General features: G+C 36.6%; 2 protein-coding genes across 8 annotated transcripts; one reads left to right on the forward strand and one right to left on the reverse strand.

Moving 5' to 3' along the window:
- Nucleotides 1–23,440: 23,440 nt before the first annotated feature.
- LOC135364115 (collagen alpha-1(I) chain-like) lies at nt 23,441–25,868 on the reverse strand. Its single transcript, XM_064588340.1, has 2 exons — nt 25,633–25,868; nt 23,441–25,553 (listed from the first exon to the last, which is right to left on the reverse strand). Exon 2 carries the CDS (start codon nt 25,389–25,391, stop codon nt 24,822–24,824), a length of 570 nt encoding a protein of 189 aa, XP_064444410.1. The 5' UTR covers nt 25,392–25,553; nt 25,633–25,868; the 3' UTR covers nt 23,441–24,821.
- On the forward strand, nt 25,214–118,182 carry RB1CC1 (RB1 inducible coiled-coil 1). 7 transcript variants are annotated; one of them, XM_045896560.3, is made up of 25 exons: nt 25,217–25,355; nt 39,525–39,550; nt 49,200–49,314; nt 50,651–50,772; nt 52,037–52,163; nt 52,336–52,506; nt 58,084–58,286; nt 59,654–60,080; nt 65,701–65,871; nt 73,477–73,661; nt 73,834–74,020; nt 74,105–74,186; nt 74,448–74,509; nt 75,895–75,998; nt 78,044–78,170; nt 78,254–80,154; nt 95,003–95,168; nt 97,773–97,881; nt 97,978–98,218; nt 107,100–107,154; nt 108,073–108,120; nt 110,791–110,849; nt 112,983–113,119; nt 116,351–116,421; nt 117,221–118,182. In XM_045896560.3, the coding sequence occupies exons 4-25, from the start codon at nt 50,702–50,704 to the stop codon at nt 117,296–117,298; spliced, it is 4,782 nt and encodes a 1,593-aa protein (XP_045752516.1). In that variant the 5' UTR covers nt 25,217–25,355; nt 39,525–39,550; nt 49,200–49,314; nt 50,651–50,701; the 3' UTR covers nt 117,299–118,182. The 7 variants fall into 7 exon arrangements, 6 of the variants coding, with proteins under 6 accessions (XP_045752515.1, XP_045752519.1, XP_045752520.1 ...); XM_045896559.3 differs by lacking the exon at nt 39,525–39,550 and having other exon boundaries at nt 25,214–25,355; XM_045896563.3 differs by lacking the exon at nt 39,525–39,550 and having other exon boundaries at nt 25,214–25,355; nt 112,983–113,110.
- The last annotated feature ends 25,997 nt before the right edge of the window (nt 118,183–144,179 follow it).

A 144,179-nucleotide genomic window follows, 5' to 3' on the forward strand; every position in this document is an offset into this window, starting at 1 on the left:
CTCTTTTCTTTTTGATAAGTCTGGCCAGGGGTTTATCAATCTTGTTAATTCTTTCAAAGTACCAGCTCCTAGTTTCGTTGATCTGTTCTACTGTTCTTTTAGTTTCTATTTCATTGATTTCTGCACTGATCTTTATTATTTCTCTTCTCCTGCTGGGTTTAGGCTTTATTTGCTGTTCTTTCTCCAGCTCCTTGAGGTGTAGGGTTAGGTTGTGTACTTGAGACCTTTCTTGTTTCTTGAGAAAGGCTTATATTGCTATATACTTTCCTCTTAGGACTGCCTTTGCTGCATCCCAAAGATTTTGAATAGTTGTGTTTTCATTTTCATTGGTTTCCATGAATTTTTTTAATTCTTCTTTAATTTCCTGGTTGACCCATTCATTCTTCAGTAGGATTTTCTTTAGCCTCCATGTATTTGAGTTCCTTCTGACTTTCCTCTTGTGAGTGAGTTCTAGTTTCAAAGCACTGTGGTCTGAAATAGGCAGGGAATGATCCCAATCTTTTGGTACCGGTTGAGACCTGATTTATGACCTAGGATGTGATCTATTCGGGAGAATGTTCCATGGGCACTAGAGAAGAATGTGTATTCCGTTGCTTTGGGATGGAATGTTCTGAATATGTCTGTGAAGTCCATTTGGTCCAGTGTGTCATTTAAAGTCTTTATTTCCTTGTTTTCCTTCTTTTGCTTAGACGATCTGTCCATTTCAGTGAGGGTGGTGTTAAAGTCCCCCACTATTATTGTATTGTTATTGATGTGTTTCTTTGCTTTTGTTATTAATTGGCTTACATAATTGTCTGCTCCCATGTTAGGGGCATAGATATTTACAATTGTTAGATCTTCTTGTTGGATAGACCCTTTAAGTAGGATATAATGTCCTTCCTCATCTCTTATTACAGTCTTTGGTTTAAAATCTAATTTGTCTGATATAAGGATTGCCACCCCAGCTTTCTTTTGGTGTCCATTAGCAAGGTGAATGGTTTTCCACCCCCTCACTTTCAATCTGGGGGTGTCTTTGGGTCTAAAATGAGTCTCTTGCAGACAGCATATCGATGGGTCTTGTTTTTTAATCCAGTCTGATAGCCTGTGTCTTTTTTTTTTTTTTAAGATTTTATTTATTTGAGAGAGAGAGAGAGCACAAGCATGGGAAGCAGCAGAGGGAGAGGGAGAAGCAGGCTCCCCACTGAGCAGGGAGCCCGATGCGGGGCTTGATCCCAGGATCCTGAGAGCATGACCTGAGTCGAAGGCAGACACTTAACCGACTGAGCCACCCAGGCGCCCCCAGCCTGTGTCTTTTGATTGGGGCATTTAGCCCATTTACATTCAGGGTAACTATTGAAAGATAAGAATTTAGTGCCATTGTATTGCCTGTAAGGTGACTGTTACCGTATATTTTCTGTGTTCCTTTCTGGTCTGTGTTGCTTTTAGGGTCTCTCTTTGCTTAGAGGACCCCTTTCAAGATTTCTTGTAGGGCTGGTTTTGTGTTTGCAAATTCCTTTAATTTTTGTTTGTCCTGGAAGATTTTTTATCTCTCCTTCAATTTTCAATGACAGCCTAGCTGGATATAGTATTCTTGGCTACATATTTCTCTCATTTAGTGCTCTGAATATATCATGCCAGTCCTTTCTGGCCTGCCAGGTCTCTGTGGATAGGTCTGTTGCCAATCTAATGTTTCTACCCTTGTAGGTTACATATCTCTTCTCCCAAGCTGCTTTCAGGATTTTCTCTTTGTCTATGAGACTCGTAAGTTTTACTATTAGATGTTGGGGTGTTGACCTATTTTTATTGATTTTGAGAGGGGTTCTCTGTGCCTCCTGGATTTTGATGCCTGTTTCATTCCCCAAATTCGGGAAGTTCTCTGCTATAATTTGCTCCATTATACCTTCTGCCCCTCTCTCTCTTTCTTCTTCTTCTGAGATCCCAATTATTCTAATGTTGTTTCGTCTTATGGTATCGCTTATCTCTTGAATTCTGCCCTCATGATTCAGTAGTTGTTTATCTCTCTTTTTCTCAGCTTCTTTATTTTCCATCATTTGGTCTTCTATATTACTGATTCTCTCTTCTGCCTCATTTATCCTAGCAGTTAGCACCCCCATTTTTTATTGCACCTCATTAATAGCCTTTTTGATTTTGACTTGCTTAGATTTTAGTTCTTTTACTTCTCCAGAAAGGGTTTCTCTAATAACTTCCATATTTTTTTCAAGCCCAGCTAGTATCTTTAAAGTGATGATTCTGAACTCTAGATCTGACATCGTGCTAATGTCCATATTGAGTAGGTCCCTGGCAGTTGGTACTACCTCTTGTTCTTTTTGTTAAGGTGATTTTTTCTGTCTTGTCATTTTGTGCAGAGGAGAATAGATTAATGAGAGAACAAAATGCTAGCAGAGTAACAACGTCCCCAGAAAATATACTCTAAACAAATCAGAAAAGACCTGGAAGCAGTGGAAAAAGAAACGGAAAGAGAAAAAAAGAAAAAGATAAAGATAAAGATAAAAACAAACAAAACAAAACAACAACAACAAAAAAAAAAACAGAATGTGATCAAATACGATCAGGCTGGTATACAGATCAGTGCCACACACTAGATTTGGGGTGTATTTTGGTCTTTTAGAAGAAAGTGCCTCCCAAAATTTTAAAGAAAGAAAAACTTATATATGTACAAAAATAAGGGTTGATATAATGAAGGGATGGAATATGACTGTAAAGATGGAAATTATACAAAATTCTATAAAATGAATTAAGAAGTTGTTTGAAAAAAGAAAGAAGAGGAGTTAAAAAAAGAAAAAAGAAAAAAAAGGGAGAGAATGTGATCAGGCATGGGAGTAGAAAAAACCATATACTAGAGATTTAGGGTATATTTTAATCTGTTAGAAGAAACTATCTCAAAATTTTAAAGAGAGAACAACTTATATATATATGCCAAAAATACAGGTAACTACTATGAAGGGATAGAATATGACTCTAAAAATGAAAAATAAATTTTTTTTTTTTTTTAAAAAGGGATTGATAAGATGTTGGTTGAAAAAGGGAAAAAGAAAAATTCAAAAAAAAAAGAAAAAAGAAAAAAAGACAGTTAAAAAAAATTAACTTTGAAAGAGTAAAGAATCATGGTAAAAAAGCCGTGAATTCTATGTGCAGTATTCCCCTAGCGCTGGAGTTCTGCCATTCTCATTGATCGGTAAACTTGGTCTTGGCTGGCCGTTCTCGCTGATCTTCTGGGGAGGGGCCTGTTGCCATGGTTTCCAAATGTCTCTGCCGGAGGCGGAATTGCCCCGCCCTTGCCCCCTCCCGGCTAAGTAATCTGCTCGGGTTTGCTCTCCGGGGCTTTTGTTCCCTGCGAGCTTTCCGTACAGCTTTGGAGGCGGAGAGTGAAAATGGCGGCCTCCTAATCTCTGCCCCAGAGGAGCTGAGAACTCGGGTCCCTGCTCCTCAGTGAGCCCCCAGAGAAAAGCAGTCAGTCACTCCCATCTCCCTGGTCTCCTGCCGCACTCCGTGCTCACCCGGCCTGTGACTGCGCGTTTCTATCTCTGGCACCCGACCCCGGGTGGAGTCTCCAAACCCAGCAGATCCCTGCGGTGCACTCCCGCGCGGCTCCTCCCGGGGGAGGAAGGTGAGTCTCCCCGGATCTGCCGCTTGTTGGGTCCCTGCTGGAGGAGCAGGGGCCCGACTGTGCCGCGGATCACGGTTTATGGCAACCCCGAGCTGAGAGCCCGCGCCCGGGCTCCGCCTCTGCAGCCGTCTTCCCTGCTCTGTTACCTGGGAGCTCTGCCACACTCAGGCACCCCTGGTCTTTCTGTGACCCCGAGGGTCCTGAGACCACACTGTCCCGGAGGGTTCCACCCCCCGCTTAGCCACCAGAGTGACGTCCCTCGGCGGAGCAGACTTTTAAAAGTTCCGATTTTGTGCTCCGCGGCTCTATCACTTGCCAGAAGCGGCCGACGGAGGCCCCTCCCCCGCCGTCTATCCTCCCGAATATCGCCTCGGATTCACTTCTCCGCACGTCCTACCTTCCAGAAAGTGGTCGCTTTTCTAATGAGAGAGTTGTTGCTATTCTTTTCTTCGATCTCCTGTTGAGTTTGTAGGTGTTCAGAATGGTTTGATCCCTATCCAGCTGAATTCCTGAGAGGAGACGAAATCCAGGTCTCCTACTCCTCCGCCATCTTGCTCCGCCCCTTAAAATTGGACAATTTAAAGATAATTCAAGGTAATATAGGCTGTTATGAAACCAGGGATTAACAATGAGCTCATCAATAAGCAAGTATTCAGATAAAAATCCTGTGATTAACATTAACTCAACAGGTCTAGATGTGTTTGAAGGTTTCTAGCCTATAGTGACCCCTGGTGTTATTTTGAAAAACATGCAGTATGCTATTCATGTCTCATTTTTAAGACCATGTATTAAAATAGTTCCTACTGTGTCTGGGTCTCAGCAGTTAAGTGCCTGACTCTTGATTTCATCCCAGGTCATGATCTCAGGGTTGTGAGGTTAAGCCCCACATCAGTGTCTGCACTGGGCATGGAGCCTGCTTAAGAGTCTATCTCTACCCCTACCCCACCCCACCCCCCCAAAAAGAAATAGTTCCTGCCAAGAGTGGGCAAACTCTATGAAACAGTTCATTCCCAATAGTCCATGAGGTAAAGAGCAAATTTCTCCAAGAAATTAGATTCTGTGCACTAAACATACAAAAAAATAACATTAAGTAATACCTATACATGTTAATTTAAAAATTTACAATAAAACCACTTGGGAACTAAATTCATCTTATCAAATCTCAACCATTAAAGCAATTGGAAAAAGAAAAGTAATCATTGGAATTCAAACTTACCTATCCCCTAATTTAATAGAAGTCATTATTCAAAAAGATGCATATAAAAGATATCTTCCAAGTGTCTTAAAATCCATAATAATGCAGAATTATGTGTTCTTCCAAGAATAGCAAGTTTAAAAGATTGGTTGTCTAAATAATAATATGAGAGACAAAAACCTAGGTAACTCATTCTTTACACGGGAACATTTAATTCTGAACATGCTATTGTAATGAGAACGAAGTTTTCACCTCACATCCTTCATGGAACATGGTGTGATGAAAAAAGAGAGAACAAAGAGAGGGGGAAAAAATAAGAAGAAAGCAGGGAGGGAGAAAGAGAGAAGAAAGGAGGTAAGAAGGAAGAAGAGAGAAAACAGTATATATTAAATGGACTATTGCCTCCTGAGAGTTTGTGCTTAATGACCACTGAGTCCACTGGGCCTACTGTAATGCCTAACATACATTAGGTTGAAGAGGTGAAAGGTGTTGAAAGAAAAAAAATTATTCAGTGACACTTGTTAGAGGATGGTAAATCAGACTTTATTCAGGGGGACTGCTGTGATAGGTATAGGGATTACTATGGTGAGGTTTGCAATAGGGTAGAGAGATTGGCCTCAACTCTGAATGCCACAAGGAAAAGTGGAAATGGATAGCAAATGAGTGGGGTGAGGGTCAGCACGTAGAAAATTACTAAGAAGAATCCTCAAGGATAAGGGGGGGGGGGGGGGCTCTAGGTAAACTGACCTAGTGGCGTTCTTGCTGAAGCCAGGCCAGGATGGTCAGATATCACTTGAGGCATGCTAGAAAATGAGGAACCCAGTCAGATATGGAGGGTGGTCAGGTATCAAGGATGGGCAATACTGGCTAAAATGACTCAGGAGGATTCCTGCTAAAATGGGACAATGCAGAGACAAACACAGAAGCCCAAAAGTTGAGGCCTAGTTGGGAAGACGATTCAGAGGAGTCTGACTAAAGTTTGGTCGAGGAGAGACTCTTTGTCAAAGTGTTGTCCAATATTGGCAATTTCGTTAACCTATCTAAAGTTGACTGATTAAAACTATGCAGAATATATATAAGTTAACATGTATATGTTCTGGCCCATATGTTTAGAATAGGGTGGGTGGGTGTAGTGCTCCTTGCAGGAATCTCTTTTAATTGGCTTAACCATCAACTAGCCCTGAATGAGACCATATATGTGGGAATCGTAAAGCTTTGTATTACCGCAAAGTATTATGCCACTATGCGGGTAGCACAGAGTCCCTGGAGAGACACAGCAGTGGTTAAGCTGATGTGTAAAGCGTATGGCCCAGCAATAAGGCAAAACATGCAAATAGGTCTGTGTTTTTAAATTGGAATCATAAGAACACCCCACAGCCCAAAAGCTTTCTGCTAGTTACTCAGACGATTCCTAAAAATCTGTATTAGAACACAGGGTTTTTACTAAAAGTAAAAGAGAATGATATAAAATGCACATATTTTTACTAAAGTCTATGATTACACTTTTCTTAAGAGCCTGAAATTGAAGGATGGGGAAGAGGAACGAGAAGGTTAAGAAAAAAATAAAAACAAAAGCTGGGGGCAATAACAACTTTGTTACACATATTTCCTAAAATCTAGGCCTATGAAAAACACTACACAAGAAAGAAGCAAGAAAAAGGAGAGAACTAGTGCTGAGTTAGAGGGACCAAAAAGGCAAGTAAAAGGAGACCAAATGTGGCCAAACACCAACATACCCAAAGGCGAAAGAGCATAAAAAAGCACTCATGTGTTCTAGATAGTATTTCAGATGGTGGTTCCTCAGAGATAGAAATAATAGCAATGTTTTTTCACTACCTAAGACCTTTGGCTATATGGAACAACCTTGATTGTTCATAGGAGTTTATTCATGACAATGTGGAGTAAAGGGAAGGAAAGAAAAAATATATTTTTTTTCACATAATAGTATGATTGTAAACTGTAGGAGCAAATGGATATAGAAACATTCCATATGATGGAATACTACAAATCATGTGCAGTATTTTCACCATAAGCATCTTTGAGGCAAGCATTTCCTCCGCAAACATTTGCACCACATAGCTGGCCATAAGGCAATTTTGCTGTAAGAGATAAAATCACACACAAAAAAATAAAAGGACATTAAAAAGGACATATAAAATATGAAAAATGAACAACAAAATTAAAAAGATATCACAAAATACAAAATATTTGAATACATTTAAAATGTGTGTAGATTCATGGCAAAATTGCAAATAACTGATCTTATGGATTGTACCTAAGCACTTGTCTTCAAAGTCTTTTGTTCATAGTACTGTCAACCTAAAATTGTCAGGAAGCAATAATTAAGCAATAACATTTGTTTGGAGCGAAAGTCAAGGGTTTTTAAAAGAAAAAGAGAACACATATATGTTACTTACAAAAGAATTTTTTGATTGGTGTTGGTGGCAGAAAGATAATCTTGATTGAATATAACTGGTGGCTAAGGCTGTCACAAAGCAAAATCTCGTACTGTAGCAAGTTGCAGGTGTCCAGGCTGAATCCTTGGAATATTTGCAGTTTGGTCCAGTTCAAAAGTTCATGGTTCCACTTCTAGCGACATGCATAAGGCCCATTTCCTTAATGTCCTCCTAGGTCCATTTTAAAACTCCTTGTCACAAGTTAGCCCATTTTATTTCACCTCTCACAGTATTACACATTTTTTTTGCTTCTTGATTCATCTCCTTGTTCAGCATTACACTCTGTTCTCTTTTCACTAAAATTTCTTCCTTCATTGAGAGGTATCCGTTTCCAAATACTAGGATTTGTATTTGTAACTGAGCTTAGTATTGCATTGTGAAAGGCTTCTACACTGTTTGTTATTGGCATATTGTCCCATGTCTATTGATAGATGTTCCCAAGTTCCATGGGAAATGTGGGTTCCAAACTCTGCACCACTGTGTAGATCATTATGAGGGCTGACACTTATATAAAAATGGGAGCACTGCATCAATGGAGAAATGAAACCAAACTGTCATATCCATTATTTTTTATCTTTTATAGCAAAATTGCCTTGCAGCCAATTTTATGCAGTGAAAATGTTCTTGGAAAAATGCTTGTGGCAAAGATGTCTATGGCAAAGATGCTTAGAGAAAGTACATAGAACCACTATGAAGGCATTAAAAGAAATTGAATAAAATCTGTCCAGTGATATGTGTGTATGTGTGTGTGTGTGTGTGTGTAGATAGATAGATGATAGATAGATGATAGATAGATAGATGATAGATAGATAGATGATAGATAGATAGATAGATAGATAGATAGATAGATAGATAGATAGATATAGAGAGATATGTATATAAAATGGGGAAGGAGACAAGTTCTCAGATAACTTCAGAAAGGCAGAGTAGAAGTTCCATAGAAGGTTTGTGGTTCCATGAAGGCTCAGAGAACAAAGAAATGACATGCAGTTGGGCAAGCCAGGAAAAAAGAATTTTGAAAAATTGATAGCCTATTGACAGGTGACCAGTGAAAATTCCGGGAAAAGTGATAGCCTGAGCAAGGCATAAAGCTAAAAGGGGGAAGACTATATTTAGAGTGCATAATAACAGACAGTGTTAATTGAGCACTTACCACATGGTAGGTATTGTCTTTAACTCTTTACAAGTGTTATTTCACACTATGCTGACAAATACTGCTACGGTTTTCATTTTAGAGTTGAAGAAACAGAGTCACAGAGTAAGGTACTTTCTCCAGATCAGCCAGCCAGTAGGAAGCACTGGCAGGATCCAAAGCCAGATTGAGTCCTTAGTATGTCCACAGTTCTCCCTCATGTAGGTCAGTATCTTCATTTGAAGGACATAAAAGGCCAACTAAGGACACTTTAAAAAAAGAGTAGACAGTAAGGCATTACTTGGGCCAGATGAGAAATCATGAGATTAAAGTGGAAAGGCCACTACTGTCCAGCACTTTTAGGTAAAGTTCACTGAAAGTTCGGCACTGTGAGAAGTTACAATTCCTCATGCCTCTCCCCTCCAGAGAGGTGACCTGCCCCTCTAGGTGAGGTGAGGTGCTCTTCTCTCCCATCAGCTGTGTAGCCTGTTCAATAATATTCTTATTCCTCTTAATCTGGATTAAATCGCTAAAAGGAAGGAACCATTTCTTCCTCATTTTTATGATCCCTGGTAATGCCAACAAATATTTAATATGAATATATATGAAATGTTTTCATATGTCCTGGATATCTGATCACAACTTTCCCTTTAAAAATAGAAAATATTTCAAACAAACACAAAAGGATACTAACATAATGAACACCTAATCTGTCCATTACCCACATTTAACACATCTTAACATATGACTATATATATTTCAGATTTTTTTAAAGGTTTTATTATTTATTTGAGAGAGAGAGAGAGAGTGAGAAGTAGCATGAGAGGGGAGAGGGTCAGAGGGAGAAGCTGGCTCCCCGCTGAGCCGGGAGCCCGATGCAGGACTTGATGATTCCGGGATAATGACCCGAGCCGAAGGCAGTCGCTCAACCAACTGAATATAACTGGTGGCACCCAGTATTTCAGAATATACCCAGGCACCCTGTATTTCAGATTTTTTGAGAAAAGAAACATTATATAACTGAAGCTCCCTGGGTCAGCCTCTCTTAGTCCAATTCTCTCCTCTCCTACCTCACCATCCTGATTGTGGTATATTTCATTGCAATGTGTGTGTCTGTATTTTGATTATCTGTACATTATTTTCTATGTTTTAAGTTTTTTCCCCACTCAACATTATCTTTAAAAATGTGCAATCATCTTTTCCTTTTATGATTAGATATGGTTCAAAATTCAAATGATTCAAAGGAGTATGCAGTGAAAAGATTCTTTCCCACAACGGTGCCCAAACACCCAGTTTCACTTTCCTGTTTCCTCTGTATTCTTTCAGAGATATTCTATGCATATTAAGCAAATACATAGATATTCCGGGGTTTGTTTGTTTTTTGGTGTTTTTGTTTGTTTGTTTTTTGTGTGTTTTTTTGCTTAAAAGGTAGCATGCTATTAATGCACCTATTTTTTCTTCATTCAACAATGCATCTTAGAGATAACTACATAAAATGTACAGAGATTCCTTATTCCTTTGTCCCAGGATGCACTGGGACGTCATTTATTTAACCTGTCCTCTATGAATGAACAACCCATCTTTTATTACAGCTAATAATATTGAAATAACTATTCTTCCTCAGATGTCAATTCCCATACATCAAGATATATCTATAGAATAAATTACAGTTGACACTCTTATGGTAACATTAATCATAATGGGTTGCTAATTGTCCTTCCTTGAGGTTGTAATATATGAAGTAAGTGCCCATTTTCTCACACCCTTTCCAATGCCACATATTATCAAATGTCTTTGTTTTTTACTTAAATATTATGTTTCTGAGACATCATAGTGGTACACCTAGCCATGGTTCATGCAGTTTTACTACTGGGTAGTATTCAGTTATATAAATTGAATATACTGCAAGTTACTTATCCACACACCCACTGATGGACAATTACATTTGTCTCATTGTCACTTTATCCTTGTTAGAGTGCTTGGTCTGTGATGTTTCTTTTTTTTTTTTTTTTTTTAAGACTTTTTATTTATTTGAGAGAAAGAGAATGAGAGAGAGAGAGAGAGCACATGAAGTGGGGGGGAGGGTAAGAGGGAGAAGCAGACTCCCTGCCAAGCAGGGAGCCCGACTCGGACTCGATCCTGGGACTTCAGGATCATGAGAACCTGAGCCGAAGACAGTCACTTAATCAACTGAGCCACTCAGGTGCCCCGAAATGTTTCTTTCTTTTTTTCTTTTGATTTTATTTATTTGAAAGAGAGAGCGAGAGTGCACTTGCATGAGAGAAAGCACGAAAGAGAGAGAGAGAAACAGAGGTGCAGGGGGAGAGGGAGAAGGGAGCAGGGAGCCCGATGTGGGGGGATCATGACCTGAGTGGAAGGCAGACGCTTAACTGACTGAGCCACCCAGGCATCTCCATGATAAATGTTTCTATAGTGAATGGATGAACTAATGGATCCATGAATAATAAGAAACTGATTGCAAGGCATGCTAAACATGCTGGTATGAACTGTGAGGGACTATAGTTGATATTTCCCACTATGAATAACAGTGTCCAAGGGAAGACATAGACAAGTAGTTGAAAACCCAGGGAAATCCAACCCCATCCTGTCATCATTTTAAGACCTTAGAGGTAAATGGGAGGGGTTCGGGAAGAATAGCCTTTTATTGCTTTTAAACCCTGGATTTTTTCAGTTTTCATGATTTGCATTAATAGCCTCAATCACCACTTAGTCAAGGAAACAGTACACATCAAGGATAATTTTTTTTTCTAGTTTTAAATGTAAACAGTACTTCATTAGTCATCTTTTGAATTGCAGAGATACACCCAGCTGGCTAAGGGCCACCACACCCTGTCTATATTTACTGAGTCAAGAATAAATCTGGCTAGGTTGCTTTGTTGTTAAAAGGACAGACCAATTATTTAAAGCTCAAGTTCATATATTCTGATTCCCCAGTTGATTTTCATATCATATCAAGGGCAGCTTCTATATAAGAACTTTATAACACTGACTAACCACCAATGGCAAGTTTTGGCATAGGACATTATTTAATATTTGGATACGTTGCATTTTTTTTTTTTTTTAAGATTTTATTTATCCATTTGAGACAGAGAGAATGAGAGACAGAGAGCATGAGAGGGAGGAGGGTCAGAGGGAGAAGCAGACTCCCCGCCGAGCAGGGAGCCCGATGCGGGACTCGATCCCGGGACTCCAGGATCATGACCTGAGCCGAAGTCAGTCGCTCAACCAACTGAGCCACCCAGGCGCCCTGGATACGTTGCATTTTATGGCTGGGGCAAAGAAGCATTTAATGTGATTAATTTTACTGAGGCCACGCTAAGAAATTTGTGATTCCCAAGGCAAAATGCCACACATATGTCCTCTTGATATTTAGCTTTCTGCCCTAGAAATATAATTCACTTAAAAGATGCCAATCTTGCTTCTTTCCCATCCTAACATTTAGATTAGGACTTTATCTTAATGATTCTACCTCTTATTATTATAACCTGTCTTTCAAATTAAAATTGTGTACTAAGCCTTTGCTAATAGAAACATTTTGAACAATTTTTTTTTTTTGAGCTGACTTCATGTTGACTAGGCAAGCCACAAACTTAATCTCTTATTCATTCAACAAGGGTTAATTAAATGCACACCAGCCTAGGCATCTACCAGAGATGCAAGTACTGAAGTCTAAAAAGGTTCCTTTTAAAATATGTGTATATAATAATAGTTCTACAATTTAAGACAATTGTCTTGCTGCAAAGTATACCAATGTCCTGGAAAGGAATTCTTACTAAATTAAGAACTAATAAAAGTGCACAAGTTTAAAATTACTAATTACATTACAATAGTCATGATATGGAAACCACCTAAGTGTCCATCAATGGATGAATGGATAAAGAAAATGCAGTATATGGACACAATGGAATATTACTCCACCATTTTTTAGGAATGAAATTTTGCCATTTGCAACAACATAGATGGACCCTGAGGGCATTATGCTAAATGAAACAAGTCAGACAGAGACAAAATATGTGATCTCACTTATATGTGGAATCTAAAAGAACAAAAATAGTACACAAAATGCAAAAACAAAAAAAAAATGAGTTCATAGCTAGAGGACAGATTGGTGGTTGCCAGAAGTGGTAGGTGGGAGAAATGGGTGAAGGGGGTCAAAAAGAACAAACTTCCAGTTATAAGTCATTGGAATGTAAGGTACAGCATGGTGATTAAGTTAATAATAGGTTTTGCATATCTGAAAGTTGCTAAGAGAGTAGATATTAAAAGTTCTCATCACAGAAAAGATTTCTGTGTGATCATGTAAGGTGACCGGTGTTAAGTAGACTTATTGTGGTGATCATTTTGCAGTGCACACAAATATCATTATGTTGTATGCCTGAAACTAATACAATGTTATATATCAGATATACCTGTTTTTAAGTTACTAATTGTATTATAAAAATAATGTATCATTATATTATTTGGTTTTGAGAGAGCAATAACCAGCCCAAGACTGAGACAGTAAAAATTCTGCCAATATAAATTATTCATGCTATTTAGACTTTTAAATAAAATTTGAGGAAAAACTTAAACTTGAGCTTGTTTCCTCATATGTAAATGGCAGTTTGTTGTGTTAGATTAAATAAGGTATAGAGCACCTAGCATGATACCTCACATATGCTCAGTCAATTTTGTTAGCTACTTTCTCTTTCTCTGAAATCAGTGGTGTATCTAGCACATTTAACACTTGGTATACATCATTCTTAACACCTTCCTCTGAATGAGAAAGTTTTTATTAATCTTGAAATGAAATGAAGTAATATGAGCCAGATAGAAATGTAAACATTGAAAAATATGCCATTAAAATTAACGAAGGGATGCCTGAGTGGCTCAGTCGGTAAAGCGTCTGCCTTCAGCTCAGGTCATGATCACAGGGTCCTGGGATCGAGTCCCACATTGGGCTCCCTGTTCAGTGGGGAGTCTGCTTCTCCCTCTGCCTGCCACTCCCCCTGCTTGTGAGCTCTCTCCCTCTCTCAAATAAAGTAAATTAAAAAAAAAAATTTTTAAGATTTTATTTATTTATTTGACAGAGAGACACAGCGAGAGAGGGAATACAAGCAGGGGGAATGGGAGAGGGAGAAGCAGGCTTCCCGCAGAGCAGGGAGCCCCATGCAGGGCTCAATCCCAGGACCCCGGGATCATGACCTGAGCCGAAGGCAGACGCTTAACGACTGAGCCACCCAGGCGCCCCAATTAAAAAAAATTTTAATGAAAAGTTGAAAAAAATTATGATACAAAAGAGGAAAAAATAGAGTAATACTTTTCATTATAAATTTTTCTAAAAAAGGAAAAAGATAAAGGGTTTTTAAGGTTTAGAGAATAATCTGCACATAGAATGATAGAATTTACTCCATTTCTGTTTAGGTATTTTTACAATCATGGTACTATCATTGTATTTTTTGAGTCTACTTTTTAAAGGTAGGGCTTATAGCGTACCACAGGAGTTGGAGACATGAATTAACTTCCCCATAGAATACAATGTTTATTAAAAGGTATTAAAAATTACTTATTTTTGAGGCTTACATATATGTTATTAAAATTTAATCGAAACCACAGCATTTAGTTAGAATTTACATCAGTGGTTCTCTGCCTTGGTGATTTTGCCTCTTGGGACATTTGTCAATGTCTGGAGGCACTTTGGGTTTTTACAACTGTGGGTAAGACAGTGCTACTGAAATCAAGTGGGTAGGGGCCAGGGATGCAGCCAAACATGCCAAAGTGCACAGGACAGCCTCCCACAACAAAAAACTATCTGGCCTTAAATGACAAGATTGATAAACCCTACTTGGACTAACAAAAGATTTTTTAGGGAGCATTTTTTTGTTGGCGTTAAGATTAATGGCACCTGGTGATAATAAAAGCAGACTGATGATAGTTCAATATTTATTGTTAAACAATTATGTAGACAAGCACTATCTTATTATGCCTGCACCCAGGGCTAACTATGACATTTTCATTAGATTCTCCTTTTAAAGGACTGCCACCTGAGGGTTAAATCAGACTTCTAAAACACTTCAGTGATGGCTAAATGAACCAAGGTGATTTATGGGGCTATTTGTTCTCTGCTACTTATCTCATTAAATTTTTTTAAAATATAATTTTAAAATGTTAAGTTTTACTGAAATATAATTCACATACCAGATTGACCACTTCAAAGTGCACCGTGTGGTGGCTTTTCAGATATTCATAAGACTGTAAAATCACCACTGTCTGATTTCAGAACATTTCAACATTCCCAAAAGAAACTTCATGCCCATCAGCAGTCATATCCCATTGATCCCTTTCCCCAGCTCCTGACAACCACTAATGTACTTTCTGTCTAGGAATTTGCCTATTCTGAACATTTTATATAAGCAGAATCATAGAGTATGTGGCTTTTTCTGATTAGATTCCTTTACTTAGCATATTTCCATGGTTCATCCATGCTGTGTCATGATTCAGCCCTCTTTCCTTTTTATTGCCAGATAATATTGGGTTGTATGTACAGGACACATTTGGTTTATCCATTCATCATTTGACATTTGGCATGCTTCCATGTTTTTTTGGCTACTAAGAATGCTGCTATGAATATTTGTGACATTTTTCTGTGAACACAGGTTTTATTTATTTATTTATTTATTTTTAAAGGTTTAATTTATTTGACAGAGAGAGACACAGCAAGAGAGGGAACACAAGCAGGGGGAGTGGGAGAGGGAGAAGCAGGCTTCCCACTGAGCAGGGAGCCCAATGCAGGGCTCGATCCCAGGACCCTGGGATCATGACCTGAGCCGAAGGCAGACGCTTAACGACTGAGCCACCCAGGCGCTCCTGAACACAGGTTTTAGTGGAAATGCTGGGTCATATGGTAATTCTGCTTACTCTAAGGAATGGACATTTTTGCAGCATATATATTCTATTGCATGGATATGCCACATTTTGGTTATCCATTAATCAGTTGATGAACGTTAGGATTGTTTCCTTTAGCTGTTATGAATAATACAGTTTGAACATTTATGTATAAGTTTCTGTAGAGACGTATGTTTTTATTTCTCTAGGAGTGGAACTGCTGGGCTGAGGTAACTCTGTTAACTCTTTTGAGGGACTGCCAATCTGGTTTCCAAAGGGACTGCACCATTTTACAACTTCACCAGCAATATAGCAGAGTTCCAGTTTCTCCACATCCTTGTTATTATCTGTCTTTGATTTTAGCCATCCTGAGGATGTGGAGTGGTATCTCATTGCGATTTTGATTTGCATTTCCATGGTGACTGAGATTGAGCATCTTTCCATGTGCTTATTGGCTTTTTTATATCTTTAGAGATGTCTGTTCAAATCTTAAGCCCATTTTAAAAAATGGGTTGTCTTTTTATTATTTTTAAGAGTTCATTATATATTCTGGATACTTGATCTTTATGTGATAGGTAATTCACACTTTCTCACACTCTGTATTGTCTTTTCTGGGTGGTGTCTTTTGAAGCACAAAAACTTTTTTAATTTTGATTTTATCTATTGTGTGTGTGCGTGTGTTGCCTGTGTTTTCAGTGTCATATCTAAGAAACCATTGCCAAATCCAAAGTTACATTTACTCCTATGCTTTCTGTTAAGTTTTTAGTTTTAGCTATTACATTTAGGTTTTCAATCCAGTTTAATTTTTGTATATGGTATGAGGTAGGAGCCCCCTCTTTTTTTCCTGTGGATATCCACTTGTCCCAATACCATTTCTTGAGAAGGTTATTCCTCCATTGAAATGTCTTGGTACCCGTTTTTTTTTTTTTAACTTTTTATTTATTTATTTGAGAGAGAGGGAGAGAGAGCATGAGCAGGGGGCAGCAGAGGGAAAGAGAGAAGGAAGCTCCCCGCTGAGCAGGGAGCCCAATGCGGGGCTCGATCCCAGGACCCTGAGATCATGACCTGAGCCGAAGGCAGACGCTTAAGCGACTGAGCCACCCAGGCGCCCTCTTGGTACCCTTTTTGAAAATCAATTAACTTTAAATTTATAGCATTGTATTTCTTGTGTTGAATCTGTGTTATCAATTTGGAAAGTATCGCCATCTCAGTAAGTCTTTTGATTCACGAACATGGGATGTTTTCTTTAATTTCTTTCAACAATGTTTTGCAATTTTCAGTGTACAAGTCTTGCTTTTCTTTGGTTAAATTTATTCCTATTATATTCTTTTAAAATGGATGCTATATAAATGAAATTTTCTCATTTTCATTTGTTGAATTATTGCCAGTATACAGAAATAGTATAAAAATGTTTTTGTGTAGAAACTGAGTTTCATGAAACAGAAAAAAGAATATATTTCTTTAATCACTTAATATAGATTTTTGTTTCTTTTGAATCTGTACTATCCACTGTGTCGAAGACATACAAACTATGACTTCTTTTCAAAGGCTGGATGAACTTCCTTTCAGGAAACCTGTGATTCTCAGCTTACTTCTTGGTGATGTTGGATATTTTCAAAGACAACCTTCTTGAAACAGGAATGTAAAATGTTCTTGGGAGCCTTAAATATAGAAAGGAAAAGACGAGCATTTGCCACAACCATCTCTTTGATGTTTCCAGAACTTCAAAGGTATAAAGGAATGAAGGGGAGAAGGAAAGCAGGCAAAAAACTCATAATATGAATGTAAATAACAAGAAAGATATAAAATTAAGTAATTATTTTATGTTTTAAATGTAACTAGATGTTTGTACTAAAATACATACAAACACTTTATTAATTTTAAGAACTGATGGAGTTGTATTTTTCAAGAAGTATGAGGAGCCATTGTTATTATTTGGGGACCATACAAAATGTTCAAAGTGCAGTATATTTTACATGCAATTTTCATTCTAACCTATAGAGTAATGTGAGAAAGCTAAAATAGGTATTGCGAACACCATTATAAAAGGAGGAAATTGAAATCATACATATTAAGTGATTTTCTAAATCCAAATGAGATCTCAGGTTTTCCAATTCCTATATGCAAACCTTATGATTTAGTTGTACAGAAACAATGTGCACAATTCCAAAAGAATTAAGGCACAATTGAGAATGACAAATTCAAAGTAATTGTTTGATAACAGCACAAAGACACAGAAAGTGCTGAGTAGATTAGGATTTATCTGTTGATTTCATTGAGAGAGGGTGGCAGCTATGGATTTAAAGGAGAAGGAGGACTTAGTAGGATTAAAAGGATCTTTATAGATTTAGTCTTTTGTTTTCCAAGGCCAAGTATGCATTAGAATTCCCTCTAAAGCTTATCTAAAAAGTGAGTCCTGGGCCTTGTCACTGTATAGTGTATTTGAATTCGGAGTGGAGAATTTTTTTAACACTCCACTCTTTTATACAATAAAATTAGTTTCAGTAACAATCATGAAACTAACAATAACAATGGCCAGAAGAGACAGTGAAATTTTTTTAAAATTTCATATGAATTCTATACCTGAAACTAATATTACTCCGTACGCTAACTAGCTGAAATTTAAGTAAAAACTTGGGGAAAGAAAAGAGATTTCATGTGATCAAGGCAGTCAAAAATTAAAAGTTAAAAAAATAACAATATTACAGAAACAAAGGGGAAAACAAAAACACTTTTCAATAGCTTTTATATCTTCCTAAGAGTTTTAACTTTGATCTTGTTAACAGATCAATACAGCATTTTATGTAAATAATTGTCTAGTAACTAAGAAGTTAATTTTAATAAAACTGGCACATCAAAAGATATCTTAGGTAACTACGAAATCACATTGCTGATATATTTCTTGATTTTTAAAAAAAATTTAAATGGAACAATAAGCAATTAAGGATAAATCCAATTTTAAAGATATTCTTTAAATTCTACAAAATATTTCACATGAACTAAATTTTGCATGTACCAAGTAGTCCCACAAATGACACAATGAGATGACGGAATGGAGTTAAAAGCCCATGAACATCTTCCATTGAAGGGACAGAACAGTGACTGGAGGGGAGACTAAGTAGGTGTAGTTGGGTTTGCAGACTTTATGGCAGAAGCGTGAACAAGTTTTTTCTCATAGCTTCTATTTCCTCAGAAATGTATGAGGTGAGATTATTTACCGAGAATGAGAGAATTGCAAAGGGGTATGGGTTAGGGATTTAAGAACAGTGCAGACAGTTTGACAGAGTAGAAGGAGCTGATCACTAGGGAAACAGCTCAGAGGCTGAGGCAGGATTGGACGCGAGGTTTCCAGTTGTCCAGTTCAGTGTTCCTCTTAATAAACCACATTGAATAGAAATGTAATGGGACAGATGATAGCTATACTTGTGGCAAACATAGCATAATATATGTACTTGCCAAATCACTAAGTTGTACACCTGAAACTAATCTAACACTGTGTGTCAATTATGTTCAAAATAAAAAAAATAAATGGATACACCACACTGAAAAAGAATGCCTACCGGGAAAAGTGCTTTTGCATGTATGGACAGCAGGTAGGATTAACTAAAAAGGATGATCTGAGGAAGTAATAGCCAAAAACAATGCTATTAATAAAATAAATGGACTTCAGCAAATTGGAAAATCTTGAATTTTGTGTAATAAACAATATAGAACCACTTTAAGTTGAAAGAGTAAGGATACATTTTTAAGGACCTTGCAGTTTGGAAAATGCAGAAATATGTACACACATAAAGGATACATCACCTATAATTTTTAGTTATTTAAAAAGCTTTGTTAGATTTTACTAACTTGTTTTTTTATCATTGATCTTGTGCATACATAAAAAGGAAAATATAAGTAAATATTATACAAGTAATGTAAGTAAATAAAATACATTGGTTTTTCCATACAATTCATCCTTTTCACCAGTAAAAGCATTGGCAACAGGTATTCCCTCTGAATCCATAATGAAGCAAGTCATGGTGCCAGACTCCTGTACTGGCTTTGCAATTCTTTGGATAGAGCATGCTTTGGACTGCCTTTCATTATGCTTGTCCAACATGTCTGATTCATCATCTTTCCCACCCTTCTCCACAAACTTTTGTGAAACTGACTCTTTGAAAAAAGTCAAATTATGTGAAAACTTGGGTTCAAAAGAATGCTCCACCATTGTTTTTAGGGTTGTTTTTTTTTTTTTTTCTAAGCTAGTTTTTTTGATACCTTGAATAAACAGGAAATGAATGGCAGTTGGTTAACAAGACTGTAGGACCCTATCCATTGTTAAATGCACCCAGATTTCAGAAATGTTCAAATATGAAAAAAAAAATAGTGCACCTTAAAAAGAGTACAGTTCTGTATATTTAACTCAGAATATTTTGTCATTAAATATTTTTCTAAAATACAATTTTAAAGACTACAATGCATTTCATTATATAGATGTACCAGGCTTTAGCCTGTGGTTCTGGGAAGGGAGTGACTTTGTCCCTTTGGGAACACTATAACATGTCTAGAGACATTTTTGGTTGTCATCCCTGGGGATGCCACCAGCATCTAGTGGGTAGAAGTTAGGAATGTTGTTAAACACCCTAAAATATAGAAGACAGCCCCCCATAACAAATTACCTGGCCCAAAATGCTAATAGTGCTGAGACTCTGTAGCCTACTGCTGGACTTAAAATTTTTTAATTCTCCCCCTTCAGGAGTCCACCAAATTAAGGGACAGCATAGTATAGTGCTTAAGAATATAGCCTGTTGAATTGGCTGGGCTCATATATTAGCCATAACAGTTATTGGCTGAAGAACATTACCTAGAAGGAATTAGTAACTTAACTTCTCATTTCCTCATCTGTAAATATGGAGAAAATTAATAGAAACTGGATAGAGCTACAAAGACAAATAAAAAGGTTTATAAACTTAAAGCCCATGTTTGCATGTTTGTCATCTAAGATACACTCACTAGTATTGCACTGGCTTCAGTTAGGTTATTTTTTTTAATAAACATAATCACAAACTTGACTACGGACAGATATAGTCTAACTAGGAAGAACTGATGGAAAAATCAGAAGCAAAGAATCTCAAGGTTTGGGGCCTATGTCACTGAATCTAAGATCTTTACAGCCACTGAAGTGTAGTAAAATCAATTTAGTGGGTCAAGACTAGCACTGGAACAAAAATAGAAAACATCAGAGTGAAAAAAAAATATCCGAGTGCATCACAAGTATTTGTTTTCATAAAACATGGTTTCATTGACAGAGGCCTGTATGTACACACCAGGTCACAATGTTAAAACGTATATTTTAATGTGGGTCACAATAAAAGACCTTTGAAAGACATTGCCTCAAGTCCAACTACCATTTGATGTTTCAGTCTAATCTATATCTGCAGAACTGATAAGATTTTGTTTTAAGACAGTCCAGCTGAGGAGAGCCTGGGTGGCTGTCGGTGGAGTGTTTGGTTTTGGCTCAGGTCATGATCTTGCGGTTGTGGGATGGAGCCCTGAGTCGGGCTCTGCGCGCAGTGCAGAGTCTATTTCAGATTCTCTCTCCCTCTCTTACTCACTCCCCCTTTTTCAAACAAATAAGTAAAATACTTAAAAAAAAAAAGACAGTCCAGCTGTATCTTTGGACATTTTGTTAAAAAGCTCTTCAAGGTAACGAGAGACAAGAACTTCATGTGAAAAATGACTAAAAATATTTTGTCTCAATCTATTGCTTTAAATCTGTTTAAAAATTAAGCATGCTAGAAGTATTGTATGTCTTACAGCATTAGAAACAGTGTTGCTCACTAGCTCATCAAGCTCATCACTAGCTTTGAAGATAAACACTCATAAGTTTACTATTATCATTATCATTAATAATATGTGAGTACCAACAGACCGAGTAAGGCAGCTTTAACGTCTGTAAATAGTACTAAAAACATTAACTTAATAATCATAGTGCCAGAAGTCTCTAAGTAGTGCATGACCATGTTTTATACATCATTAGCTATGATTTTAAAAACAAAATCCAAAACTTTTTAAAAGGAGTTAACCTTTAAAAATGGCTAACTGATCCATTCTTTGAAAAAAGTCAAATTATGTTAATCGCAGTTGCTTGCTGTTTGAACATAACCTAAAAGAAAATGAGGGAATTGACACTAAGCTGAGAAATATCTAATGCATGCAGAATAAAATCCCAAATCAGGCAGGATTAACAAAATTGTGATTAAGCTGTAAACTGTGACCTCCCCAATATCTTGATGTATTCTGGATAAGGAATTAATGTCATTTAAACTTGTCACTACAGTGATTTTTGAATGGCCCCCTGTACAAGCCTTTGAGATATTTCAGAGCAGGAATTTTCCATAGTAACTTCCTAGTCAATCTTCAATATAAATATTTTATTAATTGCTAATTATGTGCCAAGCTCTCTAGAAAGTTCTAGGAACTTGAAAATTAATAATTCATAGTTCCTAAACCTAAGAGCTTCATAGACTTAGAGGAGAGACAAAAACTTACAGTTGTGTGGTGTGGAGCAGAGGTAGAAGGATGTGTGGATCACTATACTGCCCAGAAGTTAGAAGCTGGCTGATGTCCAAGCTGTTTTAAAAAATGACTTTGAAAAATGAACAAGGTGGAATGAACATTCCTGGAGGAGGAAACTCACATGTGTAAAGGGCAAAAGTGCCAGGAGATATAGCTGGAGAGATGGGTTGCTACATAATGGAGCGATTCTTAAGTTATGTTAAAAAATTTAAATTGTATCCAATATACAAAACAAAACCAATGAAGATGGTTAGGGAAGAGACATGATCAGATTGGTCTTGGATGGTGTAAATGATGGAGACTAGTTGAGGTGAGTCTAAGTATAAATTGAAGGCCTGAAAAAAAGCGTAGGGCATTGTCAACAAATGTTTGTATGCACATCACTGTACATCACATATTAGGAAAACGGTTCCTCTATTAAAAAAGGACTTATATTTCAGCATGTTAGACAAATAGTAAAAGATATAATAATCTAGAGGAACTACAGGCATGTTAGGGAAGGACTCCTTGAGAAAGTGACACTGAGGGATGCCTGGGTGGCTCAGTTGGTTATGTGTCTGCCTTCGGCTCAGGTCATGATCTCAGGATCCTGGGATGGAGTCCCATCGGGCTCCTTGCTCAGGGAGGAGCCTGCTTCTTCCTCTGCCTGTTGTTCCCCCTGCTTGTGTGCTCTCTCTCTGATAGATGATAGATAGATAGATAAATAGATAAGATAAAAGAAAGTGACACTAAAATAGAGACCTGAAGGAAAAATAGGATTTTAAAGATCTGAACTGAGTTGAAGAACCTCCGGTGTTTCTCTGTAGATTCTGTGTAATCCCTAAGTACTCCTAAAGAGAACCAGCTTCTTTTGCCCTCACTATAAATCTATTAAAAGACCTAAATGTTTATTAAATTAAAAAATAATCATGTAATGAGGACAAGATTAAGTCTCTCATGTCTTCTCCCAAAGAGAATATTTGCATCATTTACATTGTATTATAATTACTTGAGAATTTGGAAGAGAACCAAATGAAAGGACAGAGATTTAAGAGCAAAGAGGGAGATGCTGCAAACAGAAGGGAATTAAAGATTGAATAATTTAAAATACAAAATGCTTTAGAAAGTTCAAATAAAGTATCAGCACAGTCCATTTAGCACAGTATTTTGGAGGTCCCTATTAACTTATTTGCAATTTCAGTGAGAAAAGAACAGTAGGCGGAAATGAGACTGCAGATTGTGGACTTCCTATCAAGAAGCTTAGTAGAGAAGTAATGCTGCATAAGGGATTTTTGTTGGTTTAATTTACTAAGGAAGGGAGAATACATTGGGTTTTCAAAATCCTCTGTAGGAAAGAAAACGCAACTTGTTGAAACTTATTACTATAGACATAAGCAGTATCCGTAACTTCTAATAGTATTTACTCCAGATACCTGCGTATATATAACAAAGCTAATGTTAACATATTTATACTTATCACTAAGAAACAACACTGAATGCATATAAACTCTTGATCTCTGGAGAAGATGTAAACTTTTAAGGTATGAACCAATCATTTCTGATCATTTCTTCCAACCTATGACTAAGAGAAGATGAGGACTGAAACTTCTTTTTTCCAAAGAAAGAGGTCAGAGAGACAAATAACATTTAAAACATTTTATTATTTAATAGATTACCACCCACATAGTTCAGTGATGTTTTCACATTCTAATTGTATTTGTAATGATAAATGTAACTAAAGAGAAGTTTAAACAGCCCTATCTATATTCTTTACAGGCCTAACAGTTTGTTTTGCTTACCAATTTTCTGGCAAAATCTCTCCACCACCTATTTTCTGTGTGCTGGTTACTATGCTGTGACTAATAAAATCAGCATCCTTCTTCTTCAGTCTTGCCAGTTCATACCTCCCCCCAAGGCATAAGAACAAGTTAGTCTCTTAATTTTCACTTCTCTGCTCTATCTTGCTGGGAGTATAAAACTGGAGCCTAAAAAAAAAAAACTGAACAAGTGAAATGACTTGCCAAAGACAAGATTCTCTCTGGGATATGCAGGAGTGTAAAATTAAAAAGAAAGTGGTAAAAATAAGGTCTTCTCAAACATAACTTTCAGAAACGGGTGTGAAGGAAACTGAAAACCCCTAATGCTTACCAGTCGTTCAATGTTTTAAGTCAGTTTCCACGTGACAAATGAAGGATTGGAAATTTTGCTTCCTAATAGTATTTATTCTGTTTCGGTGCTCTTGAAAACGGTAACAATACTCATTTTTTATGCAAACCCAACTCAAGAGCCCTCTGACATTGGTAGCACCTCTAAACGTTGACTCGTACCATATGTCTGGATATAAAAGGAATTTAAAGAGTATTATATAACTATTCTACGTGTAACTTCTGCTAACCACATTTTAATATTCAAGGCCTTGTGGCCTTGTCGCTTCTGAGTGTTCATCTTCAGAAATTCAGGATTCCACCGAAATTGTTTCCCGCCCGTTAGAGTTCTCATGCTAACCACTCGAGAACAAACTCAGCATCTATAGAGCTGAAAATTGGTGGTCTCGCCGCTTACACCTTCATTCCAGTCGACCAAACCCTAACTCTCTTGTCTCTCGGGCGTTTTCTTTGCCTTACCTGGTCTGAGGAAACACTGTGCCGCCCCACACTTAACAGAGCTACCCGAGACACTTATCAGCCGCTCGCAGTCCCAGCGGCGGGGGTATGGTGGTGGTGGCAGTCCAGCCTGCCCCGCCGCACGGCCAGGTACGTCATCCTCTTACAGACCTTGGCCCAGTGTGCGGGCAGGCGACGAGGACACGGAACCTCAGCGGGCCCCGCTCCTCCGCGACAGGTTCAAAGAGGTAAGTTGGTTAACCTGGTGCTAATCCAAAATTCGGCGGGGTCGGCCCAACCCAGGCCAACTCGCTGTAGCAAGGACGGTCAAGATCACCTTGGGGCAGTGAGCGCCCGGACTACAGCTTGCACAGCAACAGGCCGCCCCAGCGCTCTCCCCGGGTCACAAGAGGACAGCCAACTCACAGGCCTGCCGACGGCGACTGTGGGCGGAGTCACCCCCCTTACCGGCTGCCTGCCGACTTCCGGACCTGCGCGCGCCTCTCCGCACCGCCCGGGCCACGGGGTGCACCCCTCCCCCCGCCCACCGTTTCCCGGCATGCTCCGCGGAGGAAGGGACGGAGTCGACAATAACAAACCCAACCGCGGCGGTGTCCGCGGCCCTGCCGAGCCCTCGGCGCTGCCTTGGGGTCCTCGAGTCGCTCCGGCCCCTCGGCTCTGACTGGCCGCGGCCCCCTGACCCCCGGCCCCCGACCCAGAGCCGAGGGGCCTGACAGCGACCCCGCTCCGCCCTGATCCCTCCCTCCCGCCTGGAGTTTGGGGCCGCGACCGGCACCTGGGACGCCGGCGGTTGTGTCGGTTGGCGGTGCCCGATGGGCGGTTGGTAGCCGCCGCCGAGGACAAGGCGGCGGCGGAAGATGGTACCAGGGGCTGCCGGCTCTGCTGCTGCCGCCGGCGAAGGAGGAGGTGCTGCCAGGTAAGTGCCGTCGCTGCCCGTGGCCCCTTCCCCCATCTGGCACCGGGGCCGCTCGGGGAGCCTGGGCACAGGGGGCCGGGGACGCCTGGGTCCCCACCGGGCGGAGCGCCGCCCGCTTGCAGGTGTGTGTGCCGGCGGGTCCGGCGCATCCGGCGCGGCAGGTGTTGCCCTGCGGCCGCCTCCCTGGCGCGACAGCCCCTGAGGAGACACGCGGTTTGAGTCGAAGCCCCACTGGGCTGCGGGAGGTGTGGGGCGGGCTCGCCCGGTGCAGGCCTACCTGCGGCTTCCTCGGCCGGGGCCGCCACGGTCCCTCCCTGTACGCGCCCCGGGCAGCCCCGGGTCGAATTTCGGGAGTGGCCGAGGGCGAGGGACGCCGAACCCACCGGGACGTGTCCTCCCTTGTCGTCACCGCTGCCAGGCTTAGCCTTAATGCTGTCTTTGACTTGAGAAACCGGGGAGTGGAATTGGGCCGAGGCCGAACGAAGCGCACAGCGGGAGGATCGGAGAGATGCCTTTGTCCCGATCCCGGTGTGCGAAGATCGGTATAAAGTTACTCCTAGGAATGACTCAGCCTCCGCCAGCCCCACCGATAGATTTGGGATGGGGTGTGTTTGCGGATTTCACAACTTCCTTAGTAGAAGCAGGACAACAACAGGAGAAATGGCAGCTTTTGAGGGGAATAGTTTCTTCCACCGCCTGGTGGATGTAGTATGTTTATTGTTTATGATTTCGTAATCTAGTCTTTTCCATCATGACTCTTTAAAGTGTGGTCATACCACGAAGTGGTGTGTGCCTGGATGCCGAGAAGACTAATGTGCTCACTGTTGGTAGAGTCTCATTACTACACAAGTCATTAAGCTAGATAACAATGTTTGCCTCAAGTTTACTATACATAGAGCAATGATTTGGGCCTTATGAAAATGTGCTTGTCATTTTATTGTATAGTTTCTAGGTTTTTGTGTGTTGATGCTGATTGTTGGAGTTATCCGAAGGGTTGGAAAGTTAGCAATTTAGGAGGAGACGACTTTTAATATAGACAAATCTGGGTTTAATCAAGAATCACATTATTGTATTTCGATATTTGATACAAAGAGGGTCTTTCCCATTTTGATAAGATATTACTGTGGGAAGCGAAAGTACCATAAGGATTTTATTTTGGGGGTTATTTGGTTTGTAAGCTAGGGGTGAGAAGATATGTTTGCTTTCTGTATTTAATGTTGTAATAGAATGTGGCCTAAATGAACACATTTTCTCAGTAACATTCCTGTTATGGTTTTTTTTTAATTTTAGTGTTGTGTTTAAAGCCTAGATAGTTTTATAAAAGAGATGTTTTATGTTGGTGTTTTTGTTGATAAATATCTGTTGATGGAAATTAGATATGGATTCAGTCCACTTTTTAAAAGTAATTTTATTTAGTTGATTTTGAATCTTTTGTTAGTCAAATTTAGGATTAATTACTGGCCTAGTTCTTCTGCTGTTGTTGGATGACAGGGAAGACGGTGAAGCAGTACTCTTGTCTCAGAAAAATTTTCTGGCCCTTGCTAACAAATACAAGTTCAGAATGGGTGGCAGATTGACTTTTAGCAAATCAAATTCATAAGGTCCAAAAGGGCAGAGGACACAAGACCTTTGTTTTTGAAAAGCCACACTTCTGAACCTAAGTTTTTATTATGTAAGCTTGAGAAGAGCTTTTATTTGGTTTCTGATTTTGAGACTGTCTTTAAATTTTCATGCATTCAGCAAATGTTTGAGCACCTGCTATATGCTTTAGTTTGCAGTTGTATGTAACTACAAATTTTTTTTAAAACAGGAATATCTAGTAAAATGTTCTTGTTTGGATAATGCTATTCTCTAACCCATGTAAGCCTTTCGTTTGTAGTATAGATAATAGTGCCTGAAGAAACTCAAGTGAAAGGGGCACCTGGGTGGCTCAGTCGTTAAGCGTCTGCCTTCAGCTCAGGTCATGATCCCAGGGTCGAGCCCTGCATTGGGCTCCCTGCTCAGCGGGAAGCTGCTTCTCCCTCTCCCACTCCTCCTGCTTGTGTTTCCTCTCTCGCTATCTCTCTCTGTCAAATAAATAAATAAAATGTTAAAAAAAAAAAAAAAAACTCAAGTGAAAATCTAGCAGTCCCTTTCTACACACATTCATTCATACAGTTATTACTTACAACAGACAAGTGAACCAGTTATTACAAGGAAGATAAGAATGTGTAAGAAATTGTTTTTGCTTTATAGGAAATTGGAGTCCTGTATAAATATAATTACACTATTGCATTATTACAACTTTGAAAGAAAGTTACGAAAGGGGATTTGGGTTTTTATGGAGTGTAGGGGGATATTTTTAGAAGCATGATCTGACATGGATAAGTCATTTCACTTTTCTTTAAGAGGATGGCCTAGTCACCTCAACAAATTTGGCTTGGGATTTATCATGTACCTACTTGCACCTACTATGTGCCAGGCACTGGTCAAGAAATGCTGGGAATTTGGCAGTGAACATTCAAGAAAAATATGGAGTAAGAGATATATGCTAGGAAGGGGGAAAAAAAAAAAACAGAAGGGAGGAGATGAGTATCAGGATTGGGGGGTTTAGATAAAGTGGCAAGGAAGTCCTCACTGGTAACTTTGGAATAAAGACCCAGAAGAAGTGAGGAGGCTAGCTGTGTGACTGGGACAAGAACATTCTTGACAGCACGAATAGTAAATGGGAAGGCTCTTGAGATAATTGGCATATACAAGAAAAAGTGAAAAGGTTACTGAGGGTGGACTAATAGAAATGAGCGGGCACTGAGAATGGTGATAGTAAGGGCTCTACAGAGACTCTGGGTTTTGTGGGTAAATAGTAAGGAAACAGTCATGTACTGTAACCCTGCATGTGCAAAGGAACAGAGGTTTGTTCCAAGAAACCCAGCAAGGCTAGAAGGCAGCTTGTACCTACATTCATTTATGTTTTCAAGAAATGTTAAACCCCTACAACACACAGTTTTAGCTCCTGCAACATGAATAATGAATAAGAACTTTGTATGTCAGCTTTGTATATAAGATTGTAGGAAATTTTGAACTATGGGAAATTTTAAAGAAGATGAATTGTAATGCTGGCTGCTTTCAGACACTGTAATAGATATAATGCTAGAGAAGCAGATTGTAGAGTGCTAGGTGGAAGATGTGTACTTACCGTTGTAGATAAAAGTATGTAAATTTTAATTATCACATTTCTGATTTGTTTATTATTGTGGGCCTAATAAACCTAATTGCCTGTAAGTAAACTTCTGTTGTGTGGTCCCCGAGAGAATGGCATTTCTTTCCATCCCTCAGTAAAGTTGAGGTCTTTTTAAATTACTTTTTCCTAGTATGTGAGTGCTTTCATGCACCCCTTCATTGGTTTGTTTCTTTCACAGTTGTTTAGTGAGTACCCTGAGGATTATGGAGTGACACCCCACCCTCCTTCCCTCCCATGATTTTGCTGTCTTTTGAATTCTCGAATTTTATTGGCTTGTAATTATGTTAAGGGATGAAAATAATTGTGACCCATTTCCATTTCTTTGTTACTGGTTTGGAACTATGCACATTATTTTTTTCCCTCATATTCTACACATAATAATTGATCAGCAAGTATCCAGAAAAATCTGTTGAAATATTAGTCAGATCAGTACCATACTTTTAATATACCCATGGTTGCTTTAGCCGTTATTCTGCAAATTCCAGTTGTGCACATCCTTTTTTTGATATTGCTGTATGTTTACATATAGTTTAATAGAATGAAGCTAATTCAGTATTTACTATATATAATTTTGATTTCATTTTTAAACTAGGTGACTATTATAAAATGAAGCATAGAACTATAACACTTTTGCTATAGACACAATTAGGTGGATCTTAAGAGTTTAGAAAACCTGTGTTCACATTTAAAGGGAATGCCATACCTATCAGATAAAGGGCTAGTATCCAAAATCTATAAAGAACTTATCAAACGCAACACCCAAAGAACAAATAATCAATCAAGAAATGGGCAGAAGACATGAACATTTTTCCAAAGAAGACATCCAAATGGCCAACAGACACATGAAAAAGTGCTCAATATCGCTCGGCATCAGGGAAATCCAAATCAAAACCTCAATGAGATACCACCTCACACCAGTCAGAATGGCTAAAATTAACAAGTCAGGAAACGACAGATGTTGGCGAGGATGTGGAGAAAGGGGAACCCTCCTACACTGTTGGTGGGAATGCAAGCTGGTGCAGCCACTCTGGAAAACAGTATGGAGGTTCCTCAAAAAGTTGAAAATAGAGCTACCATACGACCCAGCAATTGCACTACTGGGTATTTACCCCAAAGATACAAATGTAGGGATCTGAAGGGGTACAGGCACCCCAATGTTTATAGCAGCAATGTCCACAATAGCCAAACTATGGAAAGAGCCCAGATGTCCATCAGCAGATGAACGGATAAAGAAGATGTGGTGTACACACACACACACACACACACACACAGGAATATTATACAGCCATCAAAAAAAAATTACCATTTGCAACGACGTGGCTGGAACTAGAGGGTATTATGCTAAGCGAAATAAGTCAATCAGAGAAAGACATGTATCATATGATCTCACTGATATGAGGAATTCTTAATCTCAGGAAACAAACTGAGGGTTGCTGGAGTGGTGGGGGGTGGGAGGGATGAGGTGGCTGGGTGATAGACACTGGGGAGGGTATGTGCTATGGTGAGCCCTGTGAACTGTGTAAGAATGATGAATCACAGACCTGTACCTCTGAAACAAATAATACATTATATGTTAAAAAAAAAAAAAGATAGTAGGAAGGGAAAAATGAAGGGGGGGAAATCGGAAGGGGAGATGAACCATGAGAGGCTATGGACTCTGAGAAACAAACTGAGGGTTTTAGAGGGGAGGGGGGGTGAGGGAGGATGGGTTACCCAGGTGATGGGTATTAAAGAGGGCATGTTCTGCATGGAGCACTGGGTGTTATACGCAAACAGTGAATCATGGAACACTACATCAAAAACTAATGGTGATGTATGGTGATTAACATAACATAATAAAATAAAATAAAAAAACAAAGGGAGTGTCACAACTTGATCTTGCCATCCCTTAAAAATTATACCATGCACAGCCCTGGATATTATATTTCAAATGGATGTGGCCTCCATACTTGGTATAATTTGGAGGCAGGAGAGCCGTTTTCTAGCAAACTTGACTTAAATTCGTCTTAATGGCTTTTTTGAATTTCTGTTAAGCAGAAGTTATCAAATGACATAGCATATATGAGAAAACATGTTTAAATGCAATAGTACTTACAAAGTGAATTAAATTTTTACGAATGAGACTAATTCAGAATGACAAATCTAATGATATTCTGTATTGGGACTTCTGTTTTTTAGATTGTTACTAATATTCCAAATTCAAGTTGTCTGTAAGTCATGCATTTTACATAATTTTTATGAATGGCAGGACAGCAAAATGTGTAATACATCTATATGTATTGATGGAAGGATTCCCACATTATGTTATTCAGTTATAACAAGGTGTATAGCAGTATGCATGATGCTTTCTCATTTTTGTAAAACCAAACTGTCCGTATATACACATACATTTTTTCTGTATACACAGGGAAAAAACCTGAAGCCAAACTACTAAAAGTATTCCTGTTGTCTACATTCTTTGGGTGCTGTCTTATATGAAGTTGCTTGTCTAGTTGTAGCTTCATTTTGGAAGCTCTGAACTTTTATGGAAAAAGTTCTCTTCGGGGGAATGTGAGGAAAATGACTGACCTACTCTTCTTTTTCTCTTTTTCTTTTCCTCTTGGCAGAGAAAAAGGGTAAGATCAGATGGAAATAATCTGATTTGGAGGGTTTGAAGTCCAGTTTTTAGTCCCCTGGGTAACCTAGACGTTCTGTTTGTGGTAAACATTTTCATTGGTGCAGCACACAGTGACCCCTCATTGAGGTCAAATTGCAATTTGCAGAATTACAAATCAGACAAAATTATTCCTAATTCTTGTTCTTTCTCTACAAAACTTCTGGGCCAACATATCTAGTTCATCCAAATTTTGTGAATTCTGCTAGACCTGAAAGCAGCTTGTGGGGACTTGTAATCCCAGCACCTGGTCCAGTTTCTGGCTTATGTTGGATATTTAACAAATAGAGAATGAATAATGACTGAATGTGTTCAGTTTGGGAAGTCAGAAATTGAGGTTTTTCCCTTTGTTTTTCCCATAAGGAAGCTAGTTCTAAATTTTGAGTAGTTGACAATAAACTGGAATAGCTGACCTAATCATTATGGTGGCAGTCTCTCAAAGAGGAAATTGTAAATTGGATAGACAGTGTTTTTCACAGGTATGGGAGATGGGTTTATATCTCCTTCTCCCCCTCATTTATAGCTGATTGTATCCAAAGAGGATCCAGGTGGAACAAATGTCCTTTTTATGATGTGAGATTTTTTTTTCTATGATAATTCCTACTACCTTACATAGCTAGTAAGAGCTCTGTAAATGCAGAGGAATAAGAGTACTGTGGGCCACCTGTGGTTAGGGAAAACTTCCCAGAAGTGCTAATAGAACCATGTCTTTGGACCATAGTTGGATGAGTAAAATTCATATTAGCAGAAATTGGAATTGAATTCGGCAGGGGTATATAAAGTGAGAGAATATAAGTTTCATGTACAGGAATACAGATATTTCTAGAAAGGTAAACTCGGGTGTAATTATGAAGTCCATGAATGTTGGAGTTTAAAGTTATAATCGCCACCATTTTTAGAGCTTTTATTATAGTCCTTGCACAGTAAAGGAGTCTGAAATACACTGTGTAAAAGGTATCATTTCAGTCTATGGATGGTAAACTGATGTGTACAGGTTATCTGAGCCTCATTGGGAGAGATGGGATTCATTCATATAGAGGTAAATCTTGCTTCAAAGTCTGCCCTTTTAATATTAATGTAGCTTTAAGCCAGAGTTGGCAAATTCACATTCTTAAAGGAGCAGATAATGAAATGCAGTGAAACTGTGAGGTACTCTACTGAGGTGGCAGGAGAGATAGCTGCAAAGAAACAAGCTACAGAGCATGGTAGGCCATTGATTTGTGTCCTCCTGTGGGCAACTGTGAGGCTCTAGGGAAGATTCTTGAGGGATGCAGCCTGATGACAGTGGTTGTAACTGATGCGAATGCTCAGGAAGACTTGGAGCAAGATGGAGACTTAAAGGCAGCGAGAATAGTTTCCAGGCTCTAAAATAAGGGTTATGTCACTGGAAAATAAAGTGTTGGATTCTAGAGGAAAAATGGATAGACTTTAGAAAAAACTAAAGTTCTGAAAAACAGGAGAATGATAGCTTTTTTGACAAAAGAAGTTAGGGAATAGTTTTAAAGGAAAAGCACTGAATTGAAGCGTGGATGTGTCAGGTTTGTGGTAACAACATGATTGCTAATGGGAGATATTTAGCATCAGCTGAGTGCTAGTCCTGTGCCTGGGGGCAGAGATCTGAGTTAAACAACAGTAACTGATGTTTGTATTGCCCTTCAGTTTGCATAGTTCATAGGTTTGTTACATTTTCACAACCACACTGTGAGATAGGGAGTTTCTTTTTGTAGTCAAAATAATTTAAGTTTAGGAGTACCTATCTGGCTCAGTCTGTGGAGCGTGTGACTCCTGATCTTGGCGTGAGTTTGAGCCCCACGTTGGGTGTAGAGCTTACTTAAAAATAAAAAATCTTATAAAAAATAAAGTAAGTTTGATGAGGTTAGTCAGGGTCACACAGTCAATAGTGGGGATAGGACTTAAATATAGCTCTTCTGATTCCAAATCTCATGTTCTTTTAACAGTTCTGTTTTCCCTCTTACATGTATGTAAAGATAACAGTTGGAGAACTAAATATGAATGACTATGTAGGGAAGATGGTAGAGTCAGAAGGTATATCTACCTGTGATGGCAGAGTCGAGGCTAGAGTGGGAGCAGGAGATGGGGGTCATTGTCTTGTTCTTTTAGTTGGACCAACTCTTCTAGGGCATCGTATTTCAGGTTCTTTATTTCTTTGTGATGCATAAAGTGTTGTGTTTTTTTCTTTTTCAAAATGGAAATAAGTATCTTTACCTCTGATTATAAATGTGATTTTTAAGGAGACCAGAGAAAAGTGAAAGTCCTGCATCCAGAAATAGCCATTGTAAAAAGATTGATGTTATATTCTTAATTGCAGTTAGTTAACGTAGTGTTATTAGTTTCAGGTGTACAATATAGTGATTCAGCAATTCCATATACCATGCAGTGCTCATCACAATAAGTGTATTCATTAATCCCCATCACCTATTTAACCCATCTCCCCAACTCCCACCCCTCTGGTAACTATCAGTTCTCTAGTTAAGTCATTTCTTGGTTTCCCCCCCTTTCCCCCCCCATCTTCATTTGTTTTGTTTCTTAAATTCCACATATGAGTGAAATCATATGGTATTTGTCCTTCTCTGACTTATTTCACTTAGCATTATACTCTCTGGCTCCATCCATGCCATTGCAAATGGGAAGATTTCATTCTTTTTCATGGCTGAATAATGTTCTTGCATGTGATGTGTGTGTGCGCATGCGTGCGCACCACATCTTTATCCTTTCATCAGTTGATGGACATGTGGGCTGCTTCCATAATTTGGCTTTTGTAATAATGCTGCTGTAAACTTGGGGTGCATGCATCCCTTTGAATAACTTTTTATATTTTGGGGGTAAATACCCAGTAGTTCAATTGCCGAATCGTAGTTCTATTTTTAAATTTTGAGGAACTTCCATGCTGTTTTCCATAGTGGTTGCTCCAGTTTGCATTCCCACCAAAAGTGCAGGAGTGTTCTTTTGTCTCCACATCCTCTTCAACACTTGTTTCTTGTGCTTTTGATTTTAGTCATTCTGACAGGTGGGAGGTATTATCTCATAGTGGTTTTGATTTGCATTTCTCTGATGGTAAGTGATGGTGAACATCTTTTCATGTGTCTCTTGGCCGTCTGCGTGTCTTCTTTGGAGAAATGTCTGTTCATGTCTTCTGCCCATTTTTTATTTTATTTGTTTTTTGGGAGTTGAGTTTTATAAGTTCTTTATATATTTTGGATATTAACTCTTTATCATATATGTCATTTGCAAATATCTTCCATTCCATAAGTTGCCTTTTAGTTTTGTTGATTGTCTCCTTCACTGTGCAGAAGCTTTTTATTTTGATATAGTCCCAATAGTTTACTTTTGCTTTTGTTTCCTTTGCTTCAGGAGACATATCTAGAAAAAGTTGCAATGGTCCAGACTTTTTTAATGCTTGAGTATACATGTACTCCCTCACCATTAGTTTTAATAAAATAACAGTAAAATCCACAAACAGAATCACATATACTGTAACTTGTTTTTCTTATTGAACAGTAAATACGTCACTAATCAGTATGTATAGAGCTAACATTTTTAAATGTCTAAATAATGTCATATAGCTGCACCATAATTTATTTGATCACGATTGATAGCTTTCTAATTTTTCATTGTTAAAAATAAAAAGTCATTGGATATATACCTTTGTACACTTGTCTGTTTATTTGCTTCCAGTATATTTTCAAAGGTAGAATTGCTGGTTTTTTCCTTTTAATTTGCACAATTTAAATTTTGATACATATTGCCAATTAAATCTCATTGTAAGTTGTACCGATTTCTAGTCTTGTCAGCACTGTTCATTTCAGTCATTAGAAGTAACCTAAAGGGTAAAAGCTGATGGCATTTCTGATAAAGTTTTTTTCTGCATGCTATGGATTGCCATATGTTATAGTACTATTGCTTGAACAATTTATCCTTTCCCCCAATTTGAAATTCTGTTATTATTATTTATCTGCATTTGTGTATATGAAGATATATTTGTATCTGTTTCGTTCCATAAGTTATCTATTAATGGGCCAGAATCCCGGTTTTAATAACTGTTAGACTATATTTGACATGTTTTGATAAATGCTCTCTCCTTACAAGGTCTCTGTCTCTGTCCCCATATATAGTTGTATATACATACATAAGTATTTATAATGGTCACTTAATAGTTATTGTCTCAATGGATAGAAACTAAAGACATTGTTTAGGTAAAGAACCACATAATAATTTTAAGAAAATCTTATGTCATTATTGAGTTACTGACTTGTTGCTTTTAATTTTAAATTGGGCTAGCTTGTGTCATACCAAGTATGATTTCATTTTATAAAAGGTAATTTTATATAGAAAATGAACATTATGGCAAATTTTAGAAAATCTTGACTATTTGGTGAAAAGTAATACTGTGTTATGTACTAAGGCTGAAATATTATGTCATAAAGTTAATTTATAATTCTTTCAGCAGCAGTTCACTTATATGGTGGCACTTCACCATTGCGTGTAAGAACTTAGTTCTAGATCATTTAGATGCAATACACTTAGAAATTTGATAGATTTTATGTAAGTTAAGGGAAAATGTGCTTAATTAGAAATCCCAACTTTGTAAGTTGATAAAAAGGGTTAGCTCTTTTTAATGATTGATTTTTTTCTAGGAAATTAGTGATTTGCTAAGCTCATTCTCTTAAATTTTAGCAAATGTGATCAAGGAGGGTAAATCATTGGTATCTAGCAGGAACTCAATTTTACATATCCTTTTTTGGGTATTTTTTGGAATGACACCTTTTTGTGAACTCTTGCCCATTCCTTCTCTATACAACTTTTGCATACCTCTGTAATATTATTTGTATTGCATTGTAGTGTCATGTTCATTTTATGTGATTAAGCTCTTTGAAAGAAGATAGCATATACTTTCTTCTTTTTTTTAATCTTCAGAAACTCAGACATTAAATAAGTTAGAACTGAGTTTATTGTAAATCGATCTGCATTTTATAAAAACTTGGAGGAATTAGCCAGTATACCCTTTTCAAATTTTAGGTAAGGAAATGAGATCTGGTGAAATTAGAAGTAAAGATGTTGAATCTAGGACTAAAACCCAGATCTATTTTACTTCTGTTCCAGTATTTTTTCAGGATGAATTCTGTTCATTTTCAGGATGACCAAAGATGTGCTTGGTTACTAATGCCCCTTTTTGCTTTATGTTTTAACAGTTACATACCAAGGAGTGAATTCAGCTGTCTTGGACCATCTTATTTTGGTAGCAAGCATATAGGATATGTAAATTGTACATTCTTATGAAGTATTCCTGTGGATTCTCTTTGAGCCATTTTGTATTTCTGATTTCACAATTGTGGTTCTTGCTCTAGTCCTTCTCCATAGCCTTGGCCTCATTTATTGACTGTCTAATATCTTGGTAGTAGGTGTACAAGACACTGTGGTATCTTGAAGAGAGGTGTAAGGCATGGCCAAGTTTTCTGTAGCTATTTATAATACAGTTTGAGGAATGTAAGGCATTTGGCAGGTGGGGAAAAATGTAGAGCAAGACATTTATTTATGTTCTGGATACAAACACTATTATTTTATTAGTAGAAATTTGAAGTTGTGGGCTTGAAGTGTTTAAGGAAGATTGTTGGCAGCCAGTAGATTGGTGAAGATTTTACAACAGGATGTTGGTGACATCATGGTTACAAAATGGAGGCAATGAAATGACATGAGTAAAGGCACTAAAGACCAAGGCTTATTCATCTCTCATCAGGAGGTCATTTTAAATGGTATGGAGCTTCATGTAATGAAGCACAGAAAGGCAGTATTGGATTGTTTACTCCAAGGATTTAGACAAGTAGATGTATGAAGCATTTTTAGTTGGGGAGAAGTAAAGTGACATTAAAATAAGACCTCAGATTTTTTAGTTGGTAGTGTCTTCTAGGACTGATTTGAGTTGAAATCCACTGGGTAGAAGGAGCTCAGGTTATTGTCAGAGCGTGGGTATGCAGTAGTAAGCCCTGAATTAGATAGCTTAATTGGGAATAAGTGGGAAAGAGGAGTACACAGACCAAGGAGTCCTTATTCACATATGACATGTTAAACAAAGTTGATTACCATTGGTGAACCCAAAAAGGTCAGTAGGAGAAACACTTTGGAGATGTTTAAGGCAGAGATGATTATTATTATTTTTGTTTTTCTATTTTTTTTAAAGATTTTATTTATTTATTTTGACAGAGAGAGAGAGACAGCGAGAGAGGGAACACAAGCAGGGGGAGTGGGAGAGGGAGAAGCAGGCTTCCTGCCGAGCAGGGAGCCCGATGCGGGGCTCGATCCCAGGACCGTGGGATCATGACCTGAGCTGAAGGCAGACACTTAACAACTGAGCCACCCAGGCGTCCCTCTATTTTTTAATTAAAGAGTCTTGGAATACCTTGGCTCTAAGGAAACTACCAAAAGTTAGCTAGTTGGATGAGATCTCTCTCAATTAACTATTTGAACTCTGTTTTATTATTTATTTACGCAAGTAGTATTCCAAGAGTACTTTTGCTTGTGAGAGCCTATTCACTCAGTAGATGCTCTTGAATAGTTTGTTATGTTGCAAGAGTTACTGCCTATTCCTAGGTTAGTATTTTGAAGTTTGTAATGTACAGTTGGCATTGTGCTAAATATTAAGCTCTTGGCATAGATATTTTTAGTTGTTTTTCAAAATGCTTTATGAGACAGGTATTGTTAACATTCCCATTTTACACATTAGCAAATGAAATCTAGATGTGTAGTGATGAGAAGATTTTTTAAACTCTACAAGTTTTTAGTTGATAATAAAGCCATGTGGTTCATGGATTGTCTAGAGGACATGTAATTCAATAAAATTTTATAACATATAGATTACACAAAATTAGTCTTTATAGAAGTTTTCTATTTCTTTTAATAAGAGAATTTAAAATATGAATATGTTTATTTTATTACCCATTTAGAGTATTTAATGATTTTTATAAACCATACTTTTCAGGTAGAATCTGAATCAGAACTTTTACTTATACAAAAATTCGTTTCTGTCACCCTATGTGCCCAATATGTGAAATATGGAAAAAAATTAAATGTAGAATTAAAATCTTTCTTGAACCAAACAAATCTTGCTGTGAAACTATGATGTGATCACTTAAAAATCAGCAATCGAGGGTCAAAGTAACAGCTAAAGACAGAAGTAGATTTTTTAGAAAAGACTCCAGTGATTTAGGAGCTAAGGTACAGAAGAAAGAATTTAAGGTCAGGCAGGATCATGAGGAGATTTAGGTGATGGAAAAATGGTGATCTATATGATATCCCTTTGTATCGAACAGGACAGAGTGCTCATGTAAGAGTAATGGAACTCCAGGACATTTACTATTTATTTCACATCTGGCTTTTTGTTAACCTTATAAGATTGTACAGCCCTTCAAGACAGAGATTGAATTTTGTCTGTTTCCTTAAATAGATGGCTTGAGCCCTGTACATAAACTTTATCTTATAGAATCTTGAATAGACAGGTATTTTCGGTATCCTCAAGGTCAGATTTCTTCTCCTTGCCGTGATAGTCCAGGAAAACTCTTAACTTGAAAGTAAATTTTATTTTTCATGTCTGTGGTGATTTTTGCTGAAAAATTAAAAGCTACAGTGTAGTTTGAGAGAAAGCTCTGCATATCCTTTATATTGTATATTGATTAGGTACCGGTATAAAATGCAAGTTTGATTTGTATATTTCTGTACATATGTGCTTACTTTTAGGAAGTTGTGATTTTCATTGTATTTGCAATTGTTCACAAAGCCCCTATATATTATACATTATTTGTATATTCTCTTGTTCATGGACTGGCTGCAAATATGATGTGCTGAGATTTGATATATGGTGGGCCCAGACTTATTTAACAAGTTCACAGTTCTCTTTGAGAAATTATGAAAAATAAATTTTCTCAGCACTGTCTTACCAGAGTGAAAAGCTGCTTTCAGAAAGTGTTTCAATAACTTGCTGTTAACATGAGAAAATATGACCACTAGGTGTGGGGGGAAATTAAAAAATTTTTGTCCAGCATGAATGATGGGAAGTGTGGGACACATAATTTCTAACATGCCTGTCACCCTTATATAGGCATTGTCAGGAGTTAGGTTTCAGAACAGACAGGGTTCTTTACAGCAGCCTTTTATAGAATGGACTTGCTTTTGTGAATAACTCCTAGCATTGCTCAAAAATGCAAAAACAAAAACATATCCAAAATACAGAAAAACCAGGTTATTGAGCTAAGCTTTTAGCTATACTATTTTTCTTCTCTTGTAGGGGTGAGGAACCTCTGGAAGTGCTCTGTAAGTTTTATTTTGTTGTATTTTTATATTTACTTATTATGGAAGTTAACGCAAAAAGGCAATGGAATATTGAGCCACATGTCCTGGGATGGAGCCCTGCATCAGGCTCCCTGCTCAGCAGGGAGTTTGCTTGTCCCTCCCCCCTCCCCGTTCTTGCTTGCTCACATGCACCCTCTCTCTCTTTCTCAAAAATAAATAAATAAATCTAAAAAAAAAGAAAAAGAATTTAAACCAGGGCCATTAAGCTCCTCCTATATAAAAGTCAGTTGTTTTTCCCTCACTTTAGGTCAGATTATAACCAGGAAGGTGATGTATTCTGGCAGCAGCTAATTGTTTTACAAGATTATTACTAATTCATTACTAGAGGTACTTATTTTTACTGTTTCAGTGTATTTCTTTCTCATCTTTTTTCCTCTATTCTTTTTAAACATCTGTAATCATTGCATTATTGTTTTCACTCAACACTGTAAGCTTTGTTAAAAATTATTATATATCCTATTTTACTATATGAGTAGATGAATGAGTGGCCGAGTATTTTTAACACTACTCACAAGTAGTAAAGTATTCTGTATGTACTTCAACTACAAATTTTTTCTATAAGAAAATTTTTATGGTACAATTATTAGGTTAAGAGAAATGTATGTTTATAGAACATTTACTTATCTACCCATGAGCACCAATTGCTTTCCCAAGAAGGTCATAATTATTTATAGTAGATCCCCACCTATAATATATGAGTGTTGAATATGATTTGCAAAATACTTATGATAATTTTTGTACTATTTTGTGGAAATTTGCAAACATATACGAAAGTAGAGAGAATATATTTTTTAAATTTTTTATTTAATTCCAGTTAGTTGACATACAGTCTTAGTTTCAGGTGTACAATATAGTGATTCAACACTTCCATACATCACCTGGAGCTCATCAGGACAGGTGGTGCACTCCTTAATCCCTATCACCTATTTAACCCATCCCTCCACCCCCCCCAACCATCCATTTCAGTAGCGAGAATAACGTGCTGAATCTAATCTGTCCATGCTATGTGCTTTAATAGTCACCAGTATTTTACTGATTTTACCTGTCCTGCCGTACTTACCTTTCCCCCTCTCTCTCTCTCTTCCCCTTCTGCCTTCGTTTTTGCTAGACTGTTGTAAAACATCTCAAATATCATTTTACACATTAATTTTTCAGAATTCATTATTTCATAACTAAAATGCCATTATCATGCCCCAAAAGGAATAGTAATTCTAATACCTAATCCATCTTTAGATTTCCACACTTACTTCAAAAGTATTTTTTGTAGTAGTTTGATTCAGGATCCAAACATTACATTTGATTATTATGTCTCTTATATCTTCTTTAATAGGTAGAATTCTTCCTCTCTTTTTGAGGCCATTTGTTAAGCTAGGTCATTGTCCTATAGAATGTTTATTTCTGAATTTACCTGATTGTTTTCTTATAATATTGTTTGTTTTTTCTCTACACCCGTATTACTTATAAACTGGTAACTGTAGGTAGATGTAGAAGTTTTATTAAATTTGGGTTTGTGTTTTTTGGGGGGGGAGGTGGGCAAGAATATTTTATAGATAAGCTGCATACTTTCAGTTGAAACACAGAGACATGAGTTGGTAGCAGTGTGACAAGTGATCAGCATGTTCATGTTTGTCAACAAGCTTAATCTGTCACATTTCTTTTAATTATTTTAATGTCTGTTGATGTCTAGATCCATTATTTCATTGCGAAGTTGTCATCTTCCATATTCTGTCTGTAGTAATAGGTGGAGCTTTTCTGTAAAAAGTTATTTCTTCATTATATTGTTTATCCTGAAATATAATTCATGTAGGAAAGAGGATAAGTCCTTAAATCCTTTCCTTTTTTAGTTTCATAATAGGTTGCTACTCTAACTCACTGAGGGTTTGTTTCTTCCTTTTTTGATTGTTATGAACATAAATATTTACAGATTTAATACTATTTAAGTATTTGTAAGTATTCTTTCAATGCTCAGACTGCCCCATGTTAGTCATGAAAGCTCATTCAAGTTGAGTTTTTGCCCTTTTGACATGGTCTTATTAATTAGTCTTTGATAGCTTCTTTGCTTAATGGCACATCTTAATGTTCCAGGCTTATGTGATTGGTACATTTTTCTACTTAAGACCTTTGGAATCAGCCACTTCTCCAAAGGTTCTTTTTAGAAACCATAACGTGGGTGTACAGTGATTTTTAGAGTTAGATGTACAAAGATTCTAGAGTTAGATGGAACAGTCTCCATAAGACAACTCTCACTTTGGATACCAGCCACCTGTTGGTGATGCCCAGGACCACCCTCACTTCAGATCCACTGACTACAAATTTGGGGTTCCTACAACCACCTTCAGGTTCGAGGATTCACTAGAATGGCTTACAGACCATGGGGGAAATGCTATACTTAATTATGATTTTTTTTATAGTGAAAGGTTACAAATTAAAATTAAAAGCAGACAAAGGAAGATATGCATAGAGTCTGGAAGGTTTTGAAATGCAGAGCTTCTGGTTGCCTTCTCCCATGGACTCATGGATAGGATTACTTCCTCTTAGCCAGAGTGTGTGACAGTACATAGAGTAATGCTAACTAGGGAAGCTTACCTGAGTTTTTGGTCTCTGGAGTTTTTATTGAGGTCCTATAATCTTTACATGGTAGCTGACCTTTAGTCTCTAGTTCTTTTTAGAGGTCCAGCTAATGTCTTCAATCTTCATTTCTTCTGGAGATGGAAACTGATACTGTGTGTCCTAAAGCCCCCATCATAAATCACATTGTTAGACTGTTCTAAAGCCCCCAAACAAAGACACTCCTATCAAGCAGGACATTCCAGAGACCTCAGGTTCCCCTCCGCATAGCCAGGGGTAAAGTCCAGACCTCTCTTTGGATAAGGTTAATTCTTTACTATACAAGGGAGATGGGTACTTAACTGTTCTAGGGTTGTCACTGCCTTTAATTCAGTGGGGCCGTGAAATACGTGTTTTAGGCAAAGAGAAAAATTTTTGTTCAAACTAACATCTCTAAAGTACTTTTTCTTTTTTTTTTTACACTTTATCTCTTTTCTCTTAGATTGAAAGTCTAGGAATCTTAGACTGGAACTCTTGTTCATTTAAAAATAATGTCTTTTTCAGATTTGTATTTCTTTGATTACTGAAGAGGTTTCTTGTACTTTCCTCATTGGTTAACTATTTGGAATACTTTCTCATGCACTATGTATTGTGGATTTTTGTGATTTTCTTACTAATTCATAGGAACTCTTTTTTTTTTTTTTTTAAAGCTGTTTACCCTTAATCACTTGTTGTAACACTGTCCCACTTAACAGTTTTGAGGAGAAAGTCAGATCCCGTCTTTTGATATTTGGATTAAATGATGAAACAGGTAATGGAAAGATTCATCCTTTTTTGGATTTCTCCCTTTTCCCCTCCCCCATAAGTCAGAAAATGAGTAAATCCTGTGACCTATCCAGAACCCTGTCATCTGTTAGAAAGCTGGGAAATTGGGCCTGTCTCCTGGAGGGCTCGCCGTTTGCTGTTGTTATCGTTTCCATGCAGTGTTACAGTTGCAGGCAGCATGTGCTCACCATTAGGCTTCCGTTCTTGACTGTTAGGTGCCTGGTGATAACCCAGGTATGTGCACGCTCACGCTGAACTGGCTGGAGCTGCTCAAGCCTTAGAGCAGAAGCTGACAAACTTTTTCTGTAAAGGACCAGATAAGTATTTAGGCTTTGCTGGTTAAGAGGCAAGATCACGGCTATTAGGTAGGTGTTTACATAATAAGAGAAAAAACTTCTACCTTGCCCTGTCCCAAGTGTCCAGAATGGGCCATCCAGGGGGGTGGGCATGCTTTATGCTCAGTTGACATCAATTGGAGATTTTTTTTCTGGACACACAGGGACCACCTAAGGGATATGGGCCTGGCAGGCTGGGGAGAGAAGCCAACACAGTAAGTTTTACTTTCTGCCCAGAGACTCCAGATCCTGAGTTGTCTTTTCTTTCTAAAATTGTGGCTGGAGGCAGGTGACATTCTGGGTTTCCCATTCCAAGACTGGTTTATTCCTTGCTGCCTGCAGAAGCTGTGGCATCCCTGACATGTCAGTGGCCCCCAGCGTGTACCCTGAGTAGCAGAATGCTGCCCTGGGAGCAGAGTGGGCCTCTGCAACTCCACTTGTCCCTTAGAACAGTACCTACACAGCCCAGGGGCTGCAGAGCAAAGGAGGCCATTTTCAGTATTTCACTCAGCCATATTTTTCTTTGCTACTATACGTAAGTTCTTCTGTATACATTTCTTTAGCTTGTGAAGTTTTCAGAGAATCCCCATGCAAAGATGACCCACAGTATGGAAGAATTTCCAGTCTTTGCCGTGTGCAAGGAACCATGTTATCTACGTACCCAAGGGGATCTTGTTCTCCCATAACCTAGGACCACATCAGTTCTTGGAGGGCAACTGATTTTTCATTTGAACACCTTACCATGTCAAATTTTGAAGTGTTCTGCCATCCCACCCCCCTTACTTAATCTTAGAATTTTTTTTATATTGCATTTAAGAAAATGAAGACTTAAAAGCGGTAGAATTGGTGGGGGAAACAAGTACTGGGATTTCTAAAGGAACAGTAAAATGGCAAGTCATGGGATGTACTTACTACATGTGTTTAGTAGTACATTCATGTTCTTCCTTCCTTCCTGACCCAGCCATAGATTTGAACTCCGGTTGTTTTTGCTATATGGCTTTGAGAGATGATTGAACTTTTTTAGATCCGCAGTTTTGTCATTTGATTGATGGAGATAATAGTAGCCTTTCTCACAGTAGAAATTGTGAGGATATGTAGCTGGTATGGCTTTTACTTCATGTTAACAATCAGTGGTTATTGTTAAGTCAACAATATCCGTATCTTTAAAGAATAAAACATAGAAAAGTGCAAGCATATATTTGGGAATTACTTTTAATTTGTAAATAATTGCATTTTTGTAGCTATTCTTTTTGGAAGTAGATAATCATGGAGTTTGTGTATAGGTTGCCCAGTAAGATGTACACTTCATGAGAATAGGGAATTTTACCATATTATTTGTTCTTTTATGTCCAAAACTAAAAAAAAAAAAAAAAAAAATGCCTAGGGCATACTAGATTCTCAGGTGAAATTTTTATTGAATAAATGTTGTAAACTGAGACAGGTTCAAACTTACCTTTAGGCAAGTTGAGTAATCTCTGAATCTTTTCCCTAAACTCCCAAGAAGAAACAGTAATAATATGGTTATCTTACATGTTATGAAAAATAAAGGAACTATTGCATATAATACTACTGAGCATAATGACTGACATATAATGAATCACTCAGTGGTACTGATGATTATTCTTTGTGTCATATACTTGGGACAGGTGAAATAAATATGAGCATTTTGTGGCCGTGGAAGCCATCAGCCTGTGTTTCTTTGTGTGGTTTGGTTTTGTTTTGTTTTTACTATTCCCTTTTATTTTTTACTTTATGTTTCTGGTTTTGTTTTTCAATTTCAATTTCAGTATACTTAACATAGTGTTACTAGTTTCAGGTATGTAATACTCAGCAATTCAACGCATTACTCAGTGCTCATCATGATAAGTATACTCTTTAATCCCCTTCAGCTATTTCACCCATCTCCCCATGCACCTCACCTCTGGTAACCATCAGTTTGTTCTCTGTAATTAGGAGTCTGTTTTTTGGTTTGTCTCTTTTTTTGTTCACTTGTTTTGTTTCTTACAGTCCACATATGAGTGAGATCATATGGTATTTGTCTTTCTCTGACTGACTTATTTCCCTTAACTTTATACTCTCTAGATCTATCCATGTTGTTGCAAATGGTAAGATTTCATTCTTTTTTATGGCTGAGTAATAGTCCGTGTGTGTGTGTATGTGTGTACCCCACATCTTCTTTATCCCTTCATCTGTCGATGGACACTTGGGTTGCTTCCATATCTTGGCTATTGTAAAGAATGCTGCAATAAACATAGGGGTGCATATATCTTTTTGAATTATCGTATTTTCATATTCTTTTGGTAAGTACCCAGTAGTGGAATTACTGGATCATATGGTAGTTTTTATTTTTAATTTTTTGCGGAACCTCCATGCTGTTTTCCATAATGGCTTCACTAGTTTGCATTCCCACTAACTGTGCATAGGAATTCCTTTTTCTTCACATCTTTGCCAACACTTATTGTTTCTTGTGTTCTTTCTGTATTTTGGATAGTAATCACTTATCAGATCTATCATTTGCATATATCTTCTCCCGTTCAGTAGGTTGTCTTTTAGTTTTGTTGATTGCTTCCTTCGCTGTGCAGAAGCTTATTTTGATGTAGTCCCTATAGTTTACTTTTGCTTTTGTTTGCCTTGTCTCAGGAGACATACCCTGAAAAAAAGTTGCTACAGCCGATGTCAGAGAAACTGCTGCCTGTGCTCTCTTCTAGGATTTTTAGGGTTTCGTGTTTCACATTTATGTCTTAATCCATCTGAGTTTATTTGTGTATGATGTAAGAAAGTGGTCCAGTTTCATTCTTTTCTTTGGAGCTGTCCAGTTTTCCCAGCAGCATTTGTTGAAGAGACTTTTTCCCATTGCATATTCTTGCCCCTTTCATTGAGGATTAATTGATCATATAATCATGGGTTTATTTATGAACTCTCTATTCTTTTCTACCGATCTGTGTGTCTGTTTTTGTGCCAGTACCATACTATTTTGATTACTACAGCTTTGTAGTATATCTTGAAATCTGGGATTATGATACCTCCAGTTTTGTTCTTTTTCAAAATTACTTTGGCTATTCGGGGTCTCTTGTGGTTCCATACAAATTTTAGGATTACCATTAGGCTGACATTGAGCACCAGGGCTAGTGAGACCCATGGGGCAATGATGACTCATTTTACTAGTTAGATTTTTCTCTTAACACTATTCTAGCATAGGCCCTGGGTGGTATATGACAATAAATGAGGACACAGAGAGTAAAGATTCAGAAGGAGACTTCTGGTTAAAGTCGCCAATGCGATGGCTTCACACAGTAGATAATGGATGAAAACGTGGGATGTTACGTCAGGGTAGGTCAGGAGGTGCTTCTCTAAATGATGCTGTCATTAACATCACTTGAGAACTGTTAGAAATGAGCTAAGTTAAAAAAAAAAAAAGAAAGAAATGAGCTAAATGGCAGATAGTATCAAGTGTGTGTGCCTATATAGTGGAGTCAAACTATAACCTAGGTTCTAGAGCCACAGCAGTCAAAACTGTCCTTGAGATTGTTTTACATTATTCATGAATTATCCATACAGACCAATTTTCAAATAAGCTTTGTTCGTGCAGCTGTTTTTGTAAGCATTTTTAATGATTGTGGTTTTTAGGTTGAGCTGTTTCTTAGGGTGAACGCCAGGTGAAGAGATTTCTGTTTGTTTAAAGGCACGTAGTAGCCACTACATTTATCAGAGTTTCCCTTATTTACTGTAAGTATTATGGAACAGGGGAATGGCACTGAGTCCATCTTTATAATAATTTCTGAAGCCTCTGATGGATTGAGAACAGTATTGTACCTAGATCATGAAAAGAAAAAGATCGATGAAGTTTTAGATTGAAGGAAATTAAATAGATATTACAATTTAAACACAATATATTATCCTGAATTGGATCCTAGATTGAGGGGGGAAAACCGTAAAGGGCAATAATTTGAGTACAGATTGTGAATTAGATGATAATATGGATCTCCGTTAAATTTCATGATTAGATAAATGTACTTTGGTCATGTATGAGAAAAATCCTTTCTGTTAGGATACTCACATTCTGGAATATTTATGGGTAATGAGACAGTCTGTCTGCAGATTACTCTCAGATAGTTCAGGAAAAATGTATTTGTGTGTGTGGTGTACATGTATATAGAGAGAGAAGGAGAAAGGAGCAGGCATGGAGCCTTAAATGGCCCAATTGATAAAGCAAGTGGAACACAGTATACATAGTTGGTAACACTAGGTAAAGGGTACAAGGGGGTTTTTGTACTATTTTTGTAACTTTTTTCTAAGTGTGAAGTTAAACCAAAACAGAAAAGGTAAATAATATTTAGGAGGAAAGAAAAGTAGAAACTTAGAATAAAGTTGTGATTATTTATAAGGTTTTATATTTAGGCTCACAAATGTTGTATCTTCTTGTACTGCTTTACCCCACCTTTACAGAACAGGCTTATTCTCATTTGTGTGACCCTGTTTAAATGTAACCCACATAGAGGCCTACTTTGATCACCCAAATCTAAAGTAGGTTCTTCTCGCTACCCCACTCCTCTTACATTGCATTTATTACAACTTATATCATCTTTGTTTTCTTTTTGTTTAATTTTTTTTTCTATTTCAAGACTGTGATCTCCATCAGAGCAAAGATCATGTCTATTTTGTTCACAAAATACAGTCCTGACACATAAGCTCAGTAAGTGTTTGTTCTATTTGGATGAATGAATGAATTAATGAATCATCTCTGCTACCAGTATTCCTTCCATTTTAGTCACCATACTTTTAGCTACCTAATCCTTCAGAAAACAAAAGAACTCCTTTTAACTTGTAAGATAAAGTGTTCTCTTGAATTTGGGCCTAGTGGTGAGGTCCCACCCAAACACTGGAGAGTTGGCAGAGGAAAAAGAGCCCAAGAAGGGGTGCTAGGGTTGTTTATTGAATTCTTACTGCAGATCATGAGCCTAGTACATTAAAATTTTTTTCATACTTTTTCTCCCTTAATTCTCATAATATCCCTGCAATGTGGAGTACTGTATTAATTATCTTTTGCTGAGTAAGAAATGTTTTAGTTCACATTTTCTGGGCGAAGGTTGGCTGGGTCATCTGCATCAAGGTCTCTCAGAAGATTGCAGTGACGGTGTTTGCTGGGACTGGCATCTTGTCTGAGGCTCAACCAAGGAGTGATCTGCTTCCAAGCTCAGTGATGGTTGTCAGTTCCTTGCAGCTTGTCAGACTGAGACTCTCAGCTTCTTGCGGAGGCTGACTTCAATTTCTTGCCACATGGGCCTCTCCATGGCAGCTTGTTACTTCATCAAAGCTGGCAAGGGAGGGAGTCAACTGGCATGGTGGAAGTTCTAATCTTGAGTAGCAATCATGTGACATTTCATTAACCTCACCATATTTCATTGGTTAGAAAAAGATCACGGGCCCTGCCCACACCCAGTAGGGGTGGGGATTTCACTGGAGTATGGATACTCAGAGGTGGAGGGGCTATTTTAGAGGCTGCCTGCTAAAGGTACCATTTTTATTCATTTTACAAAACAAGAAATCAAGACCATTAAGTAAGTTGCCCAAGATCATATATGAGTAATGGGGCCAGGATTAAACCCAGAGGCAGTCAGACTCCACAGTCAGATTCTTTTTATACCATTATATTTTAAGAACTAAGAAATGGCTGTAGAATTTGGCAGTTTTGGAGAGTTTTTTTAGAGACTTTTGTGTCTTTTAATGGAGTGGTATGGATCAAAGTTATACTCTTGTGGTTTCAGTGAATGTGCATGTAGGAAGAGAGATTGAGTAGAAATCACTCTTTCAGAAGGGAATTTTTAAAGAAAGGACAATAACCATACATTGTCACATACTGAATTATGTCTCTCTGTGATAATCCAGAAATTTTTCTTTTCCAGTTCACTGAGTTTAACCAGTAATGCCATTCAGTTGCCAATATCAAGCAAAGCAAACATAAGCCAGTTTTAATCTGCTTTTTAAGAAAAGTGGTAGTCCTTTCCACAGTGCCTGACGGTAAGTCACAGTTCTAAATTCGTAAGTTTTTCATCTAATGTATTTAAAAAACTGATTTTGGAAACATTAATTTTAAGATCTTGCTTATTTTTTCTTTCTTCCCTGATAATTTTACTCTAAAGCTCATTGGAAAGAGCATAAGGAAAGATATATTCTAGTATCTTAATTTATGGTCTTTCATTAATTTGGGGGATTTTTACCTCTAATTGTAAAAAATAAAATGGCTAGATTTGAAATCTTCCCTTGTAGATGAGGAAGTTTATGTTATTTTATTTTTTAAAGATTTATTTATTTGAGAGAGAGGGAGAGGGAGCATGCGCATGGGAGGGGTGGGGAGGGGGCAGAGGGAGAGAAGGGGAGAGAGAGAATCTCAAGCAGATTCCCTGATGAGGGTGGAGCCCATCACGGGCCTTGATTTCACTACCCTGAGATCATGACCCCAGCCCAAACCATGAGTCAGACTCTCAAGCGACTGAACCACCCAGGCTCCCTGAAGAAGTTTATTTTATATATGAGGTTTTGACTTGGTCAGCTAGTTAATGGCAGTTGTTTCAAATATTCTGATTTCTAGACCTGTGCACTTTGTACTGTTCAACAAGATGATATAACTGGTAGGGTCACAGTTTCTTATGGAGCATTTCTGACTCAATGTGGAGGTGGAATTTAGATTAAGAGACAGCTGGTGGAAGGAATTGGAATTAACTCATTTCCCCTAATTTGCAAGTAGTGGCCATTCTTATTTGCTATTAGTAAGTTTAACCTCCAAACAATATTTTATTGCTCTAAGGAAGCAGTCAGGGAAGAACTTCTTGAGTTAGGAAGATCTTTGATGAAATTTTTCATTTTAATTCTTTTTAAAAAATTTTTTTATTGTTATGTTGATCACCATACATTACATCATTAGTTTTTGATGTAGTATTCCATGATTCATTGTTTGTGTATAACACCCAATGCTCCATGCAGAACGTGCCCTCTTTAATACCCATCCCAGGCTAACCCATCCTCCCACTCCCCTCCTCTGTATTTAATTTTAATTCTTAATGTAGAAGGGTACATGAGGACAGTGTGAAGTATACACATAATTTTTGTTCTAATTGCTGGCCTCTTCCTTAAAACAGATTTTTTTAATGAAGAATAGTTAATGCTTTTCACTAGTCTCATTACTGTTTATTTTTTAAGCAACAAGTTTACCAAATTGTCCAGTTAGCCATCTTAGACACCAAAAACTATTTTTTTGTTGTTGGCATAGTTGTACTATATAAATAACATGTCTTATGTGAGGGTATTCGTAGTTGTGTTTATATAACTGATCATTTTTCTTGTCTGTTTCTTTTAGTAATCAGGTCAGAGTGTGAGGTATAAGCTCACAGAATCCAGAGAAATCATCATGAAGTTATATGTATTTCTGGTTAACACTGGAACTACCCTGACATTTGACACCGAACTTACAGTGCAAACGTAAGTTGTATTTCATTCAATTTCATCACTTTTGCATTTTGTGTAGGCAAAAATTAAACTATTTGATTTGGAGAAAACTATTCCTTTGTTAAATAAGAAAATAATAGTAGCAATATCTTAAATCTTTTATCTTAGCATATTACGTATATAGTTGTCATCTTTCACTAAAACGCTAACGTTAGGTTCATAAAATTGTGCTTTGTTCTGTTTATGTGAATATATTATTCACATTAAACAAACCTACCTGCAAACAAACTGATTTCAAATTAAAACTATCAAATAGAAGAAGTTTTCATAGCTGATTGCTCTTCTCAGTTTCCTAGGACATTGCTAAGAAAATTATTGCTAGCTATATAAAGTAACATGTATCAGTCCTATGTATTTTGGTGATTTGTTTTTATTCCCTTATATGAATAAAGTCAGTAGTACTTGTTTTGTTTGTTGATGCAAGAATACAATCAATTTAATATTTTTAACCAAGTTTGTAGGACTCATAATATCTAATAATTCTCCAGCTTTGCAAGGGATTCCAATATTTGACTAATGAATGCCCTTATATTTGTGAAATTTGGGGAGAAGTGTCAGGGCGAGGGAGGACATATTTTGAGGCCAGACAGCAAGGAAGGAAATAGTAACAACTATACATGCTTGTGTTTTGGTAGTGGACCTAGGAGCAAAGACTTGATAGCAATACAGAATAAACCTGACACTGAAAATATTACAAATAATTTGTGGAATTAATAATCTTAGTTTTAAAAATGGAATTTGAAATTGTATTCTTTTTTTGAAGTTCTGGTTTTTATAAAATACAATTTTACCTGTAAAGGAATGATTTTCTGAAAGATAGGGAAAGGAAGCAATTTTATGGTTTATACTTAATGTAGTTTGTGTAATGTGATGTGAGGATTTTAACAGACATCTGTGTTCTGAGGATTTTAACAGACTGATGCTAATTTGAGCATATTCTTTTGCTGTGTTATATAAAGAGCACAGAAATAAATATGTCTACTGCCTGTATTTTATAGACTCACTTGTAGATGTGCCAAATGGGTTATTTGTTCACCTAAGATCAGCCAGTTGATTGTGGAATCTGATTCCAGAAACAAGAAGTTTGTATTTTATACTGTTGTTTTGGGGAAATTTTTTTAGAGTGAAATTAGTATCTATCAGATATTTTTACACAGTGCTACTTTGATAATAAAAAAGTTTGTCGTTGGGAAGTTATGTAGAACTAATTTTTTGCTCCACCCCACCCCTTTTAAAGTGTGGCAGACCTCAAGCATGCCATTCATAGCAAATACAAGATTGCTATTCAGCATCAGGTGCTGGTGGTCAATGGAGGAGAATGCATGGCTGCAGATCGAAGAGTGTGCACCTACAGTGCTGGGACGGTATGTGTCCATGAGCCTTTTCGTACAAACATGCCCCAGTTTCACATCACATAGGGAATTGGGAACTCAACTTCAAAAGTAAGGTTTATCTGCTTCATATATTGAGGGCAGTGTGCATGTTCAATATTTATAACATTTTACTTCAGTTTCTTTTGCTTTTTTATTTCTGTAGGACACAAATCCAATTTTTCTTTTTAACAAAGAAATGATCTTATGTGATCGTCCACCTGCTATTCCAAAAACTACTTTTTCAACAGAAAATGACATGGAAATAAAAGTTGAAGAGTCTCTTATGATGCCTGCAGTTTTTCACACTGTTGCTTCAAGGACACAACTTGCAGTGGTAAGATAAAAATAATTGTTTTTTGAGATTATTATACTTATTTACATCTAGTACAATTTAAAATTAAAAATTGGTTGGGGCACCTGGGTGGCTCAGTCGTTAAGCGTCTGCCTTCGGCTCAGGTCATGATCCCAGGGTCCTGGGATCGAGCCCCACATCGGGCTCTGTGCTCTGCGGGAAGCCTGCTTCTCCCTCTCCCACTCCCCCTGCTTGTGTTCCTGCTCTTTCTATGTCTCTCTCTGTCAAATAAATAAAATCTTTAAAAAAAAAAAAAAAATTGGTTACTTAACAAAATGATGTCTTATTCATATACTTGGTAATATTTTCATGAAGTATTAGCCTATTTTAGGCATCAGTGAATGTTAAAACAAATTGATAGTTCCTAAAAGCATTCAAATCTAAATAGCACAGGGAACTCACGGGTGGTTGCCAGAGGGGCCGGAAGTTGGGGGATGAGTGAAGGAGAGTGGGAGATACAGTCTTCCAGTTAAGGAATGAGTAAATGGGAATAAAAGGTACAGCAAAAAGAATATAGTCAGTGATACTGTAATAGCATTGAATGGTGACAGATGGTTAGCTACACTTGTGGTGCACATAGCCTAAGTATAGAGTTGTTGGATCACAATGTTGTACACCTGAAACTAACGTAACATTGTATGTCAACTATACTCAAATAGATAAATAGCTAGCAAAGTGGTCTGAATTACAGAGGAAGCATGAAAAAAAACATAAAAATAAAAGTTTTGGGAGAAACATTTTGCTGGTTAATATGTCTGGTTTTTAAACTTTCAGACTCATAAGTTGTTAGTCATTCTGCATTTGCAAAGAGTTATAAGATCTTAGAATGGAAAAGCAGTTTTAAACATGATTTGTTGAACTTCTTTCCTAAATGATGGTGTGCGGTTAATGACTTCTGAACATTGCTATAATCAATAAAGTTACCTCTGTTAGAGTAGACAGAAACAAAAGACTTAAATAACTCTTAAAAATGTGATTCTTTCTTCCATATCCATATTTAGGTCCTGGAGGAGAACAAAGTTTCTTTCCAATATGTACAAAAAATTTTAAATGGCAGTATTCATACTTGACAAAGTGAATGTTAAAGCATTAAACAGAACAAAGTGAAATTTATAATAAAAGATTTAACTTGTGAGAAAGAGAAGTCAGATCTCTATTTTCCTATCAACACAGGCTAAATGATAATAATTGCAGGAGAACTTAATAAAGCATAATGATGTACACCAGTATTTATACCAGAATTATTTCCTGTAGTCAAATGATAGAAACAACCCAGATGTCCATCGGTAGATGAATAGATCAACAGAATGTGGTATATACATACAATTGGATATTATTTAACCTTGTCAGGAAGAAAATTATGATAACTACAATATGGATGAACCTTGAAGATAAATATGCTAAGCGAAATAAGCCAAACATAAAAGGACAAATACTGTGCAATGTTAATTACGTGAGGTACCTAAAAGAGTCAGATTCATAGAGACAGAAAATAGAAGAATAGTTACCCAAGGTTGAGGAGTGAGGGGAAGGTTGAGTTAATTATGTATTGGATATAGTTTCACTTTGGGATGATGAAAAAGTTCTGGAGAAGGATAGTGGTAATGGTTGCACGGCAATGTGAAAAACTTAAGGCTTCTGAGTCACACACTTAAAAAATGGGTTAAAACAGTAAGTTTCATGTTTATTATTCATAATTTAAAAATGGGAGATTTTAATATGTCTCTTTCATAATCAGAAAGCTCTTATGGACTATATTTAATATTTTGTATCCTGAAAATACAGAATATACTCATTTTTTCTTACAGATAAAACCAGAAGAGTATCAAAAGAGTAATATATTAATAGCAAAGAGGATATATTATGGGAATGCAAGGGTAGTTCAATATTTGGAAATGAATTAATATAATTAATTACCTCAATCGTTAGTACTTTATAGAAGAAAACAGAGTCATATCAATATTGTCCAGAAGAAGCATATGTTAAAATTTAGCAGCTATTCTTAATAAGTAAAATAGCTCTAGGAGGAAACAAAATAAAATTTAGAATTGACCAAATATGGAAGATAATCAGCTTTCAAGTCAACGAAATGTTAGAGCCATTTTTGCATAAATCAGAATCAGTCTATTCAGTATTTTTTTGGAACTTCTGAGAAATATACCAAAATAAGAAAATGAAAATGAAGTAAGTGGTAAAATTAATGGAAAAGAAGTGAAAAACATCCATTTTAGATGAGATATGGTTGTATATTTGGAATATCAAGAGAATTTAATAAAAATCTGTCAAAAGACTTTTGGTAAGGTGGCTGGATATGTGATAAATATGTAAACATTCACATTTCTTGGTACTGGGCCCTGTTTTGGAATGGAAATGGAAAATGTATTACAATCTAAGTAGTAACAAAAAATATATAAAATTCTGTTCAAGAACATAAATTATAGGGCTGCCTGGGTAGCTCAGTCGGTTAAGCATCTGCCTTCGGCTCAGGTCATGATCCCAGGGTCCTGGGATCAAGCCATGTATCCAGCTAAGCAGGAAACCTGCCTCTCCCTCTCCCTCTCCCTCTGCCACTGCCCCTCCTGGTGCTCTCTCGCTCTCTGTCTGTTAAATAGATAAGTAAAATCTTTAAAATATATATATAAGTTATAAGCCAATGAAAAGACATATTTTTAAACTCTGGAAAAGTTTTGAGGTTCCTCAAAAAGTTAAAAATAGAGCTACCCTACAACCCAGCAATTGCACCACTAGGTATTTATCCAAAGGATACAAATATGGTGATTCAAAGGGGCACACGCACCTGATGTTTATAGCAACATTATCAACAATAGTCAAATTATGGAAAGAGCCCAGGTGTCCATCGACAGATGAATGGATAAAGAAGATGTGGTCTATATATACAATGGAATATTGCCTGGCTATCAAAAAGAATGAAATCTTTCCATTTGTAACTACATGGATGGAACTAGACAGTATTATGCTAAGTGAAATAAGTCAGTCAGAGAAAGAAATATTTTTTCACTCATATGTGGAATTTAAGAAACAAAACAGGAGCATAGAGGAAAGGAGGGAAAAATAAAACAGTACATAATCAGGGAGGGAGACAAACCATAAGAGACTCTTAACTCTGGGAATCAAACTGAGAGTTACTGGAGGGGAGGTTGGGGGGGAGGGATAATTGGGCAAATGGCATTAAAGAGGGCATTTGAAGTAATGTGCACTGGATGTTATATGCAACTGATGGATCACTAAATTCTATCTCTGAAATAAAAGACATTCTTAATATCATTTTTAATATTCATAGTCATAATCTTAATATATTCATGAGCTTAATGAATTACATTTAAAGTTGCCATGAAAAGCATTGGTGTGGGGGGAAAAAGGCATTTTTGCTTTGGAGAGTGAGGAGGAACTTTTGATTTTTTTGTTTGTTTAGTTTGGTTTTAGATAAAATGGACTTTAAGTTTACAGGGAAGGATCAGTGTCCAGGAATAGTTAAGAAAGTTAAGAGAAAGAAGAATGGAAGGTGGAGGGAATAATACATGTTCCTCAGATTTTAAAAAGTACTCAGAAGCTATAGTAACCAAAACAGTGAATATGTCAGACAGTGCATTTTATAAGGAATTAGAGGCCCTATAACAGTGGCAGGAGTGTGGTCTTCTAGAGTCACATCGGCAGAGTTTAAATTTGGTCACCCCAATTGTGGTGTGACCTTGGATTCAGATACCTTCATTAGTGAAATTAATAATAGATTTTTGTTTAGTGAGATATATACATATTAGAAAATGTACAAATATTTGCGGTACATTTTCACAAAGTGAAATTTTAAAATATGGTATCACCCCCAAAGCCTTACTTCATGCTTACTCCCAGTTGGTACCCATCATCCCTCTTCCATAAAATTATCCAATATCCTGACTTTAAAACCATGAATTACTTTGCCTCTTTTAGAACTTTAAATAGATGGAATCATTGTTTTTGTGTGTGTGTGTCTGGCCTCTTTTATTTAACATTATGTTCCTGAGATTCATTCATGTAATTGCATGAATTAATGCTTTGTATTCATTGCTGCATAGTATTCCATTGTATGAACATGCTCCAGTTCATTTAACTATTGATAGATATTCTTTCCAGTTAAAAACTATTGTGACTAGGGCGCCTGGGTGGCTCAGTTGGTTAAATGACTGCCTTCGCCTCAGGTCATGATCCTGGAGTTCCGGAGTCCCGCATGGGGCTCCTTGCTCAGCAGGGAGTCTGCTTCTTCCTCTGACCTTACCCCCTCTTGTGTGCGCTCTCTCTCAAATAAATAAAATAAAAATCTTTTTTTAAAGAAAAAAAAAAACAACTATTGTGACTAAAGCTGCTGTGAATATCTTTGCATGTTGTTTGGTGCACCTTTTGCCTTCTCTTGGGTATGCCTCTTTTTAACTTTACATGTGCTGTTTGAAGTGGTTGTATCCATTTATACTCCCATCATCAGTGTATGATTGTTGTACTTGCTCAACAAACTCACCGCTACTTGGTTTTCTTGGTGCTTTTAATTTTAGTCATTCTGTTGGGTGTGTAGTGGTAGGCCATTGTAATTATATTTATATTTGTTAATAAGGATGAACAGGTTTCCATTTATTTATGAGACTTTGCATATCCTTTTTGTGAAGTTATTCTAGTTTCTTAATTACTCTTTATTGAGTTGCTCATCTTTTTGTACTTGATTTTAGTTGCCTTTATATAATCTTTATATAAGCTGTCTAAATGTTGAAAATATCTTCTGCCATCCTGTCGCTTGCCTTTTCATTTCACTAATGGTGTCTTGTGATGAATTAAAATTCTTAGTTTAATGTCCAGTTTATCAATAGTCTTGCTCTTGGATCTTATTTAAGAAACATATGCTTATCTCAAAGATACGAAGGGAACAGCTAGTGTGGAGCTGCTAGTGTGTATCTGCTATGCTATCTTCCAGAATCCCCCCTCCACCTACCCTTTTTTTTAAAAAAAATCTTACATTTAGATCTGTAGGTCACCTACAGATTTAGGTAAACTGATTTTTCAGTAGTAAACACAGAAAATTCACTTTATGAATCCAGCCTACCTTTTAAATTTACTGTGTATTGGTCTTATATATTTATGAATATATATATTATTTGATGCTAGATAAATTCCATTATATAGATGCACATAATTTCTTGATAGACATAATTTCTAGGTAGAGGTGGGTTCCATTTCATTTTATAGTTGAAATAAAGAACCTTTTAGTATTTTTTGTTCATTTGTTTAAGCGTTTATTTCTACAAGATGAATCATTCTGCCAAACAATAGATGCCATTTTACTTTTGACAGTTATTGCTGAATTGACCTCTGTAGGTGCTCCACCAGTAGCAATGAGTTAGGAGTTTTTCTTCTTTCTCAGTATCACAACAACAAACAGTAGGATAGACTAAAACATTCCCTTGTCAGTGCTTTGTTTAAAATATATTTAGACTACATTCATGCCTACAGGTAAATATACATATGCAAACATGCACACAAACATTACCTTCTTTTGCTGTGTTTCTTCGTTTTCAGGAAATGTATGAAGTTGCCAAGAAACTTTGCTCTTTCTGTGAAGGTCTGGTCCATGATGAACATCTTCAACACCAAGGCTGGGCTGCAATCATGGCCAATTTGGAAGACTGTTCAAATTCTTACCAAAAGCTACTTTTCAAGTTTGAAAGTATTTATTCAAATTATCTGCAATCCATAGAAGACATCAAGTTAAAACTTACTCAGTATGTTTGCCATTAAAATGGATAATAAGATGTTTGTTTAAAATACCTTTGCAGTTTTATCAGTTGTTTTAGTAAATGTGATTTCATTTCTAATAATTGTTTATTATAATTGTTCATTTTTTGAGACTTTTATGATGACTTCTGTAGGCTCTAAAATTTTAAAATTGTGGTCAGTTTTATTCACCTATTTTATGGATCACCCACATTTCTTTTTCTTACCTATTGTTTTCTTTATGCAAAGCGCTCAAAATACTTTTAAATCATTTACAAACCCAAGAATCTTTGTCTCCTTCTTGCCCTGCTGCCAATTTTATGTTAAAGTAAAGGCAAAATATAAACATAAACATATAAACAGAAATGGAAAAGTTTTCAAACATTGAGCAATCAAGGAAATTTTTATTTTCCTTTTTAAATATTGCCAGATGATGTAGGCTTGCTGAGATTGAAAGAAGCCATTTAAATGGTTTTCTGGCTCTTTACATGTAAGCACATCTGATAGCCAGTGGTTGTTTTTGAAAAGGGCTATAATGAATGTAAAAATAATAGCAGTAATTCAGCATGAGTATAGCCCTTTGTTGTCTGTGTGTATGCTTTATGCTTTCAATTTTTACAATCATTTTTTAGTTTGTTTTTGCGTTTTTTGTTACTTTGAATTGAATTGGAGGGAAGTAACATCTTTCTTTTTAATTAAAATGAACCTCATTAATTCACATTTTTCTGTTTTGTGGTGTGAATTAGAAGATTTGGGCCTTGTCAGTGGGACTGATCTTGGGAAGGAAGGGAATGATTACTTAAGACTAGAAAGAGTTTATATAACAACCTTTTCAAGTAACTGTTGTTTGGGAAGTTCTTTTAGATATGTTAATTTCTCATAGGAGCCTGAGTCATTTCACAAATGTTCTACAGAAATCAAATCATCGATAGTTCATCTTCCCCATGCCTTTTGACAACATGCATCTACTTGTCTATAGGGTATAATGAATGTGAGAGTTACCTTAATCTTTATTGGGATTATTAATTTTATCCTGTGCTTTCAACTTATCAAAAAATACTTGATTGATTTAAAGTCATACTTTAAGGGACTGCTGTGGTAAATCTTTTTTTTTTTATTTCAAATTTTTTATATCTTAAGGTTTGATGAAAACCACATGTACACTTGTTTAGTACAAGCTGGCTCCCTTTACTTGAGAGTGGTATTTTAATGTGTTAATGATACCATTATCTATCTAGGTTTCTTTTAAAGAACATAGACTGTATATGCATAATGTAATAGAGAGGTCGTAATATTTGTGTGTATAATAATTAAATGCTATTTCTCTAACTAGAGTGGTTCCATAATTTTACTGACAGCTCTTTTGTATTTTAAGTTTAGGAACTGCGGTTTCAGTAATGGCCAAGATTCCACTGTTGGAGTGCCTAACCAGACATAGTTACAGGGAATGTTTGGGAAGACTGGATTCTTTACCTGAACATGAAGGCTCAGAAAAGGCTGAAATGAAAACCTCCACTGAACTGGTGCTCTCTCCTGATATGCCTAGAACAACTAACCAATCCTTATTAACCTCATTTCACAAGTCAGTGGAACATATAGCCCCAGATACCACAGATGCTGAAAATGGAAAAGAAATTAGGGAATCTTGCCAAAGTACTGTCCAGCAGGATGAAACTTCAGTAGATGCTAAAGACGGTGATCTGCCTTTTTTTAATGTTTCTTTGTTAGACTGGATAAATGTTCAAGATAGACCTAATGATGTGGAATCGTTGGTCAGGAAATGCTTTGATTCCATGAGCAGAGTAAGTCATGTTTGATATTTCTTGGGTCATTTCAACTACTCAAAATTATATTATTTATACCAAATGTTTTATATAATGGGAGAATGGTAACACGTTATAGTGGAAATAGTGAGCCTTGATGTGAGACTTCATAACCAAGGTTTCAACCTTGGACAAATCAAATCTTTTCACTTGTAACCTAATTTATGAATTGTTAGTAAATTTGTGAAGACTATTAAAGGTCATATACATAAAATTTCTGCAATGCAGAGCGTTGAAGTGTCTACTCAAATGCTATAGATTTTGGTGGTAGCACTTTGAAATATATTTTTCTCTGACCTTGTAATATTACTTAGATGTTTTAATATCTCCTGTCCTTTCATTTGTTCCTGCAGTTAGGCGCTTTCATCTGCTAGGTAAAACTTGAGCGGTCTTAATGTTTTCATTCTTGTGCTGTAAGTATGGAGCACTCTCTGAAAATAGGTGAATGGTAATATTTGGCCACCTCTAGCCTACCATATTTTTAAGTTAATAATGGATCAGATGTTCATATTTATAAATGCTATAGAACTTTCAAGGTCTTTTGAAAAATATTAAAGATAAAATTTTGGTTTTTTTGGCTCAGGCTCCTATGAGAAATTTTTTTGGTGAGAACGATTCACATTCAGTGAAATATACAGGTTCTTGAGTGGTTAGATCACAGAGTAACCACCACCCAAAAGAAGATTCTGAACATTTTCATCTCTCTGAAAATCCTGTGTGCATCTTTCTAATCGCCATCCCCCTAGAGGGAACTTCTTTCTGACTTATAAAAGAAGTTTTAAATACTATATCTGCCTGAGATATTTTCAAATTCAAAATTCCAACATTGTGTTCTTGGTTGTATTTTGTAATTATAGTTGGCTTGTATTTTGGATTAAGTTCTTCTCTAAATATACTTCCAAAAACTCTTAGACCTTGGAAATAAATATCTCTTAAAATATGATCCATGGGCGCCTGGGTGGCTCAGTCAGTTAAGCGGCCAACTCTTGATTTCGGCTCAGGTCACAATCTCAGGGTCCTGGGATTGAGCCGTATGTCAGACTTCACACTCAGCGGGGAATCTGCTTGGTATTCTCTCTTCCCTCTCCCCTTTCCCTAACTCATGCACGTTCTTTCTCTCTTTCTCTCTCTCTAAAATAAATAAATCTTTAAAATATAAATGATCCATAAGCTGATAGAAAATCTTTGAATTCAGAAAGGAAGTTGATGGGCACATGTTTCAGTTATACAGTAAAAACAAAATAGTATTTTGAAGGCTGCTGTTGTCTAAAGATAATTGCCACGATAGTTAACCTTTTTTAAAAGGGCACTTAATTGGAAAAGAGACTTGTTCTTTGAGTATTGAGAAAGGCAGTGCATTGTCTGGAATGCATGGAAAATAGCACATACCTTTTCCAAATGAAAAACTTAAATAAATTCTAGGTTTCTTCTTAATTCTTTAAATTTCCACTTCCTTGATGACATCCTTTAAAGGAGGCATTTCTTTTTGGCCATTTATTATTTGTCGTCAAAGAAAGCTTCAATTAAGATATTTGCCAGGGCATGGAAGTATGTAATATATTATGCAAAGATTACTGCCTAAAAGGAATGAAAACTAGTATTCCTGTTTAAAATGTTGACATTTTAGTAGCCTAAGAATTCTAATTCATGATTTTGGAAAGTCAGGTACATGATTGTAATTAGGGTGATTGAAGTATATATATAATTCTGCATGAGTCAGAATAGGGGTTATAGACTATGAGGAGAATTCCCTTTTAAAAGGACTTGAAATTGGCTTTGCATTTGCATGTTTAAATGAAATCCAGCACAGCCATATCATTTTTATTCACTTTACCTGACAAGAGAGAAGAAACAATGATCATCCTTTTCTGGCTTAATGAAAATTCATAAGAATTTATATCTACAGAAAACAGAAGTTAGCTGTAGTATTATTACTAGGGTGTCACATTACTGACCTAAGTTAATATTTACTTTCATAGTACATACCAAGAGTATCTGAAGTCTTTGTGATAGATTACATGGCCATTATATTATGAAAGCAAAATATAAATTTTTATTTGGTTATAGTCACTTGTTATAAAATGAGTTAGCATAGCTTAAAATATTGTCTATATATAATAAAGCATTCTTTTCAGTTGTGCATGCCCATTAGATTAAAAAATTTTTGTTCAAAAGCAATGAAAACACATTTTGAAGAATTTATATATTTGTTTATATATTTCTGCCTGTATTTTACAGTGTGGAATACTGTATTCATGGGATATACTGTGTAATAAATAACACTTGTCGTAGTTTTTTATTAGATTAATATTTTCCTCCTCTTGGTAGTTTATTCTTTGCCACTGATGGCATTTCTAAAGATAGATTAAACTGAGTATAGGACTTCTCTCTCATCAGAGATGCCTTCCTTTTATCTCACATTTATTATATAATTACCCATAACAACTAACCTACTTGATTCATCTGATAGTAGTAGTGCTATTTGCCAGTGAATTTTAAAATGTGCCAAGGTTTGATGTTCTTCTTATAAAAGCAGATTCTGTTTAAAGGCATCATTTTTACATACTAATCCCAGTTTCAGTGGTATTTGTAATGTGTATTTCCAACTGCCTAAATCAAAGATCTTTTTCAAGAAACTAGTCAAGACATAGGCATTATGGGACTTGCCTAAGATTGGGCATCATAAGGGCTCGAATCCTGGCACCTCCATTCATTTATTACTCGTGTCATCCCTACATCATTTGAATCCTCTGTTTTATAATACTTGGATGGATTAATAGATGGCATTTTCATGACCTGTTTAGTTTTCTCCCTCGTATACCAAGTAAAATTTAGAATTGTTGCTGCATTTTTGTGTACTCACATATTTTCTTAGGTTGTAGTGTGTTCGTATGAATCTTGGATATTCTAGTTCAGGTTATACTGTAAAAGGCAAACATTTGTATATCTGATGATTAATAGTTGGAAATATACACATTTAGCTCATTTCTAAGCTGTTCAGATTAATACCAGCATAATTTATGGAATCTTGTTGTAGTATTTCATTCAGGATTTTTGTGTTGTTATTGAAATATTATTGTTTGCTCTGTGCAGTGAGCGTGGATTTAGAGGTGGGATGGGAAGAATGAAGAGGGTAAGAAAATTTTTAGTTTCTTCTCTTCTAAGACAACAATATTAATCTTTCTAGATATCAATGGAAAAGCCCAAGAGTAAAATATTAGTGTAGCACTGTGTTCAATTATTGAAAATTTCCTAAATAATTATTAATAGAATTTTGTGGTTTAAAATACGTATTTTTAAAAATTTCTCCTGGGCGCCTGGGTGGCTCAGTTGGTTAAGCGACTGCCTTCGGCTCAGGTCATGATCCCGGAGTCCTGGGATCGAGTCCCACATCGGGCTCCCGGCTCAGCAGGGAGCCTGCTTCTCCCTCTGACCCTATCCCCTCTCATGCTGTTTCTCTCTCTCTCTCTCTCTCTCTCTCAAATAAATAAATAAATAAAATCTTTTAAAAAAAAAAATCATTAAAAATTTCTCCAGAGGGACTCCTGAGTGGCTTGGTCGGTTGAGCGTCTGCCTTCGGCTCGGGTCATGATCCCAGGGTCTTGGGATCGAGTCCCCACATCGGGCTCCTTGCTCAGCAGGGAGCCTGCTTTTCCCTCTGCCCGCCGCGCCCCCTGCTTGTGCGCATGCACGCTTGCTCTCTCTCTCTGACAAATAAATAAAATAAAAAATTTCTCCAGAGACTCCATTTAGAAATTTTAATTTTTATTACCTGTGGACAAATGAAATAAAATATTAAGTAGAATAAGATTTTAGGAAATCAAGTTATGTAACTGCTACTCAAGTGATTTACAAAACACTCTTCCATCTTATCAGTGTAGTTGTATTACACTCTCAATGAATTATGAAATACAGAATTATAATCAGGAGCCCTGGTTTGGGGTTTGTTTTTTCTTCTTTAAATCATTGCTATGTGAAGCCCATGTGTAGTTGTAATTTTGCACAAGCTAAAAATGTGAATCTATTTAAATATTTTTTAGCCCTTTATCACCTTAATGATTTATAGCTAATCTTTGGTTTGTACAATACTTTGGATCAGAAATGTGTGCAGATTGGACTCAGTTACGGTGAAATTAAGAAAAGTGAGAAAATGTTAACGTATGTAAGGTCTTCATTTATATTGGGCAACTGCTGTCTATATATAAGTAGTGGCTCTGTTAACTTTTTTGTAGTGTTGCAAATGCAGCCTCTTATTAATTACACTGGATTATTGATAATAACAATAAAATAGTTCAGTTTTAACTGCCTTTGTATGTTCTCTGTGTACCAAACACTACATTAAATATTTTATGGTCCTTTGATTGTAGAGATCAGGGAAGACATCATGAAGGAGGCAGTATTTGACTAGGATCCTTATGTAGAGGCAAAGATGGGCTTTCAAACAGCTAGGCAGGATGATCAGTATGAAGAAAAATCAGAGGTAGAGAAACACAGGGCTTGTCTGGATGTAATTGGTAATTCAGTTTGAAAAAGAGGATAGGCCTTGGAAAGATTTAGTGGTATCCAATCACTGAAGCCTTTACTATGCTATATTTTTTGGATGTCATTGTAGGCAAAAGGAAGCCATTTAGGGATTTCAACAGAAGACAACTATAATGAGTTAATAATAATAGATAACATGGTTGATACTCACATGGAGATATTAGTAAGTGGTCAGAAACACAAGCTGAAAATCTGTGAGAAGAATCAGGGATTACAAAAGGGGAGCTCCATAGAAATTTATGCTTAATGCTGAAATCATATAAGAAATAGTAAAAATGGGCTGAGCGCAAAGTCCTTCTGGATTATCTGTATTTATGGATTAGACAGGAGAAAGAGCCAGGGAAGGGTACCGTGGAGGAACCAGTGAGGTAGTACCCCAAAGCTTCCAGAGTTTGTCAAAGATTGTTTTCAGTGTGTAAGGGCCTCAAGTGAAAGGAGGTCATTGGTGATCTTTGGCAGAATGATTTTAATGGAGACTACACATAAAAACACAGTGTATTCTTTCAAGGGAAGGGGAACAGTGTTGAGAGAAATTAGGTTCCATGAATTCCAGAAAATTTGTAGAAATAAAGCCAGGAAACAGGAGAGATTGAAGAGTAAAAAAAAAAGTGGAGTTGATCAAGCAAATTCCTTTAGGAGATAGAGACTGATAGTAAAGATACCTCCAGGAGGGAAGTCACTTTGAAGATATTGATATGTTTTGAGGGAAATTAGAGTTTTAAGACTGAACAAAGAATGTGTTTTAACTCTGCTTTACTTTGTAAGACCTTGAAAATAACATTTTCTGTGTGATACTGAGGATTGATTAAGTTGTGGCATTGATTGGAAGGTTATAATTCCTGGCACTATATTCCTAATTATTCTAATATAATCAGTAATTTTTTATTAACATAATTATCCTGCTCTCAATTTTGTGAAAGTATAACTTAGGTTCCCCATGCTTTTACTTCTCTATATTTTTCAACTTTTTTCCTCTGAAGCTGTGTGTCAAAATAGTGAGAAATATATTTTAAACTATTTGCTGAAAACTGCATTCATATGTTCTGTTGTCATTTAGCTTGATCCAAGGATTATTCGACCATTTATAGCAGAATGCCGTCAAACTATTGCCAAACTTGATAATCAGAACATGAAAGCCATTAAAGGACTTGAAGACCGGCTCTATGCCCTGGACCAGATGATCGCTAGCTGCAGCCGACTGGTGAATGAACAGAAGGAACTCGCTCAGGTACTCATTTCAGACTTCTCTCAGGAAAAGCAATTCGTCGTTTCTCTGTACCAGTATTTTATGTGTAATATCAACTTGTTTAAACCATCATTTTTACCTCATCCTTGATTAGTGTTAATGAATAGTATTGTTTCCGTGTAATAAGGAAGAAGAGACGTTCTTAATGTTCAGGTTTGATAAAATGAGCTGAGGCCACTTTAGGTAGTAGCTGAAAGATAAACCGTGAAAATGCTGTCAGCAGCTGGGGAAAAAACCTGTGGAAGGAACATGATAAAGCAGTCATTGTACTAAACATCTGAGTACTTCCTGCTCCCCCCCCTCAGAAAACTAAAGAAGAATACATGAGAGGGCGCCTGGGTGGCTCAGTCGTTAAGCGTCTGCCTTCGGCTCAGGTCATGATCCCAGGGTCCTGGGATCGAGTCCCGCATCGGGCTCCCTGCTCGTCAGGAGGCCTGCTTCTTCCTCTCCCACTCTCCCTGCTTGTGTTCCTGCTCTCACTGTCTCTCTCTCTGTCAAATAAATAAATAAAATCTTTAAAAAAAAAAAAAAAAAGAAGAAGAATACATGAGATTTGTAAAGGACAGGAGGAAAATATAAAATCTTAGAGATTACTAATACTTAGGTTTTTAGGTCTAATTTAATGCAGTGTTCCAAGAACTCTGTTCTCAGACTTATAACCAAAACAAAGTGATGGAATTGCGAAGAGCGGTTAGCCTAGACATTTTCTGCCACACTAATGATTTGGTCCTCCATCCATTCTGGCAAAACAGCAAAAGAGTTGACTTGCATAATCTTGATTCTAACACACACTTTTCTAGTTTAATGTTCCTCTGCCAGTATTTTTCCTCCAATTGTAGAACATATAAATGGGTATAAATGTTTTATTTTACTTGCATAGCATTATACACAGTGTGTTGCGGGTAGATAAAATGTGTATATCCTTGCTTTATTCTTCTAAAATAAATTTTAAAATATTTATTGCATTTTTATAGTTTCCTAATTGAATTTATCTGTCATTCCCAGACTCTCTTTTTTCTCCTGATTTTGGATCCAGCCACCTTATTGTGAACTGAACCCCTTTATCTTTTAAAGATTTTATTTATTTATTTGAGAGAGAGAGAATGAGAGAGAGCACATGAGAGGGGGGAGGGTCAGAGGGAGAAGCAGACTCCCTGCCGAGCAGGGAGCCCGATGCGGGACTCGATCCCGGGACTCCAGGGTCATGACCTGAGCCGAAGGCAGTCGCTTAACCAACTGAGCCACCCAGGCGCCCCCTGAACCCCTTTACCTTGTGCTTTTGACTGATTTAGAATCCCCTAGTACCATTGCTGAGTAGAATGTGATAGTGGGTGTGCTTGTTTAATTCCTGATCTATAGAAAGTGGTATTTCACAATTATAATGTTTCTAGTAGTTAGTTTTTTCTCTTTGTGTTAATAGAAACCCTTTATCAGATTAAGAAAGTTATAGTCTACTTCTAATCTTGAACCATCCTTAGATTCTTGAAATAAACTCAACATGGTCATAATATATTGTCTTTTTTATGTATTTCTGAATTGAGTGTAACATTTTGGCAAACTGAATTATATTGTGTGTATGTATTATTCATTTGGTATGTATTTGTCAAGTTTGGGCACCGAGTTTATGATGGCCTCAAAGTAAGTTGAGAAATTTTTTGATTAGAATATTAGAATATTTAATCCATTTATTTAATATAATTACTATTTGTTTTTAAGTCAACTATTTCTAATTTTTTATTTCTAATTTTTCTTCCAATTCTATCCCTTTCTGCTTTTGCCCTTCGGATTATTTTATCATTTAAATTTAAAGTTTAAAAACTTGGGGGACACTTGGGTGGCTCAGTCAGTTAAACATCTGACCCTTGATTTTGGCTCAGGTCATGATCTCAGGGTTGTGAGATTGAGCCCCATGTGGGGCTCCATGCTGGACATGGAGCCTGCTTAAAATTCTCCCCTCTCTCTGCCCCCGCCAGCCCTGGTCACTTGCTCTCTCTTAAAAAAATATATATATATATAATTAAAAAATTTATCATTAAAAATTATTTATTATTCTATCTTCCATATTAGCTTTTTTCCTTTTAAGTAACATATGCATCCTTGTAAGTTTGATATGCATTAGAATATCCTATAGTAGGGCACCTGGGTGGCTCAGTCGTTAGGCATCTGCCTTCGGCTCAGGTCATGATCCCAGGGTCCTGGGATCAAGCCCCACATCGGGCTCCCAGCTTCTCCCTCTCCTCCCTGCTCGTGCTCTTCCTCTCACTATCTCTGTCTCTCTCTCTCTCAAATAAATAAATAAAATCTTTAAAAAAAAAAAAAAAGTATCCTATAGTATCCTTTAGTGGCAAATTTAGTCTTTGTCATTTAAAAGTCTCTTTAAATCATGTTTGTTTCTGAAGGATGTTTTCTCGATATAGAATCTAATTGGCTGTCAGTGATTTACTTTTAACACATTGCCTTTGGTTTGTTTTTTAACAGTTTTACTATAATATGACAAGATGTGGCTTTCTTTGTATTTCTCCTGCATTGGGCTTGTAGTACTACTGGAAGCTGTGGCTTAATGGCATATCTTTTGGGAAAATTCCCAGTTTCTCTTCAAATTTTGCCTTTACCTTACTCTTTCCCTTCTCATTCATTGATTCCAGTCACACATGTATTAGAGCTTTCATCTCATTCTTTCCATTTACCCTTGTTTCCTGTATTTCCCATCATTATATCTATCTGTGCTTTATTCCAAATATTTTGTATTGACCCAGATTAATTTTTTCTAGCTGTGAATGGCTGTTATTAAACCCACTTATTGATTTATAATTTTTGTTTATTTTTTAGCTCCACAGTTTCAGTTTGGTTCTTTTGTTTATATAGTTTCAAATTATCTACCAAGATACTCAGACCCATTCATCATCTCTTTGATTACATTAACCATATTGTAATTTAAAAGTCTATATCTAGTAACTCCATTACTTGTGCCTGTGTGTCTGTGGATATTTTCTGTTGTTTCCTATAGTTTAAATTCATGTGGTTTTGCCTTTTCATGTGCCTAATTATTTTTAATAAGAAAAACCCAGGGGATGCCTGGGTGGCTCAGTTGGTTAAGCATCTGCCTTCTGCTCAGGTTGGGAGTCCTACATCAGGCTTCTTGCTCAGCAGGGAGCCTGCTTCTCCCTCTGCCTACTGTTCCCCCTGTTCATGCTCTCCCCCTCTCTCTCTCTCTGACAAATAAATCTTAAAAAAATAAAAACAGGAAATATGAAGCTTAAGATAACACTTCTAGAGAGAATTTGTTTACATGTGGTAGGGGTTATCACAATCTTATATCATCTTAATCCAACCTCAGGGATTTAGGTGATGGGAAGTTGGTCTTCCAGTCCTTGTGATGGACAGTCTGCTTTTGTAGACTCTTATTCCATAGGATATAGCTTTTCCGGGTACTAATGATACAAAGTGTTTTCCATCTTCACTTCCTTTGGCTGGCACTGATCTCCAGTTTCTTATTTCATAGCTCCTTGAGAATGTCAGAAGGATTGCTTTTTTTAGTTCTTAGCTTTGGACTCCTCTTCAGGAATCAGCACTTGTCTCTAGGGCAAAGCATTTCTAGTTGCTTAACTGGCCTCCCTAGGTTTCTTCCTCCTCCTAGATCCTGGCCCTTCTCCTTCACTGCTTTTTTACATCTCTAGTAACTAATGCCACAGGAAGCTTGGTCTGCATTACCATTAAATTATAGTTTACCATCACTTGAGACAGCTCTGAATTTCTGATTTTTTTGTTGTTTCTCCAATATCATTCTTTTTTAACCCTCAATAGAATGAGTCAAACATAATTTATTTAACCAGACTCCTTTTGATGGTCATTTAGGTTGCTTCCAGTTTTTCTTGTTACAAACATTGTTTTACTATCCCAGTACATGTCTGCCATTATGTGCATGTTCTAGTATTTTCTTTAAGGACAATCTTCAGTAATGGAATGGCTATACTCTAGAGTGTTTGTGCATTTTAAATATTAATTAGTAATGTTATAATATACCATCCATAAAGGAAAAATCAGTCCACACTCCCAGTAATTACTGAGAAGAGCAGTTTCCCTTATATCAGTATTTGCCATCTGTTTCCTCTGAATTTTCATTTGCCAATTTTTTATCCTAATGTTTCTGTAAGAATTTATTTTATATATAATCTAGATGATCCTTTGTCTGTTGTAAATAATACAGATGCTGTCTCTTTGTTGATAGTGTTATAAAGATTGTTACACAGAAATTTTAAATTTTGACATAGTCAGATGTATTAGTCATTTTTTTGTTTTTAATTTTATGAATTCATCATTCCTTTAAAATCTCCAAATTTTAGGGACGCCTGGGTGGCTCAGTTGTTAAGCGTCTGCCTTTGGCTCAGGTCATAATCCCAGGGTCCTGGGATCGAGCCCCGCATCGGGCTCCCTGCTCTGCGGGAAGCCTGCTTCTCTCTCTCCCACTCCCCCTGCTTGTGTTCCCTCTCTCACTGTGTCTCTCTCTGTCAAAAAAAAAAAGAAAAAGAAAATCTCCAGATTTTATAACTGTTTCTCTGATTGAATAAACCAGGACTTCCTGTTTTCTTATCTAGATAATCTATTTTCTCTCTTTCTTTACTCTCAAATCTCTTGGAGGAGGGGTGTGTGTGTAATATCTCTACTACAGTCAGGCAGCTATAATGAATGGTTTTGCATTTGGTTGTATTAAAAAAAAATCTGATGCTGATGTTATCCTCATCTGCATTGGATTAGGCAAATGGAGTTGTGTAATACAAGGATAAGTAATTTTTCTGGAAGTGTAGTTGCTTGATGAAGGAGCTAATAGTACTTTTTTATTTTATTTAAAAAATAGAAGAAGCATTTCTTGATCCTTTTTTGTTTGTTCCTATATTTTTGTTTGCTTTCCAGGGCTGACTCTTCCAGGGTTTCTTGAACCCAAACTGAAAAAAATTTAGTAGACAAGTCCTATACTGTTCCTTTGAAAATTTGAAAACTAATTTTTGGCATCCTGTGATCATAGAAGTACCTTGTCTAACCATCTTCTTTCCCCCTAATTTATTCCCAGCTTTTGCTAATGTTTTCAGCTATCATAGCTCTTAGAATTTAACTTTTAAAGCATAATACTCTTACTTTTAAAAAATATATTTTTCTGGACCACCTGGGTGGCTCAGTTGGTTAAGCGTCTGCCTTTGGCTCAGGTCATGATCTCAAGGTCCTGGGATTGAGCCCCGCATCAGGCTCCCCGCTCAGCAGGTAGTCTGCTTCTCCCTCTCCCTTTGCCTCTCCCCCCAGCTCGTTCTCTCTCTCTCTCTCTCTCTCTCTCAAATAAAATAAAAATCTTTAAAAAATATGTTTTTCTTTGATATTGATACCTGAAGTACTATAGTCCTTTTTGACATTGAGAGGCAAATTCTCATTTAATTATTCCTCAGTGAATATTTTTTGATGTTCCTACATACATTTTAATATAAGTGTATTACATATTCAGAACAAAACTGTAGAACAGATGCAAATCAAGGCCCTAAGAGCCATGGATGTCAGCTAGGCTTGCCTGAGTGAATGGCTTTGAGAGAAACTGGCTATAATAAGATAATTTTAAATGTGCTCATGAGAGACAAGGGATAACCTGTTGAAGTTAGGTGATATGTGGCTGTTGGAGCAACTTTTCACTCCTATATTTTTATGTGTTTGGCTGCCAAGGGATGTATAGAGGCAAGGGTTTTAACTGAGACATCACTTCCACAAACAAGTTTTCTCTGATTTTACAGTCTTGATCAGATCAGATTTATTTTCTCTTAGCATGTTGTACTTAGCCTATGTCATAATTTAAGTGATTATGTGGGGTTCTTTTAAATGATATTTCTTTTTTAAGAATATAAGCTCCAGGGCACCTGACTGGCTCAGTCGGAAGAACATGTGACTCTTGATCTTGTGGCCATGAGTTTGAGCCCCACATTGGGTGTAGAAATTAAGAAAGAAAGGGCAGGGAGTCTGCTTCTCCCTCTGACCCTCCCCCCTCTCATGTGCTCTCTGTCTCTCTCATTCTCTCTGTCTCAAATAAATAAAAATCTTAAAAAAAAAAACAACAGGGTGCCTGGGTGGCTCAGTTGGTTAAGCGACTGCCTTCGGCTCAGGTCATGATCTTGGAGTCCCAGGATCGAGTCCCACATCGGGCTCCCTGCTCAGCAGGGAGTCTGCTTCTCCCTCTGACCCTCCTCCCTCTCGTGCTCTCTCATTCTCTCTCTCGCTAAATAAATAAATAAATAAATAAACAAACAAACAAACAAACAGATTCACATTTTTGCTTTTGGCAGCATTTGCATGTCTGTGCTTTTGGTGTCAGGAAATTCCTTATTAGTGGTTTAGAATTTAATTTGGGGGATTGATTATGTGTTTTTCTTGGATTCATTAAAAAGTAGTGGAAACCTATTAAGATTTTAACACAATTGATAAAAGCAATAAGTTATTTTTAAATTCAGAAAAAATATAGCCACAGTGGAACATATAGTGTATTGAAAAGGAAGTAAAGCATAAAATTTGTATTGAAATTGTCTTATTTTCAGATATTAAATGATTTCAACTTTAATACATGTCATTTAAATTTAAATATTTTCTTGAAATTTAGGAAGACATGAAACAGAAACAGAGAGAGAGCTACCAAAAAGTTAAAAGACACGCTATTGCCGGCCATATTGTTAAGTTCCTAGAAAGATAATTATTTACAGTAGCAAGTATGGCAGTCAGATAGACTTGCAAATTGTAAAACTATAACACAATAACTGTTTAGTAAGCAGAGTAGGAAAAAGAACCTATAAATACAATAAAAATGCTTAGTAATAACTTCATCAAGATGTCTTTGGACCTTTTTTTAAGTGTTTGCTGTTGGTTTGTTTTTTTTTTAATGTTTTCTGCACACAACTACCTTATTTTAAATATGGCACATCTGTCCAAATTAATTTATAGCCTAAACACAATCCCTACTTAGCAGAATGATGCAAAGCTCACCTACACCAAATAATAAAATGTATTGTAAAATTGTATTGTAAACATTTAATTTATTCTAATATGAGCACTGATACATATATATAGTGGAACAAAATATAGTCCAGAAATACTGGAGAGAGTAATGACTTCTTAATAAAAAGTACAGTCAATTGTTATTCATTTGGGGAAGGGTACAAAATACTATTGAATATCATTGATTAGATTAAGTCAGTTATTTCATGGCTTAAAATCAGTGACCATATTTTATTTAATGTCATGCTCTGACTGACCCATGGTGTGGTAGGAGTCTAGACACTTAGGTTCTAATTCTAATTTAACTATTAAGTGTGTCCTTGGATAAATTACTCTGTCTTCCCAGTGGGTTTCTTTTTTTTTCCTAGCATGAAAATGAAACAACTAGATGAGCAGAGTTCTTAAAAATGATCTTTTTTTATGAACATGTCTACATTCAGGATAGTGGATTTTAAAATCTTCTTTAAAAGTAGAGCAGTCATATTTAACAAAGATTTTCTTCTTAAATGAATGTTGGTATCTTTCATGAAACCAAGTTAACGTCCTTTAAAATATTTTCTCTCAAAGGGATTTTTAGCTAATCAGATGAGAGCTGAAAACTTGAAGGATGCATCTGTATTACCTGATTTGTGCCTGAGTCATGCAAATCAGTTGATGATTATGTTGCAAAATCATAGAAAACTGTTGGATATTAAACAGAAGTGTACCACTGCCAAACAGGAACTAGCAAATAACCTACATGTCAGACTGAAGTAAGTGATTCTCTTACATCTAATTTTGGATGTTTTGAAGTGATTTTTTTAAATTTCTGCCAAGTAATGGAGTAATTTTTCTCTTGGCATTATATTGAAATACTTGATTGGTTGATTAATTTGGGATTAGATTATTCTTATAGAGTTTGTGTGTCTCAATTTCATTCTGTAGGTGGTGTTGCTTTGTAATGCTTCATGCTGATCAAGATGGAGAGAAATTGCAAGCTTTGCTCCGCCTCGTAATAGAACTGTTAGAGAGAGTCAAAATTGTTGAAGCTCTTAGTACAGTTCCTCAGATGTACTGCATAGCTGTTGTTGAGGTTGTAAGGAGAAAAATGTTCATAAAACACTACAGGGAGGTATGCAAGTTGAATTCTCTTTTCATTGTGTATGAGCCTTAATGAATTGGTGTGTGATATTAATGTAAGCTTTCCTCCTCTTAGTGGGTTGGTGCTTTAGTCAAAGATGGAAAGCGATTATATGAAGCTGAAAAGTCAAAAAGGGAATCCTTTGGGAAATTATTTAGTAAGTGTTCTTTACTAATTTATTTTTAATGAAAAATGCTGTTTTTATTTGTAGATAAGAATGTGTTACTATATAGCATGTATGTGATAGTAGTTACCATTGAAATCTGGAGAAACATTCCTTTTAAGGTCTGTAGAGTTGAATCCATTGTTAAAATTTAAATATGAAGAATTGTTCATTTGTTTTTCAAAAACCAGAGATTTTTTTTTCCCCTGAAATATAAAGTTACAAAATAACCATATTGTTAATTTCTTTACACAGGAAAGTCCTTTTTAAGAAATCGTCTGTTTAGGGGATTGGACTCCTGGCCCCCATCCTTTTGTGTATGTATTAATTTTCTAACCATGACTAAATTTTGTATGTGTTCAAACCTCATTTCAGAAGTAGAGATATTTTCAGAAACATATAGAATTTCTTTTTATCAACATAAAAATGTTTTTGGTTTTAAAAGCGAGTTGTCATGAAACTTTATTAAAGAATATTCATAGTTTTTGATCAGGAGTTTTCATAACGCAGGAGGATAAGCCATATTACACTGTTAAGCTGTTGATTGGTAGGAGTAGATTTTCTTATTATTTTATCTTCATCCTTCACCCTCCTCTCATTCTCTTTATCTTTCCCCTCCCTTATTTTCTCCCCCTCCCTGTCCTTTCTTTTCCTTCTGTCCTCTCCCCTTTTCATTTTCTTCACCACCACCACCACCACCACTACCACCCTCATTTTATTCATGTGTTTACAAATCAGAATAGGGTGACTCTTCAGGTGGCCTTCATTGAAACCCTGAAAAATAAGTGTGTGTTTTTAAATCAGGATTAGTGGGGACCATTCATTTTATTTTGTGAAAAAAATGATTCCACAGGTCAGAGAAGTTTCGGAAATGCTTCAGGTTTTTTGTTTGTTTTCTCTTCAGATGCACTGTTTAGCTATTAAACATTTTTTTTGTACTGCAGGATTTCTTAGGCCTTAAATGTATGTATTTTTTAATATCTAAGAATGAGTAATGTAATAGGGTTTCCCACACTCATTTATCTAGGACCTCTGTTTAATGAAGAGCATCTTGACATCTCTAAATCTGCTTAGGTAATGATTGAAACAACCGGAGTTACTTTAAAAGTTGTATTTCTTGGCAATATTATAAAGAAATGGTAGGACTTACCAGGTAATTTTTTTTAAGAAGCTGAAATTGACTAAGTTATTTTGAAAAGAGTGGAAAGATCAAGTGAAAGGCAAGGAAGGACATGTTACATAGGAAAAAACCTTTTACCATATTAAAACAACAAGGCATTCTAATAAATGATAGGAATAGACATAGAGCTAAGGCTAGAGAGATCTTCATGGTCATGTTATAAGTAAAACAAAAATTTGGGAATAGCTTATGTGCTGGTGAAACAAATGGGTTCCTTTAATGTTGACAGGATACTACCCCAGTTTTAAAAAGATGATGAGAAAGGGAGGAACAGCCACATCAGTTGATCACCAACAGCTATGGTTCTCAGTCATTTATGACTCAGAAAAATAGTTTACCATGTTGGTCATTGAATAGTTCTTCATTTTTATTTTATTCTATTTCTTAAATGTCAGTAGATGATTTGTAGCATTTTTGCTTCTTTGTTATATTGAAGTTAATCATAGTGAAAAATTACAAATTTGTACCCTGTGTTTTTTGGTAATTTTTTTATCTTTTTATTTTATTTTTGGGGGGGTACAGACACAGAAGCCTCGAAAGTTTGACTGTGAACTTCCAGATATTTCATTAAAAGATTTACAGTTTCTTCAGTCATTTTGTCCTTCAGAAGTTCAGCCACTCCTCAGGTAAATATCATTAGTATTTTTAACTTTAGTTATCATCTTAAAATGTTTTCATTATTTTGGAGCTATAGAAAGTAGCACCGATAGTCTCAGGAGATGCCAGCATATAGAAATATTTTATGATAGACTGACTTTCCTATGCTGCTTTAGGAAATTTCTAGGGAATATGCAAATGATCAGAAAATGAAGATAAAGGAAATTAGTGCCTTACATGTAATTAAATTTTTTCTAGTAATTACTCTATACTTTTTGTATACTGTGGGAGAGGTTTTTTTTTTTCCCAGTGCAAAAATTATTATACTCAACATAAACAGCATTTTTAGAAAAATATGAGATACAATCAACATCTAATCATTAGACATCTATGTTAAATTTTCATGCAATAATTTTAAAATACTATATAGGATGAATTAAAATCAAAACTTAGAAATTTTGAGTGTATTGCATCTGTTAATGAAAACTAATGATACATTTTCAACAAAGGGAAAAATAATGTCTGTGGAAAAAGAATTATTAAAATATTAAAAATACTTATTAAATAACTTCAAATAATGTAGTCTGAACTCAAAACCAAAACAAAACAAATCTGGTTTTCTAAATTTGTGTTGTAATTTAGACAAATATTTAAAATTTTGTTATCAATATTGTTTGAAATATTAAAATGTTATACATATTTGCTGAATAATCACAAAGATGCTTTCCTCAACTCAAAATTACATGTGTATATACTTGTATATTCTTCTAACATATTTATATTGCCTTATCACACTTTAACACTCATTGCCATCTTGAGTTTATTTTGTGGTAATGACTAACATGGGCTGATGTTCCCTGCACCATTTTAATTTTTTTACTGATACAAAATTGAACTGCCATGAGATACAAAATTTGGATAATTTTAAATATGCTATTTTGCTATTAATATATATCATTATTCCATACAATTCATTACTCCTTCATATGCATTATTGGAACTTTAAAAAATAATTTTATAAGTTGAATTTTAAATAATTTTTTTGCATCTTTTTTATTGTTATGTTAATCCCCATACATGACATCATTATTTTTAGATGTAGTGTTCCATGATTCATTGTTTGTGCATAACACCCTGTGCTCCATGCAGAACGTGCCCTTCTCAATACCCATCACCAGGCTAACCCATCCTCCCACCCCCCTCCCCTCTAGAACCCTCAGTTTGTTTTTCAGAGTCCATCATCTCTCATAGTTCGTCTACCCCTCCGATTTCCCCCCCTTCATTCTTCCCTTCCTGCTATCTTCTTCTTTTTTTTTTTCCTTAACATATATTGCATTATTTGTTTCAGAGGTACAGATCTGAGATTCAACAGTCTTGCACAATTCACAGCGCTTACCAGAGCACATACCCTCCCCAGTGTCTATCACCCAGTCACCCCATCTCTCCCACCTCACCCCCCACTCCAGCAACCCTCAGTTTGTTTCCTGAGATTAAGAATTCCTCATATCAGTGAGGTCATATGATACATGTCTTTCTCTGTTTGACTTATTTCGCTCAGCATAATACCCTCCAGTTCCATCCACGTCGTTGCAAATGGCAAGATCTCATTCCTTTTGATGGCTGCATAATATTCCATTGTATTTATATACCACATCTTCTTTATCCATTCATCTGTCGATGGACATCTTGGCTCTTTCCACAGTTTGGCTATTGTGGACATTGCTGCTATAAACATCGGGGTGCACGTACCCTTTTGGATCCCTACTTTTGTATCTTTGGGGTAAATACCCAGTAGTGCAATTGCTGGATCATATGGTAGCTCTATTTTCAATTTTTTGAGGAACCTCCATACTGTTTTCCAGAGTGGCTGCACCAGCTTTCATTCTGTGGGAGAGTTTTAATTCATTACTTTAATGATTATGTCTTAGGTCTCTTAAGCTATTTCTGGTGTTGTTTGAAAGGGGATGATAGTACTGTCTGTTTTTTTTTTTGACATAGATTGAAATATTTGGTTGTAGGTATCCATTTTCTCATTATGAAATCACAAATCTAATTTGATTGCATTCTGTTTCAGGGTCCCCTTACTTTGTGACTTTGAACCTCTACACCAGCATGTACTTGCTCTACATAATTTGGTAAAAGCAGCACAAAGTTTGGATGAAATGTCACAGACCATTACAGATCTACTGAGTGAACAAAAGGCAAATTAAGTTCTTTCAAGTGGTTTGTTTCATTAGTGTAAAATGTTGCTGCAGCTCTGTAAGCCTATCCCTCTTTTTTCCAGGCATCCATGAGTCAGACTTCGCCACCGTCGGCTTCCTCACCACGGATAGAAAGTGCAACAGGAATTGCAACTACTACCTCACCAAGAACTCCTCCTTCACTCACTGTTCAGGATCCCTTATGTCCTGCAGTATGTCCCTTAGAAGAGTTATCTCCAGATAGCATTGATGCACATACATTTGATTTTGAAACTATCCCCCATCCAAACATAGAACAGACTATTCACCAAGTTTCATTAGACTTGGATTCATTAGCAGAAAGTCCTGAATCAGATTTTATGTCTGCTGTAAATGAGTTTGTAATAGAAGAAAATTTGTCATCTCCTAATCCTATAAGTGATCCACAGAGTCCGGAAATGATGGTGGAATCACTTTATTCATCTGTTATCAATGCAATAGACAGTAGACGGATGCAGGATACAAATGTATGCGGTAAAGAGGATTTAGGAGATCATGCTTCTCTGAATGTCCAATTGGAAAAATGTCGAGTTGTTGCCCAAGACTCGCACTTCAGCATACAAACCATCAAGGAAGACCTTTGCCACTTCAGAACATTTGTACAGAAAGAACAGTGTGACTTCTCAAATTCTTTAAAATGTACAGCATTAGAAATAAGAAACATTATTGAAAAAGTAAAACATTCTCTGGAAATAACACTAAATGAAAAACATCAAAAAGAACTGCAGTCTTTAAAAAGTGAATATGAAGGCAAACTTGATGCACTAATAAAGGAAAGTGAAGAAAATGAAAACAAAATTAAAAAGCTGAAAGGAGACTTGGTATGCCTTGAGGAGGTTTTACAAAATAAAGATAATGAATTTGCTTTGGTTAAACATGAAAAAGAAGCTGTCATCTGCTTACAAAATGAAAAGGATCAGAAGTTGTTAGAAATGGAAAATATAATGCACACTCAAAATTGTGAAATTAATGAACTGAAACAATCACGAGAGATAGTGTTAGAAGACTTAAAGAAGCTCCATGTTGAAAATGATGAGAAGATGCAGTTGCTGCGGACAGAACTTCATTGCTTAGAGCAAAGTCATCTAAAGGAGCTAGAGGATGCTCTGCATGTCAGGCACACACAGGAGTTTGAGAAAGTTATGACAGACCATAAAGTGTCTTTGGAGAAACTAAAAAAGGAAAATCAACAACGAATCGATCAGATACAAGAGTCTCATGCCACAGTTATCCAGGAAAAAGAACAACAGCTACAGGAATTAAAACTCAAGTTTTCAGATTTGTCAGACATGAGATGTAAGTTAGAGGTTGAACTTGCATTGAAGGAAGCAGAAACTGATGAAATAAAACTTTTGCTGGAAGAAAGCAGAGCCCAGCAGAAGGAAACCTTAAAATCTCTCCTTGAACAAGAGACAGAAAATTTGAGAGTAGAGATAAGTAAACTAAACCAAAAGATTCAGGATAATAATGAAAACTATCAGGTGGGCTTGGCAGAGCTAAGAACTTTAATGACAATTGAAAAAGATCAGTGCATTTCAGAGTTAATTAGTAGACATGAAGAAGAATCTGATATGCTTAAAGCTGAATTAAACAAAGTAACATCATTGCATCACCAAGCATTTGAAATAGAAAGAAAGCTGAAAGGAGAAATAGCTGAACTGCAGAGTAAATTGGATGCAGAATTGAGTGCTCTTGAAAAACAAAAAGATGAAAAACTCACCCAACAGGAAGAGAAGTACGAAGCTATTATCCAGAAACTTGAGAAAGACAAAGAGAAACTTGTCATGAGCCAGGAACAAGACAGAGAACAGTTAATTCAGAAGCTTAATTGTGAAAAAGAGGAAGCTATTCAGACTGCCCTAACAGAGTTTAAATTGGAGAGAGAAGCTGTTGAGAAAGAGTTACTAGAAAAAGTTAAACATCTTGAGAATCAAATAGCAAAAAGGTAAGAATTACTTTAAAATTTAAAATTAAAATATTGGTGATTCAAATTTTAATTGTTTATGTAATCACAGTACCTTGATTTACTTATCTTAGGCCAATATAGTAATTGAGATATTTTTATAAAGTCAAGTCTTTTACTTTATTTATAGTCAGTGTTTCTTTCAAACATTTAAAAAAATAACAGACTACATAAGCTCATTAGTGGCTTTTAAAAATGGATGAATATCTTGGATTTCCAAAGAAATGATTTTTTGAAAATTTCAAATGTTTTCCAGGGCTTCTTCCTTTTTTAATTCATTAAGTTCCTTCTTTTGGTTTATTTGAATTTTTTACCTAATTTCTTCTGTTGAAAATTACTTTTTACCATTCTTTTTAAATTTCATATGTATGACAGGTAACAGTTTCATCTGTGCTCACTTATTAAAGAGTAAATTCTAAATTGGGGCTAAATGTTTCATCACTGTTATTTCCTTGATGTTACAGTTTCAGTTATTCCCTCTGTGGTTCAAAAGATAATGTCTTTAAATTCCAGGTTTTATACAGTGGTGGGGTTTTTTTTCTTTTTTTGTATTTTTAATATTTTGACTGTCTGATATTACTACCTTTTGATCACTATTTCTGCTCTTTAAACTTCATTCAGGTGTTTTATGGCCTAATGAACAACTTCTAGAACATTATCAGTTAGTTCTGTCATTAGTTCTTCTGAGTGAATATATTTATAGTTTGTATACCTTACATATTTTAACCTATTTCCTGCCTTTATCACTTTTACAATCTCTTGTGATAGACTTTCTGCTGGTGATATTCATATATTGGTATTCAGGTAAACCTCCCGCTCTGTTTTGAAAACAGGAACTCTTTATGTATTCTGAGGGGATTGGAGGGTTTAATACAGGAATTAGGGCCTGCACAAATGTTTACAGAGCTGGGGGAGCTAAGGTCAAGGGAATGACTGCTGAAACTCCGGAAAACTCTGGGTGAAAGATCAGGAAAATAGATGCTGAAGTACCCACCGAAGCTGAGAGTTATTCATGGCTCCCTGGAAAATTGCTGTAGCAATCAAGAATTTCTTCAAAGCCCCAGTAATGTGGCTCAGTCTGCAACACAAAATGGGTAGTTCTCAGTTACTTGACAGGAAGCTCCTGTGGAATTTCATCTGGATGCACCTAGCTTTGGAGAGTAAGTCTGGACTGCTTTTCTGCTTTCCAGATCTTGTGCATATTCTTTTTATTGGCAAACTTGCAGTTGAAGGGGATTCTGGGAAATACACATCTCTGCAGTATAGTGTAGATGAGATTCTAGAAGAGGAATGAAAGCAATGGCTGGATGATGACAGTCCAGCACTGTATACACTCCATTTCCGACTCAGGGGTCCTTTGTGTCTCTTTTACCCCTATTGAACTCCCAAATAAAGACACTTAAAATGTCATGTTTCTGTTGGACATGATTCAGCTTCTGTCTCATATCTTCTCAGATAGGCTCACCCGCTTCCAAAGGTGAGACTCAAACTTATGTCATTGTAGCCATCCTAGAATTCTGTTCGTTTATCTTTCTGTACATACACAATCTCTCTTTGATATTTTGTAGGCTAAATACTGAAATACAGGGTTAATTACAATTGTCACAACGCTTATTACATACTAAGATACCGAGAGAAGGGGATAAAGATAAAAAATTCATCCATATGTATAGGCTTAATTGTGGTAGTCTTTATTTCTATAACTAGTCTCATAACCCTAGTAGGTATTTACGGCTTCCTTCTATTTTTTACCTTAGACATTACCTCAGCTGATTTTACTTGACCTGAAGAGACTGCCAATAATGATTCCTCCTGTAATACAGTTGCTGTAGTTTCTCATTTGACTGTTTATCAGTGGACATGGCAGTGCCAAGAGACACCCTAGAAAAGCTTCTGACTTCCAGGCATATTCCTCTGCTTTACTGTGTAGGAACAACGGTTTCTCATTGATAAGTTATATCAGTACATACTGCAGCTTCCTTCTTTGTGTGTTGATTCAGTGCTGTGATGAGCCCTAGGTATCCCTGTGGTAGCTTAAGCTTCCAGGTGAGTGGGACCTTCGTTGTATCTCCTGGTAAAGGAATTCTTTTGGGGGTACCAAACAGGCACAGCCTAAAGTTGTAAGGATGAGAAGCAAAATTTTTGCTGTTGGCTCATTGAAATAATAGTTATTCCAATTTTGTTTTCCAAATTTTTATTTAAATTCTAGTTAGTTAACATATGTGTTACTCCAATTTTTATCATTGGTTCTCCAACCTATATATTCTAACTGTGGGAGAATTAGTTTCACATAGTAGTATTTGGTTCAGGACATGTACTGCATTCTTTACCCTAGCCATTCAGAATGACAGGGTGCCTGAGTGGCTCAGTCGGTTAAGTGTCCAACTCTTGATCTCAGCTCAGGTCTTGATCTTAGGATCTTGAGTTCAAGCGCCATATTGGGCTCCACACTGGTCATGGAACCCATCTGGTACTGTAATGAGTTTTTAGTACATTGATCCACGGTTTTATCAAACTAGCTGTTTAATGATTGGCATATGTGGTAAAATATGTGATTTCCATGGGCACGAGGCTATGGCTACATATCTTTCACTGTACAATGAAATTCCATGTTCAGAAGGAATTATAGTAGAATATAGCAGTGAATAAGCCTTTTTATATGTTCAGGAATGGTGGTTTTTGCAGAAATACTGTGGGCATGGAAAGTAATTCTATATGGAGAATAATAGACTGTTCTTGTGAAGATAGATTACTGTTCTTTTTATGATAGAAGCGGTCCAGTGTAATCAGCATGCCACCAAGTAGCTGGCATGGTCTCCCAAAGGAGCACTGCAATATCAGGGGGGCTCACTGCTAGTTACTAAATGTATAGAAATCCATATTGCTGAGCCCATATGTAACCTCACTTCCTGCCTGTATAGACTGTTGTTCATCAGCCTTTTGAATAGGACTGATTGATACAGAATGTTCAGGTTGCCCATCTGATTATTAAGAGGTTCCTCACAGTCAGACATAATATACTCAGAGAACTGACATGTCCTCATACTTAATATCCTGCACATTTCAAGAGGCTGGTCCTTATTTCTTTTCCAGAAATCTTCCCACCAGATTTCAGTCTAGTTTCTTCGAAGTCCCTCACTATCCAGCCAAGCCCTTGGCTGGCCAGTTGCTGTGAATCACTGTAAATCTTTGCCCCTGACCATTTCTCCTACTCGGTAACTTCAGGTACACTGCTTAACATAATGCCACTGGGAAGATTTCCCTTCACTGTTGTTCTTTAGAGCCACTCCTCAGTGAGGCTCTAATACCTCAGCCGTACTTTTGAATAGTGTCAGTATATTTTGCAGAATCATGATGAAACCAGGCCTCCCACTTTTTTTCATTCATAGTCAGTGTCAGAGTCCTGATGGAGAGAAAGGAGGCAATGTAGCAGGAGAAAGCACCTTGGGAACCTGAATCTCTTGATCTGTTTGTACCATACTTGTGCCATATTTTCTTGGATCTCGTGTATGCCACATCTAACTTGTGATGGAATATTGCTGTGTATACCCAACTTTATGGTTTCATGACTTAGACAACATTCACTTTATGATGGGCAGCTCAGGACACACAGTAACTTGGGGGACCATGGTCAGTCTTTCAATTGCTACAGACCCAGTAGCAAGCCATAACTACTTTACAACAGAAAAATAGTTATGCACTTCAGAATTCCAAGGTTCTCAACTGTGATTCTCCTGTAGGACTTGTCAGAAGTTCTATACAGTATTCATTTCTGCTACAGACACTTCAGGCATCTTCTTGGAAGTGTGGCTCAAGGGGCAGAGCAACTTGTATGTTGCTCTGGAACTTACACAGAACAGGGAGTTAGTTCGTAAATGAGTCAGAGCAGCAATCCCAAATGTACTATCTATATTGCCTCCAAAATTCAGAGATGCTCACCTATAAGCAGCTTGTCCCTTGACATCTCATATGACTGGACCACTGGATACTTAGAAATTTCACTGTGCTGACAAGCTCCTGAATTTTCATGGTCTTTATTGCTCATCCTCTGGCATTCCTATGTCTTGCCCTGGTAGCTGAGGTAGTTGCTGCTTCCTATTTACTTGGCCTAAGGAGCATAAATGCCATAAATATATTGGGTTAATATGATCTCTTTTTCCCCTTTTCCCCACCCCTCTCATGGATTAGTATTGATATCTTGAGGAATAGCAAGAAGACCAGTTTTTAACAGAGAACTAGAGAACTGGTATAATCCAGATATAAGACATTGGAAGTGTGTTGCTGTTGTTGTAGGTAAAATCTAACTGCTGCTTGTGGTCTGTACTAGAGGTTGACAAACTGGCCTCGGGAATCCAGCTTCCCACTTGTTTTTGTAAATACAGCTCTATTGGAATACACAGATGCCCTTTCCTTTACCTATTTGTTGCCTGTGGTTGCTTTTGGAAGAAATGAGTAGGCATGACAGATCATCTCACTAACATGTTTACTCTTTTTCCCTTTACAAGAAGTTTGTCAGCCTCCAGTATATATTATGAAGAGGGAAGAAATCACTAAGTCACTAGCTCCATGTCAGGCAGTAGTGACCTTGTTGATTTACTCCAGCAAAGAGGTCCTATGTGAAATACAGTTTTCTTGGAGTCACTACCTGATTAAATTTATGAGAATCCATTATTTTTGTATGTTTTCTACAGGACACATACTTAAGTTGAATAAGAATGTTACAAAAATCGCCCTTACATCATATGAAATGAGAGACTGTTTTAGAGATTTCGCTTGGCTTTTTTTTACCATAATAGTTTCTCATTCCATGAGTAAGGGAACCAACAAGGAGTCGCTAACAGTTGCTTTTATGTGTATTCCACTAGAGATTCTGGATGTAAGGATGGACCCAAACTCCATTTATCACTTGGCTATTAGTAATCTCCTGGTGGACCACAGTGGCATTAGAGCCCTCTCAGAGCCAGTATTCATTTGTCCCCCAAAGGTTGGTTAATTACTTTCCCAGAATACATACTAAGCCTGAGAAGTGGACACAGGTCTCTATGCTAAAGACTATAAAGGAGACAAGATTATAAAATTCGGCATTGTAGTTGGTGACTGACTCAGATTTTGGGATTAGGTGAGGGGTGGTGATTCTCCTTATTTAAATTAGCTTTCTGAGCACTAAATATTGAGTTTTTAAAAAACAATTTTAAAAAGTTTTAATAATCCTTTATCATCCTGTTCTGTTATGGCCCTGTGGACAGCCAGTGCCAAAGATTTATCTGGGTCAGACCTGATTGCTGCTCTGGCTCTGCTCCCTGTAATAATACCACATCATGTCGCTGGTTAAGTGCCACTAATTGGCCTCTACCACTCCAGAATCCTGTCATTCCCATTAAATTCATTGAATTTCAGTGATTTCATCTCTCTGCTATCCCTGTTTTGCATAGTACCATTACAGAGCTTTTTTTTTTTAATTAACATATAATGTATTATTTGTTTCAGGGGTGCAGGCCTGAGATTCATCAGTCTTTTTTTTTTTTTTTTTTTTTAAAGATTTTATTTATTTATTTGAGAGAGAGAATGAGAGAGAGAGCACATGAGATGGGGGAGGGTCTGAGGGAGAAGCAGACTCCCCGCCGAGCAGGGAGCCTGATGCGGGACTCGATCCCGGGACTCCAGGATCATGACCTGAGCCGAAGGCAGCCGCTTAACCAACTGAGCCACCCAGGCGCCCCGAGATTCATCAGTCTTACACAATACACAGCTCTCACCACAACACATACCCTCCCCAGTGTCTGTCACCCAGCCACCCCATCCCTCCCACCCACCACCACTATAGCAACCCTCAGTTTGTTTGCTGAGATTAAGAGTCTTATGGTTATAACTCCCTCTCTGGTTTCGTCTTGTTTCGTTTTTTTCCTCTTCCCCTATGATCCTCTGCCTTGTTTCTCAAATTCCACATATCAGTGAGATCATATGATAATTGTCTTTCTCTGATTGACTTACTTAGTTTACCATAATACCCTCTAGTTCCATCCACGTCATTGCAAATGGCAAGATTTTTTTTTTTTGATGGCTGCATAATATTCCATTGTATATGTATACCACATCTTCTTTATCCATTCATCTGTTGATGGACATTTGGGCTCTTTCCATAGTTTGGCTATTGTGGACATTGCTGGTATAAACATCGGGGTGTAGGTGCCCCTTTGGATTACTACATTTGTTGGGGGGGGGTTGTTTTTTTAAAGATTTTTTATTTATTTATTTGACAGAGACAAAGTGAGAGGGGGAACACAAGCAGGGAGAGTGGGAGAGGGAGAAGCAGGCCTCCCATGGAGTAGGGAGCCCTGTGCAGGGCTCGATCCCAGGACCCTGGGACCATGACCTGAGTCGAAGGCAGACACTTAACGACTAAGCCACCCAGGCGACCCGGATTACTACATTTGTATCTTTGGGGTAAATAACCCAGTAGTGCAGTTGCTGGGTCATAGGGTAGCTCTATTTTCAATTATTTGAGGAACCTCCATATTGTTTCCCAGAGTGGCTGCACCAGCTTGCATTCCCACCAACAGTGTAGGAGGGTTCCCCTTTCTCCACATCCTCGCCAACATCTGTCGTTTCCTGACTTGTTAATTTTAGCCATTCTGACTGGTGTGAAGTGGTTTTGATTTATATTTCCCTGATGCCAAGTAATGTGGAGCACTTTTTCATGTGTCTGTTGGCCATTTGGATATCTTTGCAGAAATGTCTGTTCATGTCTTCTGCCCATTTCTTGATTGGATCATTTGTTCTTTGGGTGTTGAGTTTGATAATTTATAGATTTTGGATACTAGCCCTTTATCTGATATGTCATTTGTGAATATCTTCTCCCATTCTGTCAGTTGTCTTTTGGTTTTGTTGACTGTTTTCGTTTTCCACGCAAAAGCTTTTTATCTTGATGAAGTCCCAATAGTTCATTTTTGCCCTTGCTTCCCTCGCCTTTGGCGACGTGTCTAGGAAGAAGTTGCTGCAGCTGTGGCTGAAGAGGTTGCTGCCTGTGTTCTCAAGGATTTTGATGGATTTCTGTCTCACATTTAGGTCTTTCATCCATTTGGGGTCTATTTTTGTGTATGGTCTAAGGAAATGGTTGTTTTCATTCTTCTGCATGTGGCTGTCCAGTTTTCCCAACACCATTTGTTTAAGAGACTTTTTTCCATTGGATATTCTTTCCTGCTTTGTTGAAGATTAGTTGACCTTAGAGTTGAGGGTCCATTTCTGAGTTCTCTATTCTGTTCCATTGATCTATGTGTCTGTTTTTGTGCCAGTACCCTACTGTCTTGATGATGACAGCTTTGTAATAGAGCTTGAAGTCCGGAATTGTGATGCCACCAGCTTTGGTTTTCTTTTTCTTTTTCTTTTTTTTTTTTTTTTTTTAAAGATTTATTTATTTATTTGAGAGAGCGAGAATGAGAGAGAGAGAGAGAGTACATGACAGGGGGGAGGGTTAGAGGGAGAAGCAGGCTCCTTGCCGAGCAGGGAGCCCGATGCGGGACTCGATCCAGGGACTCCAGGATCATGACCTGAGCTGAAGGCAGTCGCTCAACCAACTGAGCCACCCAGGCGCCCTGGTTTTCTTTTTCAATGTTCCCCTGGCTATTCGGGATCTTTTCTGGTTCCATACAAATTTTAGGATTATTTGCTCCATTTCTTTAAAAAGAGTTGATGGTATTTTGATGGGGATTGCATTGAATGTATAGATTGCTCTAAGTAGCTTAGACATTTTCACAATATTTGTTCTTCCAGTCCATGAGCATGGAACATTTTTCCATTTCTTTGTGTCTTCCTCAATTTCATTCATGAGTATTCTATAGTTTTCTGAGTACAGATTCTTTGCCTCTTTGGTTAGATTTATTCCTAGGTATCTTATGGTTTTTGGTGCAATTGTCAATGGGATTGACTCCTTAATTTCTCTTTCTTCTGTATTGTTGGTGTATAGAAATGCAGCTGATTTCTGTGCATTGATTTTATATCCTGCCACGTTACTGAATTCCTGGAGAGTTCTAGGAATTTTGGGGTGGAGTCTTTTGGGTTTTCCACATAAAGTATTATATTATCTGCAAAGAGTAAGAATTTGACTTCATTAAATTCATTGAATTTCAGTGATTTCATCTCCCTCTGCTATCCCTTTCCTGCAGAGTACCACTATAGAGCTTTTTGAAGTTGAATTTCTTAAAGCCTTGTTGAAGGGCAATATCTCTGGACCCTCCCGGGATATAAATAATAAATCTCTTCCACAATGCCTATCACCATCATTCTTTGGATGCATTCCTCAAGACCAAGGATCAGTAAATGTGTTCTTTAAGAACTATTTTCTAAAATGAAAATAAGTGAGAAGAGTGCCATTTGTTTTATATATTTGCATATCTCTTTAATGTTTGGCTTAATGGATTCTCATATCTGCTTCTACATCAAATCTATTGCAGTATCTTTTGATTAATGTATGATAAAAATAGAGTCTTTAACTTACGTGTAATTGGAAAAGAGGAGTATTTCAATAACCTTTTCAGATACTTGTGGACATTTCCTTGATACTAAATCAAAATCCAACAAATTATAATTTCTTAAACATTAGTTTCAGGATAGAATATGAAGCTATCAAATGGATTTTTTTCATGCTGTTTATGCTAATATCTATTGAACTGCCTTGCACTTTGAGTGGCTATTTTACTCATGCATAATTTTGTAGCACAATGAATTGTCCATATGAAAAACACTGGTTCACTGAGTTATGCAGATCTTGTAAATACTGACTTATTTTATTGAAAGAAAAATCAGTTGTGTTAGTATACCTACCAATTTTATGAGAAAGATCTTAAGTACTGGAAGGCTCTCAAGTTCATAGTGGCAGGTACAAGATTTTTTTTTCTCTTTGGTTTTTTGGTTTTTGTTTTTAAATAATTTCTGTGCCCAAAGTGGGGCTCGAACTCATGACCCTGAAATCAAGAATCACATGCTCTACCGACTGAGTCAGCCAGGTGCCTCAAGGTTTCTAAAATTTAATTTATTTTTAGAGAATCACATTTTACCATTGGTAACAAATTCTGTCAGTTGTTAATTGAAGTAACAAGCTCACATTGGTCATTTTTGAGAAAATGTCTGTTGAAAACCCAAATCTAAATAACCAGAGATTGTCGTTTTTCAAATAGAAATAGTAGAGCATGAAAAATGTAGCTAATTCAGCACGCAGCAAAGCAATTATACAAGTAGTTTTCTGAGAGACAGACATACTTCTGTAAGTGGCTGAAGTGCTTTATATGTACTCATTTCATCACACTGAATACTAAAAAGGTGCATACTCAGTGGTCAGGATTCAGTAATAATAATTCTTACTATATCATGGATATTGCAAAATCTGCCTTTTTCTTTTACACTTTGAGTGCGTCGGTATAAAGAAACAATGACTAAAAGTACGGTTTGGCACTATCGTCTTTAATTTGTTAAGGTGTCAGCGATTTTATCATATGTGCAAATGTCAACAAGGTGTAAGAGACAAATATCATCTTATGAAAATAGTTTTGATACTACTGATCCCTTGAAAGTGTTTCTAGTCAAAGTTCTGTGGATCACACTTTGAGAATCATTGATACAGAGATTGGTTGGCAAACTTTGTGTAAAGGGCCACATTGTAAATATATTAGGCTTTGTGGGTGATATGGTTTCTATCCATGTTACTCAACTAGCCAGAGAGAAGTGAGACAGTGTAAATGAATGGGTGTGGCTGTGTTGCAGTAAAACTTTACACAAACAGATAAAGGCTGGATCTGGCCTGCAGGCCATTGTTTGCCTGTGTGTGGTCTAGAATATCTCATCTTTGCATCTTATTTTCTTTTGACATTGGCCATTAGATCCAGGTTTCAGGCAATAAATCTAGCAAACTGTTAACATTGAATCTAGAGTCTCTGATTATTGTATCCATACAGATAATACTGGCCCAAGTTACCATTATGTTTGCCTTTTCTAACTCCTATTGGATCTATCCCCATACGTATTTCCTATATTGCTACCAAAACAAATGGAAAATTTTGCAGTTGCAACTCCTTCTTGGTTAGATTTTCATCTCCCCTGGGACCTGGGGATTTGAAAGTAGAGATGAGTCGAAGTAATTAAATAGTATGGGAGCCAGTTGAGAAGGATCAGCTTGTTGAGATGGGAACCTCAGTCAAGGTGACACTAATCTTTTCAGATGAGGGAGTAAAGGCTGCTGCTGCTGTCAAGGAAGGCTTGGTGGGATTGGTAGGGACAGCTGTGGCATTTCTAAAACCTTGCCACCTTTAGTCATCTGATGCACATAGCTATAGGTATCAGCTGTTCTGCCATAGAATGCCCTCATCTGCCAGAGTTCCATTTTGCACTGACAGTGAGGTCATCACTGCCTTCAGATCGAAACAGATCAGAGAATCAATTCCAGATTCCTGTCTTTATGCTTTTTTTCCCCAAGGATCATATTTGTATCTGTCAGTATTGAATTTAGAAAACAGAATCTCTTTTAAATCTTTCAGGATTAAAGGGTTTAATATTAGAATTAGAACTTATATGAATTTGGGGAGACTTAAGGGAGGGACGTGGTAAACGAGTTGCTGCCCAAGACCTGGAAATCTGTAGGTTCAAAGCCATCTGAAGCACCAAAAGTGTGTGGCTAGTCAGAAAATTGCTACAGTTTCTTGGAGACGTCTACCAATTGTCTGCTGTGGCACCAGTGCAGGTAGTTCACTTGGAAACCCCTCATGAACTTAACAGCCCACATAGCTGGTCGTAGCCACTTCTACAGAATGACAAACTCTCTTTCTCTTAGCCTTCCAGATCTTGTGTGGGTATCTTTCGTTGGCAAACTTGAACTCAGAACTTATTGGGAAGGGGGTTCTGGGCAACATAGTTCTAGGCTTCTCTGTCATGCAGAAGAAACAGTTGAAAAAGAATGAGGAAATCTTTGAGAAGAAATGATGCTGAGGTGATGACATGGTCCAGCACACCTCCCTGCTTTCCACTGCTTGGTTGGCTGTGCATATGCCAGAAGCAGCATGGAGAGACCAACTACATGGGAGAAGCATCAGCGAGATATAAATAAGAGTATTAATTGTATCTGTAATGTTAAAGAACTCCCACAAGTCAGTGAGGAAAAGGCAGGGTATTCATTAGAAAAATGGACAGAGGATATGAACAGCCAGATCAATGAAGAAGTACAAATAGCCAGTATGTGAATAGCTTTTCGGTCTATCTAGGATTAAGGAAATGCAAAATTAAGGTAAAATACATTTTTTTCCTATATATCTGGGAAAAATTTAATCAGTAATATACGTTACTTTTAGTAGGGGAAAGGGCTTTCTCATACTCCTGTGTACAAAGAAAATGAGTGCAGAGAATGTGTGTGTGTGTGTGTGTGTCTGTGTCTGTGTCTGTGTTGTTTGCAAATGTACCTACTACACTGTTCATAGCTGTGCCTCCAGGGAGTAGTTGATGTAGATCTGGGTGAGTACAGGAGAAGCATTTCAGTTTTATAATTTTAATCTCAAAAAAATTTTAAAAACCCACAATAAACAATATATTGTTTACTAGGCCCAAATCTAATATAGTTAATGATAAGAGATAGTTCAAGCATCATGACAGTCTAGTTTGTATCCAGCGCAGATTTTCTAGGTCCTAGAAATGTTGGGTATAATAGAATCTTTGGCTAGCATACACTAATTTATTAATGGTGGGGTAACCTATCAACCAGAAATGATTTATTTCAGGTTCTGTGTAAGAGTATAGAAATTTCCAACTGACAACAAATGTGTTTGCTTCCTTCAGTTCTAATTTCCAGGCTGTTTTAGGGTATTAATAATATAAGACAGGATTATGTAAGTTTAGATTGGGGGGAGCAACCTGTATTGATAAATTTCTTAGGTTTCTATGCCAGCATTGCTAGATCAAATAGTATTCTTAATTATGAAATACTATAACCTTTTCCTCATGCCTTCCCTCCCACTCAGCACACACCTATCTCCTTAGTCCCCAAAGAAAGTGTGGCCATGGTGCTATAAGAAACAAAACTTACTCTAGCTGTTACTATTTCATTGCTAGGGTTAATTCCCCCTGATGACAGAGTCATTTGAGGTCATAGAGTAGTATAAAATACAACAGAATGATGTGGCTAACAGTTCCCTGGAACCTTTTCTAATGGGATCCTCAAACAATGTGACATAGCATATACAACCACAAGAAACCCCTGTCCCCAACACAGTATGATTGATTGTTCTTTGTGTCTTAAGCTCTCCTTTATTTGCTTTTGCCACCAAAAGTCTTTTACCCTATGAGTCAGCATATACCTAATCATTTAATGTGCTCATTCTGGGTATTTGGTTCAATGTTTTTTTGTTTGTTTGTTTGTTTGTTTGTTTGTTTTTTTAAGATTTTATTTATTTGAGAGAGAGCACATGAGAGGAGGGAGGATTAGAGAGAGAAGCAGACTCCCTGCTGAGCAGGGAACCCGATGCGGGACTCGATGCCAGGACCCCAGGATCATGACCTGAGCCGAAGGCAGTTACTTAATATTCTGGGTATTTGGAATGATAGTGTATTTACAAAGAGACAATGATGTCTGCACATTCTTGTGTGCCTAGAACTATCTTCTCCCCAACCTGCCTCATCCTAGCACAGCACTGACACTTGAAGTAAAAGTAACACTTCCCCAGGGTGCACCAGGCAACCCAAAGTTACAAGACACCTAGAAATTATAAGTACTACCCATTGTTGTGCATAACACACACACACAAAAACAGGATTCTTAGCATTGTTTCTCATGCTGAAACCTTCTCTCCTTCTTACTTTGTTACTGTGCTCCATTATTCTTACCAACATCCTCACAGCAGTCTTTTACAAACCTGAATTTGTATTCTGTCATTCTCTCTAGACAAAGTTCTTTAATGACTTTATGCTGTACTGCTAATAAAATCCAAAATGTTTTCTGTTCATGAAATGACTCCCCCCCCCCCCCCCCGCTCCCTTCTCTAACTTCATTCCTCACTGTGGTCACCTTGCTTACTTGCCTGAAACCTGGCTTTTTGTTTTTCCCGTAACAGTTCACCTATCCTGTAACTGTAGGGATAATTCTTCAAAGTATATCTCTTACTTGCCAAAGGTAGACATTAGCCAAATAGTATTGAAGAAAACCTAATACCTAAACCCTGCCTATACCAATTTTAATCCTTAACACTTTGTTACTATGTTGAGTCCATATTTATATTCTAGTTCCTGAGTAACACTTTGATTTATGTAGCTTGTCAGGTTTCCATCTGTGCTATAATTTTTACCTTCTATACTCCTCTCCTCTAGCCCTACAGGAAAAACTTTGAAAACAGATCTTCCACCTTATACTTTCTACTGCATAAGGGATTAGGTGCTTCCCCAGTTGAAATCTTTCTGTAAACTAAGAAGTCTCAGACTTTGGTAGAGGTAATATATCTCTAACTGCATATTTCATGTTTGGCCATTTAAAACCATCCCTTAGAAGAAAATGGGCAGCAAATTGGTAAGAATTACTAGATTTTATCAGTAAGTTTGGAAGACTGAATAAAAGAATCACAATAATTCTTTGTGTGATTATCAATTGCTATAATATTAATAGTATGATAATTTTATAGATTATGAAATTACATCAGGAATAAAATCCACATTGACTAGAAAATGCCTCTTTGATTCCAAGGGGCACCTGGGTGGCTCATTGGGTCGAGTGTCTGGTTGAGCATCGGACTCCTGATTTCAGCTCAGGTCATAATGTCAGGCTTGTGGGATGCAGCCCTGCATCAGGCTCCACCCTCAGAGCAGAGTCTGCTTGTCCGTCTCCCTGTGCTCCTCCCACTCTTTCTCTCTCTCTCTCTCTCTCTCTCAAGTAAATTTTAAAAATCTTCAGTATGCCTCCTGATTTCAAAAACATTAAAGTGTAATTTAAAATTGTGTAAATGTACATTTAAAGCAGTCAGTTGACTTAATCACTAAAACAGTTTGGGAATATTTGCTAACATGGCAGCCTCATTCCCATGGTTTAACATATTTATAACTCCTTTAGTGGAATTAATTATCTACTTCATGGGCAAACTTTTTTGATGTAAAAGGTTATTAGGTTGAAAGCAGATAAAATTAACTTCTATATCAGAAATTACAATATTTATTACTTGTGTTTTTGCTATTTCTCCTTGCCTTGTCCTCTTCTCTTACCTCTGGTGCTTTGTCAGCAACCCCTTAGGGGGTAGCTAGTTTTGAGGGAGGTGAATATGAATTATAAATATGTAGATTTGCTGTGTGAACATTTAAGTTCCTTTTTAGTTTTGTGTTACTTGTTCATTAGTTAACAAAATGAACCAAAGCCTATTTAAAAAATTAAGAAGGACTTTTCAATATATGTGATCCTCACGTATGTGTTTCTTTTTTTCTTTCTCTCTCATGTACATTACAGTTCTGGGATTAGCAGAACCGACATTTGAAGCTGAGCTCTTGAGAGGCATATTGATTTTTTATATTGAAAACATTGCCAATGCTGGTAGAAGCAGGTTATCCTGAATTTATCAAATATAATCATTATAGTCATTCACCATGTTGGTATCACACGTATATAATCTCTGTTAAACTTTTCCCTTTTACTTGCTTCCCTTTCCTTGGTAGATAAAAAGGGTGGTGGGTTACATAGAAATATCTCTAACAGCAATTAATTACTGTTAGGTTTAAGGAAGATACATAGCCTTTCTGATGTCAACTAATTGTGATATTTGGTATGTTTGTGATTATATGTTATTTTCAAAAAAATTTAATACTGTATGTAATTTCCAAGTCTTGCCATTGAATCTACCAGAGAAGATTCTTCAAGCCTAGTTGCTGAACTTCAAGAAAAGCTTCAGGAAGAAAAGGCAAAGTTTCTAGAACAACTTGAAGAGCAAGAGAAAAGAAAGAATGAAGAAATGCAAAATGTTCGAACATCTCTGATTGCTGAACAACAGGTATGGTCCCCCACCCTTGTTTCATTTATTTCAGGTCTAAAGAAGACAAACATAAATTAACAAATATAATTTTTTTGTGTGTAACTGAGGGCATCTTACATCTTAGATATGATTTTCCTACATTAACCCTGATTATATTTATTAAATATCTTCATGATAAAAGCATTTTTGATTCAGATTAGTTTTTTGTAAAATGAAAGTGCTTCTACTACTTCACACATGATATTTGAATTTTTCCCCCTAAGCGCTCAAATTTTATTATAAATTACATGCTGATCAGTACAAATTTCTTTTACTTTCTATAATTTTTATCCATGTGACAGGCTGGTGGTACATGATCATGATCTACTGTTGAATTTTGCTGATTCACTTTATTAATAATATTGAGGAATGGGGAGAGGGTAAAGCTGGTGAGGGAAGCAGGGGCACAGACCACTAAGGACTAGGTTGCCTTGTTCGGGAGCTTGTGCTTCACCTCAGGCACCTGGAGAGAAAATAAAGGAATGCCACAGTTGGATTTATACTTAATCAGGATTGTCCACTGGTGTGGGGAGAAAGAATGGAGATTTGCCAAACATGGGCAACTGTGGGGACAGTGGGTGTCTGCTGTGACAGCTCAGGCCAGGGAGAGTAGTGACCTGCTTTTTTTACCCCAGGGAATGCTTTTCTGAAACAGGTAACATGTTACAGTTGATATACACATTTGTTTAACGTATGTGGTATTTTCCTTTTCTTGTAATGGTGTGAATTACATTAATGTCTGTAGAATTCAAGAAAAGTATAGAAGTATAGTTCAAAACCTGTAGGAACTTTACATTTTAAGTTTTAAGGCCTGGGGAAAGAAAGAAGAGCCTGAAACGGGGAATGAGAAAGAGTAACGAGAAAAAGGAAAAGTGTGGCTTTATGGAAGCCAGCGAAATTAAGTGTTCAGGGAGGTGGAGTAGCAGCCAGTTCTAAGTAAGAATTACTAGTGAAGAGATCATTAATGATGTCTCTGTTTTTAAAAATCTGAGGTTGTACATTCCTTCGTATGATTCATTCTACATAAAATGTATCTTTCATTCATTTTCTTTCTCTGTGTGCTCTTTTGTGAGCTAATCCCCAATTTTTGATTTCCAAAATTAAGTAGGGGACGAATGAATTGGCTGAAATATGCTATTATAAATATTTGGGATGAATTAACTGACTAAAACACACTATTATAAATGCTTATTTTCTATACATACATAATACGTAGAGAAATGGCTTAGCATCATAAATGTTCGAGGCATCTCCATGTATGCTTTCTGGCTAGAAATGATATTTAACTCAATCTTTAATGAATTAACTAATTTTGATCTAAAAATGCCATATTCTTATTAAGTCTCCCAGTTTTTAGCATTATTGGCATTATACATTGAAGGATCATAGATTATTAATTTTGGAATTGGAAATGCTGGGCAGATGAGAAGAGTCAATTTAGATCATTTACCATCCATCTATTGCTTTTAAGTTTAAAGAAGATCTTAATGGAGATCTTATAAATGAAATTGTTAACAATTCGGTCATCTTTATAAAAGAAACTGCAGTTAGAATTGCCAGATGGGCTTATGCAATCAGTAGGCACTTTGATACATGAGCTTCACAGTAGGAAGGTATTTATAAAAAATTAAAGAGTAATAAGTCCAGTAATTATTAACCAGATGTGCAGTGTCTATTGCAAATATCCAGAAAGGAGAAGATGATGGGATAAAGTCATCTCTATAAAATATACTGTGGTAATCAAGACTTAGCTAAAGACAAAAGGAAGATTCCAGAAGCAGGAAGGGTATTAAAGAAAAAATGAAGTGTATAACAGCACTTGTTTTCTTTCTTTCTTCCCAATTTTAAAATCCTCTGTTAGGGACACCTGGGTGGCTCAGTCTGTTAAGTGTGCCTTCGGCTCAGGTCATGATCCCAGGGTCCTGGGATTGAGTCCCACATCGGACTCCTTGCTCAGTGGGGAGTCTGCTTCTCCCTCTCCCTCTGCCTGCTGCTCCCCCTGCATGTGCTCTCTCTCTGTCTGTGGCAAATAAATAAATAAAATCTAAAAAAAAAAATGCATCTCAGGTCACCGATGACCTGCCTAAAAAAAAAATAAAATGATCTATTAGTGCTTTTCCTTTGACAATAAATATGTAGACAATAATGAGAAAATAGAATTCGGGGTACCTGGGTGGCTCAGTCATTAAGCGTCTGCCTTCGGCTCAGGTCAGGATCCCGGGGTCCTGGGATTAAGCTCCGCATCGGGCTCCCTGCTCTGCAGGAAGCCTGCTTCTCCCTCTCCTGCTCCCCCTGCTTGTGTTCCCTCTCTCTGTCAAATAAATAAAATCGTTAAAAAAAAAAATAGCATTCATTTTCAAGGTATTAAATTGGAGTGTATCTTAATATGGAACCTCAGGACAGCACAGTCACATTGTATTTACCACAGTAGAGTATTGTTATTAAAAAATGAACATCATTTGTGAATTGCACTTTACCTTCTCCACATACAGATGCACCATACAAAAATATTTGCTAGTTTCTTTAGTCCTAGATGCTGTGTACATGCAGGTAATTTAAGTAGTTATCATTCTCTTGTTCCAGACCAATTTTAACACTGTTTTAACAAGAGAGAAAATGAGAAAAGAAAATATAATCAATGATCTTAGCGATAAGTTGAAAAGTACAATGCAACAGCAAGAGCGAGATAAAGGTTAGTAATGTTTCACAATATATTTTTAACTCCATTTTAAAATTTAAAAATCACATGAAATGTTTTATAATGTTATTTCAACTTGGGGGCCTTCAGATTTGATAGAGTCACTATCTGAAGATCGAGCTCGTTTGCTTGAGGAAAAGAAAAAACTTGAAGAAGAAGTCAGTAAGTTGCGTAGTAGCAGTTTTGTTCCTTCAGCGTATGTAGCTGCAGCCCCAGAACTTTATGGAGCTTGTGCACCTGAACTCCCAGGTGAAGCAGAGAGATCAGCCATGGAAACACAAGATGAAGGAAAAGTGGATCCAGCAATGGAGACAAGCATGATGTCTGTACAGTAAGTACATTATGTCTTCAACTTCCTTAAGTAATACAGGCTTTTAAACCACTAGTGTGCACTTTCCTAAGCTGAAAGCTCTAAAGATAGGAAATATGGTAGCACTACTGGTTGCCCACAGCCCATGTATCTGAAAATTGTGCATTTAAATTCCTTTAATCTAAAAATATGAAAAATATCTTCATACTGCTGCTTGTGTAAATATATGAATCACTTTGGCATGTTTTCATACTTTATAAGTGCACCAAACTTTTCATAGGCTGCCAAGATCAGGATCACTGCAGTAGTGTCAAGCTATTTTATTTATAGGAAGTGTTTAAATTTTGAAGTCCACTACCTAGGAGGAAAAGGCATTACTATAGTAATAAATATATTTATTTTGATGAGTGTATTGGGTGGGGGAAGGCAAAGGAGTTTTTTAAAAAGTAAAAATGTATTCAGCTTTCTGTTTGGTTTAAAAGAAAGGAGTAGAAACTGGTTAACTTGAGTTTGGGGAAGATACAAGGTTTCAAGAATGTAAGTGAAAAATGGAGCAAATAAACTAATTCAAAAAGGCAAGGCACAAACCTCTGAAGAGCCCATGGTAATTAGAAAACATAAATGACAAAAATAAGTCAAAACATGTGATGAAAAGCTAACTGACCTACCACAACAAAACCTCTTAAAAAAAAAAAAAGCATCCAGTTGAACTCTACATATGAGAAGCACGTAAAGAAAAATGATAAGGGAAAAAAATATATAAGCCATTCAAAGCAAAAGTTTTTTATAAGTTTAAGAAAAAGTTTCACATGTAGAGAGGGCACAATTTTACCGTAAGCAATTGGTTGTTAACTTGTAGATGCTTGAAAATGTGACTTTGATCAATTGTGTATGAATGAAAAATGGATTAAAACTAGAATGAGAATTTTTCAGAGCCACAGTAACAGTAGACCTTCCTCTCAGGATACAGTGAAGTAAAAAATAAAGCAATAGAGAAACAGTTAAGAAAATTCACTATATACCAAATCACAAAGGAAGTCTCAAAGTTCGAAGTATTGATATAATTCCACCCACTAAACATAAGCAATTGAAAACCTGTAACAAAAATAGAAGTTTATACATTTGGAAATTTGAATACCTATATATTCAATATAGGTATTGATAAGAAAATGGAAATTTAGTTACTTAAATCTGAACAAAAGTATCAAAAAAATGAGATATAATGAAGGTGGTAACACTGGAAGAATTATATAATCTCTAGTATATGTATTAGAAAATGAAATTGATAAAAGTATATGAGCCATGATAAATGAAATATCAAGCAAAATGAAGGTATAAGTAAATATGTGGAATGAATAGAACCATAACCACAGGTATGGTTTTAAAAATTATACAGAAGATAAAGGTTAATCTCATTTTTGTTATTATAGGTGTAAAAAATCCAAAAGACAATTTCAGCATTTCAAATACAATGGAGTATTAAGATGATCATCATGACTCAATGGAATATTTCAGGAATATAATAATAATTAAACCTCAGAATATCTCAGTGTAACCAAATTCACTGATCACATGGAAAGGATTATGTGATCATCTAGATACAGAAATAACAACTGATAAAAGTCTGTGTCCATTAAAAATATTTTTTTAGGGACGCCTGGGTGGCTCAGTTGATTGGGCAGGTCTGCCTTTGGCTCAGGTCATTATCCCGGGCTCCTGGGATCGAGTCCCGCATTGGGCTCCCTGCTCAGTGGGGAGCCTGCTTCTCCCTCTGCCTTCCACTCCCCCTGCTTGTGCTCTCTCTCTCTCTCTCTCTCACAAATAAATCAGTCTTCAAAAAAAAAAAAATCTTAGCAATCTAGGAATAGAGGGGAACTTTGTTAGTTTGAGAGAGTATACATGAGACACTTATAGCAAACATTATATTTAATGTTGAAACATTTAGAAGCATTTTCCATAATTTTAGGAAGAATGCCAGCTGTCACCATGACCATTCTGCAAGACAATAAACAGTAAAAATTGGCAAGTAAAGTCTTAACTGTCACGAGTTCATGATAATTTCCTTTTCAAACCACATAGACCTAACAAACTATTAGAAGTAATAAGACTACATCAGAGTGTATGTCATAAATATATCAAAATAGAGCAGTTTGCATATATTTACCAGCAAAAGCTGATTTGAATATATATATTTGTATGTGTGTATATATACATATATGTATTTGTATATGTATACATGTATGTGTGTGTATGAGATCCCAATGAAAATTTAAGGAAATAATTTGTTAGTAATGAATTTAACAAAAAAATGTGCAAGACCCTTGTGGAGAAAGCTGTAGAACTTTATGAAAGGTATTTAAAGGCTTAGAAGTTAAAGATGGATGGAAGTACAGTGTTGCAAAGATACTGTTTTCTCATCAGACTTATTCAGTTATTTATACCCAACTAAAATTTCAACAGGATAAGTAGGTAAAATTTGATGTTGGATGTTAAAATTCATATAGAAAAATAAATGTGCAAAAAAACAGTTGATAACATTTTCAGGAAATATCAGTGAGTAGGAATTTATCCTGCTGGATGTTAAGATATAGTCTTAAGCTGTAGATGATAATTAATTCTGTATATTGTTGATAAAGTCACGGGTAAATAGATTACTAGAATTGGTTGTCTTGAATAAACCCATGGATGTATGGAAATTGATGGCATTTTAAATCAGTTTGGAAAAAGACGTGAGATATTGGAGTAACTGGTTACCTGTTGGTGGAGGGTAACCTATATTTTATATTATATACCAAAAAATATTACAGATGTATTAAAGACTAAAGATTTCTTAACATAAAGTATTTCTTAAAGTAGACTACTTTGAATGTGGAGTAGGGAAGCACAAGGAAAAGACTACTAAGTGTTACATCAAAATTTCTCTCTCCCTTTTTCTCTGTCACTCTCTCTTATACACACACACAGAAATTTTTTTAATTTGATGGATATATCTAGTTCCTTGGTTGTGGTGGTGGTATCATGGGTGTATGCATGTGTCTAGACTCATCAAGATGTGTACATGAAATGTGTGCAGATATTTGCATATCAATTATTAAACCTCAGTTAAACTAAGAAAAAGAAAATTGAAGCTAGGTCTAGTGATTCCAGCTTGGTCCTTTTCTAATTGGCTTGTTAAATGTGCTGGGTTTCTACTTATTTCAGCCTACTTTAGAAGTTCCCCCTTAATTTTCTATTTGTGTTTCTATTTGTGTGACTTTAGAAAGTCTAAATAATTAACTGTTTATTTTATAAAAATTAAAAATAGTAGTTTAGGGCGCCTGGGTGGCTCAGTTGGTTAAGCGACTGCCTTCGGCTCAGGTCATGATCCTGGAGTCCCGGGATCGAGTCCCGCATCGGGCTCCCTGCTCAGCGGGGAGTCTGCTTCTCCCTCGACCCTCTTCCCTCTCATGCTCTCTCTCATTCTTTCTCTCTAATAAATAAATAAAATCTTTTAAAAAAAAAATAGTTTAGCAGTCATTCTTCAAGTTCCTTCTCTAGATAAGCAATATCAGAACTGGCATTAAACTCCTTAGGAGTTAAAATCTTAGAACCCTTCCAAGTCCTACTGAGTGAGAAATCCACATCAAATTCAGTTCTAATACTCTAAGAAAATATAACTATAAACTCAAATATTCTCAACAAAATACTAATAGACCAAATCCAGCAATACGTAAAAGGGATTCTTACTGGATTATCCCAGGAATGCAATATTGGCTGAATATTTAAAAATTAGTTTATGTAATATATCATATCAATATCAATAAAGAGAAAGCATTTAAACACTCAATATTGAAGTGTTGAAGAGAACTTCCTCAACTTAATAAAAGGCATCTAAGAAAGCCCACAAATAAGATCATATTCAGTGATGAAAGAAGAAGGCTTTTCCCCTAAAAATCAAGAAGAAAAAGATCAGTTGAGGTTCTCCTATAAAGGGCACTCAGGCAAGGAAAAGAAATTATAGGCATCCATTCCATATTGGAAGGGAAGAAATAAAACTGTCTCTATTGGTATCTATAACATGATCTTGTATATTGACACACCCAAGAATTTCACTAGAAATCTAAATACTTAAGAGTAAGTTTAACAAAAGAAGTTCAAGACTCATACAATGTTTTGAAGGTTACAAAACATTATTGAACAAAATTGAAGACCTAAAAAGACATCCCATGTTCATTGATTGGAAGATTTAATCTTGGAGCACCTGGCTGGCTCAGTCGGTAGAGCATACTATCTTGATCTCAGGGTTGTGAGTTCAAGCCCCAAGTTGGGTGTAGAGATTACTTAAAAATGAAATCTTTAAAAAAAAAAAAAAAAAGACGACTTAATCTTCTTGAGGTAGCAATACTCTTGTGATCTGCAGATTCAACACAGTATTGCTGTTGAAATATGCCTTTTTTGCAGAAGTGGACAATGGATCCTAAAATTCATATGGAAGTGCAGTGAACTCTAACCAAAACAATATGCAAAAAAGAATGAAGTTGGAAACGCACATGCCCTTATTACAAAAATTAATGAAAAGCTAGGGCAATCAAGACAGTATGGTGGTAGCCTGATCTATATATGTGTGTGTATATATGTGAATGTATATGTTTAGAGATCATTGAAATAGAATTGAGAGTCCAGAAATAAGCCCTTAATATTTATAGTCAATTGAACCTTTGCATTATGGTCCAAGGTGCCAAGACCATTCAATGGAGAAATAATAGCATTTTCAATAAATGGTGCTGGGACAGTTGGATATCCACGTGCAAAAGAATGAAATTAGATCTTCTATTTATCTTATAAGACAAATTAACAAAATGGATCACGGACTTAAATGTAAAAGCTAGAATTATGAGTCTTTGTGACTTTATGTTAGGCAAAGCCTCTTCCTACAAGAATTAACGTTTAGAAGATAAAATTCCTGCCTCATTCAAGTTGCTTAAAATGTAATTGGGGAATTACACATGCAGAAGAATTTAAAACATTAAATTACAACACTACATTACCGCTAATGCCAGACATACAAAGAATCGTAAGAGATTACTATGTACAATTATTCCCAACAAATTGGACAATCTAGAATATATGGCTACATTCCTAGAAACATACAACCAAACAAGACTGAGTCATGAAGAAATGGAAAATCTCAACAGGCCAATTAATAATAAGGAGATTGAATCTGTAATCAGAAACCTCCCAGCAAAGAAAAGTCAAGGACGAGATGGCTTCATTGGTGAATTCTATCAAACATTTTTTTAAAGAAGAACTAATACCAAACTTCCTGAAACTCTTCTAAAACGTAGAAGAGGAAAGAACTCTATTGAAGTTATTATATGAAGCCAGCATTACCCTGATACCAAAACCTGACAAAGGAAGGACAAGAAAAATACAGAGCAATATTCCTAATGAACAGATGCAGAAATTCTCAGCAAAATATTAGTAAACTGAATTCAGCAGTACATTAAGAGGAGCATGCAGGGTACCTGGGTGGCTCCGTCGATTAAGTGTCTGCCATCAGCTCAGGTCATGATCCCTGAGTCCCAGGATCAAGTCCCTCATCGGGCTCCCTGCTCACCTGGGAGTCTGCTTCTCCCTCTGCCCTTCATCCCACTCGTGCTCTCTCTCACTCTCTCTCTCAAATAAATAAATAAAATATTAAAAAATAAAAAGCATACACCATGATCAAGTGGGATTTATTCCAGGAATACAAGGGTAGCTCAATATCTGCAAATCAGTGTGATATATCACATTAACAAAATGAAGGATGACAATCATTTAATCATTGCAATATATGAAGAAAAAGCCCTTGACAAAATTTCCAATGTCCTTTCATGATAAAAACTCTTAACAGAAGTGGGTATAGAATGAATGTACCTCAATATAATAAAGGCCATATATGAGAAACCCACATCATACTCACCAGTGCAAAGCTGAAAGTTTTTAAGATCAGGAATAAGACAAAGATGCCCACTCTGCCACTTTTATTCAACAGTGTACTGGAAGCCATAGCCAGAGCAATTAGGCAAAAAAAGGAAATTTTAAAAACCCCGAACAAATAAGGAAGAAGTAAAATTAACTCTTTGCAGACGACATGACATTATATGTAGAAAACCCTAAAGACCACCAAAAACTGTTCAAACTAATCATAAATTCAGTAAAGTTGCAGGACATGAAATCAGTAGTGTTTTTATATGCTAACAATGAACTAACAGAGATTTGAAGGAACAATCGATTTACAATTGCATCCAAAAGAATAAAATACCTAGGAATAAATTTAACGAAGGAGGTGAAAGATTTGTAGTGAGAAACTAGAAGACATTGGTAAAATTGAAGAAGACACAAAAATAAATGGAAAGGTATCCTGTGTTCTTGGATTGCAAGATTAATATTGTTAAAATGTCTACTAACCAAAGCAATCTGCAGATTTCATGCAATCCCTATCAAAATTCCAGTGGCATTTCTCACAGAAATAGAAAAGAGCAGTCCTAAAATTCATATCAAACTACAAAACACTCTGAGTAGCCAAAGCAATCTTGAGTAAAAGGAACAAAGCTGGAGACCTCACACTTCCTGATTTCAAACTGTACTACAGTGCTATGGTAATCAAACAGGTGGCATAAACATAGCTCAGTGGAACAGAATGGAGATTCCAGGAATACATCCCCATGTGTTAGGCAACAAAAATTTGACAAAGGAGCCAAGAAAACTAATGGGGAAAGGATAGTGTCTTCAATAAATGGTGCTGGGAAAACTGGATAGCCACATATAGAAGAATGAAATTGGATCCCTGTGTTAACATCATACACAAAAATCACCTCAAAATGGATTAAAAATTTGAACATAAGACCTGAAACCATAAAATTCATGGAAGAAAATAAAGGAGGTGAGTTCCTTGACATTGGCCTTGGCAGTGATTTTGGGCTTTTTCACTGGAAGCAAAGGCAACAAAGATAAACAGGTGGGACTACATCAAACTAAAAAGCTTCTATGTATATCAACAAAATGAAAAGGCAAAAACCTGTGGAATGGGAGAAAATATTTGCAAATCATATATCTGATAAATTATTAATGTCTGAAATACGTAGTGAATTCACACAACTCAATAGCGAAGAAACAACCCAGTTAAACGGGGCAAAAAAATAGATGTGATGGCATACAGATGGCCAACAAGTACATGAAAAGGTGCTCCATGTCACTAATCATCAGGGAAATACAAATCAAAACCACAAGATATCAGTCACCTCATATCTATCAGGATGTCTGTTATTAAAGAGACAATCAATAGATAATAAATGCTGGCAAGGATGTGGAGAAGAAGGAGCCCTCATGCACCGTTTGTGGGAATGTAAACTGGGACAGCCACTATAGAAAACAGTACGGAGTTTCCTCAAGAAATTAAAAGAACCACCGTATGATTCAGCAGTCTCATCTCTGGGTGTATACATGCACAGGAAGTGAAATCATTATCTCAGATTCTTGTATTCCCATGTTCATTGCAGCATTATTCACAGTAGCCAACATATGGAAACATCCTAAGTATTCCTCGATGGATGAATAAAGAAAATGGGTAAGAAAATGGTGAATAAAAATATATAATGGATTATTATTCAACCATAAGAAAGAAGGAAATTCTGCTCTTTGTAACATTGTGGATGAAACTGGAGGCCAGTATGCTAAATGAAATAAGCCAGACAGAGAAAGACAAATACTGCATAGTATCTCTTATATGTAGAATCTTTTTTTTTTTTTTTAAGATTTTATTTTTATTTATTTGACAGAGAGACAGCCAGAGAGGGAACACAAGCGGCGGGGGGGGGGGGGGGGGGGGGGGCAGGAGAGGGGGAAGCAGGCTTGCCGCAGAGCAGGGAACCTGATGCGGGGCTCGATCCCAGGACTCTGGGATCATGACCTGAGCCGAAGGCAGACGCTTAACGATTGAGCCACCCAGGCGCCCCTGTAGAATCTTAAGTAAGAAGTCAAACTCATAGAGTAGAAAAGTAGTTGCCAAGAGCTGGGAGGTGGGAGAAAAAGGTTGCAAACTTCCACTTACAAAATGAATAAGACCTGAGGATTTATATAACATGTAGACAGTAAATGATAGCACTGTGTTGTATATTTGAAATTTGATAGGGGAGTAGAATTTCAGTGTCCTCCCTGCCTTGCAAAAAAGGTAAGTGATGGAGGTGTTAGTTAACTCAGTGGAGAGTCTGCTTTTACAATGTGTATGTATATCAAATCATCATATTTTATACTTTGAATGTCTCAATTTTATTTCCCATTAGTAGTAAAAATAAAAATATAAGGCTACACCCTGTTACATTTTTTTTCTTTTCTAATTTTTGAGTATTTTAGTGTGATGGGCAGATTCACACATGGCACAGTGACTAGCACATTTATAGCCATTTAGTAGTACTTTTGAAGTCTTTATTGATATTTGGTTTATTTTTTTGTAAAATAAAACTTCAAGTCCTTTAGCTTACTCAAGGACGTGTAGCATTTTGTTTTGTTTCTAGTTTTAATGGTAAAGCCACCCAAGAAGTGTACCACTTGATTGGTAACATGGATTAACCCCACACATAGGAAGAAGAGTGGTTTTTAATCCCTGGGGGGGGGCGGAAATTTTAAATTCAGAAGACCTTATCTCTGGAAAAATGCATGCACAAAGTTTTGCTTATAATTTCAGTTTGTAGATCTAGGTTCAAGACCTGGTACAAAGAATATACACCATTGAAATGTGTCCTAATTTAAACAGTCTGCTTTTGAAAGTTTAGTACAAACCTTTAAGTGCTCTGTATTAATAGTTAAATTTCCAAATCTTACTGGAAAATGTAAAGTCCAGAATTTTAACCAGCTTAAACAAAAATAAATCCTTCTCTTTTAGAGAAAATAGTCATATGCTATCTGAAGAAAAACAGAGAATAATGCTGTTAGAACGAGTAAGTAAATTGCTTTCCTAAAATACAATGTTTGCTATGTTCACTCTGGGGATGCAGTTACATAAACCTTGTATTGAAAACATACCCAGTTGTGTTTATAAATTAGATCTTTTAATGGTTACTTTTCTTATTTTCATTTCTTCCCAATAAATGAAGTCTCTATCAGTAAGAAAGATTGGTGGTCTTTATAAAATGAATATATGGAATAATGGTTTATTCAATAACAATTCAGAATGCAGCAAAACATAAATACGAACTTCATGTATTTCAAAAGCAAGGTAAATATTTTCTAGAATTGGGTGAAAATAGAATATGAATAATGAAGAAAAGTTAAGCGTTTTTTTAGAGATTAATTGAACAAGAAAAAACTGACAATAAGGGGTTTCCTCCCAGTTGTACTACCAGGTTATATATAATTTTGATTCAAAGTTAACATATCTTTGTTCATAGACCACTTTTCATTCCTTAGGCTTTTAAGATTTTCTACATTTTCTTTATTAAAGGGTTGTGTGATCACCTTTATCAGAATCAGCTGTAGTGTGTATTACAACTACAGAATCCTCCTCTTAGGCCATACCTATTCCTATCCCTATCTCCTGTCTCTCCCCTACAGAGTCTTTGGAGTTAGATCTCAGCTATTTACTGCATATTTACAAGTGCCACAAGTAATTCTAATGCATATTAAGCTCTTGAGAACTCTAGGCTTAGATAAATGTATCTAAAATTGTTCTAATTTTCTCTCTTAAGCCTGTAAATAATTAAAACAGTTGGAAAGGACCCATAAAAAAGAATATAGTCACTAATTTTTCATACTAGATCAGAACATTAATGTGAAGATTCAGGAAATTTTGACAGTTAAGTTTCAATTTGAGAAGGTACAGGGGATAAACCACAGGTCTCTCTTTTTTTCTCCTACAGACATTACAGTTGAAAGAAGAAGAAAACAAGCGGTTAAATCAAAGACTGGTAAGTTATTTTTCTTGCCCAATAGATGTTAACATTTCAAAATGTTTTGCATTATCTTTTATTATAAATACCATCAGAGATATGTATGGCTTGATTAATTTATTTCTGGTAGTTTCATTGGGCCATGTGGGTCATTAATGAATTGATTCTCAGAGTGATGACCTTGAGTCAGAGTTACTATCTGTGGCCATAGAGCTGACCAAGTGGACTGCCTTACTAATATAATGTTAAAATCAGTCAATAAAATCAAGGCAGTGTTTCTGATTAAAAAGCTATGATCACTTAGGATTCCATAATTACATGTATTTATAACATCAAGTTAGGATTCTTAAGTCAGTAACAAAGTTGGAGGTATTCTTCATAGGCCTTTTGAAAATTAACATGTTCACATGTAAGTGTGCATAACTAATACATGGTATCCCCGTTTTTTCTTTTCTTTTTTTTTTTTAACTTAAACTGTTTGACCTTGACACCTTACATGAGACACTATATGGTCTTCTGAATTAATATTGGCTCTAATCTAACCTTTGAACTTAACCAATTACTTGAACAGTTATACAGTTGATCTTACATGCTTTAATAAAGCAATTACTTCATTTTTCAAGTTCTAATAATTGTAATTTACAAAAAAAATAGACATAATCTAAGGCCTGTGTTCAATACTTTTGAAAAGTTTTAAGGTACTGATTAGAATTGAGCTTTTTAAAATTTGTGTCTTATAGGGAAACATCTGCTTTCTTTCATATGCCTTTCTTCCCCAACTTGAACAGCATAAATTACATCTTAATTCTACAGTCATCAGTCATATAGTCAGTTAGTCTGTAGTCATTCCAGTCAATCATTAATTTATCACCAAGATAATCTTAAGGCTATTTGCTATTTTCATAAGTAGAGCAAACTTGTTCAAAAAGACTGAGAAGAGTTGCCTATCCCAGACATCATTCAGTATGCTATTTTATGCGGTATTTCCAATAGAATATAAGCTGTGTTTGGCAAGGATTATAGTCAATTTTGCCTGTGTTCTTAGCACCTGGAATAGTAACTGGTACACGGTTGATGCTTGGGAAGTGTTTATGAATGAAAGATTTTTGCCCTTCAGATCCAAAGAGTACCCCACTCCCACCCAAAGAGGTGTCTCAATGTAAAGCGTACTTTCATATCAATTTACAACTGTTTTCACACAGTGTTTTCTTAAATCTAAGCCCTTGTTTATAATAAATATCTGAAAAACTTAAGCTTTTTTAAAAATCAAAATAAAATTGAATATGGTCTGGAAAATGGATAGTCAAACTTGTCTTCACTGGCAGCATATAGACCATTTGGATGATTCTGATAATAAGTTGCTACACTTCTGGGCCTTTCTATTCACTGTTTGTTGTTGTTCATTTTACTTTGTTTCCAAATGCTAATGAGACCCTGCATCATTCCAGATAATGTTTAGAGGGCAATGGAACAAATTCTGAGCATCAGAATTAGAGCGCTGTGAATTGTGTAAGACTTGAATCACAGACCTGTACCTCTGAAACAAATAATACATTACATGTTAAAAAAAAGAAAAAAGATAGTAAGAAGGGAGAAATGAAGGAGGGTGGAAATCGGTGGGGGAGACGAACCATGAGAGACTATGGACTCTGAGAAAAAAACTGAGGGTTCTAGAGGGGAGGAGGGTGGAGGGATGGGTTAGCCTGGTGATGGGTATTAAAGAGGGCACGTACTGAATGGAGCACTGGGTGTTATATGCAAACAGTGAATCATGGAACACTACATCAAAAGCTAATGATGTAATGTGTGGTGATTAACATAATAAAATTTTTAAAAAGAGACTTATTAAACAAAGAGAAATCCATTAACTGTCCTTGATTTGTACAACTGTGTAATGGACCCACTCTGCTTGGGAAGTATAGGCATCCTCACCCTCCTTTCTGGCCCCAAGACCATGGGACATAAGTCCCGTGTATCATGTGATGGTGTAAATAATGGATTAAAGCCTGTTGGAAGAGCAAGCAGTCCCAGCTGAGCTAAGGCAACACTACCATCACCTAGCGTGTCCCATTCTATTGTGCTCATCAGGAGAGGAAATGGATGACAATCACACCTGTCATTATTTAGCACTTGCTGAGAATAGTGGGTTTTTAAACTGAAGTTCTCAGAAGTTGCCTTGGAGGTAAGTGAGGGACTTTACCAACTCTCAGAACTTTATTCTCCCACCCCCATTTTAACCAGAGGAGTATTGTATTTGTTTTTTGTAGTTAGATATTGGACCTTGGAATAAGATTTTCCTGAAGAGTTTTTGGTTTGTTCGTTTACCAAAAGGAAAGATTTGAAACTGATGTGTTAGAATTGGCAAATGCTTCCCCAAAACTTGTCAATCTCTACTCTGTGATATTTTTAATATTAACTATGTAATTATAAATAAAATATGATCCTATATTAAAGTTTTTAATGCAGGCAAATTTGATTAAGAAAATACCATAAGTAAAAATGTAGGTGAATTTGTCCACTGAAAATCATTGTTGAAGGAAAGCAGTTATATTAATAATGAACCTCATATTTGGATCCTTAAAAGCTGGGACACAGATGTGAATATGTGTGACATCAAAAATTTTTGCAGCAGGGACCTAATAAATAAATGTGGTGCTTTAATTATATAAGCTTTATTCATTTTTTTAGATGTCTCAGAGCATGTCTTCGGTATCCTCAAGGCATTCTGAAAAGATAGCTATTAGAGAGTAAGTATTATATTTATATTTTCTGTTTTCCAGTGAAATAAATTTATTGATTTGGATAGTATTGAATTGTTAATGAAAATATTTTTCAGTGGCTATATTCCTTCAGATTCAGGTGCATTGAGCTGAGTGTTTTGTAACCATTGGTCATAAAAATTTTTTATTAAAAAGCATAGTTTTTCTAAATTATTATTCTTGGAAACATTAGGATTATATTTGAAGTCATTATTACAGCTTCATTTATCATTTATACACAAATATTCCTTTTGACTCTACTTCACTTTTCACCTCTTTTAAATCCCATTTATTACCTTAGCCTTTTACATTTTAGATTGGAGAGTCAGGAGATTTTTTAAGTTGCAGTGTTTCCTCATTTTTATTTTTCAGACTTCATTTTATTGATATACTACCAATTCACAATACACTATTTATCAGTTGAATAATTTCATAGACAGTCTTCTAGAACCACATTAGCCATAGTAATATATTGGGTTTTGGCATGGACTGTTTGAAAGGAGGGTCTCTGTAATAAAGTTTTCAAAAAGTGTTGTCAGTAGCATATAAACACTGGTCAGTCTTCTATACCTATCAGGACAGATAAAAAAATCAGCAAACTAGATATTTTTACAAGACCCTTTATTTTTGTCTGTAATAGGTCTGTCAACTAAATTTTCGGCTGTCAGACATCTGTGGTTTCTGACCTTCAACTTCTCATTAGAATTTTATCTTTTTTCAGTGATGTTAAAAAAACTAGCTGGTATCTTCTTTTATATATCAGCTGTATGTCAGATCAAATCCAGTTTTTGGCATTTCAAAGATTAGAGTAAGATGAGCTTTTAAAAAAAAAAAAAATTTTTTTTTTTTAACTGCCTAGAGAGAGGCCCTTACCTTTTTGAAGGTGTTCTGGTATTTAGCCAAAACAGTACCTGCCACATCTTGTTAGGTAGGCATCAAGTATTTGTGGGATGAGCAATTAAGGAAAAAGCTGTTATCCTTTAATAGCTTTCCCAGTGATTTTGATGATTTATCAGGTGCAGGGCCTACTAAACTAAATGATCTTGACAACTAAGAAATCTGAGATTAACTTTCTTTTTTAAGTTTTTTTATTTTAATTTCAGTACAGTTAACATGCAGTGTTACATTAGTTTAAAGTGTACAATATAGTGATTCTGCAGTTCCACGTGTTACTCAGTACTCATTATGATAAATGTTACTCCTAATCTCCATCACCTATTTCACCCATCCCCACCACCCACCTCCCCTCTGGTAACCATCACTGCTCTTACTCAACATAGTACTGGAAGTCCTAGCCACAGCAGTCAGACAGTAAGAAGAAATAAAAGGCATCCAAATCGGCAAGGAAGAAGTAAAACTTCCACTATTTGCAGATGACATGATACTATGTAGAAAACACCAAAGGTTCCATCAAAGAACTACTAGAACTGATAAATTCAGTAAGGTCACAAGATTAACTTTCAAGGCCTATTCATATTTTGAACAACATTTCTAAAAATGATTCTGAAGACACAGAACCAATTAAAGCATATATGGGCAGTTGTACCCACTTTTTTCTTTCCTTGATCCTTCTTTTGGGCCTTCGCCCTAAAGCAGTAATTTTCATTGACTTGTTTAAAACTGATTAAGTACATGAACTGAGCACAGTAGGTTTTTCTTTCAAATTGAAGAGCTCTATACCTGGAGACAGAAATAGTATGTAGTCTTTCTTTGCCACTGTGACTGCAAATAGTTCACTTGGAATTTGTTTCATGTTCTAAGATGGAAGATGAGGATGAATATCTTCTTCCTGTGATTGGTGACTATAATGGTGTTTTTCTCCCTCTCATCCAAGCATTTGTTTTGTTTCTTTTTTTTAAACAATAGATATAGTATTGGAAATTTAAAAGTTTTGGTCTTTGACAGTCATGGGCATCATTCTTTGAACATCTGTGTATGACCAGCAGCACACTCACTGGGAGCAGGGTAGAGTAAAAGAAAAAAAAAAATCATGTTAATGTGAGTTTTAATAATGCATTGATATTTAAATATAGAGTTGAATATTGCAGAATATATACTTAAAGTTTTCAGAAGAGGGTGGCAGTAACCATTGAGGACAATAAATTATATTCCTTTATTCAGTTTTCAGGTGGGAGATTTGGTACTCATCATCCTAGATGAGCGCCATGACAATTATGTGTTATTTACTGTTAGTCCAACCTTGTATTTTCTGCATTCGGAGTCTCTGCCTGCCCTGGATCTCAAACCAGGTGAGGGTGGTAAGTGTCACATCCATAACTAAGATAAAAACCTGGAGTACAGAGAATATATCAAAGATTTTTCTACCCTCTTGACTAATTAGAATTAAATCACTAAGAAGGAACTCTGCTTAATATGTTTTTTGTTTGTTTTTTATAAAATCTGCATTATACAGATTATTTTCCTGGATTCTGTGGAAAGTTCAAAATTAGAGTGTATTTAATGCACCTGGCTCAAGTATCTCATACCCTAGCAAAAGTAGAATTATATTGTCAGAATTCCCATATAAATGCAGCCTATTTAAGCTTAGTTTATACTCATTTGTTTACAAAGGCAATAAAGACTGTTTTTAGAAAAAATATTCTCTCCAACTGTAAAATGTCTTTTCTGTCCTATTTATCATCTTATGTTCCTACCTTGTTTTTTATTAAACTTATAAATACTTAGTTTTTTAAGGCTTTTTAAAAAAAGTTTTGTTAAAATTTACTAAATTACAGTGTCTATTGTAATTACTTTGATCTTTAAAGAATAGAAACCTTGGGATACTTAGCTTAAATAGAATTATTAAAATACAAGAATATATGTCCAGGGGCACCTAGGTGGCTCAGATGGTTAAGCATCTGCCTTCAGCTCAGGTCATGATCCCAGGGTCCTGGGATTGAGCCCCACATTGGGCTCCTGGCTCAGGGGGAGCCTGCTTCTCTGTCTCCTTCTGCCTCTCCCCCTGCTCATGCTCTCTCTCTCTCTTTGTATCTCTGTGTTTCAAATGAATAAATAAAATGTTAAAAAAAAAAAAAGGAATATATGTCCATTTACATTGATGTTTCTGTTTGGAATGACTTAACCAACATGGGCAAATACCAACTCTTGACGTAGGCCAATGTCACATAGTCACTCCATCATGACTGTTGGTGATGGGTTATACAGAATGTCCATAGACTTGTATAGTTTTCATATAACCTTGAAAAATGAGAAGATAAGCTTACAGCTTACTGGTTTTCTGTCTTGAAAACAATGAACTTGGTTATTTTTTTGATTTGCTGTGGGTTTCTTTTTTCTCATTTCTTTAAACTTTTTATTTGAAAATGATTTTTAAATTTACCAAAGAGTTGCATAGTAAGTACAGTGCAAAAAAAAAAAAAAAAAAAAGACCCATACACCTTTACTCAGATTCACCTATTGTTAACATTTTGCCCCATTTGCCTTATTCTACATGTGTATGTCTAAATGTATAAATACATAAATATACACAAATATGTGCTTGTTTTTGTTGCCGGAACCATATGAGCCCAAGTTACATCATGGATCTTTATTTTTAAATATTTCAATATGCATTTCCCAAGAATAGGAGAGTTAGTGTTTAAATCTAGGAAACACTTGGGGCGCCTCGGTGGCTCAGTCAGTTGAATGTGCATCTGTTGGTTTCAGCTCAGGCCACGACTCCAAACTCAGAGGAAGTCTGCTTGAAGATTCTCTCCCTCCCCTCCCCCCACATGCACCCACTCTCTCTCTGTCTCTCTCTCTCAAATAAATCTTTAAAAACTTAAATAAAAATAAATCTAGGAAACACTGTATACTCTTAGAGGTTTACAATGTACATTACCATTTTAAAGGTTCTCACAGGTCTTGGAGAAAAGAACTTATTTAACAATCTTACTTTACGAAGGAACTCCACTCCAGCCTTCCCTCCCCTCCACCCTTTTTTTGAGAAATACAGAACTGAGGTTACCAATTGGGAATTATGCTTCCCTACCCCTGTGTCATTGCCCTGGGGATTATTAGGGTGTTTTTGTGCCCGTGACAGTGGGACTTACTACTCCTCAAACATAAAACTTAAGTGTTTAATTTTAATTTTCAGCAATCATGGATTGTCTGTGAAGTGCTGTATTACTCTTAAGAGTATTTTCCATATCCTGTGGTTTAGGGGCTTTTAATCTTTCTATCATGTGATATATCTACACATTTTTATTTCTGATAGTTCACTCATGATATCTTTTTTTTTATTATTTTTTTAAAGATTTTATTTATTGGGGTGCCTGGATGGTTCAGTCATTAAGCATCTGCCTTCGGCTCAGGTCATGATCCTGGGCTCCTGGGATCAAGCCCCACATTGGGCTCCCTGCTCAGCAGGAGGCCTGCTTCTCCCTCTCCCACTCCCCCTGCTTGTGTTCCCTCTCTCACTATGTCTCTGTCAAATAAATAAAATCTTTAAAAAAAAAAAAAAGATTTTATTTTTGCGAGAGAGGGTGAGAGAGAGCACGAGTGTGGGGAGGGGCAGAGGGAGAAGCAGACTCCCCGCTGAGCAGGAAGCCCGATGTGGAACTTGATCCCAGGACCCTGGGATCGTGACCTGAGCCGAAGGCAGACGCTTAACCAGCTGAGCCACCCAGGCACCCCTCATGATATCTTTCATTTATATGTTGCCAAATTATGTTTACAGAATAAAAATCAGTTTTGTCTTCTCTTAGGAATCTCTCAAAGGCTTTAACCTAACCAGATAATTTACTGGCCAAATACTTTTGAAATTGACTCTTTTAAAAACTTATCTTCTGATGAATTTAAAAATAGAATGAGTACTTTCCTTTTCTTAGTTTGTCACACTTTGGCTCTATGAGGACTAATCTTTTCATCCTGTCTCCTCCCACATTTTCTATCTCCCCTTTACATAAGCGCTGCCTTTCCAGACTTTGGTTCTTAAGCCTTTAACTCTCGTTTTTTGTGCACTCACGATGTTAACACTGCCATTCCAGGCACTGTGGAGTACAGATGTGAGGCAGATGCAACTCCTGCCCTTGAGCACCTGGTGTTAAAAGCACCCACCCCCCAACCAAAGAAAAGGGTAGTGCTTTGCTTTGAACCTGGAAAAAAATTTTGTCTGAATAACTGTCTGCTTTCAGAAATGGACATGGTCATCTTCATTAGCACTTCCAGTAGATGGCACTGTTGAGCTAATTTAGAATTCCTAGATTTATTTGTTCATGATTTGTACTTAGATTATTTGTATTTCTTGAACTCTATTCTGTGATTTGATTTACCATCTATATTTAATGAGTAAAGCCAAAATTACTGGCTGAAAAGTAAAATGAGTTCATTTTTGGTTTATAAATCATTTTGTATTTTAGTGATTTGTTTTAAAAGTCTTCACCTTCTTTCACTTTTGAAAACTTTACTAGTTTTGATTCTGGCAGTTTTGTTTTCATGGGTGATTATACCTGTACTTTTAAAAAGAAATTAACAATTTCATTCAACAGCTTCAGGTGCATCTAGAAGACCCTGGGTACTTGGAAAAGTAATGGAAAAGGAATACTGTCAAGCCAAAAAGGTGAAAAACTACATCAAATGATATAAACCTAGGAACTATCAAGAAGATTCAGATTCACATACTACACATAGAAATTGTTACTAGGGCAGTCGTTTGTCCTTTAGCTCATTTAATTAATACCTTGAATTTAATGAGTATGAGTATGAACCACAAATTTTATAAGTATTTGTTATTTATCTTTAGAGAGTAGATGTAGGTAGATTACCAACAATTCATCAGCCTATACATGAAAATAACTGCAAATTTCTGTTCTATAACTGTCAAGTTACTAGTGTTTTCTTGTGCAAAAAAAGAACACACAGCATAACTGATGATTAAATTACTGCTATTTGTAGTAGATTTTTTTTCTGATTTTCATATGCTACCCCCTTTGAAGAAAGATAATGCAAATAATTTGATGACTAAAAATGTACCTGACCATAATGTCAGCAGTGTCAATGCTAGAGAATCAATGGAATCTAATGAGCATTTTTCCTGACTCACTGTAATTTGGGGCCCCTCTGCTCCAAAACACTAATGAAACTTAAACTGTGTATTGAGGGTTCTTTGATACTTAAAATCATGACATATGTCTCCCTTTGTACTATATTCTTGAGCAATTATTACTAGCTCTTTCTTCCATCAATATTAGTGGTTCAGTATACTCTCATGTGTAAGGGCTGGATTTTGTATAGTTTGATAAAGACTTCTCACCCATGCTTCTCGGCCCACAATACTCTAGCATTGAGCTGTATGATAGGACAGTACCTTTGTGATTTGGTTTTAACCATTTAAGTGATTCTTTTTCTTCTCTTCTTAGGCACAAAACAGATTTAAAGTTCCTTTGGGGACAAAGTTTTACAGAGTGAAAGCTGTGTCGTGGAATAAGAAAGTATAACTTATGGAAGAAATTAAACATTCTGTGACATTTTTCTGATTTGTCCTACAGTGCTTATTCATCACTCCAAAAACAGCAGGCCATCTTTTTATACAAAAGTCACCGTGACAATATACTTCATTGGTGTATATCATTTACTTTTTAACTGGCTACGTTTTAGGAACAATAAATTCATCAAAACCCTTGGCTGAATTAAAATGGTTTTGTTTTTGTTTTTTTACCCAAATAACTAGAAATGTGGACCAAACTAGTTAATTTTCTCAAAGGGCATACCCTGCATTGTGGCTTATGGTTAGCCATATTAATTGCCTGTTACATATACATTAGCTTGGACTTAGATATTAAATGTTAGTTATTATTACCAGCATTTGTCCTTTTGTGAAGTCAATATCAGAAAACTTGCACTCTTAAACACATTCTTTATAAAATGTATAAATTCTTCAAAACTATTTAAAGAGGAGTGTTATTGCATGCAGATAATCATAACTTTTGAGTTTGCCTCTGTAGATTACTAAAGCAAATTGTTTCATTTATTTTTTTAAATGCCCTTTGATGTTTCAAAACAAAAAGAAACTCTTAATTTGATTGGCTGATGTTAAGATCAGCCATAAACAGCAATCTTCAAAAGCACTTTCAACAGTGGTCACCTGGGTTCTAAAGGGAAGAGTCTGCTATTCACAGTTTCAAATGCAGCACTGGAACCTTCCCAGCCTCTTTATTACTTGGTTTAGAATAATCATATTGATGAAATCGTAATTCATGGTTTGATTTCAGAAAAAGCATATTCATTGTACCTTAACCATTTAGAGGTCATTTAAATGACAAAATATTGTATTGTAAAAGACATGTAGAATTTTAAAACAATAAAGATTTGAACCTGTAAATGTGTGTGCCTTTTAAAGAAGGATACATTTTTAATATATTTGAGTGATTGCTGGGAAGTGTGAAAAAACTTGTTCTGTATCATATCAAAAGAGAAACATGTTTATTACAAAAATGTTCTTTAACTATATACTATGTAACAGGGTAAAACAGTGTTATGTAGAATAGAATTGTGTAAACTAGATATGTAGACAAATTGCTGTGGAGCAAAGGTATTTAAATGAGTTAGTTGAGTTGGATGAGGCTTGTTTCAGGTTTGTTGCTAGAGAACAATAATAAAATGATTCTTTTTCAGAAAATATTTAATTTCTTCTTAAAATAAGTTAAATATTTTTTTAAATATGTATATCTAATAGTACAGAAAATGGAATAAACACCATAGTGTATAGAAAACTGAATTTGACAACATATTAATGAATAAATGAACAAATGATTTCACATGTTTCTATTCAATCCTTCCATGACATCTCAATGCAAAAAATACCAAAGCATTAAACTACTTTATATACAGAATGGTTTTGTGAAGCAGATTTAGTTGGGTCTAAATGAATCTGCCAGATGGACCATTTTGACTTACTTGGTGCCCTTCACACATATAAATATGTGGTCGTTGTGCTGTGGAATCACAGTGGCCTGACACATGAAAGCCATCACCTCATTAATGTTCCTCTTTAATGTTGGATTTTATTGCTTACAGTTTTTCTTCTTTTTTATATCCATCCTATCAGTGTTCACATATCCCTTTATAAAGCACATGTAAAGAAAATGCAGTTTTGTTATTTAAAAATGAAACCTGGATATCAAAACTCAGTTGAGTTCTTAATCTTCGTATGGTTACAGTCAATGTACTGTGCTTTGGGGCAACTTGCATAAACTGAACCTGTTTTCTCATGTATAAAATGGTATAATAATAGGACCTACCTCCCAAGGTTATTTTGAAGGTTAAGTGATGAAAATTCATATAAAGTACTTTGAACAATTTCAAAAACAGATTAAATATTGAATAAAAGCTATTGTAAAGATTCTTTGCATAATCAAAACCTGTTAAATTCACTACTCAAACTCTAATAGAAATGTATCTTTATTCCAGGGATGAATGTTTAAATCACATTTTACTGCAAGTAAAATTTAAGCACACATGAAATGTGTGGATAATTTCTTTTTGCAAAGGTACCTCTGCATATGCTAAGAACAGAATGAGCAAAAATTATCTAAGCCTTCACTTTTATTTTTTAAAATTATCATGGCATAAGACATGTACATGCTTTCAAAAAAATTAATACATCCCTAAGTCCCTGTCCTATTTCCCAGTTGTACCATCTAGAAGTAAAATTTTACTTTTTAATTTTAGCCTTTTTTAGTCTATATGCCAAATTATAAGACTACACTGCAATCAACTTGATAATTTGTTATCAGTTTACTTTCTTATATGAAATTTTAGTTATTAGAACTTTTTCTGCTCTTTCCAATAATTTACTGTTTAACTTTTCAACTAGCATTTACAATAATATCATGACTCTAAATACTGTTTGCTGAGCCATGTCCTGAACTATGATTACATTTCCTCCCTTGTACAGCCCATAGTCTATTTGAAGCTTTTCTGTTGTTTTTTCTTTTTGTGCTATTACTGTGTAATTGCCAGAGCCTTGATCTTTTTAAATGCTTCTTCATATTTGATCTCATCAAGTCACATTTCCCAGGAACATGCATTTTTTTTTTTAAAGATTTTATTTATTTATTTGACAGAGAGAGACGCAGTGAGAGAGGGAACACAAGCAGGAGGAGTGGGAGAAGGAGACGCAGGCTTCCCGCTGAGCAGGGAACCCGATGCGGGGCTCGATTGCAGGACCCTGGGATCATGACCTGAGCTGAAGGCAGACGCTTAACGACTGAGCCACCCAGGCGCCCAAGGAACATGCATTTTGGAACCATCTCTCCCCATGCCTCATTATACACAGCTAAAATGAATCAGTTGTCACTTTGAACATTTCTTGGAAACTTTTTTAGCCAGAAGCACACATTTGTTAGTTTTGCCATTTGTTTGGCTACCTCAAAATATGTCATCATCTTTCCAGCTTTCAGTAGCAGTTTCTCTACTTTTCCAACTTTCACAGACAGTTCCTTCACTGTTCCGGCCTCTGGTCAGGCAGTGCCAAACGTTAGGCTTTTGTTATGGCAGCACCTCAGTCTTGGTACCAATTTCTGTATCAAGTGTTTATTGTTGTGTAACTATTCATTCCAAAACACTTAGTTGCTCACATGGCTGCAGTCACCTGTTGACTCAACTTAGGCTGGATGATCATAATGCCTTCACTCAAGTGTCTAAAGGTTAGGGTTGTCCTCAGGGATACTTTGGTTCCTTATGTGGTCTCCATCATAATACCCTGGCTTTCTAAGTTACAATGTAGCATTCCTAAAAGAGAGGCAGCAAAAGTCAGGCTTGGAAGGCAAATTCTGTCGCTTGTCTTTTGGTCAAACTAACAGAACCAACTCAGATTCAAAGGAGTAGCAGGGTATAAAAATTGTTTTTTTAATACCATCACAAGGTGCAAAATAGCTATTGCCCTTTGATAGAAATAGTTACAGATATCCTTGAAATTTTTTTAAGAGTAGCATGTGATTTAATGATGTCTAAAGCCACAAAATTTGTTTAAAATAATTTCCATAAGTACGTATGTTACTTAGTAATAAAAACTGGGAGCAGTTAAAAATGTTATTGTCCACTAATTGATAGCTTTTATATTAGTCATAGTCTCAGAATATAAACAAGCCATCTTTGGCCAATTTTAAAAATGCTTTGTATAATTTATAATATTTGTGAGTAAGATGGAAATTCTTTCAAACACTTCTTAACATAGTGGTAATGAGACTCTACAGTCAGCTGTAAGCTATTTGGTTTACATACTTCTTAGGTGTCTCAGACTTGGAGACCATTTCGTTTCACCTGTTTCATTCCTACCTTAAAATAAATAAGGCTTACTAGCAATATCAGTCCTCATGTTAAAGGAAACAAGTGGCAAGCCTCGGTGTTACAAAATGCAAGATTAGTTCTCCATGTGCTCTCATCAAAGCAATTGTATGCTTCACATAAGAATATACCTAGCGATGCCTCTTTAGTGTCTGTGCCCCCATTAAAATACTGTGCCATTCAGCCATTTTAATGGATGTCGCCCATTTTATTTCCTTCAGAGCAGGTGCTAGGCCTGCTAGAGGGAGGAATCCCTCCATTCTCACTGAACTAACAGTATAATATGGACAATTCAGGAAATTCCAGCACTCTCAGGGGTTATTTTTACAAATGTTACATGTTGCTTCTGAAAGATGTTTTGTGGACCCTAATAGCAAAAATGCTTCTGACAGTCTAATTCCCAGTTGATGTTGTAATACTCCCTTCTTAGACTGATTTAGAAATGCCACCCGTTAATTCCTCCACTAGTCAGTAATACTACTCTGTGAATAGCTCATGTAGGTGTCACTTGTAATCTCTTTGGAATTCTGCTGTAACAGTGGATGTCTGCTTAACCAGTTCAAGCTTCTAACATCAACGTCTAGTTTCTTAAAAGAATGAGTTCTTAACTCCTACAAGTGTAAAGCCTGAACTGCCACGTACATACAACAAGTTGATCTCTTCATCCAACCTGCTTAGAAGTATGATTTCTGGAGCTGTCACCATCTGTGCAGGTATTAACTTTTAAAACAGGTTATACATGATCTAGTAGAAATGTATACTCTGCCCTTATGTTTTCATACCATGATATACATAAGTAGATCCAGTAACACATTTTAGCCTGTAGCATTGAAGAGTGCAAGAAAACATGAGTGAGCAACGTTTATAACTGTGGCCTATTTTGCATCCTGGAAATATTATCAGAGGATTCTTAACAGCACTAAAAGCAATTGGGCATAATTTAAAATATTTTGAGTTGCCTTACAAATAATACTGTCATTATCTGACAAGAGCATTCAAAAATTCTACAAGAATTCTGTCATCACTCTGATCCTGATTTCCGTAGGGATCTGGGATGCCGGACAACTCACCTTCCAACTTTGGTACCTGGTATTTCCCAAACTGCCTCCACATTGAACAGTTGTGCACTCCATAAATCAGAGAGGCTTTTCAAAAAAGTTTTGATTTATTGAATAACTGCTATTTACCATTATCAATAGAGTATTCACAGTTAAGGTAATTGAAATCTCACACCACGAGCTAAGTGGTAATTCCTAGTTCATAACATTAAGAGGTGGGTGGGTACAGGCTTGTGGATGTAACTGGAATGTCAAGAAATCACTTTCACAGCACACCAATGTTGTCTTCTTGGGATCTGAATGACTTACAACCTGACACGCATGCCCATGCTGCTCTGTATTGTAAATATCTTCACTCTGTTTTCCCATAAATAAATGAATCAGTAGTACTAAATTTTCCATGTCCTTGTATGAAGGCAGGCCATGTCACTCGGGTGTGATTCCAGTATAAACCAAAACCATTGTCACTTGTGACAGTAATATGGTTGCCAAGGGAATATAGTATACTAACAGATGAATTCTGTCTCTTGTTGGAAGCGGAATAATCAAAATGTAGCCCAGCGAGCCAGAAATTGGAGCAAGCTTTGGTTGTCAGGTGGCCATAGCAGTTCAGCTGTGGGAGTCTAAGGTGGGGACTTGCCTTCTCAATGCTACTCACCCTTCTCCCCCAGCTGCATTTCCTAGCTTCCCTTTCCCATCCCCTACAGTTAATGCTGCCTTTTTCAGTTGTTCAGGTGTTAGCTTTTTTTTAAAGTGTAATTAAGTTCTAGTCATGTCTCCGTGAGACTATAACCAAATCCTTGTTGTCTTGATTGGACTAATTGTTTTAAAATCTCAGCCACACATCCACAGCTGCTAGGACTATTTCTCCAGATGCCTATTGAATTATTTATTTAAACTTTTCTCATTTTACACAAGTTCTAGGGGATACCTGATTTCCCTTTGCATATGTTCTTTGTGGCGTTTATTAGAATAAGCCAACCTAGAATTGTAAATTCCCAGATTTTCATATAAATCTTGAAAATTCCAACAATTTAGACATACTAAAATACCTCCTCAATGCTCACTACCATATTATTTCTAATTGTTTTAATTACAGAGCTTGTAATTAAAAGGTTACGATTAGAATGAAGTTCAGAAAATCTCCATTAAATAATGTGTGACATCAAGATGATTCTGTGTATTCACATAGCAGTAAACTCCAAAAGTTTTACTTTGGTTAGAAGGGCCAAAGCAAAATGCCTCCTAATGCACTTGGGGCATTCCTTAAAAGGTGACAATTGTGAAATGGAAGACAACTAATATCAATGAATTCATTACCGTTACTTTGCACAGTATTTTCTCACAAGTTCTTTTCAAAGTTTTTGGGGAGCCCGTATACTCAAGGTTACTATAATAACAAAGTTGGATGTTACTGAAAGTGATGAGCGGTTGCTGTGGCCCTTTCTTGGAGAAAGCTCTACAAATTAACGTAAGAGACAGCACAAGGATAAAGTTTGTTAGCCACAAGGAGTGTGTTGACTACCTTCTGCAGGAAGCCTCTTACAACAGTATGAACTGCTAGTCTACTACAGGAAGTAGTCCACATTTTCAAAGATAATGCTCAAGAAACCAAGAGTTCAAAAGGTTGACCTTTATCACTCTATCTGAATCTAGCCTTTGTACTTGAAAGAAATACACCTTTGCTCCAAGGAAAAATTCTGAACCTTATCCCGTGGCGTGAACCGATAGGCCACAGGGATGCTGTGTCCTCTGAGGGCGCCATAAGCTGCCTGTCTCAGGTGCTTGCAGTCAGCTACTTTCTGTCCATGTTGGAATTTCAGGACTACGCCTTACCCAAGTTTATCTCTAGCCCCATATCATCAATATCCACAGCTGAACCTCAAAAATACATGACTTGAACACAGCCATCCTTATTCATTTGATAAGTCTTTTAAATGTAAGCATCTAAAGAACTTGTTTCCTCTGGAAAATTCCAATGTTTCAGGCAGATCCTGCTGCTTAGAACTGTAGGTATGATACAATGTGACATTCTGACCAGGGGCAAAATGCTTCTAGTTGTTAAACCTCGGTTTGAATATGGACTCCAAAGTAAATTACTGGCTAACCTATATAACTATTTTTTAGCCTCAATTACCCTGTAGGAATTCCTGTTATCTGTAAGAAATAAACCTTACAGTTTGTTGTGATGATCACAATGAGAGAAAGTAAGTGAAAGTATTTTGCTTATTGAAAAGTACCATACAAATATTTATACATTCCTAGAAAGACTTTAAAAAGATTCTATGTGCTTTCAAAACACTAATTAGGGTTGCAGGATGGTAGTCTTCCTAGGTTTCTACATCAATGCTATTATTGGGGCACCTGGGTGTCTCAGTCGGTTAAGTGTCTGCCTTTGGCTCGGGTCATGATCTCATGGTCCTGGGATCGAGCCCCGCATAGGGCTCTCTGCTCAGCGGGGAGTCTGCTTCTCCCTCTCCCTCTGTGCTAGCTCTCTCTCTCTTCCTCGCTTTCTCTCTCTCTCTCAAATAAATAAATTCTTTTTTTAAAAATGCTATCATTATTCAGTGTTAAAAAAAAAAAAAAGTGGGACGCCTGGGTGGCTCAGTCTGTTAAGTGTCTGCCTTCTGCTTGGGTCATGATCCCCGGGTCCTGGGATCGAGCCCCACATCGGGCTTCCTGCTCAGCGGAGAGCCTGCTTCTCCCTCTCCCTCTGCCTGCTGATCCCCCTGCTTGTGCTCTCTCTCTCTATCAAATAAATAAATAAAATATTTTTTTTAAAAAAAAGGGCATATAAGCCCACCCTAACCCCAGCCCACCACCAAAATCCCACAAAAGTTAAACCGTGGAACCTCAGACATAAGTAGCAGCTGACATCTATGATGGATTTAGGGATACAAAGAGGCACTAAAAACTCTCTCTGCTCTCTTCCCCCTATCTTTTCTTGGGATAAAGACTTTAACACAAGAACTTACAAATAAAAATTTTAATTCCCCATCCAAACTTAGGTGTAGCAGCACTTGGGGCACCTGGCTGGCTCAGTCGGTAGAGCTTGCGACTCTTGATGTCAGGGTTGTGAGTTCAAGCCCCACACTGGGTGTAGAGATTACCTAAAAATAAAACCTTGAAAAAAAGGAAATAAAAGGTGTAGCAGTACTTAAAAATTACTTAATATCCATATTTTGTACATTAAAATAATTTTAGAATATATATTTCTAGAAAATTCTAGAAAACAACTTAAAACATTTTGATCCCTATTTTAGTTTGAATCATTCATTAGATACAGCCATTTTTGTTTTGACAATTCTGTTTTTCTCTAAATGAAGTATAATTTTCATGAAAAACATAACATATATGAAAAATTGTTTTTGACATAGGAATTAAAGATGTTAGAGAACTAATCATATTACACAATAAACGGATTAAAGTATAGGTCTAGATTTATTTTTTTCATTTCCAAACAAGAGAAGTTCATTAACCATCTTGAAATTTAAATGAGCCCTTTGGGACTGATAAAAAACTGCCTTTTAAATGTTTCTTACATAAGTTTACATGCTTCAAAATCATTGAACTGCTGAAGTGATAAGCTATATCACTTCTTTCACATATATATCCTCTAGCTCTATTTGGCTTATCTTCACAAACTAAGGTTTTGTAGAAGACCTCAGGCAACAAAGTCCTCCCTCTTTCAACTTGCACACTTTCAATGTGCAAACAAACTGCACATTGTTCACAGTGCAAATTAGCCAAAATCGGATTCCGTGGGACAACGACCACTAGTTCTAAGTTTTTCTCTTAACAGAAACTTCCTTGCCTGAATGACTCAGGTAGCTGTCATTTATCAACAAGCTTTGGTGACATATGGGACCTCAGAAAAGCTCACCTAACATTTTGAGGAAGCACAAATGAATCTAGAGGGAGGAGAAAAGAGAAATCCACAATTTCAGAATTAAAGCTGCACATATTGCTGAAACTATTTTTAGGGGAGCCAGGTGCATTGTGAGATGGACTTAAGAAATTTTCATAAGATATTAAGTGTTCAGTGACCGAGGACTTACAGAGAATTGAATCTGGTATATTAGTTCCACTGGATGCATCAGAGAAACTGTGATCCGTACTTACATCAGGAGATTTTTTTTTTTTTTTAGTTGTCAGTTTATGAAGAATATATGGAATTTCATTTCATAAAAATATGACGGCCAGAGTATATATAAATATTGCTTCTTGTACTTAATGTTTCCATTCACAAGCAAGAACTAAACATTTACCTTTCTAATTAAAAGATAATTTAAAATGTGCATTGCAATATGGAGATTGCATCAACATCTATACTCATTACTGTATTAAATGTCAACATTAAAGATAAACCGATGTAATATTTTCTTTACACATAATAGGAAAATTTAAAAATCTCAGATTATAGTTATTTCTCTGAGATCTTAAAACATTTGTAGACTATTTCTAGTAGGTGTTCATATATAGTCAGGCATATAGAAAATATGAATAGGAATATAGAAAATGAATTATGAGTAATGCAAAAGAAAGGCTCCTTAACATTCATACAATTTTACGTTTTCTCTGAATATTGGGTTAAGGAACATAATTTTTTTTTTCTATTAGAAAAAGCAGACATAATGAAATTTATAGTAAAAAATGTCTGGGGTCACCATTGCCGGTGCATGTCCTGGAGCTCACTGCCATCTTTGTCCTTATAAAGGGATGGAAAGTAAGTCAGGGAAAAGAATCAAAAGAACTCTATGAAGGCAAAAGCATTCGTGTCCCAACCTAAAAATAGCATGTTGGGAAATGACTATAGTCTCACAAATCCAGTCCTGGTTTCTGCTCACAGGATAAAATGGAAAAGAAAACAGAGTCCAGAAATAGATTCACATAGATACAGTCACCTGATTTACCACAAAGGTACCACTGCAAATCAGTAGGGAAAGGATGGTCTTTTTAATAAAAGTTACCAGATGGAAAATGAAGTGAACCTTGACCTTGCCTGCATACTATGCACAAAATGTATTTGAAGCACAGAAAGTGTATTTGAAATGGATCATGAAATTAAATGTGGAAGACGTAATAATAAAACTCTTTGAAGAAAACAGAAAGATACCCATTCTTTCCCTGGGGAAAACAAAGAATTCTTAAATCAGACCCAAGAGAAGCCACTTAAAGATTGAAACCTTACATTTCACTGAAACCTAAGAGCCACGGTTCCTCAAAGACCCCACTAATAGAGTAAAAAGGCAAGTCACAGACCGGAAGAAGATATTTGTGATACATACATCCAACAAAGTGTCACCAGCTAGGCCCCAAGACCTGACCTTTACTTCCCATATTCACTTTACTGCTTACATTCACAACCTTTGTCTTACATTTTTCTTTAAGCTCTTCTTTATGGCTTACCTATTAACTCAGGCAGATGAAACTCAAAACCACCCCTCAGGTGATAGTAATTGCCCTGATGAGACTTCCAGCCGGCCCAGACCACCCAGACGGGTTGAGCCCTGACTCTGGCCTGCACCACTGGACCATGGATGACCCCTGGCCGGATCGACAATTACCTTTACCTCATTATAATACTAAAATATGTACAAAGAGGACCCTCAGCCATATTTACATACATTGTATGTATAGGCATGTTTCCTTAAGGCATATGTGTGATCTTATGCCGGCCTCTGCATATGATGACAAGGCTTCCCTATCTAAACATTCATCCTCACCCGAAACAAAGGTACCCATTCACCATCTCTTGGAGAGTCATGGGTTTGGAAGTTATTCCCCATGATCTCCTTATTTGCTGCAAATAAAATTTACTTTGTGCAATAATTCCACCTGTGACTCATCAAGGAGGGAGAGCGAAGTCATGTTGGTTCAGTTACAAAAGGACTAGTATCTAGAATATATAAAGAACTACAAATCAATAGGAAAAAAGACAAAAACAAAAACAAAGAAACCAATTTTAAAAATGAGCAAAATACTTGGATTCTTCATTAAAGAGGAAAACCAAATGACCAATAAACTATTAATAAAGTGCTGAATGATTCCATTTATATGTAGTTCAAGAATAGACAAAATGAATAATGATGATAGAAGTTAATTTTGTAGAAGGGGGCATTGGGTGCTAGAAATAGTCTATACTTTCATCAGGGTGGGGTTAAGTGGGTATATCTATAATACATGTTTGTTTTATCTCACTAATTTTTTAAATAACTACAATGGTTGATTTATATATTTCTTACTACTTTGTCATATGTTGCTGTATGTATTTTTAGACCATATGGTTAAATGGATCTGTGTTCATAATCGCTACATCTTGATGTATTTTCCCTTTAACTTCTATACAACATTCCTCTTTATTTTGTATCATTAAAAAACAAAATTCAATGGAGTAAATCCGAAGATCTAACTGGCTTTATCCAGTGATTCATGAATTGGGCAGTATCCCATCTAGCAAGTATAAAGGAGCTCATAGGAGCTGTGCAAACTGGAAGACTTTTATGGGCAAAAACAGAGCAGGGCAAGGAAGTTACTAGCAAAAAAAAAAAAGAAAGGATTGTTTCAGGCAAGGTCACCTTCCTTTGGGGGAAGGGTTGGGGCCTATCATGCAGGTTACCTCCCTAGTGCTGATCAGGAAATCCCAGATGGACTGGTTAAAGTTCACATTCCAGCAGTTAAGTCTTGGTTTGCTGTCCTGGGGGCAAGTGACTCCATTTGGGGCCTTTTTATTTTATTTATTTTTAACAGTATGATGCTTATAGCTTTAAAAAATATTTTTGTCTTATATTTAATTGCTACCCTTGCATTCTTTTAATCCACATTTGTGTCACATGTCATTTTTCCATCTCTTCATTTTCATCCTTGCATCTTAAGTGTCTCTTGTAAAAAATATATTGATGGATTTATTTAAAAACATTTAAAATTTTTTATTTTAGGACTTAAATTCTCTTTTTTGATATCAGCAGTATTTTACCTTGCTTCCTTTTTATTTCTACTTGTGTTAAATTTGTACATCTAGAAAAAGTCTTTCCGGTGATGATCTCTAATTTATTAAGACCCATATGTATGCTTCATTCCCCCATGTGTTGATAGCTTTATTTATTTATATTTACTTCTATTCATCTTTTCCCTAGATAAAGCCTTTCCCCTGAATAAACTCTTAGCAAGCTCCTACATCCTTTTGTTCTCTTGACACTATCCATATTTTTTTTAATTTTTTTTTTTTGACACTACCCATATTTTTTGTTCAGAGGTTTACTTCCACATTATTTGACAACCTATTTCCTAGAATTTCAAGGATTGAGTTGAGGCAAGAGAGCCAGTTTCATCATCTTTTCCAACCTGGAACTAAATCTCTAATTTTACATATAAGTGTAACCAAACTCATGGGGTTCATTGCTTGATGATGAGGGAGCAGAAGGCTAGCTTGAAGACAAAGCATAAGTTGACACCCTGCAACCTCCCCCTACCCCCATTCCTGGGTGGGACATGTGTGACATTCTTCCAGAATCTCCCTACTATCTTAATGTTAATGACTTGCCAGAGGGAAAAACAACCTTAGCTTGATATAGCCAGGCCTCCAGTATCCTGAGGGTCTTCTTTAACATATGAAAACCCTTTGAAACCTCCCTTTTTCCTTACTTCCCAACTCCCCAGCATATAATCAGCCACTCCTGACACCCCTGGGGGCAGCAGCTCTTTCTGCCAACAGGTCCTGGCCCCATGCTTTAATAAACCACCATTTTGCACTCAAGATGATTCAATTGCACATGCCCAGCACATCAATACACCAATACATCCATATCCTCAAACAATGCCTAAACACTCCACCCAAAGGAGGAGATCTTAATATTCCAATGAGCAAAAGGTAACTTCAGGACAATTCAGGGGGGCTTCTGCGCAGGTCCTCAGCTCCAGCCTGGCTCAAACTGGCTCACATAAGGGGCTCTCAGGTGAAACACCCAGCAGGGCATCTCCTTGGCTGGAACTGTCAGTTCTGCAAAACAAACACATTCCTTCCCTGTTGTGTCCCTTCCCCCGCCTCCCCTCTGCTGCTGGTTTTTGGCCCTCTGATTGAGTAACATCTGCTGCACCCTAGCTAACATAAGGACACTGATGAGAGGTGGATGGACTAGCCCAGGATCAGGACCATGACTTCCATTTATTACCAATCCAACTATTGCAGACAGATGGAAATATTTTCGTCTCAAATTAACACCTATTCCTAGCTTTGCATGTTCCACCACAAGCAGTGTTGTTTCATTGATACCCTCACTCATTATCTACTATATGCAAGTCACTGTGGGCCAGTGGGTAGGTGTGGAGAGGCTGTGCTCCCAGTCTTCCCTCTTTCCAGTCCCATCTGACTGTTCTCATCTTCCCTCTGGTCTCTAAAATTCAAAAACTGTAAGCATCACATTGAACCAGTACCTTAAGATATTCAATATACATAGAAAATGTCTTTGAGACTATTAAACTTATCATCTGTCTTTGTGTATCTTTTTGGGGGGGGAGGGAGAGAGAGGGAGAGAGAGAGAGCATGGGGTGGGGGGGTTCAGAGGGAGCCTGCCCGATGCGGGGATCCCAGGACCCTGGGATCATGACCTGAGCCAAAGGCAGACACTTAACCGACTGAGCCACCCAGGCGCCCCAAGTCTTTGTGTGTCTTTATCTTGCATTTATTATCCTGTTTTTCCGCCTGTCACTCTAGACTGTGAGTTCCAGAAAGGCAAGAATGGTGCCTGGCAGAGGTGCCCAAAACAAGTTTACTTCTTTTTTGTCATTTTGGAGTTCTTTATGTCTAGCCTAAATCCATCTTGATGCAAGTTTAGACAAGAGAACCCTTCGTTTATGTCTGCTCACAGGATAAAAATGGCAGAAAAGAGGAGTTTAAATGAAGGAATGGGAGAAAGCCATGCTTTTATTATCTTACTTTAAAAGAGTGCATTGCTTCAATGCTTAACAACATCCTTAGAAAAGATTCAGCACTCAGAACAAATGATCTGCCCTTTTTTGAAATTCAAGTTAAATCAAATTACATGATGTAGCTTGTAGCCTAGGAGGTGTATGCATGAAAAGAAGGGTGGTTTCATATTTTTGATGATGGTAAAAGGTTAATAAGACTGGGGTGATTTATTCTGGGTCTTTAAACCAGCACCCTCATCCTTCTCCACAGTGCAGGGGTTTCCCCGGGCCACAGTCCAGGTGCCTGATAGCACTGGATGAAACCCCAAGTGTGCCTCAGTCTGCACCTCGTTCTTGGTCCCCAGACAAGCCCACCAGCCCTTCTCTCTACCCTCAGCCAAACCATCACTGAACCTACCACCTTAGAAGTGAAGAACCCGGGTCCATAGAATCCTTTCATAAAGCAGCAAAGAGGCCAGGTTAGCCAAATCAACACATCATAAATTAAGGCAGAGAAGACATCTGCCTTGCTTAAAAAAAAAAAAAAAAAAAAAAAAAACTTAGTTTCTCACCCCAAATAACATCCAGTCGAGTTATAGAAACAGTAGACACCATTTAAAAACAAAAGCAGACACCTGTCCCCACCCTGAAAGGAGAAAGACTTTGTAACCTTACAGAGAGAAGAAATTATGAAGAGAAAATGGTAGATTTGCCCCATGCTAATAAAAAATATCTTCGGTGAATGTAAGAACCAAAATAAAATGATCAACAGCTCACCAAGAAATGTTATTTCTACAAATAAGATAAAAGCTCACTATTTTATGCAACTAAAAATAAATATAGGCTAATAAGAAAGTTACTAAGATCAGTAAATGAATGGGTCAAATTACTTCAAAAGATGCCAGGAAATTCTCTAAACAAACTGGAACCTGTTTTATTTTTTTTAACTTTTGAAAAGGATGTATCAAAAAAGAAAGTTAAAGTTGTAAAATGTTGGTTCCTCGGGGCCTAAATCACAGACTATTTACTCTGATGGTTCACTTCCTAGTTTTAATTCCACTGACTTCTTAGTGGATTTCAATTTCTCTTCCAGGAGAAATTTAACTTCTCAGTAGGATCAAAATTGTTACATCAAAATGTTTAGTTTTATTCCTGTTTGTGACTTAAAAACCTTCAGTAATCATGGTATATTACCTACAGATTCAAGCCCGCCCTTCACCTATCATTCTTTTTTTTTTTCTTCTCCTAATCTATGCATTTCTGCTTCATGCTCCGTGTTTTCAAGCTACCAGCTTCATTAGCACAAAAGCTACACAGTTACATCATGCACGACTGCTTCTGGGCAATCTCAGAGCTCTGAACCTTAATTTGGATAGCAAAAAATATAATTAGATGTCTTAAGAAATTTAACCATCTTTTGGCAATATCATCAACCTTGGATTAATCGGTGCTATACAAGTTGTTAGGTCATTGTCCTTGAAGGGTTTTGAGAAACTGCCTTTTGTCAAGAATCAAAACTGAGAGTAGCAGCACTTAGCACCCCTTCAATTGAATTCCAGTGATTCACATTCCTACGTGTCCGGCAGTGCACCCAGCAGACTGGTGAGCCAAACCCAGACTCCTCATTGCTTTCTATCTTTGGAAATTCAGTCCTAGACTTCCCTTCCAGACTAGTTTGTCTCACTGAATTCACATTTGCAACTGACTGCCACCTCCCAGAGGAAAAGATCAAGAAAACAAAGGTGGTCTGCTCCAGCTCTCAGAAGCTGTGGGCAGTGGCCCAGAAAGGAGTGTCAGAAAGTCCAAGTTGGCCCTCACATTAAACATCAGCAAAGCCTATGTCTGTTCCTCCTGCATTGCTGAAGGGAGTTTTATATGAACATTCTACTAATGAGAACATTGAAGGAAACTACATGTCCTATACTGTTTATGAACAATTTTTTTTAAATGTTATTTTATTATGTTATGTTAATCACCATAAATTGCATCATTAGTTTTTGATGTAGTGTTCCATGATTCATTGTTTGCGTATAACACCCAGTGCTCCATGCAGAACGTGCCCTCTTTAGTACCCATCACCAGGCTAACTCATCCCCCCACCCCCTTCCCCTCTAAAACCCTCAGTTTGTTTCTCAGAGTCCATAGTCTCTCATGGTTCATCTCTCCCTCTGATCCCCCCCCCTTCATTTTTCCCTTCCTACTATCTTCTATTTTTTTTTAACATGTAATGTATTATTTGTTTCAGAGGTACAGGTCTGTGATTCATCAGTCTTACACTATTCACAGTGCTCACCATTTTTTTATGAACAATTTTTAAATTAACATGTATTGAAGACTGAAATTTTGAAAAAGGACCTTAAATGAAGAAATCATGCCGTAAGTAAATGTTACCTTATCAGCATCTTCAGGGCAAGAACAAATGTGATGGAAACTACTCACTTAAACGCTTTAGCCTCCAGTGTGATTGCCCATCAGCCTGGTGAGCATGCTGGCTTTCAGTGGAAGGGGCTCCACGTGTCATAGTGGTGCAGTGGCTGTGCACAATGACCCTGAGTGCCTGCCTGCAGGATGTGGGGGAGGGCCCTTGTGGGTGAATACTGCTTCTTAGATGATCACTGGCCATTCAACATTTTGGCCCTTTTGTGGCTGTTGCATTCCAACAGATAACTCTGCTTATGGAAAAGTAGGAGTTGTTTATTATCTTAGCAGTTATGTAAAAATGTTTGCAGCCAAGCCAAGGAACTAATTGCTAATTTTGCAGAGATGCAAATGTACTGTCTGTAGACAGGAAGGCCAAATTAATAACAATCTCTCAAGTACCATCCTAAAACACGTCAGGAAAAAGAAGCTTCCTGACAGGCAAAACTGTTGAAATTTGATTTGGTTTAGATGATTATGTTCAGCAAATAAATTAATGCAGAATGAAGAAACTAATAGAGTATCATCTGAGAGCTGAAAACATGAAGTCTGGAGCAGACTGCCCAGTTCAAGTCCTTCCTCTGCCAAGTATGAGCCTGACCAGTGACCTTCTCTGTGATTCACTTTCTCCTTCCACACGATGAAAATGTGGATAGTCATAGTGTCAACAATTCAAAGCACACTTGTGAGGTTTAAAGTTGTTATATACATAGTGCTTGGAAGATGCTGGCATCATCTACATGGTAGACGGTAGGTGGTTAGTGACTATCACTGTATGCCCACATGTGTCTCCTTTATGCAAGCACAGTGTACATATTTTAGTATGTCTTCATCTTTCCTATAATTAGCACATTACCCCCAAATTCATATATATTAACAATAGAAAGATTAAATTATGGTATATTTTAGTAAGATTACTCTGCATTCATACATGGCATTAGTGGCTTAATCCTCTTAGTTATGTATTCATAACTTTTTACTGATGAGTATCAATTACTTTAAGAATATGGTCTAATAAGGGGCGCCTGGGTGGCTCAGTCGGTTAAGCGTCTGCCTTCAGCTCAGGTCATGATCTCATGGTCTGGGGACTGAGCCCCACATCGGGCTCCCTGCTCAGTGGGGAGCCTGCTTTTCCCTCTGCCCCTCTCCCCCTCATGCTCTCTCTCTTTCTCTCAAATAAATAAATAAAATCTTAAAAAAAAAAAATATGATCTAATAGAAATCGTGACTCAGAACCAATGGAAAATGGTCTCAAATTCAGTTTTGCTTCATCAAACTTAATATTGACAACAATTTGTGTTAAACATGATTTAAACAATAGCCATTTATTCGTTAAAATATGTATTTTATGATCCTAAAGATGTCCTAAAACATAAATTATAATAAGCCAGTGTTTCTCAAGTTAGTGTTCACATAGTCAAATGGTTCTATTAAAGTATTCTTTTAATTTAGAGATAATACTTAAATAAAATTAGTTTACCAGTAGTAATGACAAAACGTCTTATTTACAGGGATAAATCACATTTGAAAGATATTTTCACACCAAATTACCTTTAGTGCTTAAGATCGTTTTCCTTTCATTCTAATTTCTTATAAAACCTGAGGACCAATTTACAAAAAGGCCTTAAATATACATTCCAACGTATGTTAACCTAGAAGTACAGCAAAAGTCTCAACACCAATTACTGAGAGAGAAAAAAATAGGTCCCATATTATCAACTGAAACAATATCTCATGGATGAGAGATCCTTAAATAAAGGTAATTGAGAGAGCTATCCACAATACCCAAGTAGTCTAAACTCCTGTAAAGTATGCTAAGGAAATAACTAAGTGAATGAGCATTTAGATTTTGAGTGATTTACTTAGGAAACACGTATTATTACTGCCCATCTGCTCCTCTAAAATATGCCTGGACATGTTTCCTAGTGGCAGAAGGTGAGACCCAGGCAAACCTCACAATTGTCAGAGTATGGTCCCACTGAAAACCACAATAATTATCTTGCTAAAGTAAGTGTGGTATTTCAATTATTGGTAATCAAGCTTATGATACTCTATTTCATACTCTTGTACTTGACATCTATGAGTACCGGTAGTAAAAGTGGCAATTGCTTTAATAATTGGGGCACCAAAAGAGCATATGAAATTAATCCTATTTTCTTAAAATTGGCTAATACTCACATGCAGAGCGCAGGAAGCCTTTTTGTCGTACATCTAGCTCAAATCTCTCTGTAAGCTGAGGAATAATGAATGAAAAATCTAATACAAACATGTAATTTTTGTACATGTTTAATTATCCAGAATTTATTCATACAAGAAATATTTGATGGAGTCTTCCTGCAATTAATGACTTAAAATCCATTCTCTTAATTAGTAGGCAACTTCTTGGGAAAATAAAAATTTAGTTTAAAATTTCTTTGAATGGCATATGATCTTTTCCGTCATGATTTAAATACAAAGCATGAATTCAAACATTTACCTTGGCTTCGGTATTCTAGAATTCAACCATATTCTAAATCATCAACAGAGTTGTATAAAATCATAAAATATCAGAAACCATAAAGGCCATAGTCACCAAACTTAAGCAGTGCTTAAATCTCATCTGCAATATATATGAATTCCCTAGAGATATCCAGGTGATGTTTGAATTGCTCCAGAGGTGGGAAAGTTACTAGGGCAGTTTATTTTATCTTTGCATAATCTCTGATTCCTAAATATTCTCCTTGTAATGAAAATCCACTGGTCTTCTTGAAGGCAAACAGAACAGTTCCGATACATCTTTGTGTGAATCAGACCAATGCCATCATGAACAAATTGGCCACTATGACTGTTCTGTGACCCGAAACCTTCTAGAGCACAGCCCCCACCCTCATTATCTCCTTTTGTTTAACCACACCCTTAAGTACAACCTTGGGGCATAACATTCTTATTTGCTCTGCCCCTAGAACTCTGGCACAAACCTACCCTCAAGCATTCTCCTCCTGCCTGGTCCCTCAACATATACTCCAGCTTTCAGGGCTATAAAAGCAGGTCTTAAGATGGTGGGGTTGGGGAGATCTGTCCTGTGGTTGCCCTAGGCATGCTTCTGTTTCTAAATCCTAAACATTCTCAACAAGCTGGACCTGTTGGCCTTTTTCTTCAGTCTTGTGACTCCTTTGGCTGTGAGAGGTCGTTTTGCTTATACCTCTCTCTCATGGAACAATCTCCCATAATGAAAACCTTCAAATCTGGACACAAACTATATTATGCATCACAGCTTCACCATTAATTTGGATACATAATTTAACTTTCTATGAGGCTTGATTTCCTGGACTGAGGAAAAATTGAAAAAATGCATGTTAAGCCATTCTGAAAACCTTAATGTGCACCTCAAAAGTTAAAATATAAAAGGGTTTTGGAAGCAGGTACTTTTAAAACTGAGAACTTATTTATTAAAACTTAAAAATATGGTAAAATGAGCTCATAAGATAACATGGCTCTGGATTAATCATCAGCTTAATAAATTATGCCAGAACATAATGAAACAGTGATTAACTTTGAACTGTTAGTGATAAGTAGAACCAAATTTAGAGCAACTCTCAGATCAAATGCAAAACAGTTTTTTCTTATTTTGCCTGTTTGATATCAAATTATAAAATCTCAAATCCAGAAGAGGACCTTGTAGCCATGCTATTATTAGCCGTCTTGATGATGTAACTTTAAGAAAAAAGGAGACAACAGGATGATTAAAATTATACCACACAGACTTCCTGTTCTGGAATAAGGTAGAGTAGACACACTTCTTTCTTACCATAAAGTATGGCTCAAAACCCTTTGAATTATAGATAAAACAAACATAGAAATCCCTGAAAGGTGTAAAGAAAGCAGACCAATGAGGGGCCACAGGACACAGTGAAACAGGAGAGCTAGGTTCTTGTCTCACCTGGTCGAAGAAAATCTTGAGGACAATGGAGAGTGAGTAAAGCGATAGAGGTTTATTAAGTGAAGATACAGAAAAAGTTCTCAAAAGTGAGAGGGGTCCGGACAGGGTTGCCAATGAGGGCCTTCAGGGTTGGTCTTTTATATATAGAAAGCTAAGGAGGGAACTTTTTTATTTTTCTAAGATTTTATTTATTTATTTGAGAGAGAGAGAATGAGAGAGAGAGAACACATGAGAGGGGATAGGGTCAGAGGACAAAGCAGACTCCCTGCCGAGCAGGGAGCCCGATGCGGGACTTGATCCAGGGACTCCAGGATCGTGACCTGAGCCGAAGGCAGTCGCTCAACCAACTGAGCCACCCAGGCGCCCTAAGGAGGGAACTTAAATCCTTTTAACATCTCTATTGATAACCATTGAGCAAGGACTAATGATAATACCTTCGATGGATTACTTCCTTTTTAGGGTCTGGTTATTCTTTGTTGGTCACAGGTGATTATCAAAGAAAAAAAAAAAAGCCTCCACACACAGGTCAGGGTGGTCCTAGGGCAGGAAAGTCCGGTTTGTTCCCTTATTTCTTGTTTTCCCACACTTCCACATTTTGGGGATTTCTGTGAGCCTGATCACATAGGCCCTTATCTATCTCTCCCTACCTAGCCCTACCTATCCCTTACTCAACAGCAGTGGTTTTGTTTTGCCCTCAAAATGCATGCTGTAGAAGCCGGCAACCCAGAAATGCCACGGAGTTCAGATGACAAAATGTTCTGCTATGATAAGCATGTTCAGTGTAGTGAAAGGATCAGTAAGGGGAAGCCTAGAAGACAGAAAACATTAGATAATAATCGTCTACTCAAGCCAAACATGAGGGGAAACAACTCAACTCCCATCAACAAGAGCAAAGGGATTACCCCCACACTTCTGCTGTTGACTGGATGATAAGAGGCAACACTTATTGACAGATTTTCTAATTATTCTAACTCTTGAGGATATTCTAGAGTCCTTGGGTTAGTGTTATGGATATGTACTTGTTTCCCAGAGCCTGCAGATTTGTGTCTATATTTTGCTTTTTTGGTAATCTTTGGAGGGTTTCCAGAAATAATAACAAAATTCCTTACATGCTTTATTCCACCATCTTTAACCAAATACCCTCCAATTTTCATTTTCTTCATATCCCACATTAATTTGTACTTTTTCTTTTTTAAAATATTGTCGGTTTGAGAAGGAATCCATTGTAATATGATAAAACAATATTATGATTTTTAATTTCTAATTTACTTTAATTAATTTTTGATCCTTGGTAGAGTTTTATTTTTTATGTATATAATTATGTTATATTTATACTTAAATATATTATATTGTATTTAATTTTATTATATACAAATAATTATATCTAAAACACATTAGAGAAAATGCTCTGAAATCAAGCGCAATTTCAGTTTTGGGGTTTCTCTGCTTTTCAGGTTGGGCATCAGCTTTCTAAAGATTTCATCAGAATAGAAGTACATATAAAGAGCTTCAAGTTTCTGTAAGATAAAACAAAAACAAACCAAACTCCATCTCCTCATAAAAAGAACAGGAAAAACAAACAAACAAAAAAAAAACAACAAAAACAAACAAACCTCTCAGGAAGTATCATGTGACTATTCCATAAAGCAAAAAAATGAGTAATTTTAGTAAAATTCAGAACTATCATTTATAGCTTACCTTCCTAATTAATGGATATTTAGACTTAACACTTGTAAGTAATAGACATGTATTTGTATTAATGGATATGGATATTGTTTTTTTTTTATGTTGTTTAAATCCAGGTAGAAAAAAAAGAAATGATTTTCATTAGAAATTCATGTACAATTTTGATTATTGCTCTACCTGCTAGTATTTAGTAAAAAGGGACATTTCCACAGTGTTCTTATATCTTATTGTTTCACACTTATGAGATTTTCCACTAAATAAGTAAATAAGACAGAAACAAAGTAGCCAATACGTTGAATAATGTGACAATGACTTTTATTGGGGATGATAAAGGGAAGGAAACACTTGAAAACAACACAATTTTTAAAAAAGAAATAAAGAGAGATAGTCCAAGATGGCGGAGGAGTAGGAGACCTTAGTTTCATCTGGTCCCAGAAATTCAGCTAGATAGCTATCAGATCATTCTGAACACCTGCAAACTCAACCAGAGATCTAAGAAAAGAATAGATGCAACTCTACAAATAAAAAAGTGACCACTTTCTGCAAGGTTGGAGGTGCAGAGAAGTGTATCTGAGGGGATATATCAGAAGATAAACCACAGGAGGGAGCATCCATTAGCTGGCTCCCAGAAAGTGATATAGCAGCAGAGCACAAAATCAGAACATTTAGAAGTCTGCTCTGGAGAGGGATGTTCCAGCCTGAAAGGCATTCAGGTGGTGAAGTGGGACAGAATCCTAGTTTGGACAGTGTGGTCTCAGGGTCACAGGAAGATGGGGTGCCTGAGTGTGACAGAGTTCCCAGGCATCGGAGTGGGAACTGGCTGAAATCAGAGAGCCCAGGAGTGAGCTTTCAGCTCAGGGTCACCATATACCACAAACAGTGGCACAGTCAGGTAACCATTCCCTGAGCAGGGGCCCAGCAAGTGGCAGAACTCCAAGAGACCCCTCTTGCTCCCCTGGGAGGAGTGGTATGGGTGCCACAGGAGTCTGCAGAGTTAGGAGACTTGAAACGAGGTTGCGTGCCTGAGATAGAAACGCCCCATCATAGGCTGGGTGAGCACACGGAGTGCCGAAGGAGACCAGGAAGACAGGAGTGATTGACAGCTTTTCCTTGAGGGCACACTGAGGAGTGGGGCCCTGAGCTTTTGGCACTGGGCTGGAAATTGGGAGGCCACCGTTTTCATCCTCCTCTTCTAAAGCAGCACAGAAGGACTTCAGGGAACAAAAAACACAGAGCAATCCAGAGTCCCTTATTTAGCCTGGCCCCAGATAAGGGTGGTGCAATTCTGCCTGGGGCAAATGCACCTGAGAATCAGCACAAAGGGCCCCTTCCCCAGAAGATTAGCAAAAACATCCAGCTAAGACCAAGTTAACCAATCATATTGAACTACAAAACTCCAGCACCAGGGGGAAAATACTGTATAAGAATTCATGTTTTTTCCCAATGATTCTTTAGTCTTTCAAGTTTAATATTTTTTCTTTCCTTTTTCAACCAATTTCTTATTTAAATTTTCATTTTTACAGTTACATTCTATCCTTTTATTATACTTAATTTTATTTTTGTATGTGTATAATTTTTTCCTTCTTCACAATTTTGGGATGCAGTTTCTTCTAGCAAACAGACCAAAATACACCCAGAATCTAGTGTATTACTCTGTTCTCTTCACCTGTCTGATCATATTCTCCCTTTTTTCTTTTCTTTAAAGTCTTTTTTAATTTTTAATTTTCATCTTTACAGTTATATTTTATCCTTTCAATTTCATTTTTGTATATGTAATATATGTTTTTCTTTACCATTTTGAGACGTAGCTTCTTCTAACAAACAGACCAAAATACACTCACCATATAGTGTATTGCTCTGTTCTGTTCACCTGTCTGGTTATATTCTTTCTTTTTTTTGTCTTTTAATTTTCATTTTTATAGTCACATTCTATCCTTTCAATGTATTTAATTTTATTGTTGTACAAATATAATTTTTTCTTTCTTTACAATTTGGGGATCTAGTTTCTAACAAACAGACAAAAATAAACACAAGATCTAGAGTATTGCTATGTTCTCTTCACCTATCTGAATATATTCTCTCTCTTTTTCTAATTTTAATTTTTTTTTCAGATTTGGGTCTCTTCTGATTTGTTTAGTTTATATTCTCTGGGGTTGTTGTTGCCATTTTCATATTTTGTTCTCTTGTTCATCCATTATTCTCTGGGCAGAATGACAAGACAGAAAAACTCACCTCAACAAAGAGAACGAGAGGCAGTACTGACTGCCAGGGACCTAATCTGTATGGATAAAAGTAAGATGTCAGAACTAGAGTTCAGAATAATAATTATAAAGTTATTAGCTGGGCTTGAAAAAAGCATAGTGGACACTAGAGAATCTCTTTCTGGAGAAGTAAAAGAACTAAAATCTAATCAAGTTAAAATAAAGGGTATTAATGAGATGCAATAAAAAATGGAGGCTCTAAATGCTAGAATAGATGAGGCAGAAGAGAGAAATAGTGATATAGAAGACAAAATGATGGAGAATAAAGAAACTGAGAAAAAGAGATAAACAACTACAGGATCATGCAGGGAGAATATGAGAGATAAGTGATGCCATAAAGTGAAACAATGTTAGAATAATTGGGACCCCAGAAGAAGAGGAAAGAGAGAGAGGGGCAGAGGGTGCATTGGAGCAAATTATAGTGGAGAACTCCCTAATCTGGGGAAAGGAAAAGGCATTCAAGTACAGGAGGCACAGAGAAACCCCTCAAAAATCAATAAAAATAGGTCAACACCTCACCTCAAAATATAATAGTGAAACTTGCAAATCTCAGAGACAAAAAGAAAATCCTGAAAGCAGCTCAGAACAAGAGGTCCATAACCTACAAGGGTAGAAACATTAGACTGGCAGCAGACCTATTCCCCCCCCAAGACCTGGCAGGCCAGAAAGGACTGGCATGATATATTCAGGGTGCTAAAAGAGAAAAATATGCAGCCAAGAATACTTTATCCAGCAAAGATGTCATTCAAAATAGAAAGAGAGATAAAACAGAAACTAAAAGAATTTGTGATCACTAAATGAGCCCTAAAAGAAATATTAAAGGGGATCCATTAAACAAAGAGAGAGAGGCCAAAAGTAACATAGACCAGAAAGGAACAGAGACAATATACAGAAACAGTGACATTACAGGTAATACAATGGCACTAAATTCATATCTTTCAATAGTTACTCTGAATGTAAATAGGCTACATGCCACAATAAAAAAACACAGGGTATCAGATTGAATAAAAAAGCAATATCCATCAATATGTTGTTTGCAAGAGACACATTTTAGACCCAAAGACACTTCCAGATTGAAAGTGAGGGGGTGGAAATCCGTTTATCATGCTAATGGACATCAAAAGAAAGCTGGGGTAGCCATCCTTATAGCAGACAAATTAGATTTTAAACCAAAGTTCATAATAAAAGATGAGGAAGGACACTATATCATTCTTAAAGGGTCTATCCAACAAGAAGATCTAATAATTGTGAATATTTATACCTCTAACATGGGAGCAGCCAATTACATAAAACTATTAATAACAAAATTAAAAACACATTGATAATAATACAATAATAGTAGGGAACTTTATTACCCCACTCACTGCAATGGACAGATCATCTAAGAAGATCAACAGGGAAACAGGATTTTGAATGACACACTGCACCAGACGCTCTTCACAGATATATACAGAGCATTCCATCCTAAAGCAATAGAATACACATTCTTCTCAAGTACACATGGAACACTCCCCAGAATAGATCACATACTGGGTTACATATCAGGTCTCAACTAGTACCAAAGGATTGTGATCATTCTCTGCATATTTTTGGACCATAATGCTTTGAAACTGGGACTCAATCACAAGAGGAAATTTGGAAAGAACTCAAATATATGGAGGCTAAAGGGCATCCTACTAAAGAATGAATGGGTCAACCAGGAAATTAAAGAAGAATTTTAAAAATTCATGGAAACAAATGAAAATGAAAACACAACTGTTCAATACATTTTGGATACAGCAAAGTCATCCTAAGAGAGAAGTATATAGCAAAACAAGCCTTTCTCAAGAAACAAGAACGGTCTCAAATACACAATCTAAAGGAGCTATAGAAAGAACAGCAAATAAAGCCTCAGTCCAGCAGAAGAGGAGAATTAATAAAGATTAGAGCAGAAATCAATGAAATAGAAACCAAAAGAACAGTAGAGCAGATCAACAAAATTAGGAGCCGGTTCTTTGAAGATATTAATACGATTGATAAACCGCTGGCCAGACTTAGCAAAAAGAAAAAGAGAAATGACCCAAATCAATAAAATCATGAATGAAAGAGGAGAGATCACAACCAACAGCAAAGAAACACAAACATTTATAAGAATATATTATGAGCAAATATATGCCAAGAAATTAGGCAACCTGGAAGAAATGGATGCATTCCTAGAGATGCATAAACTACCAAAACTGAAACAGGAAGAAATAGAAAACCTGAACTGACTCATAACCAACAAGGAAATTGAAGCAGTCATCAAAGATCTCCCAACAAACAAGAGTCCAAGACTGGATGGCTTCCCAGGGGAATACTACAAACATTTAAAAAAATATTTAATGACTATTCTTCTGAAGCTGTTTCAAAAAATAGAAGTGGAAGGTAAACTTCAAACTCAATGAGGCCAGCATTACCTTGATCCCAAAACCAGACAAACACCCCACTAAAAAAGAATTACAGACCAATATCCCTGATGAACATGGATGCCAAAATTCTCACCAAGATACTAGTCAATAAGATCGAACAGTATATCAAAGGATTATTCACCATGGCTAGGTGGGATTTATTCCTGGGCTGCAAAGGTGGTTCAATATTCACTGATCAATCAACATGATACACTGCATTAATAAAAGAAAGGACAAGAGACATATGATTCTCTCACTAGATGCAGAAAAATCATTCAATAAAATACAGCATCCTTTCTTGATTAAAACTCTTCCCATTATAGGGATAGAGGGTACCTACTTCAATATCATAAAGG

Source organism: Mirounga angustirostris, unplaced genomic scaffold, assembly GCF_029215605.1.
Source record: "Mirounga angustirostris isolate CCGP_5_RB_7025 unplaced genomic scaffold, mMirAng1.0.hap1 SCAF_4, whole genome shotgun sequence".
Taxonomy (NCBI): Eukaryota; Metazoa; Chordata; class Mammalia; order Carnivora; family Phocidae; genus Mirounga; species Mirounga angustirostris.

What these genes read in the sequence shown, in the direction of transcription:
- LOC135364115 (XM_064588340.1), bottom strand. Translation starts at nt 25,391, where the DNA reads ATGGGGGAAGGGGCCACGGGCAGCGACGGCACTTACCTGGCAGCACCT.
- RB1CC1 (XM_045896559.3), top strand. Translation starts at nt 50,702, where the DNA reads ATGAAGTTATATGTATTTCTGGTTAACACTGGAACTACCCTGACATTT. An exon ending in GCTTTGATTCCATGAGCAGA is followed by an intron (nt 60,081 to 65,700) that starts GTAAGTCATGTT and finishes GTTGTCATTTAG; the next exon opens with CTTGATCCAAGGATTATTCG. An exon ending in AATACTGTCAAGCCAAAAAG is followed by an intron (nt 116,422 to 117,220) that starts GTGAAAAACTAC and finishes TTCTCTTCTTAG; the next exon opens with GCACAAAACAGATTTAAAGT.